Source organism: Gallinula chloropus (genome assembly GCF_964237585.1).
Source record: "Gallinula chloropus genome assembly, contig: HAP1_SCAFFOLD_195, whole genome shotgun sequence".
NCBI classification, from domain to species: Eukaryota; Metazoa; Chordata; class Aves; order Gruiformes; family Rallidae; genus Gallinula; species Gallinula chloropus.
This window is the reverse complement of record NW_028168065.1, coordinates 5,533-149,711: the sequence shown is the minus strand read 5'-3', so window position 1 is coordinate 149,711 and position 144,179 is coordinate 5,533. Positions and strand designations below refer to the sequence as shown.

At 41.9% G+C, this 144,179-nt stretch overlaps 2 protein-coding genes and 1 long non-coding RNA gene across 3 annotated transcripts; all 3 read left to right on the top strand.

Annotated features, from left to right (window-relative positions):
- Positions 1 to 33,613: 33,613 nt before the first annotated feature.
- On the top strand, positions 33,614 to 34,182 carry LOC311204841. Its single transcript, XR_014618123.1, has 3 exons — positions 33,614 to 33,660; positions 33,875 to 33,946; positions 34,090 to 34,182. It is a non-coding gene; the product is annotated as an uncharacterized lncRNA (long non-coding RNA).
- A 4,690-nt stretch (positions 34,183 to 38,872) lies between these two features.
- LOC311204843 (ephrin-A4-like) lies at positions 38,873 to 40,075 on the top strand (the record flags this gene model as incomplete). The annotated part of the gene is made up of 4 exons (XM_084281184.1): positions 38,873 to 39,203; positions 39,582 to 39,650; positions 39,843 to 39,902; positions 39,987 to 40,075. 4 exons carry the CDS (start codon positions 38,873 to 38,875, stop codon positions 40,073 to 40,075), a joined length of 549 nt encoding a protein of 182 aa, XP_084137310.1.
- An 89-nt stretch (positions 40,076 to 40,164) lies between these two features.
- LOC311204842 (DNA mismatch repair protein Msh3-like) lies at positions 40,165 to 90,601 on the top strand (the record flags this gene model as incomplete). Its single annotated transcript, XM_084281183.1, has 13 exons — positions 40,165 to 40,246; positions 43,685 to 43,860; positions 49,737 to 49,924; positions 51,959 to 52,127; positions 55,449 to 55,513; positions 56,765 to 56,881; positions 58,548 to 58,655; positions 62,157 to 62,271; positions 65,579 to 65,736; positions 84,826 to 85,012; positions 85,216 to 85,345; positions 87,263 to 87,437; positions 90,493 to 90,601. The coding sequence occupies 13 exons, from the start codon at positions 40,165 to 40,167 to the stop codon at positions 90,599 to 90,601; spliced, it is 1,779 nt and encodes a 592-aa protein (XP_084137309.1).
- Positions 90,602 to 144,179: the final 53,578 nt, after the last annotated feature.

Below are 144,179 nucleotides of genomic sequence, written 5' to 3'. Positions count from 1 at the left end.
CTTTTTTTTTCCATTGATGAAAATTGTAGTGGCTTTAAATATTTCAAGCCTGTTGAGGTTCATGGGACTATGGTAGTTCAGGACAAAGGAAGCCTCTCTATGGATATGGATTTGTCTGAACTCAACTGTCCTGAACATTTCAGTAAAATTGTATATACGAGGACTGGAGCTAGTGCAAGTGTGAGAACTGAATTTGTAATGGAACATGCAAATCATCTGATTTTATTTTGCACTGGATTGAGAACTCTACCAAGGTAATCAGGATGGTATGATAATGCCTTGACCTGTTGTACCAGGTTTATGTGAGATCTGGTACAGCATCACTCTGCCAAGTCATGCATCTCCTTTATGTGATGATGCCTCCTTGTAGGCTACAGATGGGAACCAAAGTTCAGTTGCCTTCCTATGTATTCACAATCAAGTTCATCTATACATGTATTAAATTTCACAACATTTTAAGATCCAAAGTACAGATACTCCACCTTCTCTGACATCGAGCTATATCAGTTTTCTATAAACAAGTAAGATTATACTGAATGATATCAATACAACAAAGCTGAAAGGAAGCAAAAGCAACATATTGCACCTCAAAATAGAAATAATAGAACTCATTGAGTATATGATATTAAAATTGGGATATATGAAATAAATTTACCATTGTTCTTTAATGTCGTTAACCTATTATAATAAATGCCACTTTACTAAAATAGTAACAGTTACCTAATACACAAGCTTATACCATTGTTCAAAGTAGAGATGCACAAATGGCATTAGCATATGCTATGAAGGAAGCCTCTATATTAAGATTCAGGGACGCCTTGCTTTTCCAGAACTAAAACCAGGATTACACACAGACATAAACTTAAAATGTAATATAATGAAGTAGACTTGGATTAATCATCCCAAGCATTTGGCCCCCTGCACTACAGTAATGTTCTTGGTTTTAGCAACAAATATCCTTTACCTAAATGTGGCAACACTGCAATTTTATAGCAGTTCATTTTTGGCAGTTAGTACTCTTTTTGGGCGTTAATGTTTCCTAAGGTCCTGTTGATTTCTTTTCAGAGAGAGGCAAATCCATGTTTTCTCTATATTAAAAAATGTGGAAAGGAACAAGTTGGGAAAAAAGAAATCTCCCAAAAGCACAATTTCCAGTCAATGATTATAGTTCATATTTAAAGAAAACATCATATGGAAAAACCTAATTTAAGGGAATGAAAGATAATTGTGAAGATGAATAACACATTAGACAAGAGGAGGAATCACAAAGGATGACAGATTCAAAAGGACTGATGTCTTCATAGCCTTCTCCAAGGATGCAGAGCAAGACCGGTTGTAATTTGCTGACTCTCACGGTGGCAGAGGAGCAGCTTTTAAAGTTGAAGAAGAGCTTAACAAGAAAGTATTAAGACAGAACTCTAATTTAACAGGATCTTCCTTTCTCACACACAGGATTCATGTTCCTAATTAATGCAAATTAGAGTTGAACTCAGTACTATACAGCACTTAATTTTTTTGGCATTACAAAGAGAGTTCTATCTAAGTGCACACAAGGACATGCCTACTGTTTATGCATAATACTATGCTGAAAGGCAATTTTTTAATGTCAGTGTCAGCCCTGCCCTAAAAGTGATTTCAGAAGCTACACATCAGATTCCTTCTACAATCATATTGGTATAGATCTTACATAAGGGTATTAGTACATGAAAACACCCCAAACTGCTTTTTCCTTAACATGATTTGCATGTTCACGTAAATAAGATTTTAAGATTTCTGAGACTTGAAAACTCTGACAATCTGCTAGTGAAAATCACTCATCCATGGGTGAAAGTTGAGGTTCCTTCCTGTCAGTGTTGCGCTGATCCCGAGCTTAGATATCATACTTTAGCTTGATGGACCTTTCATTCTCAGGAAAGTACTTAACAGGTGACTGAAAATAGGATGCAGGCTCTCTCTTCACAAGCAGTCACATGGAGGTGGAAGTTACACCAAGAGATGTTTTAGTTCAATGCAAGAAATACATTTCTTTACAGTGATTTACTTGACCAACCTTCCCAGGGACGTGTCAGAGTCCTCATAACTGGAGGCTTTAAAGATGCAAAAGGAACATCCATCTCCATGCCAATCTGGTTATGATGATGAGATACTTGGTAGATAGAGGTGAGAGGCTCCCTGAATCAGCCACAAATCAGTAGGCTCAAGCTGGTCAGTACTACTGGGGTGCTGTCACACAGCTTGTGTTTGAGACAGATCAATCATGCCAGTCTGCAAAAGAGCACACAGACACGTCCTCTGAGCCCTTACAATATGCTTGACTGGAAGAGAACTGTATGCTTCAAGGTTGTAGAAGACACAGGCAAGGCATGTTACATGGGATCGTTAAGGATGGGCCTAGGAGAGCTTCATGGAATTAAAGAGATAAAACTAGGGAGAAATAGGAAGACCTGTCAGAATTTAATCTATTATTTAGTATTATTTCTACCTTTATTCTAAATGAAGTAAAAGAACAGCACAAAGCACAAGGAATAAAGTAAAAGCAACAAGGTTTCCACAGCTAGTTTAAGACAGAGTGCGTTATGAGTTCTGCTCCCTGCCAAGAAACCAAAATTATATATTGATGTACACATCCTTGCTTTTGCAGGAGTAGGATTCTGATGAGCATAAAACATCAGTAGCAGTGAACTGTGTAGGCAGGATGACAGTGTGTCATTTTTGAATTCTTGGTAAACAACTACATATGCTGCCCTCTTGTATACATGAAAATAAATCCCCGTGTCTAAGGTATAGAGGAATCCTTCCTGTGGAAGCAGAACTGGTCTCATCACGTAGTAACATCAATATTTTGAAAAAGTTAAATTACTTTTTGATTTACAAGATGAGAGGCCAAAAAGGAATCTCACAAACCGTTACTTTTTCAGAAGCTATAGCTCAGAAATAGTCAAGTGGAATCTTCTTTTAATTTGTATTAATTCCACATTGAATCCTGTACATCCAATTTTAGCCTAGCGCATTTTTACAGCTGAATGTACAGCTGGGACCTCTGGAAATAAGAGCTTTTATTATGGAAATGCTGGCATAGTTTTAGCTAGGGTCGGCACACGTAGCCTACTGTAATGTGCTTTAAAACTTGAGATGGAGACCAGAAGTCTGAGGCTTAACAGTAGCAAACCCTGTATGCCTGAAACACAAGCCTCCCCAAAAATGTCATGCAAGACTGCTGCTCCTGGCATAACTCTCATTGAGTTAAAAGGTCAAAATGAACCTCATTGTGCTTGCTTAAAAAGTAGACGGTAACAGGAAATGTATTGATTTGCAGATACAAATAAAAATTTTCAGAATGAGAAGATGTTGAAGAGCATAACAAGTCACACCTGGGTACATATGAAACTATGTGATTGGTTAAAGAAAATTTAGGTGTGTTAAAATGGGTAAATGCTAATATTTTGAAATTGCTGATTTGGTTACTGACCAAAGATTCCTCAGCCAAAAAAAAAAAAAAAAAAAGAAAAAGAGTAGTGGAATGTCAAAGCACTTTAATTTATATGTCTGCATAATTTTATACTAACAGGTGAGACAGTCTGGTCAGGATGAGACGATGGACTGATACTGCAGCAAATGATCTGAGAAAATGAGTTCTCTTTGGCAAGGTTCATAAGGCAGTTGTAGAAATGCCTGATCATCTCATTAATGTGGGTTTAAAACGAGAGTTCAGGATTACGAGTATAAAAAGTGTTGATTATCAGATAAATGGAGTCAGATGGACAATGATGTCCCTTCTCATTTTTACTGTGTTTAATGGCAAGTGACCTTGCACACATTTTCTACATATGAATACAGTCCTTTCATTTTCTATCCTTTCTTATTTCTCACTTTATTCCTTATCTTCCTATTTCTCATTCACCTTCTCCTACGCTTCTCAGCTCAATGCAGCTGTTCATTATGTCTCCCTCCCCCGGTCATTTCACACAGGATAAATTGACACTCTGAGCTCTGCGTTGGTCTGCCATCTCCAGATGCACAAACGCTTGCCTAGCTGGGGCTGGGTAACTAGTAACACACTAGTGCTGGTGTGGACATGGTCTAAATCTAGGAGGATAATCCTTGATCTCTCCCACAGCTGTTACTGGAGGAGAAATGCATTTTCTTGCAATTCTGACGATGGTGGTTTCAAGTGATTACTGCACAGAGCTGTGGAGTGTCTGTTTCCAACTCAGGCATTTGAATAAAGGAATAATGAGAATAAATGCAGAATAGATTTTGGGGAATGCTTTCATGTATACTAAGCGAGGTGTTTGGTCTGAGAAACCTGTCACCCATCCTAAATGTCCACATGGACATCACCTAAACTTCATTAATTTATCTTTACCTTTTTTCTATCCAAGTTTTATCCAATTCTTTAAGACATTTATGATTTCCATGCAGGGAAATTCAGGTCCTTTGGATTGTCCCAATGCTTCCCTTCTTTTATCTCTCTCTTTGCTCTTTCTTGTTTTAGTTGCTTGTTTATTCATTCCTTCCTTTTTTAGCTATGTAGAAAAAAGTAGTTCAGCTTTTATCCACAAAATAAAATTTCAGATGTAAGGGTACAAACGATTGTTACCAATTTCTTGCTAATAATAGAATCAGAATTCCATGGTTCATTAGAACCATGGAAAAAGAAGTTGTCCAGAATATCAAAATGATTGAGCAGTTCTTTTTATGGCATAGAAGATTTTCTGTATTTATTGTGGTCTGATATGTGTCTTCCTAAAAAACACATTTTGAATGAACTCATGACCTGCACTATTCAATGTTTTTGGCCTAACAGTGTGAATCTCTTCTGGTTTATTCTCCTCTCCTTAAATCTGAAACAAACCACGGCTGAATAATTGAACAGGGCTCTAATCAACCTGATTGACTTGAGATGTCCCTGCTCATTGCAGAGGGATTAGACCAGATGATATTCAGAGGTCACTTCCAACCCGAACTATTCTATGATTCATCAGTTGTGATCCTACTTTGGATTTCTTTCTATCAGCTTTTGTAGTGTTTTCTTCTCCTAATTCCTAATTATTGAAGAAACTTTAAATTTCTACCTAATTTTCTGAAATTATTTAGGAATATGATTTCTCAAAACATTCTTAGAGAAAAATAATCTGTAATTACTCAGCATTGTTTCTGTCTCTGTAAACTAAAGGTGCTGATGACTTTTTATCTTTTCCTCATCAAACTTATCTTCAGAGAGCAAATCACTAGAAGGCAGATGAAGTCAAAAACTCAAAAGTCATCAGTAGGCCTGACAACAGCCACAGCTCTGTCAACATTAGCTGTACTGCATGTACTTTTGGGTCCTCTGCACATGTTCATCCCATAGGGAGTACAGTATTGATTGGAACAGCAGTTGATAACCTTCATTTTCCTGGTACAATCTGTGATATAAAAATTCTACAGTTCTGTAGTTAAATTTCCAATTTTTTAAATCCCTGTCCTGGTTTCAGTCAGGATGGAGTTCACTTCATTTGTAGCAGCGGATGGAATGCTGTGTTTGAGAGTTAAAATGAAAACAGTGCTGATAACACCCTGATGTTTTTAGTTGTGGTCAAGCAGTCAAGGACTTTCTCAGCTCTTCATATTTCTCTATTAATGAGGAAGGAGGGGACAAAGCCAGGACAGGTGACCCAAATTGGCCAAAGAGAGTATTCTATGCCAATTACGTCCTGCTCTGTATAAAGGGGGGCTGATGGGAGGAGGAGCGGGGCGGCTCCAGGATGCGCGGTTTTTGGGGGATGATCAGGTTCCGGGACGGCTCTGGGTGGCACGGCCTGAGCTGTGGGTTGGGTGAGACACTGCATTGGGTATCAACAGCTTCATATAATTTTGCTCTAAAGTCCTGTTAGCTTTCTAATATTGTACCTTTCTGCTATTCTAGTAAACTCTCCTTATCCCAACCCACGGGCTTTTGGTTTCTTGGTTTTGGGTTGTTATTTGCCCCTTCCTTCTCCCTTCCCTTTCCTCACCCCCGCCACACACCTCTCCCCCTCCTCTTTTCCTTTAAAGAGCAGGCAGCTGCGTGGATCTCAGCTCTCAGCCGGGGTGAAACCACGACAATCCCTTCATCAGAACCACAGTTTCTGCTCTGAATTGATCAGTTTTGATTGGTTATCGTCAACAATGTAGAGATTTCTGCTTGCTCACAGTAGTTTACACCAACACATATAAGTATATATATGTTCTTCAGGCCTTGTTAACATGTCATTTAGAACTCACAAATATGCGTAATGTATTGCAGACATCATTTATGTTCAAATCTTAATCTTAAAGAAGTATAGATTTGCTTAATATTTTAAAATATCATGTATTATACACTGAATTTTACCTATGTTTTCCCAGTTTCAAAGTGCAGCACCTGTTGTAGGTACACTGTGGACTTGGAGGAGATACTGTTTTGAAAGGCTGTAGCAGATGAGCCTTCTTATGGGAGCATTTACACTCCCTTTTTGATCACTGCTTCCCAGAAACTTCTAGAAACTACAAAATGTATTTTAAAACTAAATCATTAGAAAATACTGATGTAAAACTGAAGGTCATAGTTGTGTACAAATTACTGATAATGAAATCATCAAGTGTGCAGATTCGATGTTCAACAGTGGTAGTTGAACCCCAGTGAGCTCTAGAAGTAAAATAATGCACATTAAAGTGTTTGAATCAGCATGAACAAAAAATGGGTGGTCACTCTGGTACTCCTTAGCATAGATTCTCACTAGGCAATAGGTCAGCAGTAAAACAATTCCCAAGAAACCTCAACTTTCTCAATCAGAACTTTTTAGCTAAGTGTATAAGATTAGTACAAGTTATACAGGTTTGCAAATAATGGACATGGGAAATTTATCATGTTTATATTATATCTGAGGAGAGGTGGACCAGCATAAATGTCATGAAGAATATATTCTGAAGTGAGAAATATTTTAAAATAGTGGATTTTTATACACACAGCATGAAAAGAAGTAAAATGGTATGAAACCAAATTTTATATATCTTGTTGTACAATGAGCCAGTAAAATCAATGGTATTTGTCAAATATGTGTGTATGTGTGCATGTGATTGGCTTAAATATATGTTCAGGTATTTGGGTGAGAAGCCTCGTTTGTGCTTGCCAAAAGCTACATAAATCCCAGCTCAGGTACAAGATGAAGATGGTGGAGCCAGTTTTTCCAAGCCAGAGAAGTTGGGTGCTTATTTTAGCCTGGAATGACTTCAAAAGTGACACTACATCAGTACTAAAAGAATGCTAAAGCAATATAGCTAGAGTCAGCATCTCGTCGTGGTTATTCCCAGTTGAAAAGTGCACTGATAACAAAGAAAGGGAAAGTTACTTACCAATAACCAATTTCTTTTGAGCTATCTTGTACGCATATCTTGCTTTGCAAGTGATCATTTACTAAGGCTCTTGAAGTCAAGGACTTTCCCCCCCCCCCTTCTTTTGCACTATCTAGAGAGATTACATATTTTCCAGTCTCTGTACTCATTTCATTCTCAGACATGAAAGACATGCCTGCAGTTAGACCTTCCCTTAGCTATCAACTACATATTTCTCCAACATAAAGAGACTTCCAGAGAAAACACAGGGAGATCTGGAAGTGAATGCATGAATCTCAGAAGAATCCCAAGCACTGTTAAATATCCCTTTCTTATTTGAGTGTTTGCTTCATGAACATTCATGCCCTCTTGTGTGTTTGTAGGAAGATGTTTAGACTCTCCGGTGAAGACTGGCTTAACTTCTGGACATTCATTCATAGAATTAGTCTGAGGTTTAGAAACTACTCTCCTGGCTGCTGATATTCATTCATTTCCTTTTGAAGGTAGTGAGCAAGATACTTCACTGGATATATGCAGGTCTATAGATTTTGAATGATTGCACATCCCTGTTGAATCAATAATCCACAATTAATGTTTCATGTTCCTCAAGAATTCAAGAAATCAGATAGAAGTTTAAACCCAGTTCTTATTTATTTAGAATCTAATTTATCATATATGAACTCAGTTCCAATATTTTCTTTCATAGCCATTAAGAAAAACAAATACCCACATAGGTAAGAACTGAGACGGAATCAAATCTTTTAACCATTTTAATGTATCCAGTTTGGTATCTTTAAATGTAAATATATTTACATATATATTTGTTGCACAAATGATAAGGACTTGTTCTTTTAGTTAATTGAGAAGTATTTATCACTCATTTTGTCTTATATGAATTATGTTCAGTAATTCCATAGAAATGTTTCCTACAATTTCAAGCTTCTGAGCAGTTTTTAAATAATTATAATTTGATTAAGCCATCACCTTGGCATATTCCTTCCCTAACTGGAATCCTCTGCTCTCAATGACATAGGGCAGGGATACAGGAGAGAACATTTACTCATAGGTTAATAAAAAACCTCAAGATCTGACATTTTGTGAACTATCAACTTCAAAAATTGTTTTATGACATTGGGAATGCAGTAGTTACACTTGGCTTCAGACTAGTTCAAATATTAGACCTTAATATGACAGTATCGCTAACTTTTTTTAGGTTTCTCAAGATGTTCCTAAAATTCATACTTACACGTATGGTCTTCACACAATACACATAAAATTTTATTTTGTTTAAATTCAGACTCCCTGTAGCCTGGTTCCAAAGACCCAATGCCTGTTTGCAGCTGGAGTGCATTACGTGATTCCATCTTCTACTTCAGTTTAATATAAAAAACCCCTGTTACAAAAATCCAGTTTAAACTTTCTAGGAAGTCTTCACAATGCCAAACAAAACACAGTAAATGGGAAACTTCCTTAAATTACATTGATGCTTCTGTCTCAAAGACTGTTTAGGTACACACAATGTAACTCTGCAGAGTGAATTCACATGAATTTTAGTCCATTATGCATATATTAGTCTGATTCATGCATTTCTGTAGCTTCTAGGGTAAGAAGCTATTTAAAGCTTAGTTTTCTGGAAAAGGGTTTGTCTTTTCTCAGCTAGCCACATTTCTGTATATCTCTGTGTTTCACTACGCTGTGGTACAGTATAGGGTGAAGGTTAAGCCCTAAAAGTTACTGAAATGCATTGTGTCAGTGACAGAATACTCTCGTTACTAGAAACTAGGCACTTTATTTTGTTGCCTTTATTTCAGGCAGTGTGAAACTTGGGGTTTTGAGTTGCTGTTAAAAGCTACACAAATTCTTTTAATTAAATAATTATTTTGCTGATAGTATCCAATCTGATGTATGGCTGAAAGTTCAGCCGCTATTCAGGGTTGAAGCCATTTTGTCCTTAGTGTTAACCTAGTTTTCATAACTTTTTCACTGTGGTAGAGTTAGCTCAATGAGAGGAGAATATCTGTGACAAGTAGACAGTATTCCAGATTACAGATCAAATCTGATTAGCTCAGAGTAATTACTTTGAAATATTTTTTGGGTTTTATCCATTTTTTTATCCCCAGATAAAAAATGTATTTCTTTGTCCCGGAATCTAGCAATGGCAAGGACAAAAATTACACAAACCCCAGTGATGCTTGCAGTAGGCAGCAATGAAGGAAATGTTTTCACTAATTTGAAAAAAAAATAATGAGCAAGACCTTATTTGATGTTTTGGTTAGAAGACCACATAGTATTTAGGGGTTTATTAACCATATAATTCCGCTAATATCCAATATTCAACTCAGGCCTCAATATTATATAAATGACTTTGAACTTCATGCCTCAAATTTATAAGATAAAATATACAAACAACCATGAGACCTCCAAAAAGTTAACTCAAATTATATTGGAGTCAAGATTTCTTTACTGTTTCATAATCTGTCTTTGCCATGTTGCTTCTGATTGTGGCCACCTGACTTGACCTGCTGTCACTCAGACAGTCTTCAGACTGTCTGGGGGTGTTTTTTATCTTTTTAATCACAGGGCATTATCGAAAATATTTGAGTGTAGATGAAAATGAAATGTTTTGTGGATTGTATCAGCTGACCATATTGTAATTGTAAGAGGTTCTAGGAAATTTTAGTTTTTCCTAAAATATCATAGTTTTTCAGATAGTAATGTTTATTTTAATTGTACTTGTAATTCTTTCTTCATCAGTTGAAAGACTTCAAGATAAAATCACCATGCACCCACAGTTACAGATTTTTTGTTTTTACAGGATTGTAAAGAAAAGATATATGGGGTTTTTTTGGTAAAGGTCCTAAAATGTATTTTCTATAAGTCAAGAACACTGACTAGTACTTAGTGGTTTTTTAAGATATTAGAGATCTTAGTCCCTCCACACAGTTGTCATGCCTCAAAAGTCATGCATCTCCTCTAATTCCCCAGCACCTGTCTCTCCTGACTAATCATCACCCGTGAATGGGCAATTACTGTATTTTAAAAAACAAAAGCCTTCTTTATACAATTACTGGGTGCTCCTTAGTCATACCTGTGCAACTTGTTTTTCAGGGGGGGTATTTCTGAAGCTTCCCTCTGCCTGTAAACATCTGACAATATAGTAGGAGGATCTCTAACAGGAGGACTGTGACTGTTTCTGTGCTCAAAATCTATTTCATGGAAGCAATTTATTTTTTTTTTCCATTTAAACTAATTGAGGCCTTTGTGAGAATTCCACGACACAATCTCATGAAAAAATTGACTAAGGGAGGGAAAACAAAACCTGTGATAAATGGTAAATTTCTGTATATGTTAAAGGTCATAATATGGTTCTGGGGGATGGTTCTCATCTTGATAAACAATTCGGAAACATGAAGAACTTGTGTAAGAGCAGAGTAACTTCAGAAAGAGAGAATTGAAAGAGAACCATGATAAGATTCAACATCAGCAATTTCAAAGCCTAATGAAAATATTTTCCTATTTGTCAGATAAAGTGACGTTATCCTTTTACTCAAAGCACCTTGTTGTACCAAGGTACCATGATCTAACTCTACTGGAGTCTAGAATGCCTAGTCACAAACACCAAGCCTCTACTCAGCCAGATGTATGCAAGATCCCTTTTGGAAGCCACGTGCATATAGTAATGCCCTGTACTCAAGATGTCTTACTAAGAACTGCAGTGGCTGTTAGTTTCCAGGATAAAAGCTGACTTGTGTTGCTAAACTCAGGATGCTTTTACCAGAGACCAAAACCATTGAAAGGGGAAATGTCAATCATCTGGATGATCCAAATTTTATTCATGGCACCTGCAAGTCTCTTTCAAACCACATAACATCACTTCCCATTGACAAATATTAACAGCTGAATAAGAATTGAAATGGGAAAACATGGGAAAATTATGATCTTGGGAAGTCAGAAACATTTGGCAATTAACTAATTTAGGACTTTTGAGAACATACGTCCTCCCACCACCAAATGATCATGATGAAATTTTTTGTCTGTCAGACAGGAAAAATGTCTACTGTACCAATATCTTCCTCAATCCATTATTGAGATTTTGGTACTGTTGGGTTTGGGTTTTTTTCCCACTATTTATTGTTTAAAATTGTGGACTTTGGGGTATTTTATTTCAATTTTTTTGCCATTTTGATCCTTGAATAACAGAACTGAAAACAGAAATGCTGACTCAATGTCTTTAACAGTGACTGAAAAAAAGAGATGTGTAAAAATATTAAAGTTGCATAATCTTCTAAATTAATGTCACATTGAACTAACAAACCAAATAAAATAAGGAGGGTAACACTTTGAGTATTAGTAGACTAAGCTACAGTTTTCTTTTATTATCCCTACTGCATTATAATTCCAAAAGACAGCATTTTTTTGTTTCTTATATGAAAACCAAAAGAAATCAGTAATATTCTCAGAAAAGATTTTTTCTTTTTTTTTTTTTCTTTTTAGAGTGTTTCCATTAGGTCAATTAGAAATTCTAAGTAAGTATCTGAAGTATGGGACACAGGGGGAAATGGACAGCCCCTTTTCAGTTGTCTGTGGAGACAGAACCAGGGGCAATGGCCTCAAGTAGGAACATGGGAAGTTCTGCACCAATATGCAGAAGAACTTCTTCCCGTTGAGGGTGACAGAGCCCTGGGACAGGCTGCCCAGAGGGGTTGTGGAATCTCCATGTCTGGTGATATTCAAGACCCATCTGGATGCCTCCCTGTGCAACCTGTCCTAAAGAACCTGCTTTGGTATGGGGGGTTGGACTCGATGATCTCTCGAGATCCCTTCCAACCCCTGTGATTCTGTGATTCTGTGAAGTTTATGTAGTTTTAGGGACAATCTGTGTATTATTTCCTGTATTGTAGGAAAGAAGTACACAAGATTTGTCCAGGCTTTCACAGGTAAAATCCTGAAACGATATACAAAATTAGTTTATTCATCAAGATAATATGGAAGGACTCACTGAAAGAAGAGTTAAAATATTTTTGTTTCTAAATATGTTAAAGTTCAATTCTGTCCGTGACCAATCCTATATTGCCTAACAATATTGAAGCAATATTAAACTGCTGGAGATTGCTATAGAAGTCATATAGTACCTGCTTTCCAGAGATTATATGTTAGTATGTCTTCCAAAATAAGGTTTCAGTTCTTTTACCACTCTATCCATCTTTGAATGGAATAATATGTTAGATACTTACAAGGGAACGTGGGGTCAACAAATGACAGTTTTACAAAAATATCATAGAAATACAGTATGGGATTTAAAAAAACAAAAGCCAAATCTAATTCCATGTTCTGACTACACTAGTCACACCACTTTCAACAGTAACACTACTTCAAATAGGAGATTCTGTCTGCTGGGGACAAGAATGGCCAATGTGATGATGCAAGGAGTCAGAATAAGCCTAATATTTCTTTCAGAAATAATTATTAGCTTTTGATTTCTGATTTGTTCAGAGACTTGATGTTGCAGTTCAGGAAAGCATTCACCAGAGTTTTGGAAAAGACAAGCATGGTGGAACACAAAAATCTTTTCATCTTTGGCCTGATTCAGTATCTCCATCCCTGTGAAGGTAGCCAGTTTCATATTCATGGGCATGAGAAAGAAGGAATTTGCAGCAAGGCTTGAGTCAGATGGAAAAATCACTTTGTGAAATTAGACCTACTGAATATTGTAGGATTCCTATAGATGAGTCAAGTAGTTAACTCATACATAAATGCTTACCACTGTGTTATCTCGGTTAACCTAATGGTTTTTCTCCTTTTTGTTTTGAATTGTGGATTCATAATAATTTACACACATCTTTTGAGATCTGTATTGCAGCATCTTACATTAGCTCTCTCCTTCTGAAATTCCCCATTCTGGGCTTTATCTATATAGTGTAAATGTAAAGTTAAAATGTTATACTTAAAGGAAAAAGTCTGAAACCATTTTCATGTTAGTCCTATATAACTATGTCATCATGTAGCTTAAAATATCCTCTCTGAAATTAACTGATGTGTTGCAGCAAATTGTTCTCTGGGTGGGCAGAAAGAAATTCTATTAAAGCTAATGAAAAATGCACATCTGTGGCACAAGACCATATCTCCAGAAGATAGAAGCAGTATGTGGAATAACTTTCTTTCAAATTTAAGCCTGATCACTGAGCTCTTCCTATGAGAGAGGCAAGCTCATCAGACTTTGGAGAACTCTGGGAAAGTTTGATACTCTGAAAAATCTTGAAGCAGAAACCTTGTCAAAATAGTGAGCAAATCAAATTAAGTAAAGAATTAGGTTGTTTTTTTTTTTTTTTAATATGGCTTGATTCTGACACATAATTTTAATTATTTCTTTTTAATTTCAAATATTCTGAACAAGTTGCACCCAGTCCTCACAAAGCAGAATGACTTTGTTAAGCCTAAATCTCAGGTTTCACCATGTTAAGAAGTACTTTAGATACATTACATACACATAAAATCATTGTTTGTAATTTACAAAGGACAGAGAAACCATTAGTAATATTAGGATCTGTGCTTTCATGAAGGAGGTGTAGTGTTGGTACATTAGAAGATGGATTTACTAGTGGAGCAGAGCCAAACATCTGTGTTTCACTGCATACATTAGTTTTGGTCCCAGAAAACCAGGAACCAACAGAACTGAGCAGAGAACATCAAACTCTACCAGTCAAATATTGCTAGGTTTTTCTTTACAGAGCTTTTTTTAACATGTCAAGGAATAAAAAGTCAATGATGCCTTTAGTATAACCATTATTTTTGTGATGGTTTTAATACAAAAGGATTCTTGTCATTCTGTGGAACCTCTTCATGGCAAGTATGTTTTTATCAGAAAAATATGCTTCTCCCCATCCCTCCCATGATATACACAGTGCTCAAATCTTCTTCGTTTGCTTTCTCATACTCAAAGGTTCACTCAGGGGTATTTGGAAAGCTGAAGCGCTGTTTTAGCCAGATAGAGGATGAGCTTAGTCCTTACGACTGGACCCTGAATTAACTTCTGGACTTCTGAGGAATAAATTTGCAACTCTTAGAGATTCATTTTGGCCTAAGATAGCTTGCAAAATTAATGAAAGCCAGGACATTATTTCAGAATGAGATAAATGTTCCTCTTCAAATGGATGTTGCGGATGTCCATGGCAGTGTTCAAGGCCAGGGTGGATAGGCCTTTGGACAACCTGATCTAGTGGAGGGTGTCCCTGTCCATGGCAGTGGGGGCTGGAACTAGATGATCTTTGAGGTCCCTTCAAACGCAAACCATTCTGTGATTCTGAGATTCTAAATAGAGTGCTTATGACTAATAACCAAGAATATTCATTGCTACAGACACTAGAGACAGCTTTCTGAATATGGCCTTTCTTCATTACTGTGTCTCTGTATCTATGATTACCTTATCTGTAATTCTCCTGTAATTGTTGATAATCTCTTAGAGACCAGCCCTCTAACTTTGGCACAGACTGTAAGCAGGAGTCACCACTGCATATTTCTGTCATTAAGATTTCCTCTGCCAAGGCTCACACACACTGTATTTTCAGAAAAAAAAAAAAAAGTATAGTGCCTTTTCTTGAATGCAAGATGGGAACTTGGGGGACAAAGTCCATCACACTGTAAGTGAAGACAAGGTTCGTGACCTTGAAACTTGAGTATCCCCAAGTGCATAGGACATGATGAGATGCACCCAAGAATCCCAAAGGAACTGGCTGATGTAGTTGCCAAGCCACTCTCTATGATACTTGAAAAGTCATGGCAGTCAGCTGAAGTCCCTCATGACTGGAAGAAGGGAATAATTACAGCCAGTTTTTTTAAAAGGGTACAAAGGACAATCCTGGGAACTATTGCCCTGTCAGCCTCACCTCTGTGCCTGGGAAGATTATGGAATAGGTTCTTCTAGAAGCTATGCTAAGGCACATGGAGGACAGGGAGGCAATTCAAGACAGCCAGGGTGGCTTCACCAAGGACAAGCCCTGCTTGACCAACCTAGTGGGTTTCTACAATGGAGAAAAGAAAGCTCTGGGAAGACCTTATAGCAGCCGTCCAGTACCTGAAGGGGACCTGCAGGAAAGCTGGGGATGAACTGTTTATAAGGGCATGTAGCAACAGGGGCAATGGTTTTAAACTAGAGCAGGGTAGGTTTAGGTTGTTCATTATAAGTTCTTTATTAGGAGGGTGATGAGACACTAAAACAGGTTTCCCAGAGAGTTAGGGGAGGCCTCATCCCTGGAGACTTCAAGGTCAGGCTTGATGAAGCTCTGAGCAATCCAATCTAGTTAAAGGTGTCCCTGCCTACTGCAGGGGAATTGGACTAGATGACCTTTAAATGACCCTTCCAACCTCACACATTCTATGATTCCGATGGAAGTGAAGTACTTGAAAGCTGTTTCTTCTTCCTTCTGACTCTGTTCCAGCTGTTTGATCCCATGTCTGTAAGTTATATATCATTAACTACAAACCAGCAGAAACAGTGTTTGAGGTCAATCTGTATGTCACTTATTTTTAGCTTTTTTTGGCACCATAATATAACTACCCAGCTCAAAATAAGTGCAATGACCTATGTTTCTTCAAATCACAAGGTCTCACTTCACCATAATTTGCATGAAAAATAGTATATACTCTTTTTTTTTTTTAAGAAAAGAAGACAGGATTACAAGGAAAAAAGAACAGATGCATAACATAAGCAACATAAACTTTTTTTTTCCATAGTGGCTTTTTATCTTGCCTTTCTCTTATGTCTTGCCTTTTCTATTCATATAACAAGACAAATATGATGACAATTTATTTGTTTTCATAGTCAGTAATTCTGGGATTACTTTTTAACTTTGGGATTTTTTTTTTTAACTGTGGGAGAACAGGGGTAAAACCAAGAAGTATATTTCATCTGGCAAAGTAGGGGTTTTTTTATTGTTTGTCTTTTTTATTATTCAATTCTTAGACATTTCAAGAGTAGACATGAAGTTTATGAGTCTAAATGTTGAAAGTAAACAGAATTCAAGCTTCTACATTTTAAAAACACTTTTAAAACCAGAACTTCAACTCCAAAGTCCTATAAAAGTTTTGTGTATTTTACCATTCTCTCTTCTGCAGTATTAATTGAGTTTAACCAAAATATTTAAATACTGCATTTATTAGCAACTTAGGAAAAACATTTTCAGATATTTAAAAATAAAATGTCCATTCAGTTTTCTAGTAACATATTGACTGAAATCAGAATTGTCATTAAACTAGTATTTGGGATTTCCAGTAACTCATCCTTTGATATATGAATGTAAATACCACTCATTATCAATGTTCATGACAATTAGAAGACTGCTTTGTGTTACCTGCTACAGAAAAAAACAGTAGAGGAAAGAAGCTATGCTTCCAAAGGAAACACCTAGTCCAGAATTAAAATCCTGGACCCTGAATGCTCCAATAAATCAGCTCTGCCTCACATCATGTCCTGACTAAGGCCACTGTTCACCTTTTCCAACAATTTTGTGCTTTATTGCATAGACTGAGGAATCTAGAAAACTTCACAGATGTACTTTATGATATAATGTATAAAATTTAGAATGTATAATAAATAATATAGAATATCAAGTGTGCAATTATACTATATAATCCACAGTGTACATATAGCTATACCGAATATAACATGTATAGAATATATGTGGCACATGAGATATACATAAATATATATAACTTTCAATATATTTATATGCATACATTTACTATATAGGATATCATATGTAACAGTCTCACCCTTTAAAACCATTTAAGTTTATAACTTCTGATAAGGCTCACAAGCTAAACATGGACATCACATAATTGAATATTATACCAGGCAACATAAACCTCAATTGGTGGAAGAAATTTAGCTGCAATAAATGCCTTTAGCTTCACCTTTTACTTTGGTTGAAACTCCTGGAACATCAATGTTAGAACTGATTTCACTGGGGAAAAGACATTATGCACTGGAAAAGATTTATGTCAACACACCAATTTTCTATTCTTTTTTTTTTTCTGCCCTGAGCTCAAGTGGAAGAAAAAGAATTGTCTGTGGGAAAGTTACAGCACTTCCAAGTTTACATAATGTGCTGTGGCTGCTCTCAGGTTGGCTGCAGATCGTGGAAGCATCAATAAATTTGGTATCTCAGCAAAATAGACAAGTTCTTTATAGTGATCTTTTCATGACCATAATTTGCTGTTTTCCCACTAGAGTATTTCATAATAAAGACTTTGAATTTGTTCCCTTACAGAAGACTACATAGGTGAGGCATATTTTTTTCACTAAGTACCTACAATAAGGTCGGGAAAATTAATTCTCTTTCATGGAGACCAAAGTTCATATTGATTATATGTTCAAATAAACTATAAAGGAATATACACATAGGCAGTATTTCATAAATTCTCACTTGGGTATCCAAAGAACCTATCTGAAAATGCAAACAATATTGTAATAGCATTCTGATTGATCCCTTACTCATTCTTGGGTGTTCTTCATATCTGCCCCTCATGAAATAGTGTTATGGGGGCCCTAATTATGTTGTTTATACTTGATTATGAAGTTAGAGGAAAAGAAAATAAAACCTTACCTCATAATTTACCATTTTATAGCAGTGGGTTTATTTCCTGGTTTGATAAATACCTGAACAATATCAAACATACTTTAAAAAAAAAAACAAACTTGACTCATGAGTTCTCATCTTATTTTATATGGATTTTTTTGCCATGTCAAAAGTGCAGACCCATAATTATCATTATACTCTGCTAAAATATTACACATCTGGCTACATGCCTTTGGCCTTTACAGCAGAAGATGTCCCTTTCTCCAAAATAAAGCAAACACCAAACACAGAGACATCCCCATATTAAGCTTCAAAATTGCAGAATTTTGATCTACCTGCATCTCCCGAATCAAAGGCGCTACTGGCAGCCAGCAGAAAGTCACTTCACTCCTCTTAACACCAGTTTAGAAGCCTGATTGTAAAGAAACCTCCGAGTGAAGTGCTCCTCAGGCACATGCTGCAGTTGCAGGCTCAGCCATCTCCCCTTGCAAAGAGTTCTATCACTCTCAGGAGTTAGGGGGCATTTGCTCAGAATGATCTGTTAACGACTGAGCAAACTGTTATCCCCTCTCCTGGCTGATGCAGCAGCCTCGGGTCAGCTTTCAGAACTTTTAACCACAACATTCCTATCCAAAAGGTTGTCCCACCTTAGGGGTGGCTTTCCTTACCATGACAAAGCACTAAACCAGGAACAAATTCACATCTCTAATGAACAAGAGGCCAGGCACAGAGAGCTGAAACAAAGCATCATCAAGCCCAGTTTCATTTTTCCAAACAACTCCCTAGCAAACCTCTTTAAACCCAACACAAATGGCATTGTGGCCGGGAAGATTTTATTTCCAGCCCATTCATAACAAATCAAACCAGACTCCACAATGTCCTGGGAGCAACCCAGGAAAGAGGCCCACAGTGCACAGAAAAAACCCCACAGCCACAAAGTCATAAGGACGTTATGCAATTAAAAGATTTATAAAGACACCAGGGTGTGCGAGATGTTTCAAGCAAGTTTCCTTGGGCTGCCACTCAGGACCCAGCGACCTGGATTATACAGACTCCCCGTGACCGGCTGTCACACCACCTCCCCTACAGCCAGCAGCACGTCCAGCGCCTGCAAAGCTGTGAAGATGTAGCTCGTTGCTGTTGCCTCCCTACGGATACGGTATTACTGGGCTCATCTGCACACACCTGGGTAAGAAAGACAGCCAGCTGTACACTGTAACCCCTTGAGTAACGTGGCATCTTAGATTGTAGAAAGATATTTTCATTGTCAGGTCACAAGTACAATTGATCACTGTTACAAAACATTCGGTAACACTGGAATATCCAGCTCAGGAAGAATTTTGTTCTTATTGCTGCTATACATAGTTTTAAAAGGCAGCAAGAACCTTCTGTTTCCCCAGTGAGGTAGAACAATTAACCTTCTTAACATGCCACTCTGGTGCAGGCATTCACCTGTAGCAAAGCCAGGATCCTGTCTCCATCTCCTCTGGTGTCTAAGTTGGGATAATGTTTTCTTAGTGTGACAAAAACAGTTTGACAATTTGGAGGCTCCAGCCCTGCTACCAGCACCTCTTTTGAGATTTTTGAGTAGTATTTCCCTTCTTGCCAGTCCTCCAGCTTCTCTAACTTTCTTCTTATGTTCCCCCAGCCCCCGGATTTAGCTACAAATTGTCCATTTTCAGTCTCCCGGGGGTCCTGCCTGGTTCTGTCTTTCCCAAATTCTTGGTCCAGCTTGTCTAATCATTCCCTTCTCCTCAGCAGTGAACAAAATCCCTAAAATGGACTGTATTTCTTCCCAGGTAGAAGCACTAGGACCTAGGAATTGGTCCAGTTTTTCGGCTACTCGGAGGGGATCATCTAACAGGGTCCCCACTTCTTACACCTGCAGCCGGAGGTCGGTCTAGTGCCGGTGCTGCTGATGGTGGAGGCGCAGGGGCAGCGCTGGTACCGCTGGAAATGCCACGACTCCCGGAGGGGCAGCCGCCGCCGGGCTTGGCAACGGCTCCCACGGATCTTCAAGCCCTTCTCCTGCTTTTAGTGCAAACATTGAAGCTGGAAAAGGACGTCAAGTCCTGACTGCACAATCCCTCTCCTCCTGACTAAAAGGCCTTTGTGAATTTACACGCCTGTTTGTCCAGCTGGGGGTTTCAAAGGAGCCAAAACCAGGCCAAAGGACAGGCAGCCTCACAAGCCCCTCTGGCCATCCCACACACAACACTGAACTCAGTTTCATTTACTTTTTCCTTCTCTAGGGCCCCGATCATTCCAATTTTTAATCAGCATTTCTAATGGACGTTGGGTAAATTGCTCCCTTTTCTTCTGGTCCCGGGGTCTGTCGTCTGACCCACCTCGGAATTTCACTCCGGCAATTCCTACAGCCCTCGGTTACCCGTAAGAGTGTCTTGCAGGGGGCTGGGGACCTGTCACCCCCCCGAGTCCTATAGGACTCGCTTCGGCCCTTCCCTGACGAGTCCCTGGCGGGAGATCGGAGCCGCGGTCAGAAGAACCTCCGCACTCGCTTCGGAACCACGTTCCGTCTCAGTCGCACTCTCACACACACAGGCAACCGAATCCCACCCAACCCAACGCTACACGCAAAATACTTACGACTCTGTCGTCTTCACTCGGCCCCAACCCCATGGGCCGGGCCCACGGACACGGCTCCTGCCGGCCTCGCTCGGGCAGCCGAACGGAACCCGCCTCACGCTGCACGACTGGCGTCTCCTTTGGGTCTCTGCGCGCACAATTCCGGGCACAAAAACCTGCTGCAGCTGGCAAGGGAGCTCGTAAAAATCCGATTCTCAGGTTCAGGATGGCGTTAGTCCCGACCCGAGCAGGAGCCACCGAATGGCGCGGCGCCCCTCCTAGATCACCTCAGCGTTCAGTACTAGAGCCATCCCGGACGAGCCCCCAGCTGTTACAAGTGACTCGGTCCCAAACAGGATTAGAAACAAACGGAACGATTTATTAAACGAACAAAGGCGAGCAGACGGCACCGGGCTGCAGGCGCAGCGCCGGCTGCTGCGGGAGGCTCCGCTCCGCCAGGCTCCGCTCCGCCAGGCCGCACCCCGTACAGCCCCAGCCCCTGGCTTAGATCTCTTCCAGGGCCAGCACCGCCCGCAGGCCCCACTGACAGGCTGGAGCGCCCGCCAGGACACCCCCACCAGGCATCCTTTAGGGCAGCTTTAGCTTTTGTCTTGCTAACAAAGTCAGGCAGCTGGTTCTGCAGACTTGAGGCAGATTTCAGGAGCCTTCCTATTCTTCTGTTCCTCTTCATCACCTCCTCCTCAGAGACAAGTTGTTTCTCCTCAGGTATCACAATGCACACAATGTGCTAACACTGTGGTCCTTTAGGCAAAGCTTTGCACGTCCTTTATCTAGTTTGTTGCTGCTTCAACATCCTTCATTCAGCACATGCAAGAATCTTAAACTGTCCCTCCCAGGCCCCTGGCCATACAAGGGTAGGTCATGATGCACCCCCAACACGATTCCATATTAACACGAATCAGATGGACATATATCACACTAGGGAAGCAATTGTACCAGCTGGAGCATCTAAACATGCTGCAGTCCAAGAGCAGAAGTTCACCTCGAGGCTGTTAAATGCAGCAGAGCTTTGAGGCTGCAGATACCTGTCGCTGGCTGCAGCGTAACACGGAGCCAGGAATCTCCAGGGAGGGAAAGTTGCCCTTAAATATTGCTTTGAAGTTTCAGTGAGTGGGGGTGGTGGCACGAAGCCTAATGCGGTCACTGGACTGCTGTCAAGTGCTGGCTCTGCCGGAGACCCCATGGCCAGGGCCAGAGACCCCATGGCCAGGGCCGACTCACCTAAAGCAGTTGGATGGCAGGTTTTCTGGCACCCCCATGGCTGCAGTCATTCAGCATTTCCAACTCACTGTTCCATTTCAATGTGTTAGAAATGCCAATGGTCCTAAAGAAAGGACTTGAGCTAGAAACATTAGTGAAACAGTAATTTATTATACATTCCTGCAAGAGCGTGTGACCTAACTAAGTAGGCACAGCTTTGGTCAGAGTTTGTAGCACTGTGGAAAATGCTGGGAAATGTTGCTTTTGCAAATTGAAAAGGGTTATTGTATTTTCTGTAGAAGAATTTATATATAGAAACTCTTGATTAACTGAACCAAACTAAACTTTATTGGTGTACAGAGCTGTAACAACAATAGAAACCAGCCACCACCAAAACCAAAACCAAAACCAAAATAGCAACAGCTCCTAACAGTGCATAGAATTCTATCAGACGGCATCTGCAACCCTGCGAGGAGAAGCATGGGGCCTCTGCCTAGAAGGAAAGTGTTATAAATTGAGACTACAATGGATCATAATCCAATTAGAATTTTATTAATTATAGCAAGTAGAATATGAGCAAAGACAGTGCTGGACGGCAGGAGAGTCTGCGCTCCGCCAACTGCCGTGCTGATCAGTTCAAACAGTCCCTTTTTATATATTTTTTACTTCCGTGTTCATGAAGTAGTGGAGGTACTCTGCGCATGCTTCAGTTGTTGTTAGGGGGTCGTTTTCTGCCTCTTGGTGGTCTTTGAGGCCGGAGTAAGAAGTCTTCCTCCTTTGTCCTATCTGTGGTTCCTGGACATCTGGCGGTTATCTTGCACAAGCGGTATCTGGTTTAGTTTGTGTAAGCAATTGTGGTTATCTTATCCTGGACAAGCGGTGTCTGGTAGCTTGCATAAGCAATTGCACATTTTTGGTAGCTGCTGGCATAAGTGATTTCATATTAAGCTTAGCATAAGCCTTAATAAAAAATACTCTGGTCCATAGTTCCTCACAGTTATTTTTACAAAATAAGATGTGGTGACCGATTTCGAAATGTGTCAGCAGATGTTGTGACGGGTTTCGAGATATAAGTCAGCAACCTCCCTGATATTAGAACTAATATTAGAAGCTAAGTGGTTTCCTGTCATTCATACCTTGTTTCAATGAACAAAATATTAACCCATTCACCACAGTATCATTACTTGGTTGAAATACTGATTGCGGGAAAAGACTTAGACGTTGAAAGTTTGATTGATGAGTGAACTGCATTTGAGAAGCAAGGGGTTCCAGGGAAAATTCCAAGGAAGCCAGTGTGAAAATATTTGGATGTTCAAAAGTTGCATGAATTGTTTCATCAGTCTGCTAAGGTGCTTTAGCTACAATACCACTTCTTTGTTTACTGAGGCTAAAGGGGTTGCACAGTCACCTGGACTGTCAGCAATTCCCCAGCGGCCTTGCCCCTGGCCTGAAACCTTGTGGCACAGGCACACGGGAGGTTTTGGACGGCACAAACGCGGGAATCTGGTAACCGTGTCCAATGCCATGTACCCCGTGAAATCAAAATGGACAACAGCCCAGGATATACAGCACAAACAATACAAACCTCTTTCCAATTGTGGGACATTACCTATGTTACAGGGACACCACATTGGCCTGCAGGTCAGGCCATGGTGGAACGTATGAATCAAACTCTCAAGTGTTTTTGCTTCACAAACAAAAAGGGGGAGAGAAGGACATCTCTCCAGCTGATCAATTAAACAAAGCTCTGTATGTTTTGAGTTGTTTATGTCTGCCACAGAACAGCTTGGTACCTCCAATGTGAAATATGCAGGAGGTTTAAAAGGAGGTTTAAAAAAAAAAAAAGAAAAGATGAAAAGAAAAAAAGTCAATGTCAAGTGTTAGTAAAAAATTAAATTACAGGTAGTAATTTGGGGAAAGGAGATCTGGCTGTGTCATTACAGATGCCATGGATCCAGAAAAAAGCAAGCCTGTGTGAACCAGGCGGAGATCCTGTGACACGCGGAAAACACACTTTACAACTTAGAAAGTTATAAAGAAGGTATGTTTAATCGCCGGCGGACGCACGGGGGATAGCTCCTCCAAAGACGTGCGTGCCCAGTACAGTAACGCACTCATATTTATACCGCAAATTGTTACAAAATTCATAAGGTCGCCCAACCCGCCTATACATATGCATGGCCTGTCCCGCTTCGTATTAAAATGAGCATTTCCATAGTCTCCTCCTAGTGGCGCAGGCACAGTGTCTTTTGAGGGTGGTCGTCGGGGGGTCCCAAGATGAAGGCTCAAAGTCTTCCTCAGAAATAAACTTTTCACCTTTCTTCTTGACGCATGCGTACTAGGCAAGCTGGGCTTTTATCTAAGCAGGGGGTAACACCAGGCGCCCGTTATCTAAGCAGGGGGTAACACCAGTCCTTGGGAGTTTCCCGTTATCTAAGCAGGCCATCCATGGAATAAAGGGTGTGACATTCTTACTGGCCAGACCCTCAACCATTTAATTCTATAACAAACATTCCTATAACCTTCCTATAACCTAACATTCCCATATATAACATAACATTCCTATAACATTCCCCGTTTCAATTCCCCCCTTTTCTACAAAGTTAGTAAATTCTTTTACTACATATCCCTCCAATGTCATGAGACTTTAGTTGATATGCGCTCAATGTCATAAAGTATGCAATTGGTTACATGGTGCCACGATTCATTCATTCCCTTGTAGATTGCCCTTTTTCTAAAAGCTCTTTTGTATAATGCATTGGAGACATTGTATGCTGGTCTCAACCACAATACAAAATCCAATAATGATGATAATTATCATAATGAGGTGTCTTACCCATATCCATGGTACTGATATCCAAGATGTCAGTTATCCCCAAACCTCAGCAAACCTCCAAGAAGTATCATCTTTATTTATTCCTATTCCAACTTACAGATAATACTTCATATCCTGCTGATTGGGGTTTGGTAAAAGCACATTGCAAGAGCACTGACTCCCCTTCGGCAACTTCATATTGTTTATGTGGGGCCCATACTTCGAATCCGGCAGCAATGTATACCAGGTACATACTTACAAACACAGTCACATGAGTTATCATCGTTGGAGTTGCCTCTGTAGTCGGATCTTCAAGGGTCCAGCAGGCTCACTTCTCCACCTTCCTGGGGCCTTCTTTCTGTTAATACCAATAGATATCTGTACCCCCCTTTTCTTGGAAGTTCCGAGAAATCAATTTGCCAATGTTGTCCCGGCCCCTTTCCTCGTCCAGTTTGACCCATTCTCAATTTTGGTGTTTGATTCAGTACGTCACTTGCAGGTTATTGTTGGATACAATGGGGAATTCACTATTGCAGTTTGGAAGTATGACCACACTGATTACAATCACAAAAGATCCACAAAATACTCTTATTACAATCACTGTGGCTTCCCTAAAACATAGGATCACAGCTCTCAAGCACACAAAATATTACCCATACATTAGTCACTCAGAACGACACACTTAAAACCTTAAAACATATCAAATAGTCACTTATCCCGTCTCTCAGGTAAGGGTTCCCAATACGTTATCTCAGCCAGCCGCCCGGCTAAGGGGGAAGGGTCTCCTCCTAAGGTTGGAGGAACGGCTCCCAATACGAGCTCGAATGCCAGGGCTTTCATTTGGTTCATTTTGCTGATGTGTGACAGGATGCAGGGCTGGGCCTGACACCTCCGGCCCTGTCTCTTGCATATTCCCATTGTCTTGGCCCATCGAAACCAAATGCGGACCCTTAGGGCTTGTCAAACAGTTTGAGTAGTGGTTTGACTGGGACTCAGGACGTATGTCTGTGGAAGGAAGCCAAGGCTTAGCAAGGTTCCATGCAGGTTTTTCAGGTTCTGTGAAGTGCTGGCTTCAGTCTGTTTACACACAACTCAAGTCGGAGCCATCTACACAGCTCCCCATGAGGTGTCTCTGCAGATAAAGAGCTTAAAAGCAGCCCAAGACTGAGTTGTGTATTACAACTCCCCGTAGGCCGCATGCTCTGCCTAGGCACTATTGAAACCTGTGTGTGTAGCTCAGCCTTACATTCCACACCGTGATCTGAGTCACAATTCAACCACTTATATATTACTATTGGCAGATGCATGGGTTTCATCTGCATACTTTAGCAGAGCTACATATTCCTTGGTTTTTAAGTGAACCCTTATGTGAGAGATGGATTTTACCATGATTCTTTTGATACAACTGATAGCAATACTTACTATAATAATGCAAATTATAATAACAATTAAGGTCTGCAGCAGGTTAGTAACCCACTCTGAAAATACCCATCCTATTCTACCAAAAATATTTCCCAACCAAGTGTCCTCTATTTGTTCTTGCAGCTCATGCGTGACTTCAGCTATCTTCTTCCGTGACACCCGGTATCCCTGTAGCCCTAAAAAGTTCAGTAAGCTTACAGTCCAAGAAATGCATACCTCCTTTGTTTTGGTAGCGATTAGGATGTCATCCGCATATTGTAGTATTTGACCTTCTCCTGCATTTTGGTGGTATCACAGATTCTAAGGCCTTGCTGATCGGCCGTTCCGATAAATTTATCAGTGTGCGAATAATCTCTGTGGATTGCCCATCTAGGGCCGCCTGCGGTATCCCTAATGCTAGCGGTATCCCTAATGCTAGCGCCTTTTTTTCACAGCTCATTGCGCTGAGATTTGAAATGGAGATTGGTTTGTCGAGGAGGGTGGGGATTATTTCTCTCGAAAAACCGTGCTTGGCGGACCCGGCGCTGCAAATTTGGACCCTCTTCTAACCAGCCTATCTCTCTGCCATAAATCACCATTTCTTGTAATAGCTCCCCCCACGTTAAAACAGGCTGTAGCTGGTTTGGGTTGTGAGCATTACAGTCAATTGTCTGTGCAATCTTTTCCTTTAGGGTTTGCATATAGATTTTCAAGGCATGCGGGAGACCCCTAATCAATGGTTTAAGGCGGGTGGGGTCAATTGGAGCAGCAAGGGGAACACCCTGTCTCCCACGCTCATACATGGCTTGTATACACACAGCCTTTTGGCACTGATTCAGCCAGCCCAGATGATTTAAAGGAGCTAGCAGTTGTTCACCCAATCCTGTCCCTGGTGTAAGGGACGAGATCAGTGCATCTCAAGATTGTCTTATCTATCCCCTGGGCCAGGGAAGAGACATCATTAGATATTGACTGCCTTAGGGGCGGCCATCCTATAATTAGGTACAAACTTCACAGGGGCAATACATCCTGAGAGGGCCACACCTTAGTATCCAAATTTCCCCTATTCACTCTCAGGAGGTCACACTGTAGCTACACAGTTATGTTACAAACTTCACAGGGGCAATACATCCTGAGAGGGCCACACCTTAGTATCCAAATTTCCCCTATTCACTCTCAGGAGGTCACACTGTAGTTACACAGTTACGTTACAAACTTCACAGTCAGACCACTTCTCATTCATTCATTCATTCATTCACTCAGGTCACTCACACAATAAACAGTTACACTCAGTTATAGCAAAAGGACGCACGTGCAATAGAACAAGACAAAACAGTACACAGATGACTCGAGTCAACCAGTTACCAGGTACTAGACGCATGGGCCATAAGTCACAGTTCAGTGACCCCCCCACTACTCTAGCACTTCCAGGTCCAGGACAAGGGGACTCCGTCGTGCGCGAGACGTCTCTCCGCGACTTATAGACCGCCCCGATCGCGATCACACTCAGTTAATACAGGTGCACGATACGGGTGCATGATACGGGTGCACGATACGGGTGCACGATACGGGTGCACGATCCCAGAAATATTATTTCACATACCTTGTCCGCAAAGAAGATGGTCCTTGTCTACCCCTGTAGTGACCAGCTGAGAGCGGAGTCCCTCCGAAAAAAGTGTCTCGGGCTGCAGCTAGGGCGTCCGCGCCTCAGGCGGTCCTGCAGCCAGGCAGAGGAGGTCCCATCTGGGTCGCCAAAACTGACACGCGGAAAACACACTTTACAACTTAGAAAGTTATAAAGAAGGTATGTTTAATCGCCGGCGGACGCACGGGGGATAGCTCCTCCAAAGACGTGCGTGCCCAGTACAGTAACGCACTCATATTTATACAGCAAATTGTTACAAAATTCATAAGGTCGCCCCACCCGCCTATACATATGCATGGCCTGTCCCGCTTCGTATTAAAATGAGCATTTCCATAGTCTCCTCCTAGTGGCGCAGGCGCAGTGTCCTTTGAGGGTGGTCGTCGGGGGTCCCAAGATGAAGGCTCAAAGTCTTCCTCAGAAATAAACTTTTCACCTTTCTCCTTGACGCATGCGTACTAGGCAAGCTGGGCTCTTATCTGAGCAAGGGGTAACACCAGGCACCACCAGTCCTCGGGAGCTTCCCGTTATCTAGTCCATATCTCTCTGGTCGTTTACATATCTTAAGCAGGCCATCCATGGAATAAAGAGTGTGACACTCCTACTGGCCAGACCCTCAACCATTTAATCCTATAGCAAACATCCCTATGACATTTCTACTTGCCAGACCCTCAACCATTTACTCCTATAACAAACATTCCTATAACCTTCCTATAACAAACAAACATTCCTTTTCCAGTACTTTCTGTGGGGAGGTGGTGAGGGAAAACTGCGCATGCGCGTTTCCGAAAGCACACGGGTAGCTGAACACGCAGCTGAGCAGCAGAGCCGTACAAAATGGCCGGCGTTAGAGAAGACGAGACCCCAATTCCCCCGCCTGAATCGCAGGATTCGTATGCAACTCCACGAGTGGTAAATGTTCCTTTCTACAGCACTATAGCCAGGCAGTAGGGACAATGTCCTTGCTATGGCTCTAGTGGTATATTGTTCCCCTGCCATTAGACTTTCAGGTTGTCGCCTTCCGAACGAGTGCGGCTTTACCCACCGGAGCAACCGGACAGGTGGGTGTTACTGAGACTAAAAGGTCTCTTCAAGCTCAGATAACTTAGAAAGAATCAAGATTTTCCTTTTCTGTTAATTGTTTTAATTCTAGGCAGATGACCCAGGCTTCTCATGAAAATGATCTGGAGATGTGGGAGCGACGCTTTAAAATTGAATGTTATATATTGTCAGGACTTATTATTATTTTGATTCTTTTTCTTGTTTCGGCTGGTTTCTATTGTTGTTATAGTTGTGCACAGCAATAAAGTTTAGTTTTTGTTCAGTTATGTGCACCAATAAAGTTTAGCTTTGTTCAGTTAATCAAGAGTTTCCATCTGTGTCTCTATTAGACCTCAGGGGGAGAAAGTTGCTACACCACGTGACTAATAAGTTTATAGCAAGCATAGAAGGGATAGGGTTATATGATCCTAACAGTTACTTGTTTTGTGGGTTTTAGAAACCTGATATTTTATTCTGTCACGGTAACCACTTGCATGCGGTTCACCACGTGTTGGATCCATAGGATCAGACACGGTAGAAATACTGAATTTGCCATATACTCTCTCGAGATTGTTGATTCAGGAGGTCTGTAGCATTGGCAGTTTTGTTGGAAATTATTTCCAAAACTGCTTGCAAGCGAATTATGCAGTTCAGGTTGTAAATTGGTTCCCATGCCCCTGTTATCAATTCATTAGGCTTCCACGTGGCCAGCCTGTAATGCTTTGCTCTTTTGGGAGGCCACTCATTTTTCCCCCTAATTTTGTGTTCCACCTATTTCAATCTCGACAGATCTTTTACAACTGCCTTGTAACTCCAGCTGCTGAGTTGAGGCTTGTATTTCCTCTAATACCAGTTCCTGTTATTTTCCATTTTCTTTGCTAAGTAACCAGCCTTGCTCTCAGTTAGCTAATTCGTGAACGCTGCAAACCGACCCATCAGACAAGCGACATTGCAAGATGCGAGTTGCTACATTCCATTGGCTTCCCTCTACCCCCATAAATGAGGGCAGGGATAAACACAGCTGATAAGGCAGGCATCCTCACTGTGACTTCTTTCTTCTCCCTGGAAAGAAAATAAACAAATTCGCTTCTCGGTGAGAAGAGGAAAAAACAGCAAGGGGGGAAAAGGGGAAAGTGAGCCCTTAATGTTAAAGGCAGCAACAAGGCAATTTCTTGTAAAACTATGCAGATAGCATCTTCTTTTCTAAGTGTGGAGATAAACTGTAGTGTCTACCAAAAATGTTACAGGTATTAACTTAGGTTCTACAAAACAAGTAATCAGTAAATCACCTCAGTGGTTTTTCAGTGAGTTTTCTGATATATATATACACCCTTTGCCCCCCACTCACTCACAAGGGGACGAAGGAGCTAGCCTCCCGGCAGCTTGGGGGACACGGTTAAATGCAATAAAAGAGCACTAGGAACAGGATTTTCGACCTTGATTTGTGGATTTTTGGGTTGTCTTAGTACTAACTTTACCAATTTATCTGTCGGCACCCCATCATGAGTTCTCAGGGAATGCCTTTTTGCCATCCCATTGCTTCCGTAATTATTTCCCTTTTTCTTCTCTTTCTGATAACAAAATTCCATCTCCTACTGACAGGGACACTCTCAACACATAGTCTGACTCCTGTCCACACAAACAGCTTAAATTTGCCACTTGCTTTGTCTGTCTCCAGCTGCTCTCCTTGTGGAGACACAGAACCACCGATCAGCACTCACACTCGCTTCACAGTCAGACTGCATCTCAGTCAAACACTTAAATCATTCAAACAACACACGGTACCAGGTACAAGGATTTCTTGCATGTGCAAAGCACGACAATGGGTATGAAAAGGTTTTTCTCTCTCTCTCACAGATACGCTGCAGCTCAGTCACTCACCACTCACACCAGAGTCAACTCGTTTCACTCACACAAAGAGTTCATCACATTTAAATCGATTTCCAAAACTCAGTCCCTTTTGGCAATATCTGAAGTCGATACCAATAAATCAATGTCACCAGGAAAGGACTCCCTGTTGGGGAATGGAACCCCGGTCTCCTGCGTGACAGGCAGGAGTTCTCTCTCTTAGCAGCAACTGTTGGTTCACTTCTACCGACTGCCATAGGGGCAGCCATCCTATACAACTCAAAGGGGCAATACATCCTGAGAGGGTCCAACTTAAGCATCAAAGTTCCCCTATTCACTCTCAGGACCTCACACCTTTCTGTTCTCCGAGAATCCTGCCGACTACACTATTAAAATGTCACGATCCACACCCAGATCAGCGGCTTTGGCAGAGGTTAAACCCCCTCGCATTCCAACCGACCTCAGGTTGCTCTGGGGGGCTGGGGGCGGCTGGGCTTAACCCCTGAGTGATGTCCAATGAGGTGCTTTATCGTGAGGAGGTCTCCACAATTCTCGGGAACAGAATTAAGACTCAAAACTGAGTCAAGGTTTAAGTTACTTTATTCAGCCTGCAACACCCGCACACTAACAATGATACTTACTCATTAGGTGACCTCATACCCCTGTACATATTCCTAACTCGTCCCGCTTCATATTAAAATGTGCCCCAAGAAGTGATTTCCATCAACTCCTCCCCATTGTGCCTGCGCACTGCTGTTTGGGGGTGGTCGTTGAGGGTCGTGGGGATGAAGTCGGATGGCTCCTCTTCCTCACCGCAAGTAACCTTCTGTCTTGCGCAGACTCAGTTACCCCTTGACTCTGATCCCAACTACAAGTTGGATTTAGCAGGTTTTGTGTACCTTGAAGGACAAGGGGAGCTTGAACTAGTTAAAGTGAGATGCTTTGCCTGCATTTGTGACCAATTAGAGACAAGCAAGGAATTCATGAACAGATAAGGAGGAGGGGGGTACTGGAACTCATTAAAGAAGTCATTTTATTTCCACAGAGCACATAGTCCTTGAGTGTGCAATTTACTTAAGACATGGTGTTAGACCCAAACTTACATCCCTTTTGATGTTTCTTCTTTATCAGTGAGGCAGAGTCCTTCAAGCCAGGCATTGTTCATGGGAGGTCACTGCTAGGGCACTTCAAGCCATCCTGGTAGCAAGTCTTCCTTAACCCTTTACAAGCATCTTAATGTAATATTTCAGCAATGATGAGACATAAGTCCTCTGGTACAGGCATTCGTTGAGGGACATGGTATGTCACACCACCCCGTGGCTCAACATTGCCATCTTATTGATGGTACCTACTCCGTGATGGATAGAGGATGGAGATAAAGTAAGGAGGAAGGAAAAGTAAAATGTGTGCACAACAGCTCAACAGCGACAATCAAAACATTCAAACAATAAACAGTTTTCCAATTGCATTTGCAATAGTCAGTAAGAACTGTGAACATTCGACAGACATTAATTAACAATTTGAATTTGTCCCATTGCAAAAATCCCAATCACGTCCTATTGCTGCCCCTTGTAGCTCAGGGGCTGTGGGAAAACCAACCAATGATACTTTACACGAACTTTTACGAGGCGTATCGCCCTCTCGATCTTTGGGCTCAGCAGGCTCGTCACCGTCTGGGGGCTGCAAAGTTTGTGTGGCCGCCCCGATTCCCAATTGTGGGGTGACCCACAAACATTCTTTCACCACCCTCCAAGTGTCCTGCTCTTGGGTCACCTTCCGGAGGGCCTGCACGCCTCTCCCCCACGATTTCAGAGTTTTCCCACTACCTGAGGACATAGTTTCTGCCGCAGCTGAGAGACGGGACACCGCTTCATGTAAGCAAAGTGATGGGTTGATGATGGCCAACGGCTTTCTTTTATCCTATCCTTAATGCATATTATAACTGTTACTCATGCCTATTAGAATTGTCACCACTTGATTGGTTCTTGGTTAAAGGTTACATCCCTCACCTTGCAATCTGGGTGTGATAGATGAGCCTTTGGTTCAGTAAACCACATGTACCTTGAAACAGGTTGTAACGTTCTGATTTTGTAAGAATGATTGTGTAACGTACATTGTGAGTCGCTAACGAGACATGGAATTGAGTTATAGGTCACTTAGAAGTGGAAACCACAGAAATTAAGTAGCCAATGGATGAGCTTGCTGTTAAAGATGAGCAAATATGGGAGAGGGGCCAACTAAGGGACAAGTGAACGTTTGCTGATTCCTCCGATAATAGTTGAAATAGTACGAGGTTTGGATGAATGATCATCAACGAAATGCTTTAGAAGCTTTTCTGCTTGCCTAGACTCGATCAAAATAAACTGCAGGAGGAGGGAATGATTCTTTTTATGCTTGTACGAGTTAAAACAAAGGTAAAGTATTTTGAAGTTAATATTAAGCTTATTTTGTATTATGCTTTGCTTATGGAATGGAACGAGCGATCAGAGGAAGAGAAAGAAGACGAAGCGGATTTGGAAAACATCCTATAAAAAGAGTCTGTGACCACACTAGTGTGAAAGGAAACCATGTGCGAAATACATCTGACACCAGGGTCATCGATAAGGAGGAATGAAAAAGTCTGTTTAATGATTGGACAAGAAGACGAAGAAAAACGAATATATGAACTTTGCTTGGCTAATCACAAAAATGAATGAATAACTGGAAAATAGATTGCTTTGTTTATTAAAGAGTATAAATCCTTGTATCCTACCTCTCCACAGCGCGGAGTGGTGAGACTCAGGTCTCCTCCCGCCCAGCGCTGTGTCTTTCTCTCTGAATAAACTGCTGCTAAGCACACTCCCCGCGTGAGCGTCTCGCTTGTCGGTAACCCTGGGAACAGCGTTTCTTTCCCTTTCTCAGGAACAGCAGATCCTTGAAACAAACCTCTTGCTTCTCCTTCTTGTCCCTGTGTAACATTCGCTCTCAAAAACACCGACCTTCCTCTCCATCGTTTGCGTCGGGATGGGGCAACGCCTACTCCTACTAGTAAGTTACACAGGAGACTGCTCGAACAATGGCTCCATAGAGCCATGGCCTGGCATCTCACGGAGCCACTCCTCCACACCCCCCTCTCCCTCTCTCTGCAGCCGGCTGCCCCCGGCTCGGCACGGCCCGACCCGCCCTCCCGGCCCCTCCCGCCGGACCCTCCTCCCAAGGTAAAGCCCGGGCTGGGGGGCTGGGGGGGGGGGCGGTCCTGGCTGCCCCGGCCCAGCTGCTGCTGCATGGCTGGCTCTGCATGCGGGGGGGTCCGGGCTGCAGCCCCTGGGGGCACCCCCCCACCCCCACTCCTCCTCCTCTTCCTCCTCCTCCTCCTCCTCCTCCCCCTCCGTGCCCGGAGCTGCCTCAGTGTCCCCGCTCTGTCCGCCCCAGGCCCCCCCTTCGGACAGGCCGCCCCCCCCCACACGCCCGCTGCCCGCAGACCCCGCGGCACCCGGCGCTCAGGTAACGGCGGCACCGGCGGCGCCGGCGTGTGGGGCAGGACGGCGTCTGCCCGGGCTGGGCCCCCCCGGGCAAGGGATGGGGGTTAGGGGACCCCCCCCCCCCTCCCCCCCATTGGAGCTCTGACCCCCCCGCTTTCCACACAGCCCCCAGGGCCCAGCAAGCCGCCCCCGCCCCAGCGCCCGCTGCCTTCAGGGCCCCCTGTGCCTTCGCTGCCCCCCAGCGAGACCCCCCCGGATCACCCCTATGTCACGGTGATTCCCTCCAGGTGAGGGGGGGGACACAGGCACGGCTGGGATGGGGGGGGGGCAGAGGAGGGATGGGGGGGCAGACACGAGATATGGGGGGGAAGGAGGAGCAGAGGGGTCTCTGCGGGGGAGACAGGAGGGATGGGGGCAGAAGGGGTTGGGGGGGACTATGGGGGGGGCAGAAGGGGTTGGGGGGGCTATGGGGGGACAGACAGGAGGGATGTGGGGCTGAAGGGGTTGGGGGGGGGCTATGGGGGGGCAGAAGGGGTTGGGGGGGACTATGGGGGGGGCAGAAGGGGTTGGGGGGGCTATGGGGGGACAGACAGGAGGGATGTGGGGCTGAAGGGGTTGGGGGGGGCTATGGGGGGGCAGAAGGGGTTGGGGGGGCTATGGGGGGGGCAGAAGGGGTTGTGGGGGGGCTGTGAGGGGGCAGGCAGGAGGGATGTGGGGCTGAAGGGGTTGGGGGGGCTATGGGGGGGCAGAAGGGGTTGGGGGGGCTATGGGGGGGGCAGAAGGGGTTGTGGGGGCTATGGGGGGACAGACAGGAGGGATGTGGGGCTGAAGGGGTTGGGGGGGGACTATGGGGGGGGCAGAAGGGGTTGGGGGGGCTATGGGGGGACAGACAGGAGGGATGTGGGGCTGAAGGGGTTGGGGGGGGCTATGGGGGGGCAGAAGGGGTTGGGGGGGACTATGGGGGGGGCAGAAGGGGTTGGGGGGGCTATGGGGGGACAGACAGGAGGGATGTGGGGCTGAAGGGGTTGGGGGGGGCTATGGGGGGGCAGAAGGGGTTGGGGGGGCTATGGGGGGGGCAGAAGGGGTTGTGGGGGGGCTGTGAGGGGGCAGGCAGGAGGGATGTGGGGCTGAAGGGGTTGGGGGGGCTATGGGGGGGCAGAAGGGGTTGGGGGGGCTATGGGGGGGGCAGAAGGGGTTGTGGGGGCTATGGGGGGACAGACAGGAGGGATGTGGGGCTGAAGGGGTTGTGGGGGCTATGGGGGGGGCAGAAGGGGTTGGGGGGGCTATGGGGGGACAGACAGGAGGGATGTGGGGCTGAAGGGGTTGGGGGGGGCTATGGGGGGGCAGAAGGGGTTGTGGGGTGCTCGGGGGGGCAGGCAGGAGGGATGGGGGGCTGGGGGGTCGGACAGGGAGGCGGGAGGGATGGGGGCAGAGGGCTGCAGCGAGGGGGGGCGGGGCGGGAGAGCCGGGCTGCGCCCCATGGCCCCCCCTTCTCCCTCCTCTCTCCCCCTCCCCTTCTCTCCCCACGCCCGCGCCCCCCCCGCCTGAGGCCTGAGCGCGGCCCGGGACCGTCGCAGCGCCGGACTCCGGGGGGTGGGGAGGGAAGGGCCGCGCCGGGGGGTAACGGGGAGGAGTTGGGGGGGGGGGAACCACCACACAGGGGCCGGGACTACATCTCCCAGCAGCCCCCGCGGCGCCCACCGGAAGTACCGCCCTGGGCGCAGCAACCCCAGGTAGCCCTCCCCGCCCCCTTGGTGAGCCCCCCGGGCCCCGCCGAGGCAGCCCCCCCCCCCTCTCCCCCCTATCCGGGGGGCCCCGCGCTACCGGGAGGGTCGGGAAGGCGGGAGGTTGAGGGGAGGAGGGGTTGGTGCCCCCCCCGGGGGGAGCAGCGGGTTACCGGGTGCCCCCCAGGTGAGACCGAGGTGGGGTGGTACCCCCCCCCCCCCCTCCGGGATGCGGTGTCGCTCGGTGATGCCCGGTGGGTTGGTACCGGGGCTGGTACCCAACCAACATCACCGAGCGACACCGCATCCCGGGGGGGGGGGTACCGAGCCACCGAGCGCTTCTGGGCGTTACCGAGCCGGTGGGTACCCCCGGGGCGGTACCGAGCCCGTAGCAGCACCGGGCATCCCCCCGTGAGCCCGAGCCCCGGGGCGGCACCGGGCGGCACCGGCAGGTGAAGCACCCGGGGGTTGGGGGGGGCACCCAGGCCGGTGGGTGTTTTGGGTGGGGTGTGGGGGGGGGTTCGAGTCCCTGGTACCAACCTGCACCTGGCCCCGGTACCGGCGGTGTGGGGCCGGTGGCACCCGGCACAGCACCGAGCCTGGGGTCAGGTGGGGCTGCTGCGGGGGGGGGGTGGTACCGGGCACCGCAGCCCCCCAAACTGCCCCCCCGCCCGGATTGGGGGGGCTGCCCACGGGCTGTGCCGTGGTGTCCGGGCTGGGGTCCAGCCCCATCCCTCCTCCTGCCCTCTCCTCTTCAGGCACTCCCGAGCTCCGGGCTGGGTGGGACCAGGGGGGTGGGTTTGGGGGTGGGAGTGAGGGGGCTGCACCCCCCCACACACAGAAGGGGTCTCATCACCCCACCAAACCCGGCTGGGGTGGGCAGGTGCTCCCCGGGCAGCGACGCTGGGGTGGGGTGACAGGGATGGGAGCTGTGGGAACCCACCACCCATGGGTGCCCTGGGGATGGGGAGGTGTGGGGGGGGTGTGGGGGGGGCTTTTGGCCCTTCACGGGGTCAGGGCAGCGCCCCAGCCCCCCGGCAGCTCTTGGCCGTGCCCGGGCCCGGCCCGGCCGGCGTGGGGATGCTGTGAGTCAGCAGGGAGCCTGCGCCCCGTCCTGGCCGCTGAGAGCCCCCGGCTTTGGGGGGTGGGGGTGGGGGGGGGCAAGGGGGGGACCCCCAAACCTCCCAGCACCGCCAGCCTGGGGAGCGACGCTGCGGCCTCCGCCCAGGCCGCCGGAACCGGCGCTGGTGTCAGCGCTGCCGGTGCCCGTGCTGGGGGCACGAGGGGGCTGCAGCCAGTGTTGGGGTGTCCCCCCGCCCCAGCCCGTGGGACGGGGTGACCCTGCGGGCCCCGCAGCAGCTGGGTGAGGCGGGGGGGGTGCAGCAGTGCCGAGGACGGGCCCGGCTGGGAGAGGCGGGCGCAGGCCGCAGCCTGGGCAGGGGGCTGGGGGGCTGCTGCTCCGTCCCCCCCCGCCCCCCCGGGCAGGCAGGGCCCAGGCGTGTGCACACACATGTGCACGGGAGCACACGCGTGTGGGTGCCCGTGGCAGCGGCTGCTCCACCCCGGCCTGGCTGGCTGCTCTGTTTGCACAGGCGGGAGTGAGCTCACGCCATGGCAGCGCCCGGACCGGGGCTGGGGCCCCCCCCCTGCTCACCCACCCCCCCCTACCCGGCTGGGCCCCCTCCCCTGCTCACCCACCCCCCACTACCCGGCTGGGCCCCCTCCCCTGCTCACCACCCCACCCTCGGAGCCCCCGTGCCCCCCACGCCAGCCAGCGCAGGGGTGTCACAGGGGGCAGCCCCCAGTCAGGTTGGGGGTGATGGCCATGAGGTGGGTGCCTGGGGCAGGGGGCTTCGTCGCCTTCCCCCCCCTCCAACCCCCCAGCCAAACCCATTCAGCTCCAGCAACCACAGCTGGTTCCAACTCAACCCCCCCCATCCACCTGCTCCATGGGACAGGGGCGCAGTGGGGCATCCCACCCCATGGCCCACAGGACCCCCCCCCCAGTGGACATCCCACCCCATAGCCCACAGGCCCCCTCCCCCAACAGGGCATCCCACCCCATGGTTCACAGGACCCCCCCCCCCAGCAGGGCATCCCACCCCATGGCCCACAGGACCCCCCCCCCAGCAGGGCATCCCACCCCATGGCCCACAGGACCCCCCCCCCCCAGCAGGGCATCCCACCCCATGGCCCACAGGCCCCCTCCCCCAGCAGGGCATCCCACCCCATGGTTCACAGGACCCCCCCCCCCAGCAGGGCATCCCACCCCATGGCCCACAGGACCCCCCCCCCAGCAGGGCATCCCACCCCATGGCCCACAGGACCCCCCCAGTGGGGCATCCCACCCCATGGCCCACAGGCCCCCCCCCCCCCAGCAGGGCATCCCACCCCATGGCCCACAGCACCCCCCCTGTGGGGCATCCCACCCCATGGCCCACAGGACCCCCCAGCAGGGCATCCCACCCCATAGCCCACAGGCCCCCCCCCCAGCAGGGCATCCCACCCCATGGCCCACAGGACCCCCCCCGTGGGGCATCCCACCCCATGGCCCACAGGACCCCCCAGCGGGGCATCCCACCCCATGGCCCACAGGACCCCCCCAGTGGGGCATCCCACCCCATGGCCCACAGGACCCCCCCTGTGGGGCATCCTACCCCATGGCCCACAGGACCCCCCAGCAGGGCATCCCACCCCATGGCCCACAGGACCCCCCCCCCCAGTGGGACATCCCACCCCATGGCCCACAGGACCCCCCCCCCCCCCAGTGGGGCATCCCACCCCATGGCCCACAGGACCCCCCCCCCAGTGGGGCATCCCACCCCATGGCCCACAGGACCCCCCCCCCCAATGGGGCATCCCACCCCATGGCCCACAGGACCCCCCCCCCCCCAATGGGGCATCCCACCCCATAGCCCACAGGCCCCCCCCCCAGCAGGGCATCCCACCCCATGGTTCACAGGACCTCCCCCCCCAGTGGGGCATCCCACCCCATGGCCCACAGGACCCCCCCCCCCAGCAGGGCATCCCACCCCATGGCCCACAGGACCCGCCCTGTGGGGCATCCCACCCCATGGCCCACAGGACCCCCCCTGTGGGGCATCCCACCCCATGGCCCACAGGACCCCCCAGCAGGGCATCCCACCCCATGGCCCACAGGACCCCCCCTGTGGGGCATCCCACCCCATGGCCCACAGGACCCCCCCAGTGGGGCATCCCACCCCATGGCCCACAGGACCCGCCGTCTCTCCCCCTCCATCAGGTTCCTACGGGACGACTACACCATCCAGGTGGCCATCAATGACTACCTGGACATCTACTGCCCGCACTACGAGGGGGCCGCGCCCGGCGGGCGGGCAGAGACCTTCACGCTCTTCATGGTGGATCTGGAGGGTCACCGCGGCTGCAACAAGACCCCCGGCGCCTTCAAGCGCTGGGAGTGCAACCGGCCCCGGGCGCCCTTCGGCCCCGTCCGCTTTCCGGAGAAGATCCAGCGCTTCACCCCCTTTCCTCTGGGCGTCGAGTTCCAGCCTGGGGAGACCTATTACTACATCTGTGAGATGGGGGGGGGGGGGGGGGCGGGCAAAGGGGGTGGTCCTGAGGGATGGGGTTACCTGGGGATGGGTCTCAGCGGGGTTGGGTTGTGTCCTGAAAAAGGAGGGGGAGGGGTCTTTGAGGGAGGAGGTGGGCGGTGGGGGTGTGCACAGGGAGGGGGTGTATGTGGGGAGGGGGGTGTCCGGTTGCACATGGAGGGGGGGTGATGGAGGGGGGGTGGGTCGGGGGTCTGCGTGGCCCGGGGTGCGGCCGCTGTTGGCCGGGAGGGGGAGCCCCAGGCCCGGTTCTGGCCCGTGGCGGTGGGGGGGGGGTCCCGTCTCGGGCTGGAGCTCTGGGGGGGACACCCCCCCCCCCACGCTGATCTGTCCCCACTCCCAGCTGTCCCCAACCCCGGGAGCGCCGGGCGCTGCCTGAAGCTGCGAGTCTCCGTCTGCTGCAGACACACCAGTGAGTCCAGTCCGGGGTGGGGTGGGTGGGGTGGGGTGGTCTGCACCCCCAAAAAGTCTAGGGGTTCCCCCTTCTCCTGAATCTGGGGCAGCCTGGTCCTTGCTGGGGACCCTGGTTTGCTCTGGAGCACTGGGGGGGGGGGGCACAGACCCCCCCATTCCACCCATCCTGACTCGGGTGGGTTTGTTCCAGCGCCGGAGCCGGTGACAGAGGTTCCCAATTCGCAGCCCCACGGGCGTGGGGGGCCAGAGGGTGAGTGTTGGGGTGGGGGTGGGGGGTGAGGGGGGCACTGGGGGGCTGCGAGGTTTGCCCTCACCTCTCACCCTGTCCTGGCAGAGCCGGTGCCCGCCCGGGACAGGGCGGCCCCGCTGCAGCCCCGCGCCCCATGCCTGGTGCTCGCGCTCCTCACCCTGCTCCGGATCTGACCCCGGCATCGCCCACGGAGGGGACACAGGTCCTGCTGCCCCACTGCCCCTTCTGGACTCTTCCTCTGCTGCCTTCAACCCCCGAGCCCATGGGGCAGCCCGGGCCACCCCTCACCCACCGGACCCCCTCCTCAAGGAGCCGAGCTGGGGCCAGGAGCTGCAGGCTGGAAGGTGAGGGGGGGGGATGCAGTGGGCTCCCAGGCAGCGGGTGTCCCTGGGGGCTTCGCCCCCCCTTGCCACAGCATCCCCTGATGGGCCTAGAATGAGACCTTTTGCTTCGTTAAGTGCATTAGTCAGTTAATAAACTAATTAATTAAATTAATCAAAATAAACATGAAAGTTGGCAGCCCTCAATATGCCAATGAGCAGAAAGCTGTGCGTGCTAAACGTGGGTGACTATAGGACTTGAATCTCCACCCAAGTCACGTTGAGCATCACCACCAGGAAAGCGTCTTCAAGATGAGGGTATTGAGGGTATTAAGGGTATTGAGAAAGCGACCACCTGGAGGGGGGAGAGAAGAAACTGAAGACCCCTGAAGAGGCAGTTGCTGGGCTGTGCTGCTTCTCCTCCACCCAAGACACAGTTACGCCGCGCGGTTGCGATTTCACCCCTTTGTTTTTGTGGTGAGAATACCCAGGGTGGTATTTCGCTAACATTTGGTTATAGTCTCAGCATTTTGTTAGAATCATAGCATTGTCATTGGCATTCTAGTCCTATATCAGTAAGTGCATTTATCAACAGCAATCGGGAACTTTTATATCTGTCCCTTTAATAAACTTTCTACTGGTTTCCGCTCTGTGAAGCTGTTTCAGTGAAAGTCCTCTGGGGGCTCTGGCTGGCAAACATTGACTCTGACATGTAGTTTTATATCTAATCCTTCAGACATAAATTGTTGACCAAGTCTGGAACTAAGACTGGACCTAGCTGCACCTTGGCTCCTCTCTCCGGAGGAGTTTGGAAAGCAAGGGGGTCCTTTCTGAACCTTGTGGCTCAGCACGATGGCCTCTGTCGGGCACACATCAGACACATCCTCTTGACGTGAGATGGGAAGGGGTAGCAACGTGTTCTGTGTGTTCAAAACGTGTCCTCTTTTCAAAATGACTTCTGCAAGAGCAGAGAAAGACCCGCCAAGGGCCAACGCTCAAAGCCATCTCATGACTGCAGCATCCTCTTGAACATTTGGCAAGAGTAAGTTAAGAGGTCTGGTAACTTCCCTGGATTTATTGCTTGAGGAGCATGAGCATTGCAAAAGAGATGTCTTTCCCAGGATGGTCCTTTTGTGAATCTACTCGATGCATCTGTCTCCTCCTTGATTTAACCAAGAGTACCAAAAAAATGATTTCAGGCTTGATTTTTAGTGCTTCCTATGCAGATGACATGGCTTATAGTTGATATGGACAGCTGATTTAAAAGGGTTTCCTCCCATTCCAGAACAGATTAGGATTTTTCAGATAGTGGAGAAAAGAGTTCACAATTCAGACCAACACACAGCCTGGCAGCCAGGTTGGCGGGTCTGTATTTGGGACAAAAAGACTCAGACCCTCGTTCTCTCTGACTTGGCCCTGGAAATTAAACTGGCAGTTCGTTTTTCCCCCATGTTGATCTTGTTTGCGATTTTGGGGGGTACAAGAGGGTTCACTCTGGACTCAGCCTCACCTTGTGGTGGTTTGCAATTGCTGTCAGACGACTTATGGTCTTTGAGCTGAGCCATTGTAAAACCACATGTATGTTCTCGGCTTGCAACAAATTTTAGTCATTTCATGATGCTTAAGACAGCTCCAACATCAAGATGACACCCTATTAAAAACAGTACATCAGGCTATGCAAGCATGGCAGCTGAATTGGAGTCTGAGCTATTCCATTGTCTTTATATTCTGCTTCTTCCCTGATATGTACACACACAGACATAGAAACTATTTGCATTTACAGCTTTGCCATTCCATGTGTTTCTTACAGCTACAAGACGTTTTTTAAGAAGACAGCACAGATTTTGGGCTCTTCACAACACTGAACCAGGTATCCCCGGTAACGCCGGGTTTGCCTCCTGGAATCCTCCTGGGTTCATTCCTTCCTGTCCAAACTGAGGATCTTCACAAACCGCATTTTGAAGTATCTCACAGGAAGAGGAAATAGCCGAATCATGACAAAATCGGTTTCCCGGTACCACTGTCTGAGGGGGGGAAGAAGTAGGGGGAAAAATTCCTTTTCTTGGTGCTGCACTGAAGGATTCCAGCAGCAGCCACATCCCAGTGGTGTGGACAAGGGAGAAACCCCAGCAAAGGCACTGGGACATGAGAAGGCATCTTGAACTGTGTCCAACCCTAATTTCTGTTTTCTTGTGTGGAACACCACTCCCTGTCCGCTCTGGCAGATGAGGTTTATCTGATGGGCTCTCTGGATGAGAGATTGGTACCTGTATGATCTCTGGCTTCAGAATGTGCTCAGTAACTACTTCCTCTCTTCCCACCTTCAGCTTCTTGTATTCTTTTCACATCTCAGACTATGGGTACGGAAAGTTCTTCCATCTTTTGACTTTCAAGGATGCGAGGCAACACTGCTTAAAATTCCAGAGGCCTGTCTTTCCTATTCCATGAGCCCCTGGGAAGTCCATAAATGTCAAAGAAATGTTGGATTATTTATGTATTTGTTAGGTCTATGCTGTGTTTCTGAGAAGGCCTTGTGGCATTTGGTCAGTACATCTTTAGAAGACATAACACAGACTAAGAGCACTGTACATAGATCAAAAGAATTTTGATGTTTCCCATATTATGATCAATCTGTCTTGTTCTTGAGACATTATTGTGTAGAAAAAGCACTTTTCATCCTTTCCTTTGCCAAATTACTTTTTCAGCTCTTTGTGCCTGTGTGTGTGTTTTTAAAGGATCCTTAAGCAAGGATGTTTAGTGCAAGAAAGAACGAGGCTGGTCTTAGACTTTGTGGATTTCACACGATGATTTTTCTCTGAGTCAGTTCCAAGGCTTGAGTGCTCTGTTATAACACACACAAAGAGAAGAATCCCATCAGGATGATGCTTAAGTCCTTCAGTAGGATTCAGGTAAAGATTTATGTCTGTATCATGATAGCTACTGTGTCTCTCTAATTGCATCATTGGTGCTCTCTAATGAATTGTACTCCCCACTGATGCTGTTTGACCATTCATACTCTGTCACTCAACTTCTGGCTAGTTTCAGGTAGGGTCAGCACCATCTACCCATGGTGTTTGAATAAGACAGTGCAGACAACAGCTCTCTTTTCAATCTGGGTGTCCCACCCGTGGATATGCCAAGCACTCTCTTGCCATGCCCTGCTGTGATCTCTCTGAAAGCCACACAGTGACCTCTCTGAAGCCACACTGTGATCACACTCTGAAGACACACTGTGATCTCTCTGAAAGCCACACAGTTTCAACAGCCTTTGGATTAGAAATTACCTGTAGAGACTAGAGAACCCAATCTTGGTGTCAGGCAGTACCAGGGGCTCCCCCACCCCTATTCCCCTTGTTTTGACCATGGCCTGTATTTCACAGCTTAGCTGAATTTGCCTTATGGCTCCGTATTCCAATTGAATCGGGAACTAAAAACTAACACTCTCTCTGTTGATTTTCTCAGTGGTGGTATTGCCTGGGAAAGGAATTGGAAAGACAGAACCTGTCGCTTTTGTGGCCTGCACCAATCTTTCAGATTGGTGTGGCAAGGCAAAGGATTGCACGGGAACAGAGATCTGTGGTGTGCACAGGATGAAAAACCCTTGTCCACAGCTTGGCAACACACAGCATCACATAATGGTAGGCGTTGGAAGGGATCTCTGCAGATCATCTGGTCTAACCCCTCTGCCAAAGCAGGCTCTCCTAGAGCAGGTTGCACAGGATTGCATCCGGGTAGGTTTGGACTTGAGACGATGATGTTTGGCTAAGCATACTGCTGACTAATTCTTTTCCTGAAATTAAAAGCTAAGATGAGATTGTTCTCATCCTGGCAGGGGAGGCTGCTTTCCAAGTCTTCTCTGTGTTCAGTAAACATCCTGACATGTGGCCTGTCATCCGTACAGGGACAACAGGTTTTGCTGATGCCTGGATTCAAACCAGTAGCTCATGGGCATTCCAATACTTCAAACACATTGTGCTGCTCACACTACTGAGGAATGTCTTCTGAGATCTGGTGTCTCAGATAGTTAAAGCCAGTAAACTAGGAACTCTCATGTAACGAATTCTAATCACTTCTCTTTAGGACTCATCTGTCAATAGGCCCTGTTGTCTCTATGCATTTGTCCATCGACCTGTTGACATAAACAGCTTTCGCTCTGTTATTTACAAATCATTTTCTGACCCTGTTGCTCTCGTTTTGGAAAGTGCTGACAGCAGAGTGGACAAGATGTTGGTTTCGGTCAGATAATCAATGACAGATCGTTTATGCCTAACAAGAAGTAAATCACAACCCACTCAGAATGGTCCACTGGACGTTACTGGCCATTGGCAGTTATGGTGGCATGTTTATTCTCCACAGTCAGTTGTATGCACAAATCCATCACTTGTTACTTGTTAAACAGGAAGAGCTGATACCATGCTACAAGGGAACAAATGTCCACTAATGCTTTAGTGCTGTTCTGTATTATTTTTAAAGCTCCTGGGCATGTGTTGGTCGCTTTGCACTCCAGACAAGGGATGTAAGGATGGATTGTCCAGATGATCATCACAGAATTGTAGGGATTAGAAGGGACCTCGAGAGATCATTGTGTCCAACCCCCCTGCCAGAGCAGGTTCTGCAAGAAGACAGCGTGTAAGCGAGATGTCAGGCAGCAAGGGAGAGAACTGTACAGGGGAATAAAGGCTGCCTCTAACATATTAGAGCCAGGGAAGTCCACTGATGGATGGCTTACTCACTTGGATGTCAGCACGTTCACCTGAGTGTGCACAACGTCTTACTGCTTTTCTAATGTGTTAATTCAGGACTAAGTTCAAGAATTCTAAGGTCAATTATTTGTATTTTTCATTACTGTAGATAATAAATAAAATGGCTCCAAATGTCACTGAGGTGCCATTTTACAGAGTGTGAAGGTAGAGTACTGTAAGATCTGCAAGGGGGGGTGATAATTTTTGGCAACACAAGTCTGCAAGTGTGAAAGGAGTTCATGACTGGCAGAATTTTTATGATGCTGGCTGTAAGTTTATTAAGCACTACACTGCGTAATTTCTGTCAGCATACTGCACCATTTTCTGAGCCATATAGTAATATTGCTTTGAACTTCTACAGTGCCTTCCATTTCTGTAGCTTCCTAGAAAGTGTTACCCATGTTAATTGCCACGGCATCTCAGAGGGGTAAAGAAATAGGACTTTTAGCAGTGAAAGCGAAGTGACTGTATGTCTTGCTCTTCGTCTTGGCTTTTGTGGGAGCTGGTTCCTTGGGGCAGTATGCTTTCTGGAGCGTGCTTTGCTCAGTGAGGATGGCTGAGTTCTTTGGGCTGCTACAGTAATTAGCAAAAGCTCCTCCCAAAATAACAGTGTTGATCTTCTCAGGAGCGTCATTTTCTGCTAGGCAGCGATAGTCAGGCCTTCCCTGTATAGTATGGCACAGCCATGCTTCCTCCTGTGACAGCTGATGGAGTCAGCTGAGGGTGGAACCCAGTGTCTGTGATTATATCAGCATGCACCCAGGGCGCCAACACTCCAGGGATGCTGAGCTCATCACTCTTCAGAAGCTGGCCAGAACTTGGAGATGAAGGCTGCAAGGGAAGCCCAGGATGCTGTAGGCCACCGAACTGGAGATTTCTCTCACTGGCCTCGCCAAAAGTACACACTGATGTCAGGATGCACGATGCCTCCTTAATAACTGCCATTTAGCTTGAGCACAAGATGAAGCCTGATTGTTTGTAGGAGTTAATTAGGAAGTGTCAGGCTTTCTAACGCAAAGCCTGTGAGCCCTGTAACTGTAATAGTGTGGACTGTGCTCTGCCTGCCTGCAATGCTTCTTGATTACCGGTTATCATCTTCTGCAGCGCTGTTCCTCTGTGCTGTGGCTGTGCTGCAGCGGTGGGTGTGGTGAGCAGACCCTATTTCAAATCGAGTACTGGGATTCCAGCTGGAATAGGCACCAACTGCTTTGTGATGCTTTGTTTCGAACTACAGAAACAACCCACCCGCTTCAGGATGAAACAATCTCACTTTCTTGTCGTGGCGGAGCAGGTGACTCGGTACAGGTGGAAAAAAATATGTCCCCTTCCACAGCCTTTCTTATCCTGTTGCCATAGCAGCTGCAAGTGAGGTTTCTGCAGAAGAGGACTAGGTCTTTCCAGCCTAGAGCAGTAGATCTGTTAGTTGCCACCTTGACTCGGTGTGAGTGCCCTGGCTCCCTGCCTGGGATGCACAAATACAGCTGAGGGCTCTCAGCCCTGTTGCCTGCTTCTCACAAGTGAACACTTCTGCTGCATGGAGCCAGCTTCTCATGTTACAGAGATGAGAAATAAGAGGGTTAGTGTTTGGCTTCTGTTTACCGTAGTATTCTTTAAACCACGACCCCACTGTAGAGATACATCCCAGAAAACATGTATTCCTTTCTTCCTTCATCTCAACCCCATCAACCTTTGTAGCTGTTAACACGTCAGTGGGACCAGCTCTATGCAGGCACAGTGTGCTGCTCTAAGCAGGTCAGCAGACAAATCTCTTATAAGGGGGGTCACTGACATCCTTCTGTCTGTCTGTGGTGGCTTGATGCTGGCTGAAGACCAGGTACCCACCAAAGCTGCTCTATCACTCCCTCTCCTTAGCTGGACAGGAGAGAGAACAGATGACGAAAGGCTTGTGGGTCACCATAGGGACAGGGAGAGATCGTTGGGCAGTTACAGTCACAGGCAAAACAGAGACAACTAGGAAAAAATTATTATCCAATGAAAACAGAGTAGGATAAGGAGAAATAATTCCAAACACCTCCTCCCATGCCTCCCTTCTTGCCGGGCTCAACTTTATTCCTCATTTCTTTTCTCTCCTCCCCCTGAGTGGCATGGAGGCGAGGAATGGGGGTTCAGTCAGTTCATCACACCTTGTCTCAGTTGCTCCTTCCTCCTCAAGGGGAGGACTCCTCACGGTCTTCCCTGGCTCTAGCAAGGGATCCCTCTCGCAGGAGACAGTTCTCCATGAACTTCTTTAATGTGAGCCCTTCCCATGGGCTACAGTTCTTCACAAATTGCTTCAGCATGGTTGTCATGGGGTACAGACCTTCAGCACCAGACTGCTCCAGGGTCAGACCCCAACAGGGTCACAAGTCCTGCCAGAAAACCTGGTCCAGTGTGGTCGCCTCTCTCCGTGGGCTGCAGGTCCTGCCAGGATCTTGCTCCAGCACGGGCTTCTCATGGGGTCACAGCCTCCTTCATATGTCTCCGCATAGGGTCCTCCACAGGCTTGAGGTGGAATCTTTACTCCCCATCATCTTCCACGGGCTGCAGGGGGGGGCAGCCTGTCTCACCATGGTCCACCATGGACTGCAGGGAAAGCTCTCCCTTGTTCAGTGGTGGGTCTGTCCTTGAGCCCAGCTGGTGTTGACACTCTTGGGCCTAGGGGAAGCTTCTAGCAGCTTCTTGCAGAAGCCACCTCTGCAGGTTGCCGCCCCCCCCCCCCCCTACATTTCTCTTCCACCCCTGTCAATCCTGGGAATATTAAGATTAGGTTTTCTGGTTGGGCAGGAAATTTCCTTGGAGAACTAAGGAAGAGAGAAACAGGGCTCAAACAGTCCTAGAGGAGTCCTAACTGAAGAGGTAAGGTCTGGCGCTCTAAAGAAGAATTTGTAATGTTCAGGATTTTGACTTCCAAGACACTTTCTCAAGTGTTGTTGATCCCTCCTTTTACGTCAACAGAGCAACCAGAGACTGCTGTTCCACTCCGTGACATCAGAGCAATAGGGAAATATCAAGTGCTTTGGAAAATAAGGCAAAATGTAAGTTGGGAGCTATTTGTAGGCTTAATCAAAAGGATTGATTAAGCATCCACAACTTGAGCAGACTTGAAGAGCTTTGTGATGAACACCACTTCAGAATCAGTCCATATCAAGCTGTAGCATATATACTGCACCAGACTGATGCCTTGGTCTTTTGTCATCTTCTTCAATCTGCCTAATCTACCCATTTATCTTTATTCTAAAGAGGACTATTGAAAAACCTGCATGAAAACAATACCTTATTTTTGATAGGTCTTGTGAAAGCAGTGCCTGTGTTTCATGGGAGCACAAAAAAAGGCAGTGGAACTGGGTGTTTACCCATCAAAACAAAGAACACAAGCGAATCCCAGAGTGAATTTTTCCAATTAATAGACCTGTGTCGTGGTTTCACCCGGCTGAAGGCCAAGATCCACGCAGCTGCCTGCTCCTTAAAGGAAAAGAGCAGGTGAAAGGGAAGGGGAGGGGGGGGGTGAGAAGTAAGGGAAGGGAAAAGGAAGAGGAAGGGGCAAATAACCCCAAGATCAAGAAATTAAGAGGCCCGTGGGTTGAGATAAGGATAGTTTACTAAGATAACAGAAAGATACAATGTAACAATACTAACAGGACTTCAAAGCAAAATATATGAAGCTGTTGATACACAATGCAGTTTCTCACCGAACCCACAGCTCAGGCCGTGCCACCCAGAGCCGTCCCAGAACCCGACCGTCCCCCAAGAACCGCGCATCCCGGAGCCACCCCCGTTCTTCCTCCCGTCAGCCCCCGATATCCTGGGCAGGACGTAACTGGCGTGGAATACTCTCTTTGGCCAGTTGGGTCACCTGTCCTGGCTTCGCCCCTCCTTTCTCATGAAGAGCTGAGAAAGTCCTTGACTGTCTGACAGCAACTAGAAACATCAGGGTGTTATCAGCACTACTCCCATCTTACTCTCAAACACAGCATTCATCTGCTGTTACAAATGAAATGAACTCCATCCTGACCAAAACCAGGACAGGGAACCAATATGCTCCTGCTCTGTGGATATCATGAAGCAAGCTCTGAAAGTGCTGTGTGGTATTGGCTGAAATCTGGAAGATTCCTCTTCTGTGGTACCTGGCTAACATAGGTAGAACAATCTCTTTCTACCAATTGAGGAGAGGATGAAAGGCAAAGTCCAGGTTAGTGTGTTCTTATTACATAGACCTAGGAGTGACCTGACAGAGGCTGAAACTGGCAATAGCTACAAGCACTTTAAGCAATGACTGCTGGTTTTCTCTTTCTGTGGGTTTTTTTTTCTTTTATTTTCTGTGTTCTTATTCCAAGACTCTGCCTCTTAGTGCCTGACCTTGTCTTTCCAAACCCCCTCTTGCCAAAACAGCAGCCTGGGGATTCAGATAACAGCACATAGATGCAGAAATCCATATGGAGAAGTTGTGGTACTCATAAAGTTTCTCAGCCTGCGTTTTTGATTCTTGGACATAATTAGTCCATTTTTCAGCTATTTGTGTACTGCATATGTGCTACAGACCACCATCCAGCAAAAAGTGTAATGTACATCAGCTCTCAACTGTTTGTTGACAACAATGGTTAAAACAATTAGTATGCTTTATTAACCTTTTGAATGTGATGATTATGCAACTGTGTTACAGTTAATTCATTTAAACTGTATTTTATGTCATTTTCTGAATGCAAAAAAACCCCAACTATGTAGGATTAAATGAAAATACACTGTAATGGTTTACATATTGCCTTCTTTCTCAGTGCTCAACCCAAGAGTTTTTCTTGATACTCAGCACCCTGTCCCGTCTGGATTTGGAAATTCAAGCTCTTGTTCCAGTCATACATTCTCAAGTGAAAACTCCACTATTACAAAATGTGCTTTTGGAAATCCCAGAACTTCTCTCCCCAGTAAAACATTATTTAAAGATCCTTAATGAAGAAGCAGCCAAGTAAGTAGAGAAAATAGATTAGTCTTCTGTGCCTTGTGGGCTTGCTGACTACATGTATTCAGTTATGTGAATTACACATCTTATTTTAATATACCCTAGGTTTATATTTTTGATTTTATATATGTACAGGTTGCTTATAGTTAAGCAGAGATTGTGCTTTTCTACAGCTCATACCCTTCCCCTAAACCAGGCAAGCAAATATTTTGCCTAGTGGATATCTGCCTCAGGTTGAAGAGTTTTTTAGTTTCTTGGCTCTTTGGGGGAATGAATTTATAGCAAAATGTGTTTTGCTCATGTTAAATTGTTTAACAATGTATGAAATACTTTGTTTTTAAGCTATTCCTTTTGAAGTGAGACTTGACCTTTAGCAAAGTGGCTGCTTTGCAGTCAGGAATGTGGCTTCTACTATTGTTTGTGAAAATTTTTCAAAGCTTTGCATGTCCCACCATCCTTCTTAAAAATACATTTATATGCTCACTAACAACAGAGAATATGCAGTTGACAGCTACATGCATGCTTGCACGTGCATGTGTATATTGCATTGTGTTAGTTGTATAGTGCAGGTAAATCCTGTAATAGTTTTCAAAAGTGGCCCTTTGCTCCAGGGAGGAGTTTGAGATTAAGGGTTAAGGGGAGTTTGAGATGTTGGGTTTTATGTTGGGGTTTTTAAACTGTCAGGTTTTGAATTTTTGGTGTACATCACATAGTGACAGTCTTCACAATCAGCTGCTGGCTACTACCGATCATTTTATCCTTTCCATTCCCATGGAAACAAGTCTAATTAGCACAAAATCATTTCTAAAAATTAGTACTGTATTTACAAATGGCATCTTTACTGTCACTTATATAATAATCCTGTGTAATGCAAAATCAAAGTCCAGCTTTGCGTTACCTGTATGGTCACTGGCTCCATCTGTAGTTTCATTCTCAAGCAAAAGGGGTATTGATATAAGTAGAAAATGAGACTTTCTATTATTTTTGTGTTTTAGTACTTTCAGTTTGCTAACTATTTGTTCTCCAAATATTAGATTTCAAGGTAATTATCTAATTAAATGGTACAGTTTTGTATTTGCTCTAAAGTACAAATGTATACTTCAGTTCATTTAGGCCTGTTTGTACTACTTTTTGTTGTTTGCCTGATAGTTATTAGGACAACTTAAATTTTTGTTACTTTTGATGACAACAATATTTTTAATAGTTTGTTCGGCTTCCAGTTTTAAATATTTGAATGATGTTATTTCAGGTTTCAATCCTGAGCTGAGATATTGCAGCCAAAACTATTTTGTCATTTTCTGACATTAAGACTAGAAAAGAGCAGATTTTTTGCATGTATTAAAAACTGCTCTGGTTAATCATTTCTTTAGAAAAGAAGCAAGGTACTCTGAAAAACTCCTGGTGATATTCTGCTTTGATGAGAACTTTATAGGATGTTTTTTTTCTTTGTAATCCTCATTAAAATCTGTCCAAATTTGGACAAATTCTAAATATGCAAAAAAATCTGTGTTCCTGTTATGCAGAAATTATCTAGAGCTTCACTTTTGATCATGGTAAAAGGGGTTGTCTGTACTTGGGATCCTCCATGTTGGGACAACAGTTGTATTCTGAAATTCTGGATTGAGCCAGAAGGGAATGATCTGTCTTGTGATTCCTTTTCTTGCTTTACTTGACTAAGGGAAAACAAGCATAAAGCCGCAGGATGCACACTGAGAGATGACAGAAATCCAAGTCAGCAGGGTTTGGCATAGAAGGGCAAATATAATGTAGACGAGTAGAAAGCAATAGCAATAGATGGGTTTTTTAATACAATGGGGAAAGGACTATCAGTGTTTAAATGCCTTTGTGTTTATATACTGTGCATAGCAGCTTTTGGTAAATGTGCTGTACTATGAACAAATAACAGAAAAAACTTACTGAGAGAGGAATGAAGCTAGTATTAAGTGAGAATAACAAATAAAAATATGGACACAGCCAGTAGAATTGGGGAGTGTGTCTTTTGGTTTTACCATTACTATATCTTTTGCTTCTTATGGATAGGACTGGAGATAAAACCCAATTGTTCAAGGACCTTACGGACTTCCCTGTCATCAGAAAGAAAAAAGAGGAGATCTCGGATGTGCTTTCTAAAATCCAGTTGCATCTGGTAGACATTCGTAAACAGATCAAGAATCCTTCTGCCGAGTATGTTACAGTTTCTGGTCAAGAGGTAATATGGTGTCTATTATGGATGGCTGTTCCCTTGCTTGTCTAGAAAATAGCTTAAAAGCTAGGCTTAACTAGAACTCTCTTCATTTAGTATGGTACTTGATCAGGTCATTTGCCTATATTTGCACAACTTCAAAAAACAGGTTTTTGACAGTGTCACTTTATTTAAGTCAATTTCTTTGGTGATTTAAATAATAAAACCACATTACTGCAGTCAAATTTGTTTCAGTAATGCTTTGCTTTTTTGTGTATTGAATTGAAAGTATCAGTGAGATACCACTGTTCAGCATTGCGCTGGAACTGAGAGTGGGAGACCTGGGGAAAACTCCACAGAAAGTTGGGAAAAGAAATTAGCTTGGCAACTGAATGAGGGTTGAGAGTAAAAGAGATGAATCAGTGAGGACAGTGTGGTATGAAGCTGGAAGCAGATCACCGTCCCACTGAGGACCTGGGACGCTGAGAAAGACCCAAGAGATGCAGCAGGGAGCAAATAGACAATGCTGAGAGGGGATGGGAGAAGGGATGAGTTAGAGTATCACTTGATAAAGACCTTGGGTGGATATTTCTTTTGCTACTGAGGTTCAGAAGAACAAACATGTGGCAGGAGAGTCGGGGAGGATGTCAGCTAAGATGCTAAGTCCAAGAGGAAATGTGGAAGAGTGCATTTCGGTATTGCATGAGGAAGGAAAGAGCCAGGATTTGAAGGATTTCTCTGAAATACTGGCTTAAGAGTTGGATGATGACATGTGTGTGAAAGAGGGAAGAGTTGATGAAAGAGGAGAGTATCAAGAAAGTAGCCAGGTCTGAACTGGAGAGTTTCAGAAACCACCAGTTAACTATGCCTGTTTTAGAGGGGCCCCTTGTAGCAGCAGACAGCTCAGAAACCATTGCAGGCAAAGAGCTCTATCTTGGGAAATTCATTAATGGAGCTGCACAAGTTAAAGCTATCTGTCATTTAATTACATCTGGTATGAGTGTATTGCAGACATCAAAAGACACAAAAGAGGAAGGGTTAGAGAAGAGGGTCAGTGAGGAAAGGGAATTGAAGGGGAGGAGCAAAGCATAGACACGAGTCTGAGTTAAGCTCAGCCTTCCTCAGAACTTGTGCTGTTGTAGCACTCTAGCACTCTGATAGATGTTGTGTTCAAGCACTTCTTTGCAACAGGACTGGTCAGAAGTAGGTTTATGGTTTGCTGGTTCTGGAAGAAAAAGAAGCTGCCAGGAAATCTGTTCTCTTTATCTTCCCACTCTGAACACATTCAGAGAACAGACGTTCTGTCAGGGAGGCACTCAGATTCTTTGCTCCTGCATGTGTGCCCTCCAAACACACTCTTATGAATGCAGTCAGCCCACAGTTTATTAACTTAAATTTGTGAAGATCCACTTGACATACACCTTTTCAAAAATATGAGGTTACATCCATATCTATCTTATCTTTCATTTCCAGACCTCTGATGTAACTAATAGCATCACTAAACAGGACAGAAAGCTGTCCAGATAGTGATAGCATTGCTATTCTTTTCAGGCAGGATTTAGAGAGAAATTGCTACATTTGGGAAAAGTTTGCTTCCTGATAAGCAGTGCTTCAGGCCCAGTTTATTTAATACTGCACATATTTATATAATAGGCCTAAGAATTAAAGGGTAAAAAAGGAAATGTTTTTGTTGTTTTGAAGAAGATTGCAACCTCTCTACTTATTTCTTGCTAGCCACACAAACACACCAGGCAATTGAACTGGCTGTGTAACTGTTCTGAGTTCAGTTAGTCGTCTAGCATAGACACAAATATGGTCTTGTTTTCTGACTACTCTTCATGAACACAGCTTGCTTAATTGTTTTGAGCTAAAATTCAAGAAAAAAATGCAATACTAGCACATCAGCAACACTACTAGTAGCAGCAGCAGTTGATTCATTTTCAAATCTTTGTCTTGTGTATTATGCAACTTCAGGGTTTCAGAGGTACCGATTATTTTCAAGGTGTTTTAGGTAAATTAAGAACTAGTGTAGTCTGTCCATTCTGGAGTGTGCTCATGTTAGGGTTATTCTTCTTGTTTGTAGTCTAAGGTGATTGCTGGGTATTCTGGTGAGGTGTGGAAGGTTTTATCTAAATCATACTAACTGTAATGTAAGAGCTTTGTCAGATGAGTCTTGGGCATTTCTGTAAAGGTGATCAGATACTGGGCTAATCTAATCTCTGCTGGAAATTAATTTTCCATCTGTGTTTTTTATTCTTTGACGTCTAGAACCTCAGGCTGGTGTTATAAAAATAACTGACATGAATTGTATAAAATACTGCAGGAAAGACGTAATGTAAATTTCACTGTACTAAGCTTCTTGCCATTACTGCTGGTTTCCTCTGTTCTTTCCATTTCTGAACTCCAATTGATCCAAACGTGAAGGAAGGTACTGTACATGCAGTGCTAGCATTTGAGGTTTTGAGCTCTTGTCTGTGAAATACTGTAGGTAAATATGGCTCAATAGGAATCACTGATCCCTGGGCAGGAAAGCACATCTTACTCGTAAGGCTGAGGGACTTGGGACTCTTTAGCCTAGGTGAGACTGAGGGAGGATCTTACCAGTCCTTTTAAATACTTGTAGGCTGGGTGTCAGGAGAACAGGGTCAGTCTTTTGACAGTGATGCCCTGCAACAGGACAGAGGCAATGGGTACAAAGTGAAATATAGGAAGTTTCAGCTAAACATGAGGAGGAACTTCTTTACTGTGGGGGTGGCAGAGCTCAGGGCCAGGGCTGCCTAGAGAGGTTGTGGAGTCTCCATCTCTGGAGACATTCAAAACCTGCCTGGACTGTGTCCTGTGCAACCTGCTCAAGGTGACCCTGCTCTGGCAGGGGGGTTGGACTAGATGATCTTCAAAGGCCCCTTCCAACCCTGATCATTATGTGATTCTGTGAAACAGCCTGAGTACAGCTTGTGTATAGTGTAGAGTCTGTGTAAATGCTGAATTCTCTGCGAGGCCCAGTCAGGATCAGGTAAGTCTTAACTAGCTTTAGTCTGGGTTTGGCTTGGTAAGAGGGAGGTGAGCAGAACATTTTAGTAGATGGAGGAGCAAAAGGGCAAAGATGAGGCAGGAACATGGCAGAGCAAAAGAACAGCTCAGGGTAGAAGTTGCTCTATTGGCAGCAAATGTACGTGATTACCCTCATTTTTAGGGAAGAAAGAACATTAGCTTCTGGTCTGCTCAGTCTCTTCAGGATGAGTATGGGTTTCGTCTGATGCTTGCAGATTTCTTGATTTCATTATGGTTATGCTTCTGTAGTCTTCTTAACTTCCCATGATGTGTAATATTATATTTCTGTTTGTTTAGTTTATGATAGAAGTCAAGAATTCCAATAAATCATCCGTTCCATCTGACTGGGTTATGGTTAGTAGGTATGTAAAATGTCTTTAAAGTTTGCTGTATTTTAATATATAAGGAAAAAAATATAGTATGGGCCATTTTGGTTTTACAGTTAATTAGATACACATTGTCACAGCTCCATGTGTGTTTGTGGTTTGGGGTTTCTTTAAACTAAAAGCAACCAATGAAAATGGTTACATTGATTTATTGCCATAGTAAGTTTTGCTTAAAACCAAACAAGACCAAGCTGAAAAACCGGAACTTTTAAAAGTGTTTATTTTTAAATAGTACTTAATGTTTCAAAGCAGATGTATTGGCATGAAAATTACGGTTTTGATTCAGTTGTGCCTGTAGATTGTAGATATACATTTTTCATAAAATTTTAGTTGTTCTTACTTTATTCAGAAAGGTAAAAGTAGCTGTGCAAAATATCTCAGTATCTAAGACTTAGTGTATTAAAAATGTTTTAATTTTATTTGTTCATACAAACAAGCTTTGCTTGCTTTGTTACTTAGTGTTGTGTAAGCATGATTTTAGATAGTTTAGATACTTTTTCCAGTACATGAAACAGAGGTGAACTGGAAGATCATTTATTATTTAAACAGGTAGAATACCTTATGTTATGATGTGTACACAGAGCCATGTCTCATCAGAAGTAGGCATAATAAAGGTGAACTCTGAAGCGATGTTCTATTCACTTATGCAAGAATTCGATATTGAAGTGCACAGAGTAGACAGAATTAAGGCGATGAAGGAAAAATACAGCTATTCTGGATATTGTAAAAGAATGCCTGGGAATGCCAACATGAGTCCTTAATGGAAATACATAAATAAAGAGCAAGTGCCTTAAATGGAAACTAGTATCCATGCAATACAGTCTGTATTTACTAAGTTTATTCCAGGTTTATTGTGAAGTTTCAGCTTTAAAGTAGAAATTTTTTTGTTGGAGGTTGTTGTATATGCAGCCAGTCAAAGAAAAATCATCTTTGTGAAGCCTGTTGCTGAAGAGAATTTTGTGAGATATATAAGCTTCAGTGATACATAATACATTGTGAAAAATGCAGCCTTCAGAATGGGCAGCAGTACAGTAGCCAATCACTTTATTCACAGTGAAGATCACTGGTATCAATAGAGTTTGGTACCACAATAAAAGAACTGGCTTTTTTACCGTGCATTTTCAAGGCTCAGAGTGAGTTAGAAAACTAGTCCAATTTTGCATGTAGATGGTGTAACTGATTGCTTAGTAACCTTGATTTCCTATTTGGCTTCTCTCTGTTTTCCAGCACAAAAGCTGTCAGCCGTTTCCACTCGCCGTTTGTTATAGAAAATGACAAACATCTGAATCAGCTCCGGGAGCAGCTAGTCCTTGACTGCAACGCTGAATGGCTAAACTTTTTAGAGTGAGTTGACAAAATAGACTCATTTTTTATTATTTTATTTATTGCTGTAAGAACAGAAGAAGAAAGAGTTTTATCTTAACAAAAAAAAAACAACCAAAGGAAAAAACGCAGTTGATAACTCAGTTATGCTGCCCATGGTAAAATACTGTTCTTCAACATAAAGCATTTGAAAGCGAGACCTTTACACACTAAGTCCTGAAGGCAGCAGTGATGTCTCTAGATTTTAAAATTCTGATGACAGCACACTATTAAATATATACAGTGGCTCTCAAAATTTGAAAATTGAGTGAAACGGAATCTAGTACAGTGTAACTGAGATGAGAATAGAATTTATTATACAACAATTGCAGTGTTACAGTTTTTCAGTTAGGAATGTTCAGGGTGTTTGGGCAGTTGCTTGTGTGAGTGTGATTCTCCCTACCCCTGTATGGAAAGCGGCCTGGTGAGCACTTCTGCTAGCTCCTTCAGCACCGTGGGATGGATCCCATCTGGCCCCATAGACCTGTGTATGTTAAGTTTAAAATATATTTCTCAAACTTCTGAACACCTTTAATTTTCAGGTGTCAGGTTATAAATCACTGCTTTACTTCCAGGAATTACTAGCACACTGAAATTATCCCTCAATTCTTGCAATAATAATTAACTCACTTGTGCTTTTTTCCATACCACAAAAACTTCCTTCTGAAATTGCCTCACTGGATGTAACTGATGCCAAGTTTTGCCTCTTGGTAGGAACCCAGAGGTTCTGTAAACTTTATTAGAAACTGAAATTCCAATTCACTCTTCCAGATGTATTGCCTTTGCAATACCATAAAAATAGTTACATTATTTTTTTTGTTACTATATTAGCCATATAAGTTTTAGTAGACCTTTCTTTACTTAGATCTGCTGCTTTTCATGTTCACTTTGATGATTTCAATAGTGTCATATGATAGCAGCGTACAGCAAGGAAAGATGTGTAGAGAGTGATCTTCCCCAGCCCTCCATTTATTTATTTATTCATTTTTGCTCCCTTACTTGCTTTATATTCCCCAATTGTATCTTTGAGGCTAGGAGTGGAGAGAAATAAATTCTACAGTACTAAAAGAATGAACTCTGCTTTCTCCTGGTAATGTTATTGTTGTACTAGGGGCATCGGTACCATAAATGGAAGGTGAATTCTTGAATTTTCTATTGTACTTACCATATTTTATTGATATTGTAGACAAATCCTGTATTCAGGCACTTCAGGGTTTGAGGGTTTTTTTTTATTGTTTGGAGGGGGGGGTTATTTGACTGTAACTTACAGCTGAAGTGAATTGGCAGTTGCGATTCAGCTGCCACTGTGATAAACAGTGGCATTTTCAGAGACCTTATTTAGGCAGCAGGGATCAACTGTGGACCCTTTATATGCTATTAAATGAGTTTCATTTTGCCACCTTTTTGTGCTTAAAAATAATGCCCTGTTACAAGGGAAGCACGAAGTCTGCTGTGAGCAAGATTGTGTCCTCACACTGTAAGTTAATACACTGCTGGGAGATTTGAATTCAGAGTAATTTAGAGACTGTAGAGAGCTCTGTGAGAAGCATGCACGAGGTGTATTTTGACAGTACATTCCTATCTGTATGAAATGATTTTTTTTTTTCCTCTTTTCTTCCTCCTGTTATTTTCCCCTGTTTTGGTGTAGCCATTTCAGTGAACATTATCACCCCGTGTCTAAAGCAATTGGTCACCTAGCAACTATCGACTGTCTGTTCTCATTGGCTCAGGTGGCTAAACAAGGAGACTACTGCAGGTAATAAATGTTTAATTTTTATGTAAGATTTTATAGGGAATTATGAGAGAGCTTTTTAAATAAATTTGATTTTAATATGTGTACCGTGATAAAATGCATTATTGAAATTGTTTGCAGTAGTTTCGACTTAATCTGATTTTGCAAAGCGGCACTTCTGGGCTTAATTCAAGTCTGTAAACATTGCGGTTTAAATTTGACATCTCATGTTTGTCTGGTTTTCAAACTGTGTGTGGTTGGTAGATGATATCTCACAAACATAAATATATGTTGGACTTTGCATGGAAATTTTTTTCCTCCTATTTCTTTTCTCCTCATCAAAGTCTGACTTTATAGTGTATAATACCTAAGATTTTAAGGTGTATGAGGTATGTTTCAAAGATGTATTTCAGGTAAATAATAGGTAATTAGAGCCAGCTTCCAGAGCAGGGATGGTGCCTTACCTAGGAATGTGTGTTAAATCTGATGAGCTGTGCCCTTCCCTCTGTGCAAGACCCACACGTGCACACCAGGCACCACAGCCTGCTGCATTCTGCCATGAGGAAGCATGAACCCTTAAGGCTTTCTGCCTCAGAGATTGGTCCAGAGCTGGCTCCTGAGTGTGTACAATCTGCAACTTGGGTCTTCCTCCCCCTCGCAAACCCACATCCCTTGCACCTACACAGAGATAGTCAGTCTTATTGGTGTGTTTTCTTCTATATCACGAGGTCTGTGTCCCCAGAGAGACTCGACGCTCGCTGAACCACTGCTTCAGCTTGCTGAGTGCTGTCCTAGAGATTGGCATTTACTGTTTCTGAGGCTTACTGTGAACACCCTTGTGAGGGCTATCTGTTTCCAGTCCTCAGCCATTCCTTCTTCCATACAGTCCACATACTCTTTTTTTGAAAAGTGCTGTGTGGTTTTTAAATGTCATTGTGGGGCTACATTGCAAGTAATTGGGCAATTGCTTATGTATAACCATATGAATTGGTAACATTTGTGACCCGTGGAAATAACAGCAAATCATGTATTAAATGTGTGTGGATAAAGGGAAATCCACTTAGATATCCTTCTGCATTTATACAGCATTAAAGACAGTATTGATCACTTCTGGATTCTTGATCATGCCTGCTGCTAATCAAAATCTCTTTAAAAGTAATTGCTCGTTTATTCTGTATACTGAGATGAGAAAACAAACTGAAATTTTATTAATTCACTGTGCAGTGTTTAAATAATTCACTGAATTTTAAAGAGTGGCTTAGAGCTTATAAACTGGCAGGAAGGAGACTTCTCAGTGAAACTTCAGCTGCAGGGAAGGTGTCAATAATTAATTTTGGAGGACTACTGAAGGAAAGACGGGACATCCATATTAACCAACTCGAGTATTTCGGGAGAATGTTTTTTTGATTGAGGATTGTTTCATATCATCCTACCTGAGGCAGGTAAACAAGTTGTGAGGTTGGGAGCACTGGTGCTCCACATGGTTGTTGGAGAGTAGTAAGCATATCTTGGAGTTTCAACCTGTCTCTGGAACCCTGCTTTGGGAGACTCAACCCTGACATGGACAATGTAAGGCATTGGGCTCCCAGGACACAAAGTTAGATGCCTAACTGGTGTAGGTAGCCCAGAGATCATCATCTGAAGTTTGAGTATCCATTCTGCAAGCAGTGAGTTTGTTTAAGGAGCACCATTGAAAAGATGCATGAATAAAGGACGTTATACATTCCAGAGCAATTTCCACCCCCGTCCCCCAGTTCTCTCTTACTGCATGACATGTGATTGTCTAACTGGGACAGGGAAGAACTTTTAAATGACTGTGGCTGAGGGCCTGCCTCTGCAAGCCCCATTGTGTGAAACCAGAATAGGCAGAGTCAGCAAGGCTCATGGCATCTGAAACTCACATCATATTTCACAGTTACGTGTATGGAGGCTTGAGCAGTTAGGATAAAGACAATTATGCCCAAAGTAGAGGGCAGAATTATAAAATGGCAAATGGATCATTCAGCTGTTATGCCTCTCTTCTGAATGCAAAGTGGAGAAATCCAGAAGGAAGTGCTTCTAGGGATGTTCTCCCTTTTAGGACTATCATATTACAGCTCCAAACAGCTTACCAGTTCATCAAATGGAGGGTGACATTTCCTTTCTTTATCCCAAAGGCCTAAGACTCTGTCCATATTGGTTTAATCTCAGCTATTCAACTGCTGGAAATATCTTCGTGCTAAAAAGAAACCAACCCACACCATTCTTAACTTGCACCTCTTTCTCCAGTGCATTGTGCTCCTAATATGTCATTTATTTTATCTCCATGTTCTTTTCAAATTGCATCATCATTCTTCCACTCAGGAAAAATCACGCTCCTCGCGTCTTTTCTTCCCTCCCCTCTAAAGTCCATCCAAAGTGTTAGTTAATTTCCAGTAAAAAAAATATGTGTCTTTATTCCAGTATTACTCTTTTACTCAGCTGTCGTCACTTTCCTAAATTACTGCTCTTATTTCAGAGTGATTATACTTCTTGTGTAACAAAATGTTGCTGAGACATGACACCACATTTACCTCTCCATTGAATGCTGCACTTCAGTTTGCAATGAAAAAGTAAATTTAAGTTGCAAGAGAACAAAAGGAAATCACAGTCATAATTTAGTGGAACATGCTTCTTTTGCATTTTTCTCTCTGTGAAGAGCACACAGCTCTTGGAGGTAGAACTTTGTTGATGTGAAGATGTATAACGTGGAATTACACATGTATGACTAGACACATAGATAAATTTGTAGCTAAGGTGGAAGCATTAAAGGCAAAACTTTTTACATGGTTTGGAGATGAGAGAAGAAAGTAAGTAGTATTGATCTGGTTTGCATACTAATCTCTGAAAAGGTACTGTCATTTCAGTATGTCAACTTAAATAGTAAGCTCTTTCTATAGACTGTTATGGTTTGATGACTCATATGTTTGGGAGTTGCTGTCACATTATGAGAGCTGCTAATGTTTATAGGAGAGTTACAGCTCTGTCATACTGTACTCTTTGATTTATATCATTTAATGTGTTATCAGTCATAATATACAAAGTTGGACAATTATTTTTCCACTCCCCACACTAGTTAGGGTTTAATGCAGTAGCAGGTTGGACTAGTTCAGCAAGATCATTCTGAGAGTATGAAATGTGTCTGCAAAAGGTGGCACTTGCAGAAGCCACTGTAGTGGTGGGAAGAAAGCAGTCCCCTCCAGTTTGCGTATTTTTGCTACTGCTTGTTCATTTTGTAGTTCCTAGTATTCCTTTAGAATACAACTAAACAAACAAAAACATTCCCTAGGGAGTGGAAAAATGAAGAATTCTAAAATTTTGTTACCCAATCTGCTAATACTTTTTTATCACTGAATGAAACCAGGGAAGTCCTTAGAAATATTTGACAGCATTAATTAATTTTTGTCATTTCTATTTTTTTCCTACCCTTCTTCAGGCTTTAGCTGCAGTACTTCTAAGTAATCAGTTACAATGAATGTTGAAATTAATGTCTCTTCCTTTCTGCAGACCAACTGTGCAAGATAATCGTCGAGAAATAATTATAAAAAATGGGAGGCACCCTGTGATTGATGTGCTACTGGGAGAACAGGATCAGTATGTTCCAAATACCACTAACCTTTCAGTAAGTACTGAGAAATGGTTTGAGCTTCAGCATCATCCAAGGGGGGGAATTTGGCATCTGCATCCTGGCCACGAAGTTAAAATAAATAATTTAATCATACAGCTTTCTGCTTGGTTACATTTCAGAGAGATATGGCTAGATGTGATCACATCTGTTGTGTCCTTTTTCTGCTATCTAGCAGCCAGACACTCTCTTTACAACATTGTTCGCTTTTCACGGCATTAAGAAAGATCACAGGATCACAGGGTTGCAAAAGACCTTTGAAGATCATCAAGTCCAACCAATCCCTTCCTAAGCTAAAACAGATGATCTCAAAACTAGGAAAATAAAAGTTTAAAGTGGCTCTTTTTGAAAAACAAATTAATAATTCCAGGGGTTTTACCAGTGTTATCAGAAGAAGTCTACATTTTGTCATAACTTTATGTGAGATTAGTGGAACTTTTTAATGTTCAAATGCACAACAAATGTTTCCATGTCTTACAGGCTCACTTTCCAAGACAGTTCTAAGATAGCTCAGATCATTTTTGGTGGTATTACTTTACTATGTGTTTTCCTTTCTTTCTGGAGGTATTGATTTCATGCAGCCTTTTTTAATCTGACAGAGCAGATTTGGAGCTCTGACTCTTGACTGTGTAGTGGCAAGTCCATTCTTTGTAGATTGCACACTGGTTGGAAGAAGCCTTTCATATTAACATATGCTAAAGATCCCCCATGCTTAGCTTGCAGGCAGTGTGTTGCCCCTAAGTCTCCTTCTGGCTGTTGTTTTCTGCAATAGAGAGTGATGTTGAGAAGTAGTAAGACTCTTGCTTGTTATTGTTGCCAAGTCGTCAAAGAAAGTGGGTAGGTTATTTCCTGACATTTTCTATGCAACATTACCTAAATTGCATGACCTACATTACCTAAAATTGCTATAAATACACAATTACCACAGGTAGGAAATATTGTCATATTTTACTTCACTTAATCTGTTTCTGATAAACATCTTTTATTTTGTTTCCTCCTTTTTTTTTCATCAAAACCTAAATTTGTTTTTTTAAGTGGCATGCCCTTTTGGCGTTTTTTATTAAATATTTACCTTTCTGAACCTTTTTTTAAATACTGTGTTTTTGTTCTTAATACAAAAAATGCACTGAACTGTGTACACGTAACTGCTTTTTCATACAGTTGATATATAAAAGGTATGTCAGTGTGGAGCATGGGCTGTGATAAATACCATTCAAATGTGTATGTATTTCTCTGGAGATATTTTTAAACCATGTTATATACTGAACAATGATACAGATATTGTGCAATACATCAGGGAATGTTTTCAAAATTATTTGTCAACTCCAAACAAACGACAGATGGCATTTACAGAAAACTCATCATTTCATTCAGTAATCATCATGCACTTTCCCCTGTTAGCCCCATTCTTATGTTGGCTTTCTAAATACTGAATATTACAAAATCAGCTGATCGTGGTGGAATCATTTTTGCCTCTACTGTTAGAGTTCTGTCTTTTTTGAGAGAGGTAGGTGGGAACGAACCCAGTTTATTAAAACGTGTCTGGTTTTAAGCTGATGTATTTGAATCAACAGTAAAATGCAATTGCTGTCATGTTTTCAGCTGAAATGTTGTCAAATAACTAACTTTAGGAAAAGCTTTCTTGCAGTGCCCTGAAATAAACATCTTATTTTTCAGTTCTCCCTCTCTCATCCAAATATTCATGGAAATTCTAACTTCATCCATAAATTCCACTAAGATGTTAGCTTATGGTTCTGTGCAATTATAAGGGCAGATGGGCTCTCTGGTCTGATGTTACAGCATATGTTCTTTCTGAAAGCTGGCTTTGCAAGCCAGCCACCAGTGTCAGAACATGGCTGGAGGGACCCCAGAGGGATACCAAACACATGGAAGAAGTTTGTGGGTTCTAACAGATTAACTCATCCTGGATTTAAGTATCTGTAATTCTGTTGTGTTGAGCCAAATGGTGGTCCTGATGAAGTTTCAGTTGCTGTATTGAAACTACACCTCAGAGACTAGAATGTTGTGAGTTTTGTTCTCATGTAGTCATATGCATGTTATTACTTCCATTCTTTATTCCTGATAATGACATTTTTTGGGTTTTGACTTTATTGTGACTTCCTTATGGACAGGGTTTTTTTTTTTCCAGCAAAAGCTAAACAGTTTTCTGCATTGACCTAAGACTGATTCCATCCATCTTTTCTATGATGTGGATTATGACATGTGACATATAAATCTTATTTGCCTCCCTCTTAACAAAATGAAATCCCTGTAAAGATAATCATGTTTATTCCTCAGAGATATGTTGTTGTCATCACAGTGCCTGGTCAGTTCCAACTTCCCTAAGTAGTGTGTCTAATGTTCATTATGCTTGTCCTGTCTGACATGCCCCGCCTGTGGAGCAGTGAAATATGCTGACTTTTGGTTAGTTCATCAGTTGTTGGATTTCATTGTATGTATGTAGTAGAAAGTAAAAACTCTAGTTATTCAACATCCTTGCATAATCTAATTTCCTAGTTTTGATGCAGGCTGTGATAAGGCTTTATAGACTCATTGATGAGTTTTAATTTTGTATTAGCAACTGTCTTCCACCAGAAGATGACAGTTTTACTCTGGAGCCATAGACCTACAGCAGTACTGTAGGGACTTTTACAGCTGAGACAAGCTCTTGCATCTGATTCATTTTTCTGTAAGATTTCAGTGGTTGGATGCACCAGTCAATCAGAGATTGGATACAATCTGCTCACAATATCTGTGTTGCAGTCAAGTATTGCCAAACTCAAAAATGTCTTGATTTCTTCTTGTAGCCCTTCTGTTTGAATGTGTGTGTGTTGTACCAAGGCAAGCAGTTATGAAGGGGTCTAGGTCTGATCTTTGGCTGACAGATTTCCCCCCCATTTGGCAATGAGAACTCCTTAACTGGAGCAGAATCCAAATTAGGACAGCACTGGCTGTGCTGAAAGCTGGTGAAGTTCCCCCTTCAAATGAAATTGTACAGATGCTTCATGGATTCTCTTGGTTCCTTGATGGACCAAGAAGGTTCTCCTCACTTTGTTTTGCTCAAGAATAATGAAAGATGATAGTGATGCTCCTCTCTTATGAGCCTGGAGAGGACTTAGGAAGATTTTTGATACGTGGCATCATAAACTCTTGAAAACTGAATGCTGTGAAGGAAGCTTTTTCAACTACAGACTGTGTCCTGAGGGCTTGTCCTTTATCCCTGTAGGCACATACACTCAGCAGCCTTTCTTAGAACAGCACCATGTGCAGGACAATATGTTTCACCAATGTTTTATGTTTCCAGGGAGATGGTGAAAGGGTCATGATAATAACTGGACCCAACATGGGAGGAAAGAGTTCATATATAAAGCAAGTTGCATTGATCACAGTCATGGCACAGATTGGTTCTTATGTTCCCGCAGAGGAGTCGACGATTGGTATTGTGGATGGTATTTTTACCAGGTAATCTTTCAAACTTTGCTGTATGTTTATGAAAATATTACTGTGGTGGGGCATGTGTGTGCACATCCAAGTATAATTTAATGTTTCACTTAGAGCTTTAGAATTTATATTTGATGTTTCCCTTTTTCATTTTAAATACGTGCATTGGTTGTTGGGTTTTGGTTCTGATTTCCTGCTAAGCTATGGTACTTGTTTTGGAGTCTTTGAATCTCTAAAGGATAAAAATGTTAATGTGTCTCTCTTGATTAAGATGCAGGTATTGAACATCATGTGTCTGAATGGACACCTCAGCCAAATTTATTCTGCCAGGTGATAGCCAAATGATGTTTCCCCTAAAATGAATACTGTCACCTCTAAAAATCAGATCCGTTTCTGCAGGGCAGCACAGTTGTACATACAGTATTTGACACTGAGAATTTTGGGGTTTTGTCCTTTCTGTACTATCAGTCTTGAACACACTTCAGGTATTTTAAAAAAATTAATAATGGCAGTTCATTTCACTTAACATGTCTCATTTTCAGGACAGTGCTGAGTAATTTTTGAAGTCAAAACTTCCCTATTTTACTGTCTAATGTTTGCCAAGGATCATCCAGCTGGTTTTCCCCCCCTTTTTTTAGTCTGTTTTTGTAATCAGCAGAAGTTCTGTGTTACTGGTGGTACTGGAGATGGAAACTTATTTGTGGTTTTAATTTTCACAACAATTATATATCTGTAGTAGGATTATTTTTTCTGAAATTCTAGTTCTGTGATGGCAGAGTGCATTTCTTAATTTTACAAGGAATCTAAATACTGGTCATTTGGGATTGCTTCATCATATAATGATGATATGTTCTTAGGCCTCACTGTGTCATGACAAAAATGAATGCAGTTGTGCTTTGATGCACTTTGGTGCTAAGCAGGTGAATAAATTAGAAAACAATTTCTGTTATCTTTATAAAATTAATTGGAGCTGAAAATTCAAAATGATTACCTTTTTCCCTGTCCTGCGTTGAAAGTAATTGACTGGTTGATTGGATGAGCTTTTCTCAAGGGAATATAGGACACACAAGATCTGAATTACTTTACAGAAAAAAATTACAACATTATTAACAATTTGAACATTATTTTTGTTTTCCTTTGTAAGTGAACAGAGTACTTATCTTGTGTTCACACTGACAATTTCTAACCATACTTGCAAAGGTCTGTTACTCTTAAGCTTAATCTCCCCTTTTCTCTATTTTTATTTGGCTGTAATTGCTTATTTTTGCAGAAAAATTAAGAAATGTGACAGAGTCACTGGGCATGCCATTTCATTTTGTACCTTCTAGAAAGAGAATAAATCGGTTCTTATCCTCTACAGTACCTTGACATTTATGTATCTGAGTTCCACCTGTTCTGCACTGCATTTCTCTGATTCTACTTGGCTTTTCTCTACATTATTGATATTGTTCAGATCTGTTCTGATAATGTAGTGTGGTTGAAGATAGAATTTGTTCTTTCAGGTTTCAAGCCAAGCAGACACAGAGCATGTTACTTACTGACTGAGGTTTCAGACCATTAATTTGGAGCCCAGACAAATTCTAACACAGGGGATTGACTGATTTATTTTTTTCCCTTGTCTAAATTAGCTTTGGAAGCTCAGCTAGATATGCCATTCTTCATTTAATGTGAAATGTGTCAAACACCAGATGAATATAGTAAAGAATTACTTAAAATCTTGTCATTGTGCTGGCAATTAAGAGTAAGCTAATTGGCTCAATATTAATCAAGAAGAAATTGAACATACATTGAGATAGGAAGAGTCATGCATTAGTTAAAAGGTTAACAGGAAGGATAAAAAAATAGAAAAGAAGCTGAGCTTATGTAATGCATTCCTTCAGAAATCCAGGGTGGTCACTTCAGTTTGTAAAAGACTGTAAGTGGATCTGCTTGTCTGCATCTCTTTAAACTTCTCTCTTCTGTATAGTGTATTTTGAGGGAATTGATTGTACTGGTGGGACAGGCATTAACTGTGGTGTTCTTACAGGATCTTGACCCAGTTGTAGCTTTTCTTTCAGTAAAAATGCTTAAAATACTTGGATCATTTTGCTTCAGCCTATGGAGTATAGCCCTTCCTTGCTGTACATATCCAAGTGATCATCATCCATGCTGATGATTGTAGGTCAGTTGTCAGTGCTCTTTTCTGTTCTGCTGTGTTGGATTGTCAGTAGCCACAGAGTGGTCTTTTGTCCCCAGTCTGGGCATGCCTACTTCCTGCTTTGTCCACATCTTCTCCAAATCGTGAACTTTGCTCTCTGCCATGAGAAAAGGAGAAACTTAGCAGATTCTGCAACTCAGAGGGAAAACGTGTACAGAGACTGTGCAGAAAGTTGGTACCTCTGTTTTGGTTAGTTTGAGAGTTTGGGGTAGGGTTTTTTTGGGTTTTTTTTCAGTGTTCTGGGAAGGCCTTAAAGTATGTAAGTCTAGGTTAACGTGGTGTTACACTCATAGTATTTCTTAGCCCTAGGAAGTAATTGATGAGTAGTTTTTAATGCCTGGTTGGAAGAGAAAACCAATAAATTCAGCTACCATGCAAAATGTCTTACATTGTTTCTTTAGTGCTCTCACTGAACAGACATGTATAAAGCCTTAGAAAAAGTTCTCTGCTTTTGCCAAGAACTCTGCTCTAGTAGGGAATGAGCTTGAAATTATTAGATTTTTCTCTTGACTTGCCCCCAGTTTTGGTTTGGCTTTTTTAGTTGTTTTCTTCTTCTGTGTTTTGTTGTCAGAAGGGCACATCTATGCTGACCTCCTTTTTGCACTGCCACACCAGACCACATACATGTCTTTCTGGAGAATGAGATTTTTTTTTGTTGTTGTTGATGATTTTGGTATCTTTTTAATCTTTAAAAAACATTGCATGGGAAGATGTCAGTTTCCAAGTTATTTTCATCACTGCCATGGTGTGTTGTTTTCTAGCACCCCTGCTGTGAGGGATGCTTTACAGGCTGACTCTGAGGAGTTCTGTGCATAAGGAGCACCAACAGTTCTGCTGCTTGCTAAATTTTTTGAGATACTGGTGCTTTATATTGCAGACTCTTTTGTTTGTAGACTGCATCTTTGAAGTGTGAATTTATATAGATTTAAGAGATTAACATTCATGTAAGATTTGATCATGTGTTGTAAGTAGGGTTTCCATGGAAATGGAGAGGTTGCTACTATGGTTATTCCTTTGGATCTGCCTAGTATTTATGTATGATAGCTTCTCTAAACTGGCTTTAAATACAGCATTATATTAAACATTTTTAAAGATGCAAAAGGAATTATATTGGTTACAGGTACGGTGAAAATAAAAGTGATTAATCTTCATTACTGGGTGTGTACACACAGTAGAGTGCTAAGGCTACTCTGAACATTTCACAGTAGTGTTGAGCATTCCATCCTAAAGAGGTATAATAGGAGAAAATCTTCTCCTGCAAAATGTCCCTAAGCCCAGATGATATGCTGTTACAAGTCTGTGAATTGAAAATTTGGAGGGGTGGGGGTGAAAAGTATTCAGCTCGTGTTATTCACGTAAGTATCTTGAGTGCTCTGATGGACTCTCCCAAATCTCACCATGTTTTATGCTTAAAAATAGCCTTAAGTGTTTCCATTGATAGGATTTTGTTCCTAAACCTGAGAAGAGGGTGATAGTGGTTGTTAGTAAGCAAAAAGTTTGCATTACTGTTTGGTGGTCCGAGCTTCATAACATCAGACTAAAAAAACCACTGAAATATTCTTCATATTGCTGTATTTAAAGCTGTGTTTAGCGTAGTTTTGGAAAGATCAGTGCTCAATTTATATTGACTTTCAGTGTGATTTGAGTACTTAGTTCTCTGATGTTTGAAAATTCCTAATCAAGTTTCTCCGTTCAGTAAATGGGTTGAATTTCTGCTTCAAATTTGAACATTCAATTTGTTCTTCTACTACAGTTATTCAAACATGGAAATTAACATGTTTGTGTTTGTGTAGAAAGACAAAGCAAGTGTGGAGATGTACATATGGAGGAACTAATGAGAGAAATTCTGTTGACCTAATCATGTGGTCAGAAGAGATGATGTTTAGCTGCTGAAGACATCTGACCTTTAAAAGAGGTCTCACTTAATTACTAATGCAGTTTCTTAGAGCTAGAAAAGTACCTGTAAGTCACCAGTAGCTTTTCATGAGGGTCAATTTTCAAAATCGAGAATAAGAATGCTAGAACAACTTCAAGGTAAAATGTGTTCAAATAAACAAGGTAATTAATAATTCAAATTACTGAGTGCCTTGTATTCAAGATTCTGACTCAATTTATTAAATCACAAGCTGCCATTAGAAAGAATACTGTGAAAGAGGCCAACTCCTACCAACTCTAGATGATGGTGAAGGGACAAAGAAGAATTTCCTTCCTAGAGCGCCTACCTGCCTGGCTCTCCCTGTGTGCTGAATTAAAAGCAGTTTCACTTATATTCAGTGATCAGATGCACAGTCACACTTTGGTGACATGCATCTTCCAAGGACATTTAACACCATCAGTCAAATTGGGCTTACTGTTGAAGGTGCAGCTTCAGTTGACTGAGCTAATACATTGCGTTGTGCTTCAGTTTGGAAATTGCCTCTTGCAGGTTACGTGCCACATGCTTAAACGTTGCAGGAATAAATAGAAGCATCAGTAAGATCCATGTAGATTATCCTTTTGTGCACTTTGTCTCTTCTGAAAGTTATCCTGCTGTCTACTGATTCTCAGCATGTCTTTAATCTTCATGATAGCAAAGAAATATAGAGTTTGAGTTGTCTATGGAGGTGTATTAAGAAGAGAGAGAGGTGGTGGAGGTTGGCAGTACAGGTTAGTGAGTGATAGTGGTGGGTTGCCTGGGTAAGCAGCAGTTTAATGCTTTTGCTTCATGTAAGACACGCAGTTGCCTGCACTTCCAGGCAGTTGTCTTGGTAGAGGCTCTGTGCATTGCGTGATCTGTATGAAGGTTTACAGAACTTTGTCCTACATTTTATCCTTGTAACAGATGATTTAAATGTATTTTTAACATGGAGGGCACTCCTTATTGCTAAATCTATAGCTAGGAGATACTCAGCTCAAATTCCCCTGTGTATCTGAAAATGCTGTGAAAACAGATGGTAGTTGTTCACCTCAGCTGGGGAGGAATGGTTTTGTTCTTCTGGCTTGTATTGAGTGTCTGTATACAGGGTCTTTCTTATAGACAAGGCCACAGTGGAATCCTGAATCCGTTCTTGGGCTTAAGTGACATAGCTGTGTCACTGGCTTGTCTGTCTGTCTTCGTATAATGATTTTGAACATGTGTAATAGTTGCTCATTCAACTAAAACTGGAGTGCAAAGATCTTCAGGCAGCTGATCTTTAACACGTCTGTTTGGCATAACAAAGTTGCAGAGCCATATAAATTAGGCCCTCTGACTTTGAGCTGTTGCCGTCATACAGTAACTTGATGCTTCTGATCGATGCAGCAGAAGCTGTTTCCTGCTGAGGTACTTGTGTGTGTCCCTGGCTTGCACACAGCCTACTTGTGTTTGCAGATATGGAAACCAAGGGAAAGCATCAGGTTCAGGCTGAGCTTCTGAAAGGTGACTTTGAAGGCAGTCTTCAAACCTCTGCTCAGAGACCTACCTCATTGTCCTTCACACACAGGACACATTTGTGGTCTTTGCTTTCATAAGGAGAGAGGGGAGGCAGAGGAAAGGAAAGGATGTTTTTCTATATTGGTTGAGAACTGCCAGCCTCATTTAATACTGAAATAATGAGGCAAATTCATCCTCCTGGCTGCTGGCCTTAGTTGGGTCGTTTATTTCAAGTCCAGCATCCAAGATCCAGTTCCAGCCACATACCTCGGCCAGGAGTGGTGGTTCTGAGTTGATCAGGGGGTTGGTAAAGGGAAGGAGTTTTGATTGCTACAAGGAACAACAGTGCTATTGAGATTTGCCAACTGAAGATCAACTCCTGCTATTGAAAACTGCATTTCAGGCCCAACCCATGGTAAGCATCAGCTATGTCCTCACAGCTGTTAGATGTGGTGACAGAGTTCAGGGGCCTCTCTCACCTCATTGATCTTTTTCGAGTCTAAGAAATCATCTCTGAACAGGCAGGCTTTACCCTTGAAAAGACATCCCAGGTGGCTGCATTGCTTGGTTTGCCATTGCAGTGTCATTGAGCAAGACACAGCCAGTCAGTCACAGACCAGCACATCACTCCAGCCTGGATTTTTTATTCCAGTTGAGCCTTCTTGTGGCAGAGTGGCACTCTGTTTTAGAGGCATCCTAGTAGTTCCCACCTTCTTTCTCATCTATGAAAGAGAATAGGTGTAAGGAAACAAAGCTCTTTTTGTGTTCTCAGCTCTTTGAACAAAGTGACCGTGCATGTTTTCAGTCCTCTTCACAAGTCAGTCAGTCAGCTTCCATTGTGTGTTCCAGAGTAAAGAAGAAATGGCATTATTTGTATGTATGCCTGGCTTCACATGGTGACGCTGATGAGATTAAGTCTCTCTTTGTTAGTAGGAAGCTGCTTTAGAGGCCAAGACATTTCATCACCAAGTTCCTCAATGCATCGTGCTGTTCTGCCAGCTGGTGGCTGTACTTCCCTTACTGCTTGTCATTGCTTGCTCTGCTACTGCTCTGGTAGCACCTTTAACTGGTCCTGAAATGCACAAAGCTGACATGTGGGCCATTACACTTTACCTGTGAACACTGCATGCTTGCATGGGTAGTGAGAGCTGATGTTAGATCTAAAAAAGCAACATCTCAATGCTTGCTGATGTGACTTATTTCCATCATCCTGTGAGCAGAAAGACCTTTGTCAGTCACGTGCAATGGGATTCATGAAGATGGAAGAAAGAGCACTTATGTCATCCTGAAGTGACATTTCTTCTATGAGGTGCTACAGCCGTCATGGACTCTTCACCCATTTTATTTCTCAGCCTTGGTAGTTGGTGGCACAATGAGAATTTACTGGCCAGAGAGTAAGGGAAAGCTTCTGGCTGCACCTCTGTAGGCTCAAGCACAAATGCAGAATGTGTGGAGCTGTTGGCTTGTTCACATAATCCCTCCAAGGACTGCAGGTATCTCTGCTTCTGCAAGGTGTGTGAAGAGAAATCTTTTCCCATTGGTGTGCCCAGCTTTTGGGGATGAGAGGGTTGTTTTCCTTGTGCCAGAAAAATCTCACGTATTGTCAGTGGCATGATCATCAGCTGAAGCACACAAACATGAGATGCATAAGACTCAGGGGAGTGTAGATAATGTATTCTTTCTGTCAGGTCTTCTACTGTGCACAGCAGAGTGTGGCTATTCTCTGCCAAGGTGAGAAAACAAACTGGGATCAGCTTCTGACTGACACATTGTTCTCCCATGTAGGAGAAGTATGTTTATTCCACCTATAGTTGTATATTACAAGACAGAACTGTGACTAGTTGTAGTAATTTCTTACATATGATACAAAGGACCTTTAGAAACAACTGAATTTGTTTTGAAGCCCTTAATCCTTACCTTGTCTAGAAGATGAGATGATACTCTGGAAAGAAATGCTGTTAAAGCTGAGAAGATGGTGTAGATATGAAGGATTTCTTCAAAGTAAGCTAAAAAACCCAGGAAAATTCAGCCCTTATAAATCCACATTTCTTAAAAGGCTGTCCATCAAACATGCCATAATGCTTTCTTCTCTGTGTTTTATTCTGTCTGTTCTCTAAGTTTTGGACTTTCAAAAAGGTTGGGTCTCACAATAGATAAATTTTGTATGTTACCTCCCTAAGTACTTTAACAGCTATTTAATTCTGACAACTTGACAAACTCATTCTACAGTTTTGTCATGAGTGTGTGGAGCTGAAAGAAACTATTAGACAAACCTCACTATTTTCACTCTAGACAAGCTTTTAAAAAAATCTATAAAATGTACATATTTATGGCATCATTACAGATCTAATTACAATTAAAAACTGTGATGCAAAGCAAATACTGTGCATAAAACCAGCAAACATTTGGGCAGTCAGTTTTAGATGTTTGCATTTGTTTTTTTCTTTGCTTCACTGGACTGTCACTGTCTCAATAATTTTACAGATATTTAAATGGGGATGATTTACTTTTACACAGGTTAAAATGTTTCAAGGCTTAAGATTACCTTTTATAAGAAATCTTGAAAAAATCAGAAAGCACAGGATGGAGTGGTATGTGAAGCAGGAAAAAGAGAACGTTTCTGTTTGAGTGGAAATTGAGTGGAAGATGTTTCCCAGGTGCCTTTCACAATAAATTGAAATCTGAGGTAAATCACTTAAGAATAAAAACAAAGTAGTGCTTGTAAATATTAATGGAAATGAATGTTCCATTGATGTAGCTGCTGGTGGCAAAAATTCTTCCCAGCTTTTTCGAACTACACAAATAATGTTGCCCTTAATTTCATTCCAGTTTTACCAGTTGGTCAGTTGGAGGGAGGTGCACAGGAGCAGAGGGAAGATTTTTGTATTTAAAATAATAAGTAACAAGCTCCATTTTTTCAGAGCTCCACTGCAGAGATGGTGCTATTCGGACAGCAGTAGGCAAAAAGAACAGTTTGTAACCAGGATGCAGCTTGTTAGATTTTTATGCATTGCTTGGTTCACAGATGAGCTGTATTTGGATAGAGATTGTCCAGGAACACGCTTGCTTGAAAGTGGGTTAGAAGTGTTCTTCATTAGAAATCTCTTCCTACAGAGTGATTTCACTAAACACGATAAAGAAATGGACATCATCCACCCAAAGCTGCTCTGTGTGTTTCATCTTGATTGCTGAGGGAGCAGCACACTGATGACATTTTAAAATGGTTAGCAGACCACAGGAGATTTGGGGGGCTTTTATGTCTTACATGTGCCTTTCCTATCTTCTTGTTAGTCTTTTATTCTCTGGATGGAGTATGATGGTACTGTTTTTCACCCCTTGAGGGGGTCTGCATTAATTCTGTTTTGTAAGAAATCTTAACCAACATATCCTATAGTATATTCTATTATGCACTAGAGATTACATAATCATGACTTTTTTTTTTAAATCTATGGAAAAGCCTTTTCCCGAAATCACTACATCACTACCATTTACAGGTTTCTGCGTCTTTCTCAGAATTGTTGTGCTGCCCACAGCCTCCAGAATCAGTCAGAATCATTGGGCTGGACTGAGACAGGTTTTGAGCATTCACATATTTAGCATAATAAATTCTTGTCCTTTCTGGTAAACTCCTCAGTAATTTGCCAGAATAGCTTATAGTGTCTGGCATATCACATGCAGTCTTTATTGTTCTTAACTCAAAAGACTAGTTTCTAAACTAAAAAATTCCTTGCTTCCATATATTGCTTTATTGATTTACTTGAGGCTTATAGGGTGGGATTACGAAGATTAGTCTTCCTGTCTGTCCTAGAAATATCAGTTAAATCACAAAACTTGGCATTGAAATTCAGCTAGTCAGTTTCTTCATACCTTTACCATAAAAATCTAGGCTATGAAATTCAAGTCTTGAGGTGACAGCAGTGTTGGGCATCCTATGTAATGCAGAAATCACCGTGAGACTGAGTGCTGAATAGAAACTGTGGAGGGGTTTATCTCAGCAGAGTAACTTGTCTGTGTCTTGCCGGGTTTTCTCTAGAACTGTGGTGGTGGTTGTGTTGGCTTTTTTTTTTTTTTAGTTTATTTTTAGTTTTTTTTATGCCTGAAAATAAACATTTAAATTTAAAGTCATGCAAAAACTAGATTCTCTCAATTTGCCTGTGTAGTTAGATTCTTAAAGGCTAGAAAATTAAAAAGTAAAGGTACCTTTTCATGTTTATTACATATGTGTGTATCTGTATATGTATAGCAGTGCTTACTGGTTTTGTCATACACACTAATTTATCTATTGTGCAGGAAGCAGGGAACTGTTATTACAATGCAGTTGCATACGTGTAATTATATGCTAAACAAGCATTGTTCCTATTGCTCTGGAAAGCAACAATGACAGTCAGACAAACAGAACTTGTTAGTTGTCAAGAACCCAGAAGTAACTTCCAGAAATGTTACTGCTTTGTGGCAGAGTAATTTATTTTGTTTCTTGCTTAATTGTGTTTGTGTTTATTGCCAGGATAACAAAAATTACTTAGGCCTTTCATTTATATTTACAGTGTTGTAATGATGCCTCTGGGGTAGATTATGCCCACCTTTCAAGGGGAAAAAAAGGTGGTGTAATAATATTCATTGAACCTGTTTTCTGTCACATGGAGATGTTCTTTTTGAAAAAGACAATAATATGTAAAAGTTGTAGTGAGTGTTCAAATAAGTTGAACATTATTTGCTGTGTTTTTTTCTAAAAATGTGTGTTGGACATATCACAGTACATCTGAACTGTATTTCTGACAGTGTTAAGTAGCTCAGTAGAAATACATTAAGCTGTGCTGTACATATATTTGTAGATAATTTAGCTTCATGTCTGGTCATTTCATAGTAACATAAATCTCCAATGTTAGGATTATATTTCGTATACATGTAATAATATTTAACAAAACAGTCTTTGGCTTATGTAACTTTCATTTGATAAAATTATTAATAAAAACACCTGTTTTGTTTGCAGCATTTTAAATCAGGCTTGAAAATCCTTTTAAGTTAATAAAAGACAGTTATTTAAACATAAAGTGAGATTTATAAAACAACTTCTGTTGCTTATTGCAGTATTACTGATAGGGATTGAAAGGCTTTCCCTGTGATAGTATTGTGTGGGCAAGGGGGAGGGGGGACAAACAAAAATTTGACTGTGAAGCTGACCAGCTCTCTTAACAGTCAAGTTGAAACTCTGACACTGAACAGTGGTATTTATCTTTCTAAAACTCTCCCCTGATATGATTTAACCTAGTCACAATTCGAATTGGATTTTCCATAGCGTCCACAGGTTTAAAGGGGAAAAGTTCACTTGCACTGAATACTTCAGCTGTTGTCCCTAGTCTGTTACTATAGTTTCTGCCTTTTAATCCCCCCTTGGCCTCAATCCTTCAGCTACATATGCACATTAACTTAATTACCTCGAGTTCCCTCCCTGGAATCCAAGAGTAGCAAGTGTAAACCTGTGCATATTTTAGGGATGAGTTTTTCTTTGTCTCCATTTTTTCAGCTTCTTTGGGCTAATATTGTCAGCTCACAAGTGAACACCCTAATTTGGATATCTCTGCTTGTAATTTAACCTTCAGCAAAATGATTGTACTCTTAATCTGTTCTTTCCCTTGTGACCATCAACAACATTTATACAGTGTTAATGGTTTCCTGTAGGAAAATTGGGGTAAACTTGTTTGGAGCTTCAGTTGCTTAATGCAGCTTTCATAAACTTCTCCACCTTGCACTGGCCTTCTGCTGTGCTCTCTGTCAGTGCTGGCAGATCTGTCCCTCAGGAGACACTGCAGTAGGGAAACCTCAGTTTGGTGCCTCTGTACAGGAACAAGTCATACCTTTCTCACTCAGGGCAAGAAAAAGAAATGCTTAGTTCTGTGTTTGAGTAAATGTAAAAGCTGATGGACCTGTGGAAAGCAGTCCATTGATGTGTTTGGCATGTTTGAGCGTGGAATTTAAGCTATTGCATCCTCCTCCTGCTACCAGACTCCCTGTTCCTCTGAGGGCTTGACTCTTGTGCCTTGAGAGCCAGCTCCTGTAAGGTTGTGTGTAATGTGGGATGGACAAAGTGAACTCACTCAAGCAAGTCCAGTTTTAAAAATACAATGGAAAGATTTAGAATTAAGCAGAAATCTGCCAGATTAACTGTGTGTAATTTATGTTCCTTAGGTGACAGGTATTTTTAAGGAGTTCTCTTATTATTGAGGGTATCATTGCTGAATTTTGGAGAATAACTTTCTTGGGTGTTCTTCACTAATTAATGTAACGTAAGCTTTTGGAAGGAAGCTTACAAGGGCAAGTAGTGATAGCACAAAGGGTAATGGTTTTAAACTAAAACAGAGTAGATTTAGATTAGATAGAAGTAAGAAATCCTTCCCTGTGAGCCTGAGCCTGGCGCAGGCTGCCCAGAGAAGCTGTGGCTGCCCCTGGATCCCTGGCAGGGTTCAAGGCCAGGCTGGATGGGGCTTTGGGCACCCTGGGTTACTGGAGGGTGTCCTTACACATAGCAGGGGATTAGAAATAAATGTGTCCCTTCCAACCCAAACCAGTCTGATGCTGTGATTCTAAGAACAACTGAATTTCTATTGCCTTGTAAAGCATTAGAAATGAGAGGATATTAGTAACTTCTTCTCATTCAGTGACTGTACTGACTAGAGCAGCATTGTGTCTTTTGAACTCAGTCCCACCTGAGTCCCATTCAGTCTGTTGAGGTGAATTCAGCTTTCAAATTATTAAATGCAATCCAGGGATGTTTTTCTGTCCTCCGGTTTTCAGCAAGTAAAGCAATGCAGTTCACATCTTGAAAGCCAGTCCTGTTAGATACATCTCTTTTAACATTCTGGGGTGCTTGCCTGTGCAGCATGCCTCTGTTGGCCAGGTCTATAAGGTAATGAGGATTTAAGTGATTACTTGTGTTGACTGTTTCAATTAGCTAGTGATATGGGGGACAGAGGAAAAGGTTACAAAATGCTATGAAACTGAGTATTAAAATGACTTTGGACTTACTTTTCTTTCCAGGATAGTACAAAGTGTGTATCCCTAGTGATCTTAGGCTTTCACTAATTTGTCAGAGACTGAGAATACCATGTGTCTACAATAACTTACAAAATAAAAATGTATTTCACATTAAATGTATAATGTGTTCTGTCAGGCTTTTCAACAACTGTTCTAAATAAGGTAACATCTTCTGATTTCCTACATTGCCATCCACGCAACTTTGCACACATTTGCTTCTTAGAAGTTGTCCATGAATAATACAAAAATAAAAACTCCTGATAACAATGATTAGGATAAGGAGGTTTTTTTATAATTTTAAATTCTGTAATCACAGCTCTGTAAATTACTGTTCTTAATTGTCAGGTTTTAGTTTGAATCAGTAAGAGGTTCATGGAAATGAAGTGAATGATTTACCAGTACCCTGTGGGGGAGTGTGAAGCATTAGTTTCTTGCCAGTGAACAGTTAGAAATTTGCAGATGCTGTCTTCTAAAGAATTACTTGATAAATTTTCATTGTATGTGGCAAGTAGCCAGAAGTTAGGATATCCAAGTTGGGCTACTTTTATACTAAACACTGTTAAGTTCTGGTTAGCAGTTGGAGTCTTTCTAAAATACTCAGGGTTTCAAATTTCTTTTGTGGGCAAAACTGAACAATTGTTCTGGTTAAAGGTGTTTGGGATTCTTGGTACCACAGTAGGAGAGGACACAGAGTAGTCAGCCTGCCAATCCTCTGATTCGGATGCCTGTTTTCATTTTCTTGGCAGACCTGTTTGCAAACTTACTTTTAATTTCTAACCAGTGAAGTCTCAGTAAGTGTTGTTTGCTAGGTGCCTAGCAGAAAGTCAATAACCTGGTTCAGTGGCAGAGGATTTATCTTACTGTTGTGTTCCTCTGTTCATGTCAGGACCAGTAACAAGTGTTTCTGTTCTCATGAACATCATCTTCAGATAGTGCTCCCACTTTCACAGGCATTTGTTTTCTGCAGACACTTCAGCTGGTTAGAGTGTCTTCTGCAAAAGATGAAAGGATACAAGCAGTGTTCATGAGATCTTCAAAAAAAAATGAAAAGTAGTAACTGTAGGGTGTTAATGTTGTAGAGAACTAGAGAAGGAATAGGATAACCTCTAAGGCAAGACCCCATCTAATCCTAGAATCATAGACTGGTCTGGGTTGGAAGGGACCCCAAGGATCATAGAGCTCCAACCCCCCTGCCACAGGCAGGGCCACCAACCTCCAGGCCTGGAGCTACACAAGGTTGTCCTTTCTTCTGCAAGCTACTTATTTTAATAATTCCTGTTCAAATACAGTCAACTTTGAAATTATATTTTGAAGGGGTTTTTTTGTAAATTCGTCTTAAGGATTTATTTTATTTGTTTTTCTCAATGTTCTTGAATCACAGGAGTTTCTCTCTTGGTGTTGAGAGAGTGCTATTCTACACTTTACATTTAAGATATTCTCAGAGAAAAGAGTAATTTTAATGTTAATTGTTCTGGTTGAATAAATAATTTAACTTTGAGTGCATCCTGAGATGAAGCCTGGCTTCAGTTCTGATCCCAGGGAAGGTAAACCATAGCTGGAAACCAGAATACTTTCACCTGAAAATGACAGAGGCACTGTGTAGAGATTCTATACCAATCAGGTTTATTCTTCTGCAATAGGCACTAGGTTTCTTTTCTCCAGTAAGTATTTTAGATAAACTTTTGAAGTCAAATGCATATTTCTACATCTCATTTAAGTTTATTTTTCAGCTTTAAGTATTTTATAGTTAATAAATAGTATCAGGATTTTGTCAATGGTATGTAAATAAGGCTTTAGGAACGGGTTTGCAGTCTTGTTTTCTGGGATTTATTCAGTGCTATGTAGTTGCTTTTTGTTACCATTGGGAGCTCTTGGGCTGTGTGGTCGTTTTCACAAGCACTGTGAGGGATTTGTCCCAACAGAAACGAATAATATGATACCTGAGGTCCATGCAGTGCTCTTAATTTTATAATCAACCCCACCAATAGCATGTTAGATAACTTCTTCTGAAAGGCAGCATGGAAAAAAAACTTAACTGGAAGTGTCTGGATTTCAGATTAATTTTTCTGCTAGGGAATTCCTCCCACCCCACCCCCTCACATCCCCCCCCCAGCCCCCTCCTTCTCTCACCCTGGGGCAGTCTCAGTTTGAAGCTACAAGTCATCACGTTCACCCCTGGACTGCTGCACAGGGCAGCTGCAGTTCTCTGGGAGCCTTCTCTGCTCTGCTCCAAAATAAGGTTTTGTGTTATTCTGTTGGTTTGTGCCACTGGTAGTCATCAAGCCTGCAAGTCTTCCCTGTCTCCAGGACACTTTGGTTTTTTAAGAGCAGGATGCTGTGAGAAGGAGCTACAGGAAGGCCTCCATGGCCTCAATTTACATTTTCTCCTTCTAAACAGCTCTTTAGGGGTGACTCTCAAAGCCCTCAGATGTTTCTAGCTGATCAAAAGCTTGAGAGCACCAGACTTGGAGGTGACTTTCAGGGCCACGCAGTTCAGGGATATTAGTTCCTGCCTGTTGAGTGCAGGTCTAAATGGATACTAACTGCATAAAAATTCTTCAGCTGCAAGGAAAAAAGGTACAAAGTTACTATTTCATTCTAGTGACATCATAGCTTGTATCATTAAAAAGATTCCTTACATCTCCAGAGCCTCCTTGAACAAAATATCACTGGATAACTTCCTAGAATGATGAACACTGGCATTGGAGAAGGTCAGTACTATGTGCAGGCACTGACTCAGGAGAGCAGATTAGAAAAAGCACCCTTTGAATGCTGCAAGTGTAGGATGTGGAAATCTGTGTCTTTCTCTCTAAGGGGTCACATGCAGGTTAAGCATGTTGTACTAGCTGGTTTGTATAAAGCTGGCTGGTGCTGCTGCATATCATCTAACTTATCCCACCAAAATTAATTTTTGGAAACATTGCTTCCCTGTTGTTTTCTCTGAGTTTATAGACAAGAATCTTTACCACTTGAAACCTAGCAATGAAAAGAGATAATGCTTCCTCCCTTTTTTTTTCCTGTTACATAATAGATGTGTTGAACATTGTAAGAAGAAGAGCTTTTAATTTTATGAAATTTGGTTGGCTGTCAAAGAGACATTATAAAAAGTGGTTTCTAGCCAAATTGCATTTGCTGAGGAGTGATGAATCTCTTGCCAGCACTAAAGAGGCACTCTCCACATTGGATATCTGCACACTTGTCATGGGCAGAATGCAGTAATTTTTCTGAACGTAGACAGTAGAAATTCCATAGCAGAAATTGAAGTTTTCGTATTAACTGTCACTGCTTCCAGCAGCTGGTGTGCTGACAAATAGAGCAGAGGTGGTGGGGCTGGGTGGTATTGTTCCTGCTCTGATGGTTTGCTGTTGTGATTGCCTTACTCTCTTGTAAACTTCATTTTCCTGTACATGTTTGTGTTTTGTTGGTTTGTTGGTTTTTCTTTTGGGTGGAGGGGGGGTGTTCAGTTAAGAGAAGGAAGAAAATAAATATTATGCAGTGCATAACATGACTGCATCACTCAGGGATGACTCATACCTCTTCTCATATCCCACTGTATTGTCACCAGACATATTGTTAGGGTGAATGCAGTATTAAAATGTAATCAAATAGTTATTTTTGTGTACATATAAAAGTCAGAAAAATATCTGACCCCATTGGAGGCAGGGTGCCAGCAAAAGTGAGGCTTGGAGACTTCATTTAGGACCCTATGTAAAACAAATGAAAAAAGGCAGACAAACAAGATGATTTAAGGGGTGACAGCTTTAAGGCTCAGTATCTATAACATTTCTCTTTGCATTTTTACCCTAAAAGTTCATTGGGATAGCACCCAGGTATTAACTGTAAATTAGCTGCTAACAGTGGTAAATCATCTTCATTCTATTGAACATCAGGAGAAAGTTTAATGTTTTGACGTATAAAAACATTTAAGAGGCAAGCTACATTTAAATGTAAATTGAAAGCGACTGAATCCCACTGTAGTGGGATTTATAGTGGCTGTTTTAAACCTGAAGAAATGTTTAAGCAATAGGTGTTTTGTATCAAAAACTTCATTAGATCAGGAATAACACACAGTTGGAGCAATGCCTTGCTGCATATTAACTGTTAGTTTGATAAATGCAGACGTCCACATTAAAATATTTATTCTTACTTTTTTTGGATAAAATTATTGACGAGATACATTTGAAAAACAAGTGTGATTCTTCCTTCTAGTGTCAAGGGCACAGGCAGAAAGAACAATTTTATCCATTTTCAAAGGAAGATATTTCAGAGGTTTTATATCATTGAGAAACATACTGTTTTGTTTTTTTTTTTAAATCTGTAGATGAGCCTGAGTTGGATTTGAATGTTTCAAGATGCTGAAAAGAAATCTTCTTTTGCAGCTGTTGTTAAGAACAAGAGAACGATAATACTAATTTCTGTTTGTATCTTGAGCATTTAGTGAGGAAGTTCTGAAAATTATTTTCCTGAATGCAGATAAGATGCAAAATGGCTAAATGATTTTGAGGGCTCTATGGATCTGATGCAATCCAAGAGAAAAATAGAAATGAGAACTCTGAGTGTAATCATGCTAAGTTCAGAAAAGACAGCCTGTTAGATGTTCTCTCTGTAATGAAAAGCCAAATAAAAATTACATTGTAATAATGCTAGGGTTGTAAATGAAGTTGAAGTTGCCCATTATGGAGCCAGAGACTGTTTGGACATGAAAAGTATTTGCTGTTCTGGTAAATTTATTTGTAGTTAATAGTGATAAGCATAGTAATGTTGGAGTATACCTACTACTCGTGCAATCTTAAGTGCATACTCAGTGAAGTGCTGTTTGCTTGTTGTATGGTAATGCCCTGCCCATCTCCAACCAAGATCAGTTCGTCACAAGATTCACATGTCATGGAGTTACACATGACACCATACAAAATTTCCAGGGCAGGAACCAGAGGACCTACAGAAATCATAATTTTAATGTGTCCAGCCTATTTGTAGCCAGTTACTCTTGGCAATCAGAGATCCCCATAAAATTATGAGTATCTTGTTAGTGCTTCTGTAGGCAACAGAAGCGATTACATTAGAGAGATGCAGCAAAAGATTGAGAAAAAAAGGCTGTCTTGGGGTTCTCTTTAAAGGTTTTGATTGGCTTTAAATACTGTTGTGGCCAGCTGTTATATTTGAAAATGTGATATGTTAAGCCCAAGAGTCAGCTTTCCTTAAATCAATGAGGTTTGTATGTAACTATACTGTTGGCTGATGAGAGCGAACAAATCCGTTCTTGCAGCTGTACTCCGTGGATTGCTAATGATAACCTATCTCAGAAGTGGTATTGTAATGTGGTTAATGTAATTGAAAAGCATATGTGGGAAAAGGAAATTCTTTCTGCCAGTTAGAAAGCGTATTAATTGAATAGGTTAGGAAAGCTGCAGAAGAGAAGAACAGGGTGGATTACCAGTCGGTTTCTGAGGTGAAAACTGTTTCATGATTTGAGATAGAATCTGACTTGAAATGGTGCTAAAAGACCTGTATGAAACGTGAAGGAATTTGTGTGTCTGAGTTTGCATGTGTATGTGTACAGAGCGTAAGAGAAGCTCACCTGCTTGGAGACCATTAAGTTCAGGGACATTTGTGGAAAAGGATGAGGAGAGAAATGTTTCTCTTAAACATGTTTAAACATGATAGTGAGATTGTGTACCTGTGTAAGTAGGGGAAATCATTGTTATATTGTTACAGCCTGAAGAAACTAGCTTCTGTATCTGTTTGGATGCTTAAATACCCGGTCACCTTGAGTGTCCACTTTATCACTACATGGAGATTCTAATATCTGACACTTTCAGGTCTTGTAGGCATTTATAAAACATGCAAATTACATGGTCACACTAAACCAAAGAAGTAAAATTTGTTTTCACTGCTACATTTGCTGTTACCATTCTAGTGAGCTGAATGGTATGAATTCCCAGGGTCCTTTTTAGGAGAACAGGCTGCCTGCTACTGTTTGTGAAGGTAGAAGAATTGCATGATAAGAAATACCCCCTTGTCTACCTCATCTTTTTCCTCTAATTCCTATAGTTGACATGTTATGCTGAGATTCCTGTCTACAGATTTACCTTGGGACTTAGATTACTGATGGCCCAGAAAAATTCTCTGCTGTTCCTACAGTCTGACATTCCCCAGAGGCCCATAGGGTCAGTATAGTCTTGGAGAATGCAGGCAAGCCTTTATTAATGGTACATGAATATTTTATTAATGGTACATGGATAGATCTTTCACTCTTTTAGAGTAACCTCACATCTGCAGCATGTACTCTTGCAGCTTTTTTTCCTAAGCAGTAGCTTGTTCTGGAAGGTGAATGTTCTGCCTTAGTTTTACTGCTCTGCTTGGATCAGCAACATGACATTTATAATAAAATGGTTTCATTATAAGAAGGTTTGTTTTTTTTTTTTTTCCCCAACATTATCTGGCATTTATTTGAAGTTAATAAATTGATCTGTTTTGAATCTCAATGCAGAATGGGTGCAGCAGACAACATTTACAAAGGTCGAAGTACTTTTATGGAAGAACTGACAGATACTGCTGAGATAATAAGAAAAGCAACTTCAAGATCACTAGTAATTTTGGATGAATTGGGAAGAGGAACTAGCACACATGATGGAATTGCTATTGCTTATGCTACACTGGAACATTTCATTAGAGTTGTAAGTGTTTGATCTGACATGTGGTTGTGAATGCTTTTTCAGCCTGTCCCATGTTAGGCTGAACTGGACATGATGCCTGTTTCCTTGTAGAAATGTAGCATGTCTAGACTCAGAGCAAAGGGGCATGGATAGAGGATACCAGTGTTGTGTTTTATAACTGTTTTAAGCCAAACCTTCTTACATGCCTTACCTCATTGTTGTAGGTGGAGTCACTGACACTGTTTGTCACTCACTATCCTTCGGTTTGTGAGCTAGAGAAGATGTATCCAGACAAAGCTGGTAATTACCACATGGCTTTCTTGGTGAATGAGGAGGAAAGTGCTGAACAAAAAGGTACAGTATAAATCCATCTGAGGTTTTCACACAACAGGTGTAGGCAGAAACTGTAGAAGTGTAATTTAAACCTCAACATGAAAGTCACATGTTCAAATTCACTAGAATATCAGCCTATACAGAAATTTTGGAGGGCTTGAAAACTGTACAACCATTTCTCTTTCACATTTAATACAAGAATCAGTAACCTGGGTCAGATAAAAGAGTCACACAGCTTGGTAACTCACAGTAGATGAATACAAAGGATTAGGGAGGAGGGATTAGGGATCAAATGTGTGTTAACTCTTTCTCTAGAAGATCTCACTGTCTGCAAACATTTGCTCTTTTGGGGGCTTCAAGAGCTAGATGGTTTTCTGATTTTTATTATTTTCAACAAGGTTGTCTAGTTTCTCTGTGTATGCATGTGTACTTTTGGCATCTTCATCCTATTGTGTAAGCAGTTTTCACTGCATTGTGTGAAGAACAACTTCCTCTGCTTAGCCCTTTTCCTTGTTTGACAAGTACCTTGAGCCTCTCTAACTGCAGTGATGATCACCCTTCATGGTGAGAACTGACTGTTACTGTAAGTTTCCTATCTTTTAACCAATTATATACAAATGCAAAGGCATTCCTTTTAGATTATGGCTGCTTAGTTTTCAGAGGAGCACTTGATGCAGGGCTCTTGTCAAATACCTTTCGAAAATTCACACAGGGTTTATCCACTACATGTGTCTTACTCACATGGCATCCAAACTTAGAACAGATTTGTGATGTAGGAATTCCCTCCATACCTTTGCTTTTTTTTCTTTTTCTTGATGTATCAGGTTTAATCAGGTGCTTGACAATTCTGCTTGTATTCTGGTTTTCCTGCTTTGCCTGAATTCTTCTTAGGAATATTGAAGAATTGATATGAGCATCAGCATGTCCTTTGCTCACAAAGTTCATTAACTGGAGTGTTGATCTTTGATCCCATGATACAACTGAGATGTTACCAACATTCAGTACTTACTAGTCCTTAACAGCTGTGTCCACAAAGCCCTATCATTTATGTTTCACTTTGTCTTATTTCACGTTTATGTCCTGCTTCAGCATTTCTACCTTAAATGTTATTTTACCTGAACCTTCAGGTTATATGTAGTCTTTACAGTTTTGCTACAGAGAGACACAATAGCCTGTGAGCAAAAATGCATCTGTGTTTCTTACTCTATAACTTTAGCTTCTGTTGTCTTAACATTTTAATTGTTTCATTTAAGGTGAGTTTTATGGCATGTTTTTTCCCAATCTTTGACTTAGATAACTCAATTCACCTTGAGTCATTATCAGTTATGGAAATGTCCATTGTTCCAAAATCTTGCAATCTTAAAACAGAAAAGTGAATGGTAGTGAATGATGTTGTAGAGTTTCTGGTCTTTACACAAGGCCTGGCTTGTGCAGAGTTGCAACAAGGATGTCTTAGGAGGAAAAGGAAGGAGTCATAGGACCTATAATGATGTCTTTTACATTTGTACCTTTTCATCCTGTAGAAAACCCCCTAGCAGAGGATCCACCATCCCAACTTGTATTTTTTTCTAAGCATTTTTTATGGCTTTCAGCCTCCTGGTAGGCAGGAAGCTTTTTAATGTGGTGTGGTTATGGACTTCTTGACTGATAGGTTACTGACACTGTCATTGCTTAGCAGACATGAGATGGAGTGTCCCAGTTGCAACATAATTAATCAGTTTGACGTACAGTTTTTGACACACAGAGATAAGTCTGCTAAAAAAGACACCAGGTAAACATCTATTTAAGAGTTTTTTCATTCTCACAATGGGTAGGTAAAACAGAATAAATCATACCTGAAGCATGAATGGCAATGAGACCACAGTCTTTGTCATTTCAGTCTTTGGTCTGCTGTGTTTTATTAACATAATAGTTTCTCATTTTGGTTTTATTTTTTAGGATTTGAACACGAAGAGAATCCTGAATTTATCACTTTCCTTTATCAAATCACTAAAGGAGTCTCTGCAAGGAGTTATGGGCTAAATGTTGCCAAACTGGCAGATCTTCCTGAAGAAATCTTGAAGAAGGCAGCTCACAAATCAAAGGAGTTGGAGAGGATAGTGAATATGAAAAGGTCAGAACAATTGTGATTTCCCCTCTCCTCAATGAATATTCAGCTATGAATTTAAGAACATTTCACACAGTATGCATTAAAAAATGTACAGTAAGAACTACTTCAGCTACCCTCCTCTACTTTTCAGGGAAGACAGTGAAACAAACCTCAAAAAAAAAAAAATCTTAGGGAAATCGTGCTATCTCTTTCAATCAAAGCTTTAGATTTAAAAGGTAGATACTATGTCAGAGGTTAATTGCTGCTCTCTGAAACAGGATTGGAAAAAACTAAATGCATGTTGAGCTAACATTAGGAATAAACTGTGGGGGGTCTTTTTCTTATGCTAAATACGTAATGTATGCTTTCATGTATGTATTTTCTCTGTTTTCAGAGAAAATATTTAAACATATATTTAATATTTAGAATATAACTCACATCTAGTATCTCTTCTGTTCTACCAGTGATAGTGAAAATATTAATATATTTAATTTGGAAAGGATATTATTCTCCGTGGAACTTGTATTTGCATAATACAATATAGATGAATATTCTTCAGTTTAACTTAAAAAATTAAGTATTTATGATTTAATTAAAGTATTAATAATTTATAATTTATTTTGTTTACCTCCTCCTCCCACTCCCCGACACAACACACAAAAATTTACTGAAAGTTTGGGCGTTTTAATATCTTTCTGCTAACCACTTTTCATTTAGGAGCTTATGCACTTTATATAGAGACTAGTTATGAAAATTCTTATGTGTGTCAAATAGTATCACCTCTATAAAACCTGTAACATTATATATATAGTTTAGATATAAGTATGTGCGAGCATTCATTTTAATTTCCACTGAATTTTTTGTTATTGTTGTTTTCAGTGGCAGTCCTATCAGTAAACCTTCAGGAATATAATAAATTAACATCCTTGTTGCCTGGTGGTTGTAACTAATCCTGACAGAATAATTTTGTATGAGAAAATTTTGAGTACTAATTATTTGTAGGTGCAAGCAGTTCTTTTGAAACTGAACAGTGCTTAGTGCTTAACACCAGTTTTTATCCCTTTTTCAAAAAGCAAAATAATTCTTTTGATGATACATGACAGTTTGTGGGAAAAATAATGTGGTGGCTTCTGTTAATTGGAAATAATAGCCCATAATTGACAAAAGTAAAACAACAAATTACTAGCAGTGACTTGACTCTGTTGTTATGTGGGGTTCTAAAATCAAGGAAAAAAAATGTTTTCCAGAAAGGTGAGAGTATGAGCTGGAAGGGTAGTGTTACTGTGTGATAAAATTAAGATGCAAAATAATACTATATGTACATTTAGCTTGTATTACTTTGTTCTGTGAAAATCATGCTAGCATATTACTTGGACAGGGCACAGAGTTCTAGTGTGTCTCCAACCTGTGGGCAGTAAAACTACTATCCAGTGATGTCATTAGAAGATTGATTTACAGTGCCCATGGAGGGGTAGCATGAGGGCTGACCAGCCAGTTTTAATTAAGGGACTTAATTGTGCCCAGTTGTTCAGCTTTTGAATAGGTAGGTAAGCGATTGTCTCTATTTTAGATTTTGGTATAGAATTTGCTTCTGTACTTGTGGTGGTTTGGCCCTGGCTGGAGGCCAGACACCCACCAAAGTCGCTCTGTCACTCCCCTTCTCAGCTAGGCAGGGGAGAGGAGATATAATGAGAGTCTCAGAAGTGAGATGAGGACAGGGAGAGACCATTCCACAATCAGCACCAAGGGCACAACAGACTCAACATGGAATAAAATGCACCTATTTATTACCCAACTGAAACAGGGCAGGGTAATGAGAAATCAAACCAAATCTTAAAACCCCACCCCTCCCATCTTCCCAGGCTCAACTCCACCCCCCATTTCTCTCCCTCTTCCCCCAGCAACACAAGAGGATGGGGGCTGGGGTCAGTCCATCAGATGTGGGTAACCTGCTGCCTCTGAGACTAGCTTACACCATGTGATGTTTGACGCTTTCTCTTCTCCCTTTAAGGACAGTGAGCTACACAGGGGGTGAGGGACAAGGGACATCCAAGGCACATCAGTTGGTAATTCATCAGATTTGACCTGTAGCAGGTTATTCCTTCCCTGGAGACCTTTTGCACACACTTTGTAGGGAACTTCATGCAGCTGTATAAACCTGGAGCTCAAGTCAATGACAAAGTAAAAAAAAATCCCAACAAACAACTATTATGTCCAATGACTTCAAAGAGTATAAATGATTGTATTAATTTTTCCAGTTCTCCCGTGTAGGTCATTATAGAAATACTTGCTTTTGTATATTCCTGTTTATTTTCCCTTATTACCATGATGTCATCTAAATGCCAGAGTATTTTCCTATACCTTCTCCTCAAAAGAGGCATTAACAAATTCAGAATTTGGTATGACATATCAGTGGTAGGAAATAAAAATTATCATGAACTTGGGAATAAAACTCAGACCTCTTCGTAGCAGTATACTTGTGGTGTAACAATACCCACAGGCTAGCTGTCTTGTCTTAGTTTTTAAAACACATTCATTTTATTTAAGAAAATCCACTGTGTAATTCCATCCAGTCTTGACATCTTTGTCATCAGGAATGTATTAACCTATTTTAAACATCCTGTTGTTATTTGTGTCAGCTCTTTTTAAATCAAAAAGTATTAAAAAAAGAACACAGAAGGATGTGTCTACTCATTTATATTGAAAATATCTCTTTATGGTTCTACTAATGCACATTTGTTGGAATTGAATGCTGAAAATTAAACAGTGCAAACTACAATGCTGTTTGTTGCCTTTGCTCTTGCTCAGTGTTCTATTTCATCTCATCAGTGTTTCTAGTGCTCTGAAGTTAGCTATAAAATTAAATTGTTGACTGACAGAGCTGGAATAAATATGTTTGGAAATGTTAAATAATTGTTTAAAGATCACATAACATTTTAAACTGTGCAAACTGCTGGTTTTGACTGTGTATAAAATTTTGCATAAGACTATAGGGCTTTCAAGGTTTGATGTGTTTAATTTAAAAATACTTCCACATTCTGACTGATATTTGTTTGCCCCCCACCCCCCTTTTTTCCAGGAAAAGGCTGAAGTGCTTTGCTGAAGTATGGCAGATAAATGATTCTCAGGAACTACAGAAATGGAAAAGTATGTGTGAACCTGAAGATGAAAGAAAGGACAGTTTTTAGTCTTCAAATCATGCTTAAAGATTGAAAATATTGGGGATGCAAAATACAGATCTGAAGACAAACAGATTATAGGTGCATTAAGCTGACTTTTCTGCCTTTTGAGAGATAAGAGATGATGCATTGTGATATGATGCTCCACACCCACTTCCTGATTGTATCTTTCTCACTTCACATTTCCTCCCTGAAGTGTTTTCACCCTTTTCCTTTAATGCAAAATGTCTAGTGGCATTGGATTTGGTTTCTAATATGTTTAGAAAACAAGAGAAAAATTACGTTGATAAGTAATTTGGCAAATATTTTTAAATAAAATAATGTCTTTTAAATTTATCACATTTCAATTTCTATAAAAATCCCTCTGTGTTGCAAAAATGTAGCTGAGTCTTGACTATGCTATACTGCTGTGCAACTGGTAAATGACTGCCATAAAGAGACTTTTTTGGTTTGTTTGTTCTAGTATTAATGCATTTAAAAATCACTGGTTTTGTAGATCACCCTCTAACATGCACCATGAATTACGAACAGTGTGTGGCTGGATAGGAGAGATGGTGCAACTAGTAGTTCTCAAAGCAGCAGCACAAAACACACATTGACTGGTTTTCCTCTTCATTCTTATGCATACCTGCTTCTTTTTCAGCTTCAGCTTCTGATATTGGCATGGTCTGAAGACTGACATACCCTAAATAATGTTGGAGTACCATAAGATGAGATGAAAAAGGCAATTCAGACTATGCAACTGACATCCCCTGTGCTCTGTCAAATGCAGAGTAAAGCTGGGAAACATGTTTAAAAACAGAAATGATGTTTTTTAAATTTTGAGTGTGATATCCAATTGATTTTCCTTTATAAACATAACCACTTGCTATGAAAGTGGACAGTGATGTCCAGACACTTAAAACTTGGTAAATACTTTGTTGTGTTTTAAAAAAAAAAAAAAAAGTGGAAAGAAATTAAATAAAATATAGTCTTTATTTTAGTCTTTTTTATAGTCTTGATGAAATGAGGTTTTGTAATCTTGGAGACAGCTGAACCTTTCTAATTTTTTTCAGTTTATATTTTTTTTTCTGAATAATGCATGTCAGATGAAGATGAAGTAGTGATATCACATGGGATTGAATTAGCCTTTCCAATATAGAGAACTTCATGCAGAAAAGCTTGTAATTTTTTTTACCTGTGAAAAACAATTGCTAACCTGCACCAAATATTTTTTCCTGATAGTTCAGATGACAAAGCATAATTAAAAAAAAATATATAGTTTGTCTGCTTCAAATAGCAGCATCTATTTAATACAAGCATCTGCTTCTGCTGTGTGTGGTGTATTGATGTAAATCAGAAGAGCTGAAGAAGGAAGCAGTTTTTTAAGGTGTTGCTGCCCAAGTGTTTTTAGCTTTGCCACATGTTGTGAAGCACGAGTGTAATACTCCATTATTAATGCACACAGCTGTGGTGCATTGGAACTCAGGACTTGTGACCACAGTCTTCAAAGAGAATAAATAAGCCATTACTGAATTCCCATATGTGCTAAATGTGCCTTTAGTGAGACTCTCTTTACCCTCAGGGGAGCATTCAAACTGTGCCTCTGACAAGGAAAAAAATACCCACTACACCTGTATGAAGTCTGAAAAGAACTGAGAAATACAATTAAGGATGGAGAAATGGACTGGCCCCTTCATACTATCAAGAGCAAAGCAATTACAGCAGGCTTTTCTCTTAATGCCTGCGATCGTATTAGAAATAACTTCTGAATTTAGCCCTGCTCAGTTCAAGAACAGAGTTTATCTTGCTATCCCAGTAAGGTTTATTTCTAGATGTGCAGGCTAATTATTAAAGCCACTGTTTTATTCTCTGCTGATTCCTAGCAGATAGGTAAAAAGTTACAACCATTTGAGGATGCACTATGAAGAGATGGCGTACTATTGTTACATGTGTTTGCTGCTGATTTTAGGATACATCTGTAATGAATCACACAGTACAGTGCCACTTCATCTAGAGCTTCTTCTGATGACGTGGAGCAGCCACCCTCATTAGCAGGGTGAGTGCCACGTGAGTGTGATGACTCTGGGATGTGATGAGTTCAGACCTCACTTGGGTACATTTGCAGAGCATGAGATTAGGTGTAGTCTAGACAGGCAGCCAGACAGACATTCCTTGGCCTTTGTTAGCACAGAACACTAGAGGGATATAAAGAAACAAAGGCTTGCTGGAAAACCTGCAAAGGCATTAATTTTGTAGGAGGTTTGGGGTTTTTTTCCATGTTTTTTTGCTGTTGTAAGCTGGGACTTGCGTGTCTGTCATAGCAGGAGTTCTAAGAGATGGAAAGATGAGAAGCCTCTTTTGTGTTTTCCTTTTTTTCTCCTTTCTTCTTTTCTTTTCAATTCCAGCGCAGTAAGTTTCATCATAAAGACAGTTTGAAGTACGGTTTTTGGTAGGTGGTAGAATCCTAAACATGTGCCCAGTTTTTAAACCAGAGAAATAAACCTTTTGTCCCAGTGCTGAGTCAGCAAGTTTGGATCTTTCATGCTGACAGCTGCAAGACTAAAGAAGAGTGATCCATACACAGAACATGCTTGGTTGTAGTGGGAATTCGTGCTCTTCTGGAGGTCGCCTTCAAGAAAAGAATGTCTAAATATCTTTGTCAAAATATGAATATTTTTGGGAACCTGCACAGTGTTGGCTCCTCCTGCCTGTGCCAGCATGTTACTGACAATAGTAAGATGTAATACTGATGTGAAAAATACAGATTTGTACTATACATAAAGGTATGGTCTCCCTGAAAGACTTTAGCACTTGATGGCTTTTACCTGGTTTCCTGAAGTATTTATCACTCCCTTAGGCTTTCCCACTGTTTCCTCTCCCCTGCTCTTGAAATATAAATTTTAATGCCTTTGTGCATCTTGTCTGGAATGTTATTGCCTTTAGAAACCGCAGTGCCACAGGTTAGCAACAAAAACTGGTAGATGGTTTTGATGGAAGAGAAGGCGAGAGAGGGCTGGGTACACTTGTCACTGCCTTTTTGTGTTTGGTTATGTAAGAACGTAATTATAGAATACCCAAAGTAAAACACATTACCAGTAGCAATTACCTTTCTTACTGGCACACAGTGCCTTTCACTGAAGTAACTCTCAAGAGGATTTTCCCATGTATCACAAAGTTTTCCAGAAGTATTTATAGAAATTACATTAATTTACCTACCACATAAGTTTACAACCCGTATAAATGAATTTAAAGATCACTGAAATGTCATCTGAGTCAGGTATTGCAGTTAAGTCTGTTCACTGCAATGAAAGTATTATTTATTCAAATCTGTGGGAAAGCAAAGCATCCAAATATTTCTACTATATGTAAAATTCAGTGAGAATTTAACTCAGTTATTTGAATTTCTTGCAGGTCTGACATAAGTGCATGTTTCATAGGGAGATAAGAGTTTGGTAGATTGCATTGCACTGAGAGAAGTAGGACGCTGCTCCAGAATCTGGATCACACTGCTAGAATGGCTGTTGGAGGGCCTCCTCCCCACTCTCACCCCAGGTGGCCACTGCAGTCTCCTTCAAAATCTTAGCACCAGCACTGCCAGTCTTGGACAGCAATCTGAAATGTAAGTCTGAGCCCTCTGCCTCTTCCCCCTCTCCAGTTTTACAGCCCATGAATGGACTGGATGCTTCTCATCACCTTTTAATTGTTCCTAAACGCAAAGGCCACAGCAAGCGGAAATTTACCATCACAGCATCATTTTCCCATCTGTTTTCAAAGCCTCCCTCACACCTCCCTGCAAAATCCTTGACACTTGAACCCAAATCAAATGTTTGTTAAATCCCAATTCAGTTCTGGGGGACCTACCAGTCCAGCTGGTAGGTAAGCATAAGATTCAGCTGTGAGACCACTTATTTGGGTCTTAGAACCACATCAGTCCAGTGCTGTTGACGGTCCTTGTTTTGTAGCTCTGCTTAGGAGAAGCTCTGGATTTACCCAGCTTGGTACAGTCCTGTACTAAAAATTCTCTTACCAAAATTATAGAACTCTGCTCACTTTGACAATGCTTCATTTGTCACTGTACATGGCTAAGCACACTTGGTGTGGAAATCCTTCCCTTGAACCGTATATTAGTTTCTTCCTCAGCTACTGATGCACAAGCTTGATGACTTCCTTAATTACATTATAGATTTTTCTCCTTGCCTAGCCGTAAAGACAAGTAGGAAGCAAAGGATGTTCTCTTAATTAAAAAAAAAGAAGAATTTCTGAAACATCTTGTTTTGTAAGATGTGAGTCCTTGCAGGTCATGCTATTAATTGTGAAATAATCTATTTGTCCGAGACTAAACTGGATTAAGTCATAAATGAGCTGTAAAGAAAAGGATGACAAGGCCTAAGATACTATTCAGGGGAAATAAAGGGTGAGCAAGATAAAGACAAATACAGAAATCTAGGAATAATTCACTGTTCTAAGAACAGCAATAGGAAACGGAGTGAGCAGGCACTGGTTTGATGCTTTGGCTATAGGTAGAAGACATAAGGTGAAGAGAGCTTGCCCAAGGCTGAGTGCTGCAGTGAGCTCTTGTGCTGTTGCTGTGGATGGCCAGCACTCAGACTACAAGCAGTATCTTTCCTTCAGAGGTGTGATCAAGAGCATCTTGCCCAAAGTAGTCACAGGGAGATGGAGGTGGTGCCTGGTCATAGGATTCATGTCATTGACATCGCAGCTTGTGGAGGATGAACTAAGCCATCAAGGGAGGGCAGGGAGATAAGTTTGATGGCCCCTCTCCTCTCTGTGGGTCACACACAGAGGTGTTCTCATCACTCATGATGGAGAAGGCGTTTTTATTCCATCCTCAGCCCTGCACAGGTTCATCACAGAATAAAGTTCAGCCCTGAAATAGAGGGCTTTGCCTGTCTTTTAAATATGTATTTATATAATGTTCATTAAAAGGCAGAGTTTTCAAATATATTTTTTGAACTTGCAAGGAATTTTTAAAATTTTGACTGCCTTCCTTCCAGATGTTTCCTTCTAAGTAACAATATTTTGGGGGGTATTATAAAATGAGGTAATTTTTATTTAAAATACTGGTAGATGCCCCTAGTAACAAAACTGAAAAATACTTCTGATTTAAAGGTATTTTTAATGTTTGGGTCTTTGTTTGTGGCAATCGGTGATTCCTGGGAAAGAAGGGATTGGAAAACACAGCAAAATTTAAATAAACAATCTGCAATGAAGAAGTAGAAATCAACATTGCTTTTTACTTACAATAATCCAAATATCCAGGGTGACTTAAAACTCGGTGTCCTGAATACCAGGAAGATTACTAGATATAATTATCTCACTCTTATGTAACACAAAATAAAAAGTTTCAGTCAAGTGCTGAGCTTTTCCTTCTGCCTACATACTGAAATATTTCTCTTTGCATATTCCCCTCTGCGTAAAGCATTAGAAATTGACTGTCACCTTAGAGCATTTCAGAGTGACTCGTGTATTGTGTGAGCACATGTTTTTAGTTCTCAGTTTGGGGAAGGGGAAATGACAGCACCGTGATGCTCACGGCTAGAGGCAGGTGCCACTGAATTTGCCATACGGGACCTCCTTTTGCTGGTAGGTCTGTCAGGGTGGGGGACTGGCGTTTGCCTTTACATGGCTGAGTAGGACGCTCAACCTCCCCCAGGGCCCTGGTCCTCTGGCTGGACAACATCACTTGGGAGTAGGGGGGCTGTGGGTGGGGGAATGCCAATGTCCCTTCCCTGCGGGATCCAGCGGGACAGGAGGACCAGGCTTGTGCCCTCGGAGGACTGGGTTGTTTAGTCAGCTGAGGTTCCCACTGCTGTAGAGGAAAGGAGAAGGGAAAAGGTCTGTTCTCTAGTTGATCCACCACAGGGGACAACACCACACAGGGCAAATATTTATTTAGCAGTGAAAAGGCTAAAGATCGTTCCTTAGATCTCTACTTGGATGTGCTAACAGGCAGCTTGTCAGCCCCCCCTGTGTGCCTCAAACTTCTCTATTGCAATCACTGGAAAAACAAGTGCTTCAGTGAGAGCAAGCAAAGAGGGAAGTGGGGGGGATGTTTAAGGAGAAGACCTTGAAACAGCGTTTTTGTCAGAGTTTAAGTCAGCCTATTCAAAAAGCATATCTCCAGGGAGTGATAAGGCTTGTAATTTGGGATTTTTTTTCAAAACTCCAAAGTAACTAAGTTTTAAGAAAGCCAAGTACACAACACCAAGGTACGCTGAGCTGGCTTTTCCAGCTGGAATAGCTGGAATGCTCCCAGCTATTAAGATTGTCACATTGCAAGAAGCATAGTGTCCAGGGAGACTTCCCCTCTTCCCAGCTGGTTGGTATCTGTGGTGTTTATGTTCTCCTTAGTTATGTCTTGTGCATACTTTGAGTTAATGTCATTTAATTTTGGCTCACTGAAGGCATCTCCGTATATTGCGCTCTATTTGCAGTACTTTACTTAAGCAAAGACTGCATTAATGCAATAATTAGCTATATTAAACCAGCTGATCATCTATGCAAATTCATATTTTTAATAGCTTCCACCTAGAAAAATAAAGCCCTGCTAATCCTTTAATTAATTTGCAATCTAAAACTGTGTAAGCCTTTGACACTCTGTTTTCAGGAGCAATTAAGTTCAAGCCTGTGGCCAATGGTAAGTTCAGCTTGAGCCTGTGTTATGTCCCACAAGCCATCAGGATGAGCAGCTGTAGTTTTCCTTCCCCTCTGTACCCAACAGCTGGGAAAAAATCTCCACCTGTTTCCCAAGTGATGTGTGGCACACAGGCAGCAGGTATGCTCACATTTTATCCACTCCCACAGAGTTTTCATTCTTGACCTCAAAGATCTTTTCCAGCCAAAATGATTCTGTGAGTCTATGATCCTAAACAGGACTGTTTTAATTCCTCTTTGGGTCTCTCCAAGGCACCTTTGCATACTAACATCCTCACCACCATTGCTGCCCAATTTCCTTTAATCACAGTCTTACTCCATGTAACAGTTCTAACAGGCTTTGCAGTATGTTCTTCATGTTCACCGGTTGTTTCTCAGCTGGTATGTGCTACAACGATCTCATCCATCATTGCCAATAATTTTCCTTCCTCCTGATGAAGACAGAGGGTGTTCAACAAAAATAAAATAGCCCCTTGTCCCTGAATTTAAACTTTCCTCTGTACAGCAGCACCTTACAGCTAATTCCTCCTCCCTCTGATAACCAGGCATTTCAGCAGAGGCTACGACATTGCTCTGGATTTTATATTCCCAATGCTGTAATGTAAGAATGCTTCCATACATTCCTTCATTGTGCTGTTCTTCAGGCCAGCGTGTCCTGCAGTCTCTCCTCTCTACCCCAATTTCTGTGAAGACCTGTCCACATGCCTCATAATCAGATGCAGGCTTGATGAGACCAGGCACACAGTAAACAAGATGCTTGCCTGCAAGGATCTCTTCCTACAGACTGGGAAATGCTGGACCACACATCTCCTTGCATCTTGCCAGGGTGAGTGGGTTTAGTGCTACCTGCAGTTTCTCAGCACATCCTCAGTTCTAAAAGCTTTATCTTCAGGGCCCTTTAAAAATGTTCCCAGACACTCTAGTGAGGGTCGATTTAGATTCTAGGTTAGGAATTGTTTTATTTCCCCTGTGTTTTACAAAATCCCAGCTAGCATTGTCTGCATAGCTTTGTTTTCAATTTACACATTTAATAATTTCTTCCTTCTGCATTTTTGGAATGTAGGAAAGAGAATGATAGGGAGAGGCATTTTGACTCCTCCTCCACCTTTATATGGTAATCCTTTAATACTTCATTTCAACACCATGGTGATAAAGCAAGGGAATTGTAGCCTTCCAGTACCTGAATGGGCTACAGGAAAGCTGGAGAGGGACTGGTTATGAGGGACTGTAGTAGAGAGGACAATGGAGAACGGCCTTAAGCTGAAGGAGGGAGCATTTATATTAGATATGAGGCAGAAATAACTCCCTGTGAGGGGAGGCCCTGGCGCAGGCTGCCCAGAGAAGCTGTGGATGGATGTCTCCTCCCAGGCAGTATTCAAGACCAGGTTGGATGGGGCTTTGGGGCAACCTGGGCTAGTGGAGGATCTCCCTGCCTGTGACAGGAGGTTGGGACTAGATAGGCTTTGGAGTCCTTCCAACCAGAACTCTTCTAGGATTCTGTGAATATCTGAAATTAGATTTTTCAAGTCTCGACTTCACTTGGTGTTTCAGTTTTATATCCACTAAGCCTCGAGGCACGTTGATAGTGAGTGGCCCAGTGCTGCACATCAGTTTCCCTTAGCTTGTTTGACAGATCTCTGTGATCACTACTAATAATTTTAAAAATTTCCCTTCCATTTCCTGTCCATTGTCTTTTGGCACCACAGATAGCTGCTTTGTCAAGCACTTACTGAAAGTACATTTTCTTTTTTTTTTTTTTTAAACCCCACTCACTTCCTCACTTTCCTAACAGACCTCACAGTGAAACTGTCTGCTAACATACCAGTGTAACTGCCCTGCACTGAGGAGGGAATCGGCCCACTGTTGCTGTGAGAAAGGAGCAGAGGAACTCTGAAGGCGACTGAGCAGACCCATGTCATGTGTTAGTGAATGGGGGGTGCTGCTCCTACAAGAGCTTTCTATTAAGCACTGAGCAGGTGGGCTCTTCTCTAGGCTTGGACACAGCCACGGTCTTGGAGGAGAGGAGAAAGTGCCTGTGGCAGCGATGTGTAATGCAAATTCCTGAGGCTGCTAAAACCCCGAGGAGACAATCTCAGTGTGAACGCTAAACTGTGTTCCCTCAGAGCTGTGCTTGAAGAGGAAACATGCAACATCTCCTTCCTTCACGCCTCCAGCCTCCTACCATGCATTTAGCAGAGCAGGAATTGTCTTGGCTGATAGGTACAGGAGAGCTTAACTATCTTGCATGGTCCTGTCTCCTTAGAGGCTTGTACAGCTTCTCAGTGGTGCTCATGAAAGCCAGCAGCAGGCCAGAAATCACTAAGAGGTGCTGTCTTGGTTTTGCCCCAGCTGAGAGCTGAGCCCCACGCAGACGATTGTTCTTTAGGAGGGAGTGTGGTGGGCACTACCAGGACAAGGTAGATACAAGTTGGAAATTAGGAAAATGTTCTTTAGAATGAGGGTGTTACATCACTGGATCAGGTTGCCCAGGGAGGTAGTGAAGGCTCAGTCCCAGGAGATACTCAAGGTCTCTGAGCAACCTGATCTAGGCAAGATGTCCCTGCTTCCTGCAGGGCGGGTGGACTAGAGGACCTTTAAAGGTCCCTTCCAACCCAGTATGAGCATCAGCTTCAGGCAGGGAAAAATGCCAAACCCAAGACTTTTTCCAGTGCACAGTCTGCCTTCTGTTTGAGTTTCCCCCCAACGCGGCTTCTTAGGCAGCAAAGATTGCTGATGGCTTCTTCTCATCTGTCTGGCCTCAGCTAGGTCAGCCCTGGACTATTTGTGCTTCTGATCAAACGTGTTGCCATATTCCAAGTTCCAGGAGCATGGAAATGACATTTTCAATCCGCACAGGGGCCAGTGCCACCCTGTGCAAGATCGCCAGGAGCAGGAGGCCCACTGTGATGCCAGCAAGCAGTGGGATGTGACGTCACGTCGCTGGGTGGTTCTCTTGGGGCACCGGCAGAGCCTGGCTCAGTCTGGCTCGTGCCTGGACTCCCACTGAGCGTGCCTGCGAGGTGTGGAGGCTCGAGCCAGGCTTCTCTGGGTGTTTTGGTGTCTGCCATTGGCAGCTTTGGTGCCCATTCAAGAGCCGTGCGGTGTGTTTCCCCAGCCCTGCCTGGCTGAGGCAGCTGGACACTGTGTGGTGTGCTTTTGGCATTGGAGGTGAGCCGTGTGAGGAATCGTGGCTATGGGGTGGCCATGGGGTGGGCTGTGGGGCTTGGGGAGCTGGGAGGGTGTCCTTCTGGAGCCAGGGGCCAGGGACCTGCTTCCTCCTCTCCCCTTCCCGGGACAGCCAGTGACTGTGGCCCCTCTCCCTTCTGCGGTGCAGGTCTCCCCAGCCCGCTGCAACAAGTCAACATGGCAACAGAGGAGGAACAGTGGAGCTGCCCCATCTGCCAGGGTGCTCCAGGTGACATGGCTTACGTGACACCCTGTGGCCACAAGTTCTGCCTGGGCTGCGTCCTGCGGTGGGCAAAACACAAATCATCGTGCGCCCTGTGCCGGCAGCAGGTCAACACCGTCCGCTTCTCCCTGCGGTCTGAGGACGATTTCTTGGAGTTGGATCTGCCACCACCATCAGATCCACTGGAGGACCACGATGACCAAGAAGAGCAGGAGATTGAGGAGCCGGCACCCAGCAGAGATGTGGCTGGCTTTACACCTGAGGACTGGGCAGACTATTTCCGCCAGTCTGAGGAGACACTGGAGCCCCTGCTCCCCTGGCTGAACCAGCATCTGCCATCTGGGGCTGAGTGGTGGGACGCAGATCTTCTGAAGAACACCGTCATCTTCGTTCTGTGCAGCCAAGGACTGGACGAGGTGTCCATGGTCCGTACCCTGCAGCCCTTTCTGCACGACCGGACAGCCAACTTTGTCAATGAACTCATTGAGGTCGCTGCAGAGAGCTGCAGGGAGCAGATGCTCCTGCACATGGGCTTCCCATTCTACGAGGCTGCTGAAGATCAGGAGTACAGCCCTGCCACCAGCCCTGTGCCTGCCCTCATCCCTGGGGGGACTCCTACATCATCACCGGAGGGAAGTCCTGTTCCTTCACCGCAGGAGACTCCTACCACCTCCTCACAGCCCACTCCTGCCCCCTCGCCGGTGGTGACTCCGTCTTCCAACACCAGCGCAGAGGAGGAGTCCTTGGAGGAGTTGGGACAGGAGGTGGCAGCTTCCTCCATGGCTGCCCAGGGCAGGGAGTCATCACCCGGCAGGAGTTCCACCTCTTCACCATGGCGGCCCCCGAAGAGGAGAGCGAGTGGGTCCTCAGACGACGCTTCAGACCCCAAGAGGCCACACCACCGGCAAGACTAGGGAGACCCCGGAGCCATCGAAGCCGGGCCTGGACCAGCAGCTGGGGCAAACACCAGCCCCCACGGGCACTCCACAGCACCTGTTCTTTTTCTCAGTCTTTTCGTTTACTAAATACTCTTTAGGATAGTTATTTTATTGTAAGAATAGAGCCCCCGTAGTTAAGTCTCATTTCTTTATGAATCCCCATTTCACCTTCCTGATACTTTGAACTTGTTTGTTGTTTTATTGTTTTATTGTTTTGGTTTCCATTTTCTGTTCACCTCATAAGGAATAAAGCATTTACCACATTTACTTGATTTTGAAAAGGACAATGTGTTCTCATTGACTGTCGTGGTTTTGCCCCAGCTGAGAACTGGGCAACACGCAGCCACTTGTTAGTTAGGAGGGAGTGTGGGGAGTGGGAATTCAGGGAGGGGGAAAGGGAGGGAGAAGCAAAACCCAAGAAACCAAAACCTTGTGGGTTGGGAGAAGGATAGTTTACTGGCATAACAGAAAGATAAACATAATAATAATGACAGGACTTCAGAGCAAAACACATGAAACTGGTGGTGCACAAGGCAGTGTCTCAGCAAACTGCACAACTCAGCCGCACAGCTCAGAGCTGCACTGAAACTGGATGGTCCCCAAAAATGTGTGTCCTGGAGCTGCCTGCTCCTCCCCCCACCTGCCCCTCTTTTTTGCTGAGCATGACATCATTGGTATGGAATACCCCCTTTGGGCAGCTTGGGTCACCTGTCCTGGCTGTGTCCCCTCCCTTCCCGCTAGCAGTGACCTATCAACAACTGAAAAGTCCTTGACTGCTTGGCAACAGCTAGAACATCAGTGTGTGACCAGCACTGCTCTCAGCCTAACTCACTCCCAAACATAGTATTCCATCAGCTCCACTTACTGAAAGTAGATTTTCTTTTTTTTTTTTAACTGTTGTGTTTAAAACCCCACTCACTTCCTCACTTTCCTAACAGACCTCACAGTGAAACTGTCTGCTAACATACCAGTGTAACTGCCCTGCACTGAGGAGGGAATCGGCCCACTGTTGCTGTGAGAAAGGAGCAGAGGAACTCTGAAGGCGACTGAGCAGACCCATGTCATGTGTTAGTGAATGGGGGGTGCTGCTCCTACAAGAGCTTTCTATTAAGCACTGAGCAGGTGGGCTCTTCTCTAGGCTTGGACACAGCCACGGTCTTGGAGGAGAGGAGAAAGTGCCTGTGGCAGCGATGTGTAATGCAAATTCCTGAGGCTGCTAAAACCCCGAGGAGACAATCTCAGTGTGAACGCTAAACTGTGTTCCCTCAGAGCTGTGCTTGAAGAGGAAACATGCAACATCTCCTTCCTTCACGCCTCCAGCCTCCTACCATGCATTTAGCAGAGCAGGAATTGTCTTGGCTGATAGGTACAGGAGAGCTTAACTATCTTGCATGGTCCTGTCTCCTTAGAGGCTTGTACAGCTTCTCAGTGGTGCTCATGAAAGCCAGCAGCAGGCCAGAAATCACTAAGAGGTGCTGTCTTGGTTTTGCCCCAGCTGAGAGCTGAGCCCCACGCAGACGATTGTTCTTTAGGAGGGAGTGTGGTGGGCACTACCAGGACAAGGTAGATACAAGTTGGAAATTAGGAAAATGTTCTTTAGAATGAGGGTGTTACATCACTGGATCAGGTTGCCCAGGGAGGTAGTGAAGGCTCAGTCCCAGGAGATACTCAAGGTCTCTGAGCAACCTGATCTAGGCAAGATGTCCCTGCTTCCTGCAGGGCGGGTGGACTAGAGGACCTTTAAAGGTCCCTTCCAACCCAGTATGAGCATCAGCTTCAGGCAGGGAAAAATGCCAAACCCAAGACTTTTTCCAGTGCACAGTCTGCCTTCTGTTTGAGTTTCCCCCCAACGCGGCTTCTTAGGCAGCAAAGATTGCTGATGGCTTCTTCTCATCTGTCTGGCCTCAGCTAGGTCAGCCCTGGACTATTTGTGCTTCTGATCAAACGTGTTGCCATATTCCAAGTTCCAGGAGCATGGAAATGACATTTTCAATCCGCACAGGGGCCAGTGCCACCCTGTGCAAGATCGCCAGGAGCAGGAGGCCCACTGTGATGCCAGCAAGCAGTGGGATGTGACGTCACGTCGCTGGGTGGTTCTCTTGGGGCACCGGCAGAGCCTGGCTCAGTCTGGCTCGTGCCTGGACTCCCACTGAGCGTGCCTGCGAGGTGTGGAGGCTCGAGCCAGGCTTCTCTGGGTGTTTTGGTGTCTGCCATTGGCAGCTTTGGTGCCCATTCAAGAGCCGTGCGGTGTGTTTCCCCAGCCCTGCCTGGCTGAGGCAGCTGGACACTGTGTGGTGTGCTTTTGGCATTGGAGGTGAGCCGTGTGAGGAATCGTGGCTATGGGGTGGCCATGGGGTGGGCTGTGGGGCTTGGGGAGCTGGGAGGGTGTCCTTCTGGAGCCAGGGGCCAGGGACCTGCTTCCTCCTCTCCCCTTCCCGGGACAGCCAGTGACTGTGGCCCCTCTCCCTTCTGCGGTGCAGGTCTCCCCAGCCCGCTGCAACAAGTCAACATGGCAACAGAGGAGGAACAGTGGAGCTGCCCCATCTGCCAGGGTGCTCCAGGTGACATGGCTTACGTGACACCCTGTGGCCACAAGTTCTGCCTGGGCTGCGTCCTGCGGTGGGCAAAACACAAATCATCGTGCGCCCTGTGCCGGCAGCAGGTCAACACCATCCGCTTCTCCCTGCGGTCTGAGGACGATTTCTTGGAGTTGGATCTGCCACCACCATCAGATCCACTGGAGGACCACGATGACCAAGAAGAGCAGGAGATTGAGGAGCCGGCACCCAGCAGAGATGTGGCTGGCTTTACACCTGAGGACTGGGCAGACTATTTCCGCCAGTCTGAGGAGACACTGGAGCCCCTGCTCCCCTGGCTGAACCAGCATCTGCCATCTGGGGCTGAGTGGTGGGACGCAGATCTTCTGAAGAACACCGTCATCTTCGTTCTGTGCAGCCAAGGACTGGACGAGGTGTCCATGGTCCGTACCCTGCAGCCCTTTCTGCACGACCGGACAGCCAACTTTGTCAATGAACTCATTGAGGTCGCTGCAGAGAGCTGCAGGGAGCAGATGCTCCTGCACATGGGCTTCCCATTCTACGAGGCTGCTGAAGATCAGGAGTACAGCCCTGCCACCAGCCCTGTGCCTGCCCTCATCCCTGGGGGGACTCCTACATCATCACCGGAGGGAAGTCCTGTTCCTTCACCGCAGGAGACTCCTACCACCTCCTCACAGCCCACTCCTGCCCCCTCGCCGGTGGTGACTCCGTCTTCCAACACCAGCGCAGAGGAGGAGTCCTTGGAGGAGTTGGGACAGGAGGTGGCAGCTTCCTCCATGGCTGCCCAGGGCAGGGAGTCATCACCCGGCAGGAGTTCCACCTCTTCACCATGGCGGCCCCCGAAGAGGAGAGCGAGTGGGTCCTCAGACGACGCTTCAGACCCCAAGAGGCCACACCACCGGCAAGACTAGGGAGACCCCGGAGCCATCGAAGCCGGGCCTGGACCAGCAGCTGGGGCAAACACCAGCCCCCACGGGCACTCCACAGCACCTGTTCTTTTTCTCAGTCTTTTCGTTTACTAAATACTCTTTAGGATAGTTATTTTATTGTAAGAATAGAGCCCCCGTAGTTAAGTCTCATTTCTTTATGAATCCCCATTTCACCTTCCTGATACTTTGAACTTGTTTGTTGTTTTATTGTTTTATTGTTTTGGTTTCCATTTTCTGTTCACCTCATAAGGAATAAAGCATTTACCACATTTACTTGATTTTGAAAAGGACAATGTGTTCTCATTGACTGTCGTGGTTTTGCCCCAGCTGAGAACTGGGCAACACGCAGCCACTTGTTAGTTAGGAGGGAGTGTGGGGAGTGGGAATTCAGGGAGGGGGAAAGGGAGGGAGAAGCAAAACCCAAGAAACCAAAACCTTGTGGGTTGGGAGAAGGATAGTTTACTGGCATAACAGAAAGATAAACATAATAATAATGACAGGACTTCAGAGCAAAACACATGAAACTGGTGGTGCACAAGGCAGTGTCTCAGCAAACTGCACAACTCAGCCGCACAGCTCAGAGCTGCACTGAAACTGGATGGTCCCCAAAAATGTGTGTCCTGGAGCTGCCTGCTCCTCCCCCCACCTGCCCCTCTTTTTTGCTGAGCATGACATCATTGGTATGGAATACCCCCTTTGGGCAGCTTGGGTCACCTGTCCTGGCTGTGTCCCCTCCCTTCCCGCTAGCAGTGACCTATCAACAACTGAAAAGTCCTTGACTGCTTGGCAACAGCTAGAACATCAGTGTGTGACCAGCACTGCTCTCAGCCTAACTCACTCCCAAACATAGTATTCCATCAGCTCCACTTACTGAAAGTAGATTTTCTTTTTTTTTTTTTTAACTGTTGTGTTTAAAACCCCACTCACTTCCTCACTTTCCTAACAGACCTCACAGTGAAACTGTCTGCTAACATACCAGTGTAACTGCCCTGCACTGAGGAGGGAATCGGCCCACTGTTGCTGTGAGAAAGGAGCAGAGGAACTCTGAAGGCGACTGAGCAGACCCATGTCATGTGTTAGTGAATGGGGGGTGCTGCTCCTACAAGAGCTTTCTGTTAAGCACTGAGCTGGTGGGCTCTTCACTCGGAGGAGAGGAGAAAGTGCCTGTGGCAGCGATGTGTAATGCAAATTCCTGAGGCTGCTAAAACCCCGAGGAGATTTGCAGTGGCTTTACATGTAATTCATTCCACAGAGAAGATGATAGGTTTTCCCCAGTTAAGTCCACAAACCCTGAGAAAAGATTTACGCCTTGTGTTTGGACTGGTTTTGCAAGTGAGGGAATGATTGCCCATTAAAGGACCCAAGGCAATACAACCTCTTCATTGCTGGCAGCACGCGGCGGAAGCGTCAGGAGAGTTTATAATGTCTCAGGCTGTAGGGGAGATGAATTATTTGCAAGAACAAATACTGGTTCAGCACTAGTGTCCAAGCGATTTGGGCACAGCTTATGAGGTATGCACTGGTGAGTACTAGAGGTTTACAAGCCATTGCAAAGCTATTGGTGTACATCAGCTTCATGGGAAAGTGCACTTTTTCTTGCCTGACTCTATTCTATATTCTATAGAATATTCTGTATTCTATACAGAACTGAGTGCTGTACCTTTTGCACAACTCTTCTGACTGTCCCAAGACAAGTACTGTAACTAACGTCAACTATGGTCCATGTTACCCTTACTAAGAAACTGATAGTCAGGTGAGACTTTGTGCTGCCCATGCCTAACAAGATACCCCTAGTTGATATCATGGTTAACTTTTCAGAGAGGGACCGCAAAAGTCTGAAAACACATTACTTCCACTTTTTCTACCAGTGCTTTCATTGGTGTTAGACAAGCCTACATCACAGCCCCACTATAAAACACACATCCTGACCAGCATTCTGAAGTAACGCTGAAAAGGTGAGCTCCTAGCGTGTTGTCAGCAAAATCAAGCACACTACTCTTCTCACATATGCAAGAACAATTAAAGTAAATGTATCTGAAACAGATGTGTGTGCATAAATATCTGGAAGCACTGCTGTTATCACCCACTACTTACCCAGAGATTGCCAGAACACATGTGCTAATTGTCCATGAAAATCAGAATATTTTGCCAGATCTGAATTTTCAGTTGATAGTCATATTGGCAAGAAAAGCATATTTTCAAGACCTCCTAACTGTTCTTCCTAGTGGGAGATAAATAGTACTATGTGTTTTCACAGCCCATATTTTACATATGTTCATCACTCACAGACCGTGCAAGTATTTGATGCACATGCAGCAAAAAGACAGGTAAAACAGTTAAAAACTTTTCAAATTTCTTTAATATCTCTGCTACCTATTTAGTGAGCCATTTCAGCATGCCTATAAACACTGTAGAATTCGCTTTGTGGCATAAATGCTTTTCAAACAAGGATAGTGTTACAGCAAACATTGCTGTTACTTATACTTCTACAAAAGTTATTCTATATCCTGTAGTCAGTGAAATCCTAACACAAAGTGCTATAAGCCATGTAAATCTGCAAAATAGGTAGTTATAAAATAAGTCATTAATAGGGAAAATTTTCCAAATTTTTTTATTATTTATTTAGAAGAGGTACAGAAGAATACGCTTTCTAGTATAAATTATTCTTCAAAACTTAAATATCCTTTAATTTTGTGTCAATTACCTATTGTGTGTCCTGGCGAGGTTTTCTGTATTTGTTTGGGGTTTTTTTCCTTTCTTCTCTCAACAAGTCAACAGTGACTTGATTTGTTCAATAACATCTAACCAGGCATTAATGTGGAAAAATGCCTAATACTCATGTTTCATGCTGCAAAAAGTACCACACTTTCCTCTTCTGATGACTTTTCTTAGTTTTAAATAGTTTTATTTAGTTTTTAGTTTAAATAGTTTTAAATACAGCGGAAAAAAAAAATCTTATCTTACTCAGTATGAACTATCTGAGTGATGCTACATGTGAATAAACAAGCCAAGGCTACCTTATCAACATACATCTAAAGATGCAAGTAAATACAAATAGCTAAGACTTCCAAATAAAAACACATTTGCAACATGTCTTCAGAGCAAGATATAGTTATGTCCCTAAAGAAACTGATATTCACTGTGTTTTTTTAATCTTCCCACATCCCAGAGTGGGGATACATTCATTCACCTTGAAGAGTCACTGACCAATGTTTTGTAGGTCTCACACACACTTAAAAGTAATTGGATTATTTGTAGACATTGTCTTCAGCTACTTCTGACAGCTGTGTATGAGTACTGATATAAATTCAGAATGAAAGAAAAGCGGTCTCATATCAAAAGATCTTTAAGGATCAAGACTTTGGGGAAGGAAACAGAATTTACCAAAGAAGGAATCTTGTCTTCAGTTATCTATTAGAAGGATATGAAGAAGATGGCATCAGACTTTTCTCAGAGGTATGCAGTGAAAGCAAGAGACAATTGGAAAAGCTGCAACAAGAAAAACTCTGATAAAATATTACGAAAAGAACGCCCAGTAGAAGAGCAATGAAAAACTGGAGCAAGTTGCCAAGAGAGGCCATGGAGAGCTTTACAGACATTGAAAGCCAAGAACCAGACCGTGAGAAACCTCATCTCAATTGAGGTTGGTTTAGTTTAGGTGTATTTGCTCCTCTGTGTGTGCATTAGAGCAGAGGTTCCTTTAAATACAAGATATCAAGATTCAACTTTAATACAAGATTTCTGCATGTAGGTAAAACCATATACAGATTCACTATCCCTTCTTTCCCGACCTTCTTTTAGTTTTTCAGCAAGTATTGGCAAATATGCAAAGAATTTACCCCTTTGTAATGTGCCTACTGTTAAATCTGCTGTAGGATGGCACAATTTCAGGATTAGAAAAAATAAAACTGAAAAAAGGTGATTAAAAGTTATTATTCTACCTACATTTGAACAAAAATAGAAATAAAAATACTTCAGAGAAAAAAGGAATTGTTTTCCAGTGTGAAATGAAGCTTCTTCCCCTTTCCCCTAAATTAGCATCAGTGAGACTTGTTTTTAAACACATACAGCATACTTCTGTAAGCTCTGGGGTCCTACACAGTAAAGTAAATATTTGGTTGCAGTGAGTGCTCTGCCTTCAGTTTTACATTTTGAAGGGGAGGGGTTTGAACCCACTGTCCTGTGATTGCCAGCCAGTGAAATTTAACCCGAATAAATCTGTTGAAAATTAAAAGATACCTATATTTTTGTTATATTCATGGTGAAAGCCTGAAAAGTAGAATAGAGTCTGGAGTGTTCAAAGGATTCCTCTACAGGTGGGAGGATTTTAACCTTTCGATGTGCTTTTATTACTCCTAAGACTTGAGTGCACTCTATGTAAGCACCCTTGTCTTCAGATCATTGCAGTACCATTTAACATCAATACATCATTAATGTTTCTTTACTTTTTGGTTTTGTTCACATAAGACAAGGACCATTAGCCACAGACAGAACGTGTGTCAATAGAGGCATTAACACATGAAAGTCAGCACAATACTTGCACAGTGACTAGCAAGTGTTTTTCCTTACCTATCACCTCAGTAGTATACTAAAACTTTCAAGATATCATTATTTATTTCTGGATGGAATTTTAACCAATATCAAAACAATTAAAACACAAATAATTAAAATCTCATTATCAAACACTGTCTACCTACGGTATGATTTTGGTGGTCCTGATGAAAAGAATGGCAATGCTTTATACGATGGTTTTCTGAGGAACATGTTATTTAAAGCAACCAAGACAATCATATTGTCAATTACTGTAAAGCAATAGATAATTATTTAATCATACTGGGAATTAGCACCAAAGATATAATACAGTAACTGCATGAGCACATAATCCTTCTCGTCTTATATAATGATACCACTTACTTTTAACTTAAAACTACCTGAAACTGATAGCAGCCACATATGAGTCAAAGGGTTTTAACACCATGCTCTCCATCACCTTGACAAGGAACAGTATAACACAGGCCATGGGCTTTTGCTTTCCAAACACATCCCTCCATATCTTTTCCCACAAAGGGCACGATTTAATTTTAGGGATGGTATCAAAGGCTGAGACAGCTCCTGAAACTGAAGGCATATTGATAAAACGCAATCTGAATGCTGTTGGGATGCCCAGGATTTCCTCAAATAAAACAGCTGGGCTTTAAACCTCTAACACATTGAGCAAATTTTCCCTAGGAGAAGAAAACAAAAAAAAGTCTTGGCAACTGAACCTGGCACTATGTCATTCATTAACTGTGTTACAGCGGTTACATGCCCCAAAACCCTAATGATGCCCTCAATGCAAATAATGCAGGTTTGCCTTAAAATAATGAGCCAACTTAAATCTGGGTGCACTTCCAGGGAATCAATTAGAGCTAAGCCAATGCTAAATATGACCCACTGTACACCACTGACTTAAAATGGGCTATTTTATGTGCAATAGCTGCTGATTTTATGCTGACACTTTGCCAAGCAACCAACTTGGCAAAAATTGAAGTGGTCTTTAATCACAGTTTCAGTTAAATTACATTCTTCAGCAAAACATGCTCATGACAAACAATAAACTGACAGACACTAGCCTCTCAAATTCAAGGTACAGCTACTCAAACAGAGCTGTTGCCAAATAAACAAACTCATTTGAATTAAAAAAAAAATATGGCCCAATAATGAACCTTTTCCTTTCCTGGAGGCATGCTGCCAAGTGCAGATATAAGACACAAAATTATGTACCTTTTCGAGAATAGGTCTTTTGTTTCAAACATAAACATCAATAATTTCAATTTAACAGAACACATCTTTATAACTAAGTAACATAAAATTGTATCATGATGACAAACATACAAGTAAAACATATTAAAAAGTTATGGAAAAAAAGCAGATATTTTGGGGCTGTGTCACTAAAGGGTACTAAAAAGCACTTGCTTAATTATACCAGCAGAGATCAATAGGATTGCACACTTCCTTAAAGCTAAGCATCTAATGAGCTTCTTTGTGATTCCAGGTGTGGGTAGGCACATTGCAAAGTTCTTTTATATGATATAAACAGAAATAAAATTTAAGTCACACTACTCAGAATGGATATGCTAAGAACAGGAAATCAAATATTTTCACTTCTCCAATTTCTAAAAACTTTACAAATGAGAACTTTTCACTTGAATTTCACCTGTTAACATACCTGATAAAAGTATCTGCTCAAAGCAATCCTATTCAAGGCACAGAGAATCCTATCTTCCAGCAGCAACACAGAATTATTATTTTTTTTTTAAGAGAAAGTTCTGGCTTGCATCTGGACACTTCACTTTGTCAGCTTTCATTTCTCAGGCTACAGTTGCAGACATCCTTCTCTTCCTCAAATGCTTGAGGCTTTATGGGGTAAAGTATCCAAAATAAGAGGTACTGAAAAATGCCTTAAATTCTGGTAGCAGTAATGGGACTAAGGCAAGGCATTCCTTACTGTACTGCTGTGAAAGCGTGCTTTGGTAAGGTGCTACATGTTGTTATTAGAGCTCTCTTAATAAATATCATCAGTAGAGATACAGAAGCAATAAGTTACTCAATTTAAAATTCTATTTCAGGTCATATATTTTATTTGTTGTTACTGGCTTTTATCTGTAAGACTGACAGACAAAATAGTCATTTATGTGATTTAGACACCTAGCCATCTCATTTTTGCACTGTGTGCTCCAAGAAAAGGCTAAGAATTACATTCAATGTTGACAATTTATATTCAGCAGAGCCACTGTGTGACATCTCAATGTGTTGAGATATATCATACAGTTACCACTGTAGGCCACTTCAAAATTATCCTACTTTCCTTCATAACGCCATGTGGGGAGGGAGACATGCTGGCTTCTTTTTAAGTTCTTGAACCTTCTCATTCTAAAGCCCTCTGCTGAGTAAAAATATCTGACAGTCTGCAGATTTCATTGTCATCTACTTTCAACACATCAATTTCCCCAGAGACACAAGTGGATTGATTTTTAAAGTTGGGTTTTTTTGTTGGTTTTTTTTTTAAGCTACCTTATACTTCAATGGAGATGCTAAAGTAGCAGCAAAACCAGACACTTTCAAGCTACTATCACATGTAAAACTGTCTACAGGGTTCCATTTCCTTTATGCTTACTAAATAAGCTTCTCTCTTTTCCAAGAGTCTTAAAACACTAAAAAGACCTTTATTCTGAAAGTGCTATAGTAAGTAACCAACCAGAAACCAATGGATGACCTTAGGAAAACAGACTCATTACCCAGATTTGTAGTAGACTAGATGATTTTTTCCTAATATGACTGGCTGTGAATAGTCCTCAAATATTTCCTCAAAATTTCCCTCCCTGAGCATTCACTCAGAAATTAAGGGTCATCTTTCTCATTCTACCCTGGTAAGCTTATATTGTCTTAGCATACCCAGAATTACAGTAAGCACCCAACATACGGTTTCTGAAGTGAAAAAAATCTTGTAGAAAAGCTAAGTTTACTGAAATAACATACATCAACATATTACACCAATATATTAGCCTATTTCTCTCAAATAAACGCTGTGAAGTTTCATGAGACAATCCAAAAGAACAGTCAGCAAAACTTTAAGGGGAAGCAAGTAGCTGAAAAGATCTATTTGATTTTAGCTTCCTTTCACTATCAAATTAATAAATGATTTCAGTTCAGGAAATATAAAGAAAAGGTAAATTGCATTTTAATAAATACATCTCTCCATGTATATTCTGAGTAAAATATCTTACCAAAAAATCTTTGACAGATCATGACATTGCCAGACCAGCACATTTTTCATTTGCATGACTTCGTTTGTGATCCTATCACCAGAAATGCATAAAAGATCACATGTAATTTTTGACAGCACCTTCCACAGCAAGACTTGTTAACCCATCTCTAGATTACAATTTTGCTAATAGGAGTTTTGAAAACACTATTTTGCAGTATTACACTTCCTTAAATGAAAGAAAGAGCTGATAGAAAGCAACACATGTATAACAACCATAGCCTAAGTACACAAAGGCTGTCTGATTTCTAATATTCCTGTAGGAATACAGCCAGGCACAAACAACCTCAATATGACTTGAGTGAAGTCTTCAAGAGCAGTCAGACTCCCCCCAAAAATATCATTTTAGGCAGCAGCTGCACATACTATCAACAACTACTTTCACACAACACAGTAAACCAAGGCCAAGCATAATTTTTTGCTTTGTTATTAACTGATTACTCCAGGGGACATATGAACGGGATCATTCCTCTATGAAAACTGGAGAGAAAAGTATGTAAATAACCAAAAGTAAAGGTAAGTGATCAACTTCCTGGTATTGAAAAGCAACCAGGCTGCCTAACAAATATTTAAAATCTGTTTTTTACATTGCAGGAAGAAAACACATTGTTAGTGTCATTTTACAATTGTTAGTTTTTACAAGATCAGTATGTACAGTACAATTTACTATCATCATAACTGTTTATCTTTTCAGTCACAGAAGACTGATAGGTATTATTGAATCAAATATGCAATTTATAATTTAGCAGAAATCTATGGCAATACAAGTCCAGGACAATAGACTGTAGTGCCAAGAATTCGCTAACATCAACACTTCCTCAGTTACAGTTTGCATGATCTGGAAATCACAAAGTCTTAAAGACTCTTTTAACTAATGATCATCATGTTGGATATCCAGAAAATCGCTATGGCATGTGTAGAAATGAGATTCATAAGAATCTTTACCCTCTTGGCAAAGAAACTAATTTAGTGATTATACTGCATGGTTAAAAACAACTCAACAAACACACACAAAAGCATAGTTAAAACGTCAACAAAATAGATTGATCCAAGTAATCATCATCCATATTCAGAATAGCATCAAAGACTTTTTCCTGAAGATAAAAGAAAGTTCCATGAATTCATTTTCAGCCTGCCATACTTATTAATTTCAGCATATTGCACCATGAATTATTCTTTTATAATCTCTACTAAAACAGACTTGAGAAAGCCTTCTGAAAGCGACAGATCTTTTCTCCTACATCTCCGAGCTCTATTGAAGGGTATTTTTAAAAACATTGCAGTACTAGTTAAGCTGTTTTATACCTACACCATAAAGCTTCACTAAGTAACTTTTTTCATTTGCGTTCACATTTCAAGTATTTCCCAGTCTTGGCTCAAAGACCTCATCTCCACTCAAAACATCATTAACTCTTAGAATCAGAGTCTGAAACTAGTCTTCCATAACATCATAAATGAACAGATATTTTCAAGTAGTTACACACAGACATCTCAGTTCAAAGGATCGGTTCATTCAAGTACAAAGCATATTAAAGTTCTTCATTTATTTATCTATACAATAGCCTCAGTAAGCATCATGACTACCTCCTGATTTCACTTAAAGTCTTCACAGGTAACTGCACACATTAACCACATAGCAAGCTCAATGGAACACAGCACTGTGAGAGCGTATAGAGACAAACACTAGGAAGTTGAAGTCTAGTAAGTTCCAAGACTAACTTCTTAATTTTTACACAAGTTTACTTTACACATACTATCAAAGACACTAGATTCTCATTCAGCAAGGAATTTCTACCATACTAATATTGTTCTACTATAGAAAACCTTATAGCCATCACCACTAAAGTCTCCTTAGAGAAAGGAGGAAAAATAAAACCCAAAGGAGAAAAGGGCTAAAGTTGGTATGGGAAGCAGAACGGACTATTAGCATTTTACTAGAATAACCATTAGTACTTAATGCTTCAAAAAGTTTAAGTAATTACCTGTTGCATTACAGAGACTAAAAGGCTCTAAACTTTTTTTAAGAAGGGTTTAGCATTTTTTCCTACTGAATCAAGTCCTACATAATGAAATCCAAAAACACTGGTTATTTTAAAGTAAGCACTGCACTCAACAATTCAAACAGAAGAGGCTAACATTTTCCAGTTACAAGATTTCTTAGAAAGCTGCTCATTTTTAAGGGAAAAAAAGTATTATGAAGATGTCTCCACTAGCAATACTCAGCTGCTCATCACAGTGTTAATTTGCCAAAGACTGAAAAAACAAGTTGCTCACTGCACCACTTCTTAGGCAAGACTGAGAAATCTCTATCTCTAGATCAACAGTAATAAGCAGAACCACCACAAATGTTTGTTGTACCATAGGCAGTTGCCCAACTCCACACCCAGAGAAAACATACCTTCACAATCAGATGGTCTGGAGATCAAGACCTGTCACAGTTTTTCCACTGTGAAAACTAAAAGAGCTCTGCTGAACAGGACGCCCTTCCACATCTACAAAACCAAACAAGCCTCCTTCCCCCAGAGACAAAAGCAAAACCTCCAGGCACAGAGGAAGAAAGGAAAAAAGGAAAGTAACTTCCAAGCCTTTCTTCCTCATATACAGTCACAAATGGTGCATGGCAGCCTCTCTTTGTCAGGAGCACTCAGTTTCACCTGAAGGCGATCCCACCAGAGCACTAAACTGATAATTGCTGGGTGAAACAAGTTATTTGCTTGAAATTAAGATGTAGACTATTACTTTCTAAGTTTAGCACATAGAACATGTTCTACCAAAGTCAGGTACTTGAAATCTTAGACTGAGTTTAGCTAATAAGATAATGTTCAAAGACCGGAAAAGAAAGGTAGTATTCTGATTAATAAAATTGCCCTAGTTTCAGCTGGAATAGAGTTCATTTTCTGTCTAGCAGCTGGCATAGTGCTGTGGTTTGGATTTAGGGTGAAAATAATGCAGATAACATACTGATGTTTTTAGTTGTTGCCAAGCAGTCAAGAACTTTCCAGATTTTCAGACTGCTCTACCAGTGAGAAGTCTGGGGAAGCACAAGAAACGGAGAGGGGGATACAGCCAGGACAGCTGACCCAAGCTGGCCAAAGGGATATTCCATACATGGAGTCATGCTCCATATGTAACTGGGGAGGCTGGCCAGGAGGCAGAGCAGATCAGGACCTCATCATAGAATTATAGAATAGTTAGGTCTGGAAAGGACCTTAAGGATCATCAAGTTCCAACCGCCCTGTCACAAGCAGGGTCACCTCTCACTGGACCAGCTGCTCAAGGCCCTATCCAACATGGCCTTGAACACCTCCAGAGAAGGGGTATCCACCACCTCCCTGGGCAACCTGTTCCAGTGCCTCACCACCCTTGTAATGAAGAATTTCTTCCTAATGTCTGACTTCAATCTACCCCCTTCCAATTTAAAACCATTCCCCCATGTGCTATCACTACATGCCCTTCTAAAAAAAGTCCCTCCCCAGCTTTCTTGTAGGCCCCCTTCAGCCACTGGAAGGCTGCTATACCTTGATGAGCACTGGCTTCATTTGCTGAGAAACCGTGCTGTTCATCACTTGTTTTGTACATTATTAGAATGATTATATCTTCCTTTTCTGACCTATTAAATTGTCTTTATCTCAAACCATAAGTTTTCCTTTTTTTTTTTTTTACCTTTTCATTCCCCCTCCCCTTATTTCTTCCCCACTCCACTGGGCAGGGGGGAAGGTGGTGAGCAAATAGCTGTGTGGCTATTTTAGCTGCTAGCCAGGTTGAACCACAAGAAAAATAAAAACACCTTTAACTACATAACACAAGTTTTAAGGAAGCTCTTTCTGTTACTTATTTCTCTCTGTATCAGCCAAGCATATGTCAACTGGACAGTATTTAATGTTACTGAGCTATGTTGTTACCTGCTGTAGTCAATAGCTTTTCTTTCAATAACAGCCTTTTCATTCCACACAAAGTACACAAGCTCAGTCCCTCAATCTTCTTTTATCATTATTCAATTAGACCTAAATGAAAAATGCATACAATAGCCTCCAATATCTTCCAATTTTCATATTTGTGATGTTCTTGCCTTTTCAGGAGTTACAGTACCCAAGCATGTACCCCCCTTTTCCTGCTGACATTTTCATTAAATTTTATGTCTTGTCTCCTGAATAAACAAGTCTCTAAGCATGCCTGGCATTCATTTTGGCAGACAATGTAATCAATGAAGTATTATAGCATTGCTAACCAGTATACCCCAGGAGCCAGTATACTCCAAGGAAAAAAAAGTTCACCCACAACTGACATGATTTCATCTGAAAGAAGCTACTTGGGACATTTTGTAAGATTTTAAACTTGAAACTTGTCTATTTGGTACATTCACTACAATGATGGCTATCGACAATATAGCAGCGTACCCAGCTAGCTTGTAAGTTGTTAAAATACATATATCAACTAAGTCCTAACATTAATATTACCGTAATTTTAACTGTACAACACTAACACTGGGTTAAAAATTTATGGCAATAGCCTTTGCCTTTTCCCCCTTCTTAGGGCAAGCAACTCTGCACATTTCAGAGTCAAAGGCCCCACAGAAAAGCTGAATAAACCTTTTGAACAGACATACCCAGGGACTGTCATTTTTAACAACGTCCTTATGGGTTTCTACAGCTCAGCCAACACAAATAGGGGAACCTGAGATGGATGAGCCCCCGCTCCCCTAAGGAAACACTATCTCAGGAGTATAAGGGCAGCTCTCTTGTCTGTTTTGTAAGTATACAATACCCAGAGAACTGATAAACTCTGAACAGATTATTTAGTTGCACCCAACAGTGAAAACATTAGTACAGACCCTTTCTCTAGAGTAAGTGGACATTTGGGAACCCATTTTGCTGTTATCCTTAGCAACTTCTCCAAATTAAGCCATTAAAACAATCTGCGCTGGAAACAGTGAGTTGACATGGAAGAGTTCAAAGAAAGCTACCTTCTTTCTTGCAAGTCCCTAGAACCCTATTAAACAGGGCTCAATGGATTTAATCCATTACATATTGCTCAGGACTTCTTTCGCAGAGGTGAAGCCTGAAAATTGAGGCACTTACACCTAGTTTTACAAAGAGCTCCCTGCAGAGAGACTTCTGCAGTCACCCTGGAGCCCTTATAGAAGAAAACTCTAATTAAGGGCCTAAAAACATGGCTAGATATCTAACCTGAGATATCTGCTTCAAAAAAACCATTCCCCCTAAGAGCTTGGTTTGGAAACCTGCTCATAAATTTGCTTTAAAGCTGTCCTAAAAAATACCACTTAGCATCTTTTACAGTGAGAAAGAGGTCACTAAAAAGGATTGTTATTAATCTTTCTCTTCCATGAGATGCTGCCAACATCACTAATGCTATTCATTTGCTCACAAATTTCATACTTATTACAGAATTTTAGATTTTTATTCTTCAGTACAGCTAGGAAAGAGATTACTCTGCTCAAGATCAGTGTAATTACAGAGAACCTGGCACGTTTGGTATCCTTTTCTTTCCAGTTAAATCAGTCAATAGCCTCAAGTTGGACAATCATTATTTGGCAGTGTAATATCAGCAAAATCCACCCTTGCGCAGGTCTGGTAGAGCTCCTACAACTGGGTACTTACCAGATTGCTGACTTTGGGCATTCCAAAAACCAGCTTAATTTCTGTATGCTCTAGTGCCAGTTCTTTCCTTGGTTTGCCCAGTACTACTCTTGTGCACAAGCCATCTCTGCCTGCCATCTGTTTGTGTAAATGAGATTTTGCAGCACAACTCCCCAGCGCTGCATGTTCAGACCTGATCTTCCAGACTCATCAACAAGGACATCCTCTTCTGGTGCTGTGCTTTGGGTTATCAATTAATCATTTCAAAGACATATGACAGCTGAATCAAACAGTACACAAACCTTGTAAAGGTTTCAAACAAACAAAAAAAATACTCTGCTACTGTGCTTTAAATAGTACAAGCAAGCAAAGCAATAAAACACTTCCACACATCTTATTTAGTATATGTTGGTAACTAACATGAAAAATCACATCCAGAAGGCAATTGGTTACCTAACTTCAAGGAAAATCAAGAAACTGTGATTTTTGATAAGGCAAACTTATAATAGGGCATCTATTTTTTGTTTCAAATTGGCCTTAAGTCACTTATAAAAACAGGACTTAGGTACATCATTATCACTGGATTCTACATGTAGTTCAGCCTGTAAGAGAAGTTAAGTCAAACCTTCGAAGGCATTTTAGGCATCTCCTTTCTATTGAGTCAGTGAGAGTAAGGAGCCTATGTTGTTCAGTGCATGAGAGCCTCAGCACATTTCAGACACATGGGTTTTTAGAAGTTATTAAATAGAGATTGGCCATTTTAGAATCTTAGGCAGAGTGCATTAGAATAAATTATATGAGAGACTTCATGCAATGGGAAACGTCTCAATTTGTTTCATGGCAGTGCAGACCCATCATTGGGTGTTATAAAAAGAAGCAAGACTGTGAAGCATCTCATTAAATATCCTACACTATGTGTTTTTCCTGGAGCTTTCTCAGGTCAAGACACTATTGTATGGACAGCCTGAATGGGTAAAGCATTCCTGTTAGACTAATATCCAAGAAAACTGTTTTAAAAGGTGAGTTTTTAAGACCTTTGCCATTTTAGAAAAGTTGAAAGTCACAGGATTATCTACACTTTAGAAATTGTTTCAGTAATGCTTAAGGTTACTGAAAATGAGAATTTGGAAGGTATAAGAATTACGAAGCATTCTACAGAATACATGAGGATGAAAATTGTTGCAACATAGGGTAGCATTTTCATCGGGAAGCTGTGTTTAATGGACTCAAGTCTGAAATATTTAAATCATATGAGATATCCTACTTTCATATTATTTCATGGCATCAGACCTAATCACTTCCCTTAACTTGATGAGTCCTATAGAATTACTGTCAAGCTATATTTGGCTGAGAGATCTGTTTATATGAGGCTGATTCGTAGTTTTGCTGCTAAGTAAAAAGATAAACCCATCTGCTGTCTTTCATCTCACCTTTTTATGAAAGCCTGAAAGATGAAGCCTGTAGCATTTTTTTTTTTAATCTTTCTTTAGCTGCTCCATTTTCAAGTATCAAACGAGGGTATTTCAGCACAGCCCACTGAAGTTTCTCTCCACTGAGGTTATAAAACATCATTAATTCTTAGATCTAAAAACCTACACATGCAAGATGGTCACATATTCAAATGCTCATCTGACTCCTGCTACAAACAAAGGTTGTGGTGTGAGAAGCATCATGAGCAGGCTTTTACTGTACAGAGTGAGTTTAACTTCACTCCAAAGAGGACAAGTTCTTGGTGCAACTCAAGACCAGGCACACTGACACTGCTCAGAAGCAGCATAGCCACTCAACTCTACTAACCTATCAGTTGCTCCACCTTACAAGAGTCCTGGTAGCATTTACAAATCATCGTCATTGCTCACGGATGCTCCATCTTCCTATGCCTATCACCTTGTGCCCCCTGTTCAGACAAAGTTAACTAGAAATTCCACATTTGCTGTTCATTAAGAAGATACTAGCATTGACAGAGTGACAGGGGTTTTTGTCAAATTTGGGGCTATGTCACAGGATAAAATTTACAGTAACAGCTGGCAATAGGCTGCAGTTTAGAGTTCACATTTTATTCAGAGAAGTGCAGAAGGTTTGGGCATGAAGCAAGAAATTCACAGCAATCCTGAATAGTATCATTAAATACTAGATTCTGGAGTAAAAAATAAAACACATCTTGCATGATAAAGTGAAAGATTGCACCAGTGACTCATGAGTCATCACCTGTTGACATTTAATTTAACAGAACAGTGAGAACAAGAATGCTTATAGTGCTGGAAGCTGATACCAAAGAAACAGTGAATTTGAAAATTTATTCAAATAGTCAAACAAAAAAAATTATGGTGACTTCAGTGCAAAGTGACACAGTGTACTGCTATGATGGTATCCAATATTGTATATTAGAAGAATGGACCTACAGAGCTACACCACTAATTCACAACTTTGTGACCCTAGATACATGTTCTCTCTCTTATCTCCAGAAGAAAAAGAGGTAAAAGTCATTGTGCTGCCCAAAAATGCCTTGGACAGACAACATTCCAAGGTGGTTTTGACAGAACAGCTGACTTAAATCCGCTTGACTTCTGGAGGCAGTTTTAAGACATAGTACTGTTGCAGTAAAAAGACTAGTGCTTTGTGACAGCAACAAGACTGATCTCCTGTGACATACGAAACCTGAAGTCCCAGTGACCCTAGAAGGCACTTAAAATGAAATGACATGAGCTCGCTTCAGCCTACTTAAAACATACACATAACACTACACAATATACATCTTGGCTTTTTTTTTTTTGCTGTTTGTTAACATTAGCTTGGAAGGGAGGTGTAGAAAACATACCATGAAAAACCATGCTTTTTGTGACACTAAAGACTATTTTATAAATTGCACAACTTGGACAATGAATGAAACATACCTTTGTCAAGCATTTCATCTCAAGGAGATTCATTAAAATTGCAGAGGAGACTCAAAAGTCACAATTTATTCTCTCCCCTGAATGGGACAAGGGTTGATGCAGCAGTTCCTTCACTGATTAGTTCTCATGCATTTCTTTTTCTGTTTATCACTCATAAAATACTCAGCAAGAACACAGTGCCACCTGAGGAGAGGGGAACTGGGCTGGTTCTCATGGTTCTCCTTACTATAAAATTCAAGAAGCAGCAATTTTTCAACAGAAGGGAGGGGATACAGAGGGAATCTTTTGTGATGATCTTAAAATACTACAAAAGAATCTTTTAGAGGATCATGCATTCACAGACCATTCCTAAGATGTTCCTATAGCCTAGCTTCAAGCTTTGGACACGGGGCGTACACCACTTGGGAGCGGAACAGGAGACAAGACATATGTCCTTCAAGTAATTCTAAATGCAGCAACCAGACTGTTGACACAGAAGGATCCTAAGATATCATTTCAGTGTTCTTGTTGGTAGGCTGACTTGCAAACAAATAAAAGCTTCTATTGAAAATCTAAATGTTGAGCTTCATCATTATCAAGGACTCATAGCCTTGACTATTTTTAAGGCTTCTATCATGAGCAGTTTCCTCAGAGATAGATTTAATTTGTAAGAACTATGGGCCTGTCAGTGGACAAGTTATCATCACTAGTCTAGATGCTGCTGGTCCCTCACCTTAGGAAGTTGTTTTTTTTTTTTCTCAAGCACAAAAAGAGGGTCAAAAACCTTTCAGATTTCAGAAAAGAAAGAAGTCATTCCTTCCACTCTTGTTAGAACATTCACAGAGCACAATTTGTAGACAAAAAAATAAATGTCTGTGTTGTTCTTCAGGATGTTAACACAGCCACATTATAACCAGAGGGATGACTGATGCACTTAGGATAAAAAAAAGGTAACCAGAAAACTGTATTGGCTCTCTTTTTTGACCTCTACTATACTGAGCAGGGTCTCAACTGGATACAGCACCTCCAAAGATACGTGCTCCCATTACCCTCTGTTCTGCATTTCCAGTAGCAGCTAAAATAATCAGTTCTTGGCAAGGGTCACTGAAGTACAAGTTATAGCACTCAAAGACCATGGTGAATAGATCAAAGACTGAAATGACATCATCTGTGAATCCAGAACTGTACCACAACACACATATTTGCCCATGGGCTGCAAGAACTCTCTTTCTCATCTCATATTTCAATTGAAACTCATATTTCAATTGCTTTCCTAAAACAAAACAGGGCATCTTACACATTTTTTTTTCTCCCTCAGTTACTAGCTTAAAAGATTACGCTTTGCATGTGATGACCCCATTTGATCTTTCACTTGTCTTTGTGCCATGCATCACACATAACCTAAATTAGGAACTATGTTTACTTGTGTTCATTCCTTGGTTTGCCAAGTGACAGGTTTATTGGCCATGTTAGTGATGTCACAGATTTTCTCTGTATTTCAGTCATCTGGAGTGACATTTGGAAAGGGCATTTTCTACCTAAAATCAATAGCTTCTCTAGCTGCTGTAATATTTCTTTTTGCTTAGAAATATTACTCAGAATATAAAAACCAATTGATTGTAGGCAGAAAATATACTTGCCAATTACTGATGGAGAGGGAAAGAAATAGAGTGCCCTCTATCTTAAGTAGTTTCAGCTGGTGACACACCATTGCTAATCAACACATATGTTTCAGAGGCACCAGAGCCTTCTCAAGCCAACACCCCTTTTTCCTTCTCCTAAATTCAAACCCAAACTGTGGCTTACACCATTGAAAAGGCCAGGCTGGATGGGGCTTTGGGCAACCTAGTTCAGCAGAGGGTGCCCCTGCCTATGGTAGGGGAGTTGGGACTAGATGATCTTTAAGGTCCCTTTCTAGCCCAAATCATTCAATGATTCTATCAAAACATGGACCCAGATTTCTAATCCTGGATTTTTCAGAGACCTACTTGCACAATATCTGAATCAGAATATGTTGTTGTATTAAGGTGGTGAAAACACAAGTTAACATTGTGTGCTGGTTTTGGCTGGAACAGTTAATTTTCTATTTGTCCTTCCTTCTTCGGTTTGAAGTTAAAGTAAATAATATGTTGTGTACTGCACTTAAGAAGTTGTGATTATCTAAGAATGTGATACTAGTTACTATAAAGAATATCAGCATAGCTTTAGTTTGGTGCACTGCCAGAAAAATGTCTAGTTCTAAAGTCCAGTCTGACAGCCACAGCTTTTGAAGTGGAAGAAACACATATATCACATATATACTTTCTCATTTCATGCTTTATGTTATACACAATTGCACCCTGCAAATTGCTTCCAATACCACAACTCCTCCCTTTCGGTCCTCTTACCTCCAAACCTGCTGCAACCATTTCAGCACTGATTTCTTTTCTCCACTGTAATAGGTTTCAAGGAAGTCTCATAAATTTATGTAGTACCTCCGGTCATACAGTGCTCATTCTCATGTTCCCCAGCCATGCAGGGTGTGCATCAGACGATAACAGTAAAGCTAGAAGAAGAAAGGCCCAAAAAGGAGTTACATGGCTTCAACAAGCTTGATGTAATCAAAAGCCTAACAGCCAGATTCCTGAAGATGTTGGCATGAGCAACAGTTTTCTCAATGAAATTACATCTTCTCGCTTGTTTGTATACATACAAAACAAGAAATCTTTGATAAGACTTATTTTGAGGTTCATACTTTAACATGTACCTCAGTGAGGTAGAAGTACAAATTCCAGTGACATTGGATTAGAGCAACTAACTCAAACTCTCTGAAATAACAGATGAGCACTTCTTGGTACAAAGATAGTATTGATGGTTGTTTTCCATGCAGTTTTCAGATCTTAAGACAAGCATGCTTTTCTGGGCAGGTGAGGGCATGTGATCCTGTTTTAGAGGGAATTCTGGATTCATCATTCAGAAACACTGCTTTTAATATATTTCTTCAAGACATGAAATCCAGAAACTAGTACAAAACTTAATTAAAAGGATCAATCTTTTGTTTCTTACATGTGTCTTATAAACCCTTTTGTTAGAAGGAAGCCCTTACTTTCATAAGTGTCCCAACAGCATTTGTTTGTCAGAAATTATATCCTTCTATACTCAGTTTAGTTAATTAGAGATATATAGGTAATACTTTTGATAAATCTGAGTCATCCTCAATATATGTTGACACCTTGAACTTATTTCCAAGTCTCTTCTATGTGGGTTGTTTCCTTCTGAATTTCTGTATACTAATGTTTTATGTACATCTAGACATTTACTCAAATTGTGTGTCAAAAAGTGCTTTAGTGTGTTTTTAGTACCAGCAGAAATATTCTGAAAAAATATTTTAAACAGGAACTATTTTAAACCAGAGATAAAAGATGGCATGATTTGTTAAAGGAAAAAAATCCCTAAAACCAGAAAATGCTTTGGCCAGCTGCTTCTCGCAACTACTTCCCTCTTCCTTGCCCTGACATTACAGAGTTCTTAAAGCAGGTAGCACTTCCAGTTAGCACATTTAGTAGGTTATATAGATTTTAAAGGGATGGTTTGGAACATTCTAAATTCCAAGCCAGCATTACATAAAATTGGATGTTATACACTGGGCAATACTGAACTCCATTTGACATGCTACTTCAGCAAAGAATACACGTACAAATATGTCATCAAACAATATGTTAACACTGAGCCTATAGCTTTGTACTTCCACAGCATTTTCTTCTATCAGGAAAAGTTTTTCACCTTCCAGATGGGTTTCTAAGGTGATAAAGATACAAGGGCAAACAAACCCCCCCAAAACACAAAAAAGCCAACACAGTTGTGGTTGAACCATAAAGTTTTAGTTTCAAAGCTAAGTATATAAATTTAAGTGTTACTGGGACCATCAGAAAAAACTAATAGGCCTTTAAATAACACCTCTCCAGGACATGTTTTTGTTTCAGGATGACTTTTAGTATGATTAAACATGAAATATTGAGACTTGCCTTCCCTGGGAAACTTAATGGTGTTCATTCTGGCTATTAACAAATAAGTTAAATGATGTGATGTAGCTCACATCCAACTGACCAATGAAGATAGTGATGACTTGTGTTCAAAATTTACCATTCACTCAGGCATAAAAAAAATTATACAAGAGCACATTTAAGTAGGATGAAAGGAAATTATCCACTCTCCATATTAACTGATTTCTTGTAACTGTATTCAATTCTAAATATATCTAAATATTCAAATATGTCCTATTACATACTAGACTTCAACCATTTAAAATATTGTGCATAATAGGAGAAAAACTCTAGTAAGAACACTCAAATAGCTTAATTTGGACGAGTGGAAAAAAGAAAGAGAACATTGTCATAAAAAGGCTCAATCAGTCACTTTATGCTTCATCAACTTCTAGGTAGGTCTCCTTTACTAACATGGCAACCCACCAAAACTTGGTTTGCCCCAAATTAATTTTACATCCATTTGGTCTGTTGCCCAGCAAAGAACTTAATAAACCTTATCAAACTGAAGGATTAAATGGATTGCTATCTTAGGCACCCCCTGTATCTCCATCTCTTTTTCTTAGCCATCCCACTTATCGGCTCTGTAGTGCATAACCACTGTCCAACAAGGTAAGTGCAGTGATCAGTAGCTTTGCACTTGAGCCAGTTGGAATCTATCATACTATCACAGTTGAAGAGAAACAGGCATTCCTGCTTAGCCCACTATAAAAGATTTGTTGTTGCTTCTATTCTGATATGCTTTTGTTCTTCTAACTCCTAGCAAGACCCAGAAGTGTAAACAGAAAAATCAATTGTTACACAATTTTTTTTTCCTCTCGGTTACATGGAAACAGGAACTATCAGTAATCCTTGAATGATTCTTTCTTCCAAAATTACACCTTTATTTTAGCGAATCAAATGCTTTGAGAATTTGGGGTATTCACATAAACCTATCTGATTTTGCATAAAGCTCAGACTCTTCAAAAGGTGGGGATCATGCTCAGGAACAGCACTTGTGCTGCTAGCTAGGACTAACTTCGGACACACCACTTATTCAAAAGAATTTTCCATGCTGTCATTGCCCTAAAGATTCTTTTCACGGTTTCAGTAACAGTGGCATCTGCAGAGGGGAGCTCCAGCCACTTGAAACTCATTAAAACATACTTGAGATTGACAATGAGTTGAAAACATCTGTCAGACTTGGCCAAGATTTCAATCAAGTGTGATGTTGCTGTGTTACTCTGCTACATTGACTTAATAAATGACTTGGCTGCTGTCAGTGCAAGGAAAGTTGGGTTCTAATTACTAGCCTGATTTTTTTTTCTGTATCTTTCACGTAAAGATTCATACTCTACGTGACATGCACTAAAATTATCTTGCTGAATCCAGAAGCTGAGGTAAAGTAACACAGTCATACTTTTTACATGCTGTATCAGCTAGTTATAACATGACATACATATCAAGAGTCTCCAGTAGTGACATGCTTCTCCCAAACAGCCCAAGAGTAAACAAGTGAGTACAGGATGCTTTCAACCTCTGGGGTTTTTTTAGCCTCAAGTAATCCCAAACAACCCTGAGCAAAAATCTTCTAAGAACTTAGCGTATTTTTTTTAAATAATGTCCAGAAAAACCTCTGAAAAATAACTTGTGCAACTGAAGCTAAAAACAAGTACTCTTAACTCAAGTTATGCCAAAGTAAAATATAAAAACATTGTATTACTATTTCAAATGGAATGGGAAAGAAGTAGCACACAGAAAATTCTTACCTCCAGAAAGACAATGTTTTCTTTCAGATTTAAATGAAGAGAATTTCAGTCTGGGAATTAATGAGCTTCATTTTTTCTCTTTACTCTTTTAGTGTCCATTTCATCCACAGGTGTTACAAGGATTTCTTGAGCTCTCCTTTCTTGGGAACAGTCCCCATAAGCAGGATACTTGAAAAAAAATGAACAGTTTTACATCAAAGTAAGACCCTCAACAATATCAACACCTAAGAATCTAGAAAGATGTGATTTAGATGATATATAACTGTTATAAGTAATGAGTATGCTATACACTAAATCTGTAGGTACAGGAAGACCATATCAATGGAATGCTGATATTGCTAGCAAACTGCATCACATTCATTTTACCATTCTGATACATACAAAGTATTCTCGTAGCTATTTCACTAAAATGATTATTTTATGAAAATTCTCTTCCAATCAGAAAATTTTATTAATTTGGGCAGATTTCAGCTTTTTTGTTTTAATGTAAAAAAAAAAAAGATCAATTGTAAAAAGTAGTCAGACTTAGTAACTCCTCTGGGAAGTTCTCCTTTCACTATGTCCATTGCAAAGATTCAGCTGAACCCACGAGAACACAAGAAGCACAATGAGAAGAGCTTTTAAATATCCTGCCCAAGCTGCATGCAGATACAAAGGAGTTTTAATTCAAGGTTGCATATGTTGGCTAGAGAGAATGAAAAGTCAACGCACAGAACTTGTTCTGTAAGAGTCAATCTGTCTTTCTCTCTTGGAAGCACTGACGTGTTCAGATTGTGTGTACACCAAAACTGTCTCTGCAAAGAGTGCCCTGTCACATGCATGGTTCTTCTGTGAGAGGCAGGCAGACACTCTGCTGGCAGCTGCACTCTTATTTTTAAAAATAAAATTCTTTGTTAGGAACGGCATTTGCTGACTGCATATTTTTTTTCACTTCATAGGAGCACCTCCATTTACAGTAAGGTACTACAACATAAAATGACATAATACACTCACATATTCTTTACATGTGTATTGAACAGTTGAAATACACAGTATTATTGCAACTAATTTTCTTTTTCTTAATAACCACAATACAGGTGTTTACAACATGATACCCTGACAAAGCAAGTTGTTCTGCTCTAGAAATTTGTCCTGCTTTTTCTTTGTGATCTAAAGCTAGATGAAAAACTGCAGTTTCTTGGGTGGAGGGAAGGGGAGGATCAAGGGCCAAGTTCAGATGGTAGTAATAAGGTATGTTTAACCTAAGTGCTACTCATACTTCAGAGACTCTTACTCTGTGAGCAAACTAACAAATCAGAGGATTAGACACAGAGTAAGGTGAAAATTAGTTCAGGTAAAGATAACAAAAAAACCCTAATCTTTATAAAACTGCAACAAGGTTCTTTGAGGTTTTTTAGTCCCTAGGATTTAATAATAATATCCATTGACAGTTTAGTCATTGAAATCCTTGGTGGTATACCAGGCACTTTAACACTCATCCAGAGAATATGTCTGTTTCTGCCAATTCATAAATGCAAATTTATTTTAGACAAGGCATGAATAACCCACTCATTCATTTTCAAGTGCAATCAGATGAGAACACTTGTGTTAAGCAACTAGGCATATGTTATTATTTGTTACAGATCTCCTATAGCTACATTAATATCTATCCCTTCTTCGAAGAGGAACAGACAAGATGATTAAACAGGCGATGTAAATCTCAAGAGTACAGTCAGGAAACATAGCTTCATTGCAAGAAATTCTCTAGAAGATCCTGTAAACTTGTATCATCTCATGGTCTCTAACAAGATGTTACTGATGATCACTTCTCAAAAACTGCCACTTGAAAAATACAGGTTAGGTTGCAAAGTCTCTCTCAAATATAGGAAAACCAAGTGGCTGAAACAGAACTGAAAGTCATTCATGCATCTCCAGCCTAGGGGAGACTAAATTGCTTAATATAGTTTCCCAATGAAATAGTATACTTGGCTCTGTTTTCTTAAGAACACCACATCAGTGCCTGCAAATGTATTTGCTCTATACTCTTGTGGACATCATACTGCAGATTATAGCTCTGCTGTAAACCTGTAGCCTCTCAAATTAAATGTGCTATACATTACTAGCTACCATATACCACGTGTCTTTAGCATCACTTTGAATAAAGTTAACATCAATATTTTTAATTGTGCATTATTTTTATCAAATATATAAAGCAAGAAAATTAGTCTATCATTTGTTTAGCAGCAACCTATCATGTACTAAAGCATAGAGTTGTAATAAAAATAAGTACATCTTCACAGGCAGCTGAAGAAAAATGTCACAAATTTTGTCTCTATTCAAAGCCAACTTCAGAAAAGCCAACTCAGTTCTGGTTTGGCCATATCAAAAGGACAATGTCCTTGAGCTAAAGCACCACCCTTTTTTTCAAATTCACATTATCTTCCTTATCATCTTGTATCATGCCTTGACTTTTATTGACAAAATGTTCAGCTCCTAGAAACTACACCATTTTTTATCACCTAGCAGTGATTACTCTGAAAAGAATGAAGTGATCCCAGCAAGTATGAAAGAAATCCAATCCTGTCCTTTAGAAATTAAAAGAAAAACCCAAAACCATCACACCCCAAACAAAACAGCACGATGTACAATTTTTATAAAGAAAAATATACAGGAACCTTGACCTCGAAAAAAATGCAGAAAACACCCATTATTTAGCAAAATAACTTATATTTTAATAAAGCTGAGTAATACACATTGCTGTATCACCTGAAAGAATGAGGTAAGATTCCCAAATTACGTCTATACAGGATGAAGCTCTCCTAAATACATCCAGACCTCCTAGTCTAAGGAGTATCAATTTTTAAATAAAGTTTATAGAGCATCTTGTGTCTGCTCTAGTATGAGTTTTACTCATCAAAAAGAAAACATCACAACCTATTTCAAAGTCATCCTTTGTACATGTTTTAATCTTAAAAGAAAAGCTTTTGCTTTTGGATATTGGAGACTTTCTGCACAGCCCCTTTGTGCTTCAACACCTCTTACTGCTGCTGTGTAAACTAGTACCTTTAGCCTCATGCAGAAGGAAATTTAGCATCCTACAGCATCCCTAGGAACGAAAGGAACATCACGGTATGAGCCAGTGAATCACTTTCAAGGCAAACACAAGCCCATTTTTCATGTCTTTGTATTGTGTTGAAGTTTTTCAATGTCAAGTCAACCCTCCCTAATGACAACACATCTTCAATTAGAGATGCAAAAGCAGTTTGTATGCAATTGAAATCCTGAAAACCAGTAATCTTCTCATGAAAACCACAAACAATTTTTTCCTTTCTCATGCACCAGTACTCCTGATTTACCATCATTTTTATGTTACATTAATTGATCCTTAATTTCCAAGACAGGGTAAAAGACTGAGCATTATTGGCAGGGTTTAATGATTTGCTATTTAGTCCACACACAGAGTCAAAGGTTACACTGCCAGCAGTTCAAACTACATGACCAAATAATACTTATCTCTGCTAAATTCTTAATTTCTCTCATGGATTCCCACTCCACCCTCCTCAAGAAAACTTGCTCCTTTCTCATCTTTCCCATAAAAACTACATAGAACTGGCTTATGAGCATCTGAAGCTTGCAAACTTATGGTGAACAAATGTGTTACCATGCAGCAATTACTGGAGATATATATTTAACTCCAGCAGAATACCAGAAGAGGCAGTGCACTTTGATTTAAATATATAAGGTTGTGCTCACGTGAAGCCATCTCTTCAGTTGGTTATTTCACTACATCTCTTTTGCCTTCACAGAAGTTGTTCTGATTTATATCCCAAGCCTCCTCAGCACCATGCCACCAACAGTGGCCAGGTTGCATGTAAAGTTTAACAGCAGTGTAAGGACATTCATTGCTCACACCAACGGACTGGTGAATCACAAGTTTACTGTGATCAAGAACATGGACCTTGTCTTTTAGGTTACAGAGACAGTGCTTAGACACACACACAAAACTGAAAATGAATAAGGAAGTGTCACAATTCAAAAAAAGCTGACACCTGCCAATGTGCTTTTAAAAAGAAACATTCTATTTAGCAAAAATGGTAGAATACTCATCTGTTCTGATGAGTACTCATTCAAAATCAGGACTCTATTCATTAAAACATCTCTTGGCTTTTTTTTTTTGTGGTAGAAAAATCAGAACTTCTGTTCCATTTTAAAATATAATTATTTTTAAACACTCCAAAAAGGTGGCATATTTAAATAATTTGCCATATCTTTGGTTTATATTCTCAGAATATTTTATGATTTTTCAGTGGTTTACTTTTTTTTAAGGACTCGGGGGGGGTTTAATTAACATAATTTCTCTCTCCTCCCCTATATCTGCAGGATTTCATCAGTCACTGAGCTTCCAGAAGCCCTGGAAGAATCCAAAGTCTGAGAAGATATTGAAAGTACTTTGTGGTTTGCAGTGTATGCCATGACTGACTGGCAGTGAAGAAAGCACATAAGGAACCATCTTCTATGACGGTATTACTGTACTCAACCCACCAGCTGGCCACAAAGTCTTGTGTGCCTGTTTCACATGCTCCTAGATGCTAAGTTGAATTTAATATGAAATCTGTAAGTAGCTTGCAATTTCAATTTGAGTGTTTACTTTTAGATTTTTTTTTAATTCAAAACTGCAAATTTCTGGGAAACATTTTCATTTAGATGAAAGCGCAATTTGCAGAAGAAAACTGCCATAGTGAGCATTTTTGGATGTCTGCTTTAGAGAAAAAAAACACCAAAAAATTTCTTTATCATTTAAAAACAATCTTTCTTCTAGACTGAAATGCCAACTTACTTCAGAAGAAGCAAATTTCTTCATGGGAGGTACTTCCAAAAGGAAACTTTTCAGACCATGACATATCCCCTCAACACCCTGCACTGCTCAGTGAGAAAGTAAAGGTGTAAAGATAAACTAGGAGCCAGTGAGCATCCACCAGAGCTCAAAGCCCCACCTGCCTCAAGATAACTGCAGGATTGGGACCATGAATTCCTCAAAAGAACCTGAAGCCAATATAACTGTTAAAAGCATATGATCCAAACCAAGAAAATCTTGGAAGGCTAAAGCCCACTTGGAAGTTGAGCTGGAAAGAGACATAAAGGATAACAAAAAGGGGTTTTTTAGATATGTGAATAGTAAGAGGATGACCAGGGATAATGTAGGGCCCCTGCTGAACGAGGCGGATGTCCTGGTAACGGGGGATGATGAGAAGGCGGAGATACTGAATGCCTTTTTCACTTTCGTCTTCACTTCAAAGGCCCCCCGGGACCCACAGACACTGGATGAAAGAAGTAATGTTTGGGAAATGAAGAGCTTCCCTCTGGTTGAGGTGGGGGTGTTCCAGGAGCATCTCAAAGGGATTAATGTACACAAATCCATGGGCCCTGATGGGTTTCATCCACGTGTGCTGAGGGAGCTGGCGGAAGTGATTGCTGAGCCGCTCTCTATCATCTTCAACAGGTCTTGGAGAACAGGAGAAGTGCCTGAAGACTGGAGGAGACCCAATGTCACTCCGGTCTTTAAAAAGGGCAAGAAGGAGGATCCCAGCAACTATAGGCCAGTCAGCCTCACCTCTGCCCCAGAAAGGTTATGAAACAGCTTGTTTTGGATGCCATCTCCAAGCAATTGGATGAGAAGGAGGTCATGAGGAGTAGGCAGCATGGATTAACCAAGGGGAAATCGTGCTCAACCAATCTCATAGCCTTCTACGATGTCATCACCAGCTGGGTAGATGGAGGGAGAGCAGTGGATGTCATCTACCTTGACTTCAGCAAGGCTTTTGATACTGTCTCCCATGACATTCTGATAGCAAAGCTGAGAGAGCATGGGATAGATGAGTGGACAGTGAGGTGGGCTGAGAATTGGCTGTCGGACCGAGCCCAGAGGGTGGTGATCAGTGGAGCAGAATCTGACTGGAGACCTGTGACTAGCAGTGTTCCCCAGGGATCGGTGTTGGGTCCAGTCCTGTTTAACATCTTCATTGATGACCTTGATGAGGGAATAGCATCCACCCTCAGCAAGTATGCCGATGATACGAAGCTGGGAGGAGTGGCTGACACGCAGGAACACTGCACTGCCATCCAGTGAGACCTGGACAGGCTGGAGAGCTGGGCAGGGAGAAACCAGATGAGGTTCAATAAAAGCAAGTGTAAAGTCTTGCATCTGGGAAGGAACAACCGTTCGTTTCGGTACAGACTGGGGGATGACCTACTGCAGAAGAGCTCTATGGAGAAGGACCTGGGGGTCCTGGTGGATGACAGGTTGGCCATGAGCCAGCAGTGTGCCCTGGTGACTAAGAGAGCCAATGGGATCCTGGGGTGTATCAGGAGGAGTGTGGCCAGCAGGTCAAAGGAGGTGATCCTCCCCCTCTACTCTGCCCTGGTCAGGCCCCTGAACAGGACAGGTATCTCCTTGAGAGAGTCCAAAGAAGGGCTACAAAGATGATTAAGGGCCTGGAACATCTCCCCTTTGAGGAGAGGCTGAATAAGCTGGGGCTGTTCAGTCTTGAGAAGACTAAGGGGGCATCTAATTAATGTTTATAAATATCTTAGGCATGGAATGCAGGGTGAATTAGGCAGCCCCTTTTCAGTGGTCTGTGGAGATAGGACAAGGGGCAATGGCTGCAAGTTGGAGCACAGGAAGTTCCACACCAACATGCGGAAGAACTTTTCCCCAGTGAGGGTGAGGGAGCCCTGGGACAGGCTGCCCAGGGAGGTGGTGGAGTCTCCATCTCTGGAGATATTCAAGACCCGCCTGGACGCCTATCTGAGTGATATGTCCTAGGGAGCTGCTTTGGCAGGGGGGTTGGACCCAATGATCTCTCGAGGTCCCTTCCAACCCCTACAATTCTGTGATTCTGTGATCTCTCCACAGCTAGCCTGCAACCCATTTAGCTACATGGTCATCAAAATGCTAGAGAAAAAACCTTGTTGCCAATATAGTCAGGGTTCTCTTAATTTCATGCACTGTGACTCCAACAATTTCTTCATTTCGCATTTTATTTTTCTAAAATTGGCTTCATTTAAAGGCAAGGAAACCACATTTCATGCTCTTCAGTTTCATTAAAGATATACAAAAGCCCTTACCAATAGACGACTAGTCTAATTAAACCATTGTAGCAGAAGAAAATATTGAAATGATGAATCTGAAAGGATTTTGACATGCTTATTCTCTTGCACATCATTCCTTATGGTATATTGAAAAAGAGCTCCTCCCTTTCAAAAAAAAAAAAGGTTTAGAATCATGTGATGAAACATGTAACACTCAACAAATGGACTACCTCACAAATTCTCTGAAGTGTGTCAGGAAAGAAGGTCACCCATCGATCACTTCTTCAGCAGCGTGAAAACATAATGTTACACCCTCAGAAAATCAACCTGCATCTGCTTGAAGAGAAAGTTATGGTTAAATCTCCTGCTTAAAACTCAGTCCATAGGAAATGGTATAAATACCATATGAATGAGACAAGATAAATTCAGCATTATTCAATATGTGCTGCTTAATCGGCACTTGAATTAAAGCACTGCTGAAATTAAGCAAAAAAACCCCAAACCTGAGTATGATTCCTTTCCTCGGGAGCTGCAAAACAAGAAATTTCTTGAATCCTATCTTTGCAGAGGAACAAAAAGAAGGCTAATGACTGTTCTGAGTCTGACGCTGGGAACACAACAAGGCAGGGGTTTATTTCACTTTTGAAGCACATGAAACTAGGGCTATGCTAAAAAGTTGGCTCAGAGTGAACTCAATTTTGTGATTAATTGCTCCAAATTCCAACAATATTTTAGGGATCTCATGGTTACAGGACAAATACATATATGAAGAGTTCACTTCCACATGGGTTAGCTACCATTGCTGTGGCTGGTTTGGACCAAAGCAGCAGTTTATATTTATTCAAATCCTATTTCATAGTGGATAAGGACCTTTAGCAGCCCATTAGCATTCAAATCCAGTGCAGATAATCACAGTCTGTTGGCTGTTGGATCAGATGAGGCTGACAAAGTACTTCAGTTAAATTCCCCACTGGTGAAGATCTCTATCACAGCTTTTTCTCTTCTGCTTTTCAGGTTGATCTGCAAAACAGCTTAAAACCAAAAATGTAATAAATTTTTAAAAAGGAGATGCTCCTTTGTTACTTGTAGATCTGTCCAACAAAGTGAGACTACTATAAGCTGTCTATCAGGGAAACTCCTCCACCAAGAGACCTTCAACCTTCAGTTCATTACACTCTCTACCTCCTCCCTCAAAGCCGTAGTGCTTCAGGCTCCTATAGCTACAGCTTCCTGAAGAATCAGCCTTCAAGGGCCTTCTTACATGAAAAAAATAAAGACTGGGAATGCATATGAATATTCCCAGCCCTGACAAAGCCTGTGCAGCCCATAAGGTATCACGCTTACGTGTGGTTTCTGACACCCTAAGATTTCCTTCCAGCTCCAAGACAACAGAAAAACAGCATTGAGACAGGCCATTAGGCTTCCTTACCCTCATGCCATGTTTTGTTTTCATTCCAGAAAGAAACACCTTTACAGACCTTTTAAGTTATCTTCTTAGCTACACAAAAGATGAGCAAAATTTGATATTAATTCTGTATCTTTTTTTTAATTCCTATTGACCTTGTCACTTGAGGTTAATGTCTAATAAAAAAACCCAGAAAACAATTTCGGATAATCCAAACCTCATTTATGAGAGGCAAGAGGCACAAGAGACCAGATTCCCAGGAAGGCAGAAAAACAAAATGGTGTTACTTTCATAGCCTGAAATAAAGTGAGAAACCTAATCTTCTACTCAGAAGATGGATTAGCAAATCTTGTCGATCTCACAAATATGTATCTAGTAAATTAAGAGTCATGAAATATTTTGTTATTTTAAATTAACTTTCGTTACTACTCTCCATACAATCCACTGGAAATACTGAAATACTAGAAAAATCCAGTAAACATACATTTCATATCTCTGGCCTTACTATCAACAGCAATCAAAGCAGTGAAGACTGCAAATGCATTACTGACTGCTCTTGGGAGACTTGAATCTTTTCTCATAAATCACTTCTCTCCAGCTACCTGATCATTTGGATTTCAGAATAAAATGCATATTTTCAGAAAGGTTCTGCCTGACCTAAGTGGCTCACAAGTAAAACCATGAGAAGGCTTAAGCAGCAACTGCCACATGATGTCCTGGGTTTTATACATCTATTCAGGTGGATTGCCTGAAATGAACCATGACATCAGCTCATGAAGAAAGATTTTTAAGAAATTTACTCTTGCAGAGGGCTAACTATTTTTTCTGCCCCCAACCTCCCCTACCTACTTGTAAGTTCTAGATTAAGATGTATTCATAATATATTTTAAGAAAATATTTGTTAAATCCACACATTAAAACCAAATAAATTAAAAGCTCGCAGTATATGTATTTCTCACTTGCTTTCTCCATGTAAAACAATGGATTGCATACTATATACGCTGGGGGGAGAGTGGGTTCCCTAAAACATAACACACTGGGAAGCTGTGGTCTAACATACCTTGCCAATTTTGCCTGAAGCTGTTTCCATCAACAACAAAGAAAAGGAGCTATCATTGATTTCAACGGATGCTGGCTCAGATGCAAAGACAGGGACTGGTTTTGATCACCCAGGGTTTTTTTTATTGTTGCTCATCTCTGCATTTCCTGATTTTGCTGAAATAAAGAACAGCTGTTCTCACAAGCTTACCAATTCAAAGCTGTGAAGACAAAAGCTGCATCCAAATTTCCTTTTTCTTTAATAGCATAGTATAGATCTTATTTTTCTCTCCATCGAATAAGATAAGTCCAAAAAAAGGGAGAGAGGGGGGCCAGTCTTATGATTCTGCTAGTTTGGGGAAAATTAATCTCCCTGCATATGTGTCTCCAGACACACTGACAGAATTTCTTGCTCCCCAGAAGAACAGATACTGTGGTGAGATAGTTCATACCCCGAGGACCATTCCCCAAAATTGCTCTAGAGTAATCACAGCGACAAGCCTGAGACAACTTCAGCAGAGCTGGCATTTTTTCTGGATGAAAAGATACACGTGTATTCTTCGCCACACATGACCCTTGCACTGTGTTACAATACACATACAGGTCAGTTCGCAGGCACAGTACAACTGATGTGAATATCCTCTGTGGACATGTTCCGGTTTTCTGGATATTCAGCACTCCAAACAAATATCCCAGACCCTTTTTTTTCCTGCCTCAACAAAATCATTGGCAAAATAAGTGGATACAACTAGAAAAACATGAACAACAGAGTAAGGTGTAAGCTAAGCATGACCCCTCACCACTACATAGGTTAGCATGTGCTATAAAACCTGTCCAGAAAGTTGGTCAAGTCTTTTGCTACGGCAACCACATCACTGGGACAGCCCTACATGCTACATTGCCCTGGAAACATACAGTAGCTACCCCAGTATTCGAACAGCTTGAATCAGACAAGGGCAAACACTGCACACACACACAGCTGCCATTTTTTCAAGTGAAACGCATCACTTTTGACTGTGCAACTGAAGAGTGTGCAGTGTATCTGCAGCCTCTGTACTCTCCAGTTAGCATGTCATCATACTATAGCCACTGCCATGACAAAAGTTACCGCATATCCTTAAAGTGGGATATAGTCTGCAGCTGAGGAACAGGAACTCCACATTTGATCCTTGCTCCCTTTGTAAACTGGAGAAAAGAAATTAGGCATTGTGCCTCAGTGCCTGTTGCTCAAGGGTTGGGATGCTGTGCTTTTCAAACCAAAAGGACAAAGATTGCCAGCTGCATGTAGGTAGGGGCAGACAATTAGCGCACTACACATGCACAATCGTGGCTAGAAAGAGGTTTGTCTTTCTGACACAGCAGCAAACAAGGAAGCATGACTTCCAGGTCCAGCACTTTTTTCTTCCCTTTCCTGCTGCCAGACAGTGAAATGAGGCAAGGATGACAGCCATCAGATAAGTTGCTACTTACCTGCAAGTCAAGTGCCACACACAACTAGTTGGCAGCACAATTTCCCACACACATTAAGGGCCCATTCATAATCCCAAATAATAATTTACCTCACAAGAGTTTGCTCATTATGTGCTTTGCCTGGCCCTTGTGCTCTTGTAAAACCTTCTTTGAGTAGGTAGGCATGAAATAATCTCCTGCTGTCTGTAGCACTGGCCTTTTTTTCTTTTCATGTGACTGCAAACAGAAACTCCTTATTCAAAAAGGAAAAGGTTATTAAACTCAGCAGAGTTATTTTTAAAAAGATAGAAATGAACTGTGACTGCAATCTTAAGTGTGAGTCTTGCCTTGAAAGCTGTTCAAAGCACAAAAGGCAAGCAGAAAGCACAGATTCAAGTCAGACCTGGCCATTTTCATGTACAGTCACCATTAAGCTGACAAGACAGTAATCTGCTACCTCATTTTGTTATGAATGGTCCTTTAATTTGGGGTTATTATTATTTTTATTAAAGCTTCCCTTAAAATGTATGCTTTCCTGAAATAAGTCTCCCGTTTTTCCAAACAAGGCACACAACTCAAAAAAGCATTTAACACGTTGCTTCTACTTTACATCAGTGAGTTGCCTCACTGGTGTCAGGTTGACTCACGTGAGTAACAGGAAGGTGGGTGAGTCTAAGCAGCACTGGAGCCCTATCTGATTAAATCTTCCTCTCCATAGCAGCACACCTGTAAAACAGCATCACAGTTACAGCATGAAAAGTCAGCAGCTAGTAAGACAATGAATCAACACCACAAACCTCCAAAGACTAAGTTTTCATTTAACTGCTTGTTTTAAATAGACTGATGAATGATGGTTAAAAACTGGCACTGGCATTCTTTCTCACGATCTCGTGCATGTAATGGCTGGACAGCCCAGCTACAATATTCCTTTTACACACAAAGGCTATTAAGTGCAGTCCAAACCTGAACTACTAATGCTATTCTCTATGCTAACATTTGCTTGGTGCATAAATTGCCACACCAATCTCCCGGCTACTGTGATGACAGTACAACACCTTGAAACAACAGAGTCCCAGGCTGGTCAGAATGATTATTAGCACCAGTCACACTCAATTGAAAATAAAACATATAAACTGTATTGAACTATTTTATTGGTGACCATCAAGAAATGAAATGAGCTAATTACTATTTCCTTTCTTTTCCCAGTGATCTGCAATCCCTGGATGAATGCTGTGTAAACCAGAAAGGTTTTTGTGGCCATCCTTTAGTAATTGACCTTTAGCTCTCCCCATTTCATTTGCCCTAAGTGTTAATTGACTTTGAAAAAGCAGTATATTATCCTTTTAGAAAAAAAAATCTGTGCCCGCCAACATCTTACAGCATCAAAGCCCTGTTAAATCATAGTGCAGTACAGCTGGAAATGAGTCTCCAGAAGAAATGGAAAGGGGGTGGGGGAAGGAAGCAGATCCATCATTGAAAGGGTTGCACTGCCATCTAGAGAGAATTTACACCAGCCAATTTTCTGAAAGGGGCAATAAGGTTATTCGTCAAAATATTTCCACCCTGACTTTTTCCAGAGTGTGTGGGGGGAGGGGCGGGGGGTGAAAGTAGGGATTCCATTCAGGTTCACTGCATCTATACATTTTTAAAATAACTTTGTAGTAATTTGTACTAAAAAAATAGCATATCCTGAAATCTAACCTACCATAAATCCTATGGAAATTATGGGAGATATATTTAAAGGCTCACTTATAGGCTCTCCTACAACAAGGTATGATATCTGCACAGTTTTGTTTCCAAGAAGCTCCTTTGAAGAGGTAGGTGCTGTATCTTTGCAGAAGGGTGCTTCAGTCACAAACAATTTACATTTTGACAGACATGCTATGCTCCCAGCAGCTGCCTTTATGATATTGCTTGTCAGTTAGAAAGAAAGAATGTCCTGTTTCAGTCTATGACTTCTCTCTCTTTCAGAAATATAAAATTGTCTTTTCCCAAGTGTTTTATATGCAGCAGCCTCACAGAGATCAAGTCAGACACAAAGCAGGAGGTACCCATGAAATGTGTTACCAGTATCAGACTACTTTAATCTGACTAATTTAATTTACTCTGCCTCTGTCCAAAGAGCAACCGAAGTCCATTTAGTGTACGTGATGGGTCAGCTGCTATGAAAACTGGAGGTACATTCCTCACCATCAGCACCTAATTCAGTTACATTCTCAAGACAGCCGATGCATGGGTACGTGGCTAACTGTATCTGAAACAAAAGAAATTCATTTGTAGCTTAAGGTACAGTCAGCAAGTAAAGAAACCGTGTCACTAATGCACCTCAAAAGGGAGAGTTCATTATTGCTGTCTCACAGAAGCACTCGCTGTGAGTTGTGGTCCTCTTGGTCTCCATCACTGTTATTTACTTGGTAGTTGAAGAGCAGTGTGGGACTTGTAACAGTTAATGGGAACTCACAGGTTCCTCTGTCTTCTGACTCCCTGAAGATTTCAAAACCAAAACAAGCTTGAGGACTAAGGACTCCCAGTATGAATCTATTTGTAACTATTAAAATACTATCTGGATGTTTTTCATACCACACTGCAATTTTTATTTGACTCCTTTGTGAAATCCTATTGGGTTAAAATAACTCAAAATCAAGAAAATTAGTAAACTTGTTTGTGGCTGTCTCCTTTAGCTAGCCAGGGAGGTGCTCTGTGAAAGGGCAAGGTATTTCCCTGCTGTGGCAGCAGTGGTGAATTAGTACTACCCAGAAGAACACAGTAGTTACCCTCTGGCTAAGGATATGTAAAACAGGATGCATTATACAAATATGAAGGGCAATATCTGAATTATTTATACCCTTCATTTCTGACTGGAATGACAGATCAAAACAGAGTTATCAAGGAAATTAAGCCCAGAAAAAAATTCTTCATTTTCATTGATATACACTGAAATCAGAAACATTTGATTCACACTGCCCTGCACTCCTTGACATTTATCCTGACTGGGTGTTAAAACAGACCACTCTGAACACTCATTTTACATGGGCATGGGTCGCTACTCAGGGAGAATCAAGTCTACAGAATCTGTCGTGCAAACGACAGGATTCACTAAGACAAGAACTGGACTCAGCAAGGTAACTGGTCATCTTCTTATTTCTATTAATAGTAATACTGAAAATTTCAGGGTGAAAGAACATAGTAGCTTTGAGTGATGAGATTATGAGGACAGAGAATCCACCACTTCAATGGAGTATTAGGAAACACAGAATAAAAAAAGAATTAAAAGGATGACTGACTAGACACATCGCCCAGTCCAGATGTGTTGCAAAATGAGGGGGCATTGTTTCCATTCATTACTGTCAATGGACTTGCCAGGAGAAAAAACCCTGTTGCACCTGTAATACCTAATTTGCTCTTTTTGCTGACAAATGCAATTAAGCTGTGCAATTCAGGAACAGAACAGTAGGCATGAGAATAGTTACCGTGAAAAGACAAAGATTTAAACATGGCTAGACTGGACACTTTGCTGTTATCCCACTACTTATCTTGTCCACAGACCTTGAAGACAGACCTGAAATAATGACAAAGAGCTCATCTTATAACAATTAAGTGTTAAAACTGAATCAGGTAAATGTCAAAAGCCAGACAGCTGTAGACATAGGACTGCTTCTGATGAAGCAGAAACATAGGCTTTCTTCTTCTTTTTCTAAAAGCAAATAAATTCAGTCAATAATGCTTGCAACATGTAGATCAGCCCTTCATCCACTCTATTTTACCCCAGAAGTCGTTTTAGGTGTTATTGCCAACAGATAGTCCTGTTAATGTCAGGCACAAGTACATGAACTAGAAATAGAAGGGAAGATAACATTCATATTGTGAAAATGAAAGGATAGCATCTCTTTTGTGTCTGGAATTTATTGTGGAGTCAAAGGGCACTGAAGAAATTCCATTTGATTTGTACATGCCACTGGATATAATAGGATGGGCTTCATGAAGTTATGAATCTCAGCTTTTTTTGAAGGCTCGCTTAAAATGTATTATTTTTCAAGGGATATAAATAAAACTCCTTTAAAGCCACTTACTTACAGTGTGACTATAATCAATTTACTTCACATCTTGATGCTTCCCTCCTCTCGCTTCCAGACTTGGCTTTTTTTATTGAAACTCTATACTTCTAAGGGTTGACTGCCCCTCACTTTTTTTTTTGGTGAAATGACTGGTGCAATGAGACCAAGCACCCACACTAAAGGTAACTGTCATGTCAAGGTTCAGTCCATGTTCAAAATGGGATTCCCTAGAACACACTCATCCATACTAGCTGGTTTTGTGCACTTTAGCAAAAAGGCAGGGACACGTAGATCTCCCTCCTCCTTTCATAAACTTTCCTCATAGGTCCACTGACTAAAGGATCTCGTTCCAAATGGAGGTTCAAGTGTAGGTTTCTTGTTAAATAATAAGAAAACATGACAGATGCTATGCTGCAACATAATATTTTATAACTATTATATGTTTGGTTTTATATAAATTGTAAATATTTTGGCAAATAGGTTGGATCTGCTCTGGAGAATGCAAAGCCCGCAGTTTGATGTTGTTTGTCCAGTTTCTTCAGTGACCAATACCAAGGGATTAAAACATTTGGAGTTAACAATTGCCCTTCTTGCACAAGTGTCAGTGATTTTCCTTCTTGGTATAGAGTATCTTGAGTTTGATCCTGAAGATCATCATGCTTGCATGCAACCATGATACTTGATACCAAAGTCACAAAATCACATTCAGGGATAGCAAATACCATTATGTCAGGGTACTCATGTGATTCATCACTTCAGCAGCCTGAGGCAGGTGTTAATCAAACATAAATCACCATAGCACTATTGAGACTAGTCAAGCTTCACCAATTTTCACCCACTAAAAACCTGTCCTGTCATATAATGATATACAGAAGAGCCTCATAACATGAGACAAGTGTGAGCAAAGAGGCAGTAGATACAAATGCTTCAGAGCTCTCCCGTTCTTTATGAATAACCTCTAGGGATCATCTCTCTGACTTTTTTTGGCTTTTTAAAGGAGCTTACACAACTTCTTGGTCAGCGTGTTTCAGGCTTGACTGGAAGCAGTTTTTGGCTTCTAATGAAGAATGCTCTAAGATGTTTTGCAAATTGTTGCATGCTCACTTTAGTGCCTGTGATATAAGAGACAAGCAGCTCGAGTGGATAAAAATTAGCTAGTATACTGGAGCCAAAGGTACTTATAGCATGAAGCAGTTCCAAGCGGAAGGAGTTGAATTGTGGAATACTGTAACATTAGTATTGATTTTGTTTACTTTCTAAACCTGAAAAGAGGAAAATGCAGTAAAAAGTGATGAAATGTGCTGCTGATGTGAATAGAGTGAATCAGCAAACACACAATAGGGAAGCAATAAAATTCACAGGGACTTGGCTTGCCTAGAATCATGGGCAGATAAGTGGCTTATGCAATTCAATTTAGAAAAAGGTAAGATAATGAATCTACGGACAAAATAACAAGAAAAGGGAACTCTATCTTCAATGGACAGAGGTGACTGCATTTTAACATTCTAGAGTAAAAAGTGGTATGCTATAAACTTAGGTTTTTCTAATAGAGCTGCCTTTCTGCCAGTCCTTTCCCCCCCCCTCCCTCTCCTAGGTAGTTGTTTCTTTCTGGTAAAAGGCACTGGCCAGAAAAGTGAGTTGACAATAATGTGTGAAAATGATTCAACTTTTGGCCAATTGGCTCCTTTTTATATAAAAAAGAACAAGAAATAATACTTAAGAACATTGAAATTAAAGGAGATTATTCTAATGCTGGGATAGATTAGGTATTATGAAAGTGACATTTATAATCGCTGATTAATAAAATGAAACAGAATTGGGAAAGTAGGATGTGAAGAAGATGACAAGAAGAAATATACAAAATACTTATTTAGTAAGCTTGAGAAACAGGGTATACATTTGGGAAGCGGTGAGGAAGATTAACCACATCACTCTTACCAGCTTTACGGAAGCACAAATCCCTGGATATTGTTGTGAAACCCATAAACATACTGTTAAGAGGAAAAAGGAAAAATAAAAACCAAACCATGACATCTG